This window comes from Pararge aegeria, chromosome 7 (assembly GCF_905163445.1).
Source record: "Pararge aegeria chromosome 7, ilParAegt1.1, whole genome shotgun sequence".
Classification (NCBI taxonomy): domain Eukaryota; kingdom Metazoa; phylum Arthropoda; class Insecta; order Lepidoptera; family Nymphalidae; genus Pararge; species Pararge aegeria.
The window spans coordinates 12,198,715-12,330,031 of NC_053186.1; the positions used below are offsets into that span (position 1 = coordinate 12,198,715).

At 36.3% G+C, this 131,317-nt stretch overlaps 3 protein-coding genes across 4 annotated transcripts; 1 reads left to right on the top strand and 2 right to left on the bottom strand.

Annotated features, from left to right (window-relative positions):
• Window positions 1-9,874: 9,874 nt before the first annotated feature.
• Window positions 9,875-79,465, bottom strand: LOC120624883 (AF4/FMR2 family member lilli-like). Its single transcript, XM_039891645.1, has 16 exons — window positions 79,423-79,465; window positions 74,558-74,602; window positions 73,429-73,524; window positions 72,356-72,413; window positions 25,048-25,090; window positions 23,942-24,013; window positions 18,182-18,443; window positions 16,418-16,546; window positions 15,354-15,590; window positions 14,036-15,161; window positions 13,723-13,871; window positions 13,172-13,296; window positions 12,347-12,601; window positions 12,113-12,209; window positions 11,574-11,901; window positions 9,875-11,094 (listed from the first exon to the last, which is right to left on the bottom strand). Exons 3-16 carry the CDS (start codon window positions 73,519-73,521, stop codon window positions 10,976-10,978), a joined length of 3,093 nt encoding a protein of 1,030 aa, XP_039747579.1. The 5' UTR covers window positions 73,522-73,524; window positions 74,558-74,602; window positions 79,423-79,465; the 3' UTR covers window positions 9,875-10,975.
• On the top strand, window positions 39,988-42,152 carry LOC120624885. The gene is made up of 2 exons (XM_039891648.1): window positions 39,988-40,183; window positions 41,434-42,152. Exons 1-2 carry the CDS (start codon window positions 40,012-40,014, stop codon window positions 42,126-42,128), a joined length of 867 nt encoding a protein of 288 aa, XP_039747582.1. The 5' UTR covers window positions 39,988-40,011; the 3' UTR covers window positions 42,129-42,152.
• Window positions 40,179-42,542, bottom strand: LOC120624884 (protein ALP1-like). Of its 2 annotated transcripts, XM_039891647.1 has the most exons (3): window positions 42,143-42,542; window positions 40,903-41,301; window positions 40,179-40,731 (listed from the first exon to the last, which is right to left on the bottom strand). In XM_039891647.1, exons 1-3 carry the CDS (start codon window positions 42,430-42,432, stop codon window positions 40,419-40,421), a joined length of 1,002 nt encoding a protein of 333 aa, XP_039747581.1. In that variant the 5' UTR covers window positions 42,433-42,542; the 3' UTR covers window positions 40,179-40,418. The 2 variants fall into 2 exon arrangements, with proteins under 2 accessions (XP_039747581.1, XP_039747580.1); XM_039891646.1 differs by having other exon boundaries at window positions 40,179-41,301; window positions 42,143-42,541.
• Window positions 79,466-131,317: the final 51,852 nt, after the last annotated feature.

The window sequence follows — 131,317 nt, forward strand, 5'->3', positions numbered from 1 at the left end:
CTACTAATATATATTATTATTATTATAATAGTACTGAATTTATCAAAACCTACTCGCTTAAATACCTACGGCTTAAGTTAATATACTATAATCTATACTGCAATTGAAACACTGATAAGGCATTTTACTGTGGATTTTAAAGTCCTTCGTTCTTAAATTATTGTAGTTTAATTAAGGCATGTAATTTAATGTACTGTATTATGCATGCTGGCATGCTATATTAAAGGCGTATTATGATGACAATTTGGTTGCACATACATACTTCAATTGACAGGCTTCATAGACCCATTGCGTGTAGACCGGGTTACTAAATAAACAAAATTGGCACTCATTGGTGCGAAAATGTTTTAAGAGTACCAATGTTATACACGCTGTAAATCCACGTGCTTTTAATTTACTCGCAGTAGGATAAAGATTTTGACGGAATCAATTACCGTGCACACAACGTTATGTTATGGGCAACGTAACGAGAAAGCTACGTCGTAGCCCATGACAGTTCATAAGTATTTGAAGAGATGGCGTTGTTTAATTTGGTGGTCTGTGATATTGTTATGTTTATTATCAATTCTTTTGTAACAATTTAATGTAGAAGAGTAACGCCGGTTTTTAAAAGCAAAAGTATGGATTGAAGTCGGTACTACTAAACCTGTCTGTTACCTTTTGATTTATGTGCATCCGAATTGGCAGCAGTTTCATTACTTATGTACATGTACCTAATGTACATACATCTTATTGCTTTAACTTATAATTGCTTGATGCTACTACGAGGTAATATTTTTTTAATAATATCAATCGCATAATCGTATTTTAATTAACATCTAAATTGACTATAACGATTCGAAGCCGTCTTTACCCATTACCTTTCATTTAACTAAAACGGGGAGAAAAAAGGAAAAAACGAAAAAGAAAAAAAGAAAATGTACTATACATAAAAATTATTGTATTCTATCATCAATAACATAGGGTATAGTTACACAAAATAATAAAATTAAAGGAAAACAAAATTTATACATATCTCTTAACGTAAATATAAAAAAAAACAAATCATACATGCTATCAACACAAAATGTTACTAAAGAGAAAGAAAAACAAAAAAAAAACAGTACTTTACAATTTCCTAGAACAATCGCCTTCGCGTCCCAAACAGCGTCCACGTCATCTTAAGATTAAAATTTGTCATTAAGAATTTGGCGTCAATTTTAGGATTCATTTTTGAGATTAGCGTATAAATATTTCAGTGGTCCGAAGTTTGACGAGTAACGACGCGTGCGAATATATAGTGAGGTAACTTTGCAATACAGAACGCATAGGTCCGCGATACAGGCTGCATTTTTAATCTATATATCTACAATTACTATGTGTATAATATATACTCTAAGAAATTTTATTTTGCTCGTATTGCAGATTACAAAGGACACTTGATCGTATTAAAATCTAAATACCAAAGCCATAAGTTCATTAGCTTAAATAATAATCAATTAAGCAACAAATAATTATAATATGTACCGCGACATTAAAAACTAAGAACTAACAAAAAAAATCAAAGTACATTTGCGAGTTTCCGAACTAGATGCAACAAAAAAATTTTGATTAATTTAAAAATAAATAATAAATCAAATGATACACAACACGTCAAAATTAAAACAAATGGAGCGAAAGTTCACGAGGCTTTTGTAAGGATAAGGGCCAGCGGACACCATCGGATTGATTGTTATAGATTTTAATTTTTATTACTAGAACTGTTGCTGTTGATTTTGATTTCCATTGACAAAATAATCCATTTTAATGATTAGAGAACAACTTCAGTGCTGAGAGGAATGCAACTTGCGATATCTCCCGCGATATCCTAGTGTGCTGGCGCAGCGGGTGTACGCTCAGTAACGTACACAAGGTTATTAACCAGGATAGATATAGTTTATTTGAACTTAGCTAGACCATAAACAAGCAACAGGTTTTACTTGTGAAAAAAAAACATCAGCATGATTGTATAATCCATAGGACGTTGTTACGAACAATGTATTTAACAATGAAAGAAATTTTACGAAATGGATAAGCAACAGTTTATTATATTCTAACGATACGAAATGAACTGGAAATCCTTATGCAATGCGTTTTAAGAATCCTGAGGTGTGCTCTCACACATTTGGGAATTACACGACACTGTGTGCGCTGGCCTTAAATTGACCCCATGAATTTACCACCAATTTTTTAGGTTTAAGTAAACTTCGCATCGTGCTCAGTACAATAAATTAAACAACGTCATAATAAATAACGAATTAAAAATTAAAATATTAAACAATTTGTGCGAATCGTAAGTACCGATGTTGAATGGAACAGAAAATAAAATCAATAACCGCGTAGCATTATTAAGGAGGTTTAAGGGCGCCGTTAATACGGTCGCTTGCTTCGACTGGGACAATGTGTTTTCAGACATATCTATTATTTACCACCAACGTATCTATGTTATAAGTTCTTTTTCTCTATATTCCTTAAGTTATACTTGTATAGCTGTCAAAAACTGCCCACAAACTAACAAACACAGCTAACCAGTTTGGTGAAAACTAGAATTGATAATTTAGAGATATTTTTCCAAACTATTTTTAATCTTATTTAAAATAAAGTTCAAGTAAATATTTAAGTTAACCATCGTGCATTTAAGGTAAATAAATAAGTAAAATTTAAGTTTTACGTTAAATTCATAGGTGCACTAAAATTTAAATTTACCGGATTAATTTGAAAACTAGGGTCTCGGGATGAAAGCCTGTTGTGTGAGAAATTTACTGGTTCTTTTTGACAATATAAAATATGAGTGACTCTTTTTTCTCATAGATATGTTGGTCGCGTTCTATAACTTTCAAACCATGAAATCACTATGGAATTTAATGTGATTTTTATCCCCCGTGACAAGATAACCTTGTAACGTTATTGCAAACGACCCCAGCATAAGCGTGACAACTCGCAATAAATAAAATTGAACAAGGATGGGGACGCCGCCTCGGTAGGTAACTAGCTTACGGTAATATTTATAACGGAATTGTTCGAACTCTCTTTCTACACTAAAATTACTCTAAATCGAACGCTGCAAGCTCCCCTAACACGAACGTTTTGAAAGTGTCGGATTAATTAGTATTCGCATTTACGATTAGCATGCGAAATCTCATCTAGCATTTAGCATATCATCCATTTGGAGGATGCGATCCACAGATCACAGCGTGTGCTTTCCATCACACCCGCAAGATAAATTCATTCAGGTTCTAAAATGCATAATTAGTCATCAGCAAAGTTAACGTGCTACGAGAATTCGCACGCCAATGAAATTAAGGCAAAGTAGCATTAACTGCCGTCACTATTAATTAATACCTTCACATGAATAAATTGTTCAAAAACACATTTTTGTGATAACAATTAAATGCGTCATTAACGTCATCCCTATATCTTAATTAGCATGCTAAGACACGATAATTCGCACGCCGATGAAATTAAGGCAATATAGCATTAATTATACCATCACTATTAAAACATTCACATTAATACATCGTCCAAAAAACATATTTTTGTAACATTATTAATATTTCCCGTGAATACTCGCACTATCACGCCAGGCCTCACCTAACTACACTCACACGATAATTTCTTATTTAATTATTATTAATTTCTTGTCCGCTTACCTATAAATATAGTTTACATTATAAATTAAAATATATAGAATGAAAACTACACATTTCTTATAACATACTATGTACAAGGCATCTCGCTTTTTATAACATTACATGGTTTGTGTTTTGTCCATATTGTTTTGTGTTCGCAAACGAACGCAAACTGCGTTGCCAGCTGCTGTAACAACAGTGCTAAAAATATAGTTCGTATGAAAATAATTGAAAAAAATCGATTAAATAATAATTTTACTAAAGACTGAACACTTTTGCGCCTGAATTAAAAGCTAAAGAAATATATCATTTTTTTTAAATAACATACAATCAAAACTATGATATTGCAGTTAACCCCAATCGGTCATTTCTATTGGCAATCCAAATACTTATTTAAGAACTCCATAGCACTGTTGTCGCGGTTGCCGGCAAAACAAACTATACAACCTTATTATAAACGTCCATACAAAAACCTATCTGGCACTAACATGTATATCATTACAAAATGTATAATATATAATTGTATTTACAATCACAACATAAATTTAATAAACAACCTAGAAGAGAAAGATATATTGGTGTTAATAAATGGATATTGGTTGCGAAATTAATTTCCTGTTAATTTTCATTGAATGATACTATAGACTATACTTTTTAAGCACAATGTCATATATGTGATTTTTGTGCATTCACCCGATCGGGGTGCGGTTTTCAAGATGACGTCATTCAAGTATAAGTAGCTGATAAATCATTCCGATTGTCATTTCTGCGTAACACCATTCTTTATCACACCGTAGTCATTGTTCGCAGAATTCATTATTATCATGATATGGACAGCATATAGTACCATAGTAGCATTTATTGCACATATTTTTATCCAAAAATATATATCGTACGTTTGTTTCTAACCAACAAACAATATCGTATTGCCACAGTTCATATCCACTTAGCTCATCGAAATGGGAATCAATTTATTGTCTTTCCGAAATATTAGCGTCACGGAAATCAAGTTGTCAAATTTAGTCCAAAATTACCAGAAAAACAGATTGATATGTATACCTACAAGAAAAAATTGTTACTACCGTATAGCATATTTTTGCTATTAGTTAAAATTTCTTGATCCATCGAAAGGTTATCGAGCATTTATTAGTCCCTTAGTACCAGACTGCACGCCTCATATGTCAATGGTTAACGATTATGACTGAAAGTTATAGTCAATTATATCTAGAGTTCTTTGTTTTAGAATTGCACTTTCCGTGTAGATTTATAGTTCACGAAAGCTTCCTCTAGGGGCGCTGGCTGTAGTGATATCGTACTAAGGGTGCGAGTTTATGTAATTTACAATCACATGAAATTACCCCTAAACCGATAAGAAGTCTAATAAACTAATCTATCCCAAATCTACGCGTTCCGTTAAAGCGATAGTTAAGTATAACTGAATATTATTGCGAAGAACAACTACATGATCCCTTTAGTGTATATTACTCGATTGGCCCGCGCGAGAGTGTCGTATATCTGCTTAGAGAGAGCAATACGCACTTTACACAATGCTCCCGGATATTCCCATTAGAAAGATAAAACAAACAAAAACACTTAAGATATGATTATTCTATCACTTATTATATTGAGCCCCTAGTGCAGAATGCAAATTAAAAACGTGAGAATGGAGTTACGTATATCTGTCTTAGTTCTGTCTAGTGTCTCTTGAACTGAGATATCAAATGAACGAGTTACGCGGTCCCCCAACGAATACTGTAGTAATCGTACCAAGTATATTTTACAGAAAAATAATTAAAATAAAGTTTCATGATGATATGCCACTGACTATTAAATTTAAACTTTTGCAAATATAAATAAATATACTTCGACACTAAAAACATCGCCATCTAGCCCCAAAGTAATAAAATGAATTACTGGAAATTACTTTACATATTTTTAATTCGGAATAGTAAAATATCCTGCGATCGATGATTTTACTGTCGGGGACGGTGATACTGACAGATGCCCATACTGACAAATTTACGTATTACCAATCTCACATAAGTTAAATTGAATCTACCCGGGGTCTCTGGAGTCGACTCTCGCGCTCGTCGCTTGGCGACTGAATATTTACAATTTTTACAATTTTTTTTGGTCAACATCTTGGGAAGTGAACGAAATGGGAAGACAATTTCGTCATTATTTTTGGCAGTCGGTACTGGTTCGTGCAAAGGTCTATATATCCGAAATATTGTATCGTTTTCCACAATTGTATGTTTATATTTGTTTCATATAATACACGAAAATATAAATACAATACAAAACCAATGTTTAATTAAAAAATAACCAATGATTCGATCTTACAATGGCAACAATCTTTATATTTATTTAAATAATTTAACTAAACAATTGTTGTTGAAACTAACATTTTATGTTTATTGTGATTCAAAGAATTATACGAGTATCTTGATAAAACTCAACAGTTGTATTTTACAATTTAAAGTAAAAACCCATCAATCAGATTCAAAGAAAATAAATTCAAAGATAACAAAAATTTAAATGAATGTGATCGTTTCCAACACGTTCACGACTCGTACTGCATTCTAGTAAGACGGTCTTTAGTTGAACTATTTATTTTCCACTTAATATGGTATTATTTAAACTATACACTATCTGGGATGAGTCTCATTCCGTATAATAGTTTTTTAATAAGTATAATATTATTATTGCGTACAAAAATCTAGCATGAAACTATTACTTGTATAAGTTAACGAATAACCATCCATAATAATTAGTCACAGTAGTTATCTCAGGTACTATGGCCTATACTCGTCATGGGCCTTTATTATATTCGTATCTAAATACATTTATTTTTCATATATTGGTATATGACGTATTTGCGTGACATTACATTATATGGACAGCTCATATTGGCCAATTTTACACTATCACAAATATTTGGAAGTTTCTCGCAGTTATTGCATTTTATGGGCAATGTTACGCCGCTGTGTAAAAGGAGCCCACCAGCCTAGCTGCAGAGTTTGTGGAAGTTTGCGGAACTAACCATGGCGATTAAGCTACAGGGTATATGCATGGTTTATTTTAATAAATAAAACAATATTTTTTTTTGTGAAAAAAGGGCCACGGATTTTTTTATACCCGCGGAATAAAATGGCAGAATTACAAATTAAACTCCGCCATTTAACGTGATCGCTGACATACATCAGAATCTAACTCGGTCCTGATTGGCTGGCAACAACCAGTTCTTAACGTTTCGTTTATTATATATGACCAATAAACGTGTGCTTTTTAAATTATTTGTACTTTTTATTATTATTTATAAGTTGAAAAAACGGATGGTTTCCTGCAAAGAAAGATATAACTTTTCTTTTTACCTAAATTAATTTAATTCATCAAGCATATACCCTAGAAGTTGCGTCTAGGCACACTATGCCTCAGACAAATGTTACCGACCGTTCCCGTAGAAATTTCAAGACCAAATATAATATATACTGAGACTGAACATAATAAAAAAACAAGTCGACTACTTTTCAAGCTTGGCGAGCATTTACCCACGGAACCCGATTTTTTTTATATACAGATTGTCACATACATTCTCAAACGCAAAGAGCTCTGCCCCTAGGCTGGGTCAACTGTAGATACTATTAATTACTTGTATATAACACACACCAATAATGATAATTAATACTAATAATAACTGCAATTATCAACTTCAAAAATAGAATTATATTACAAAGCATTATTTATTGTATTACAGCAAAATGTGGTATATATCACATCACATCAAACTTGAAACCAATTAAAACTAAATACACGTATTAAAAACTGTATACTTGAAACGTTGCGAGTGCCATCATACTTTAGTTTGTATTTGTCCTTAACTATAATATATATAATAATAATATTTAATATACATATATTGTAAAGCGATATTGTTTGTCCTTTCCGGTCGTCCGACGTCCTTCGTAAGGGTCTATTCAAATATATCACGACAAAGCTTTTTCAGTGTCGAAAAATAGATAATATTGACAGAGCGTGTGTCTATTAAGATCTGTTTCATGTGTTACGGAAGATTTTGAACGACATACACATGTGTTGAAATATTGTATTTCCGACCCTGATATATGTGAATAGTCTATTTTTGTTACCCATAATGTAGAGTAGCCGTCATTTTGTTTATGATATTAAAAAAATACTAAAAAGCTTCCTATTTTTTTGTATTATACTTGAACGCATTTAAACTGCGAGACTATATTGATATATGTTAATCGTAATATGTAGTCGTCGTCGGACATCGATCTTTAGAGCTACATGCCCCGCCCATTGACTCTTCAGCTCTGGAACTCTTCCGAGCTTTATTGTCTCCGTTTCTTCTACGGATCTCTTTATTTATGATTGGATCACGTAGTGAAATTCCGAGCAGAGCGATCTCCGATGCCAGCTCAGTGACTCTAAGACTTTTTGAGGTTTACGCCATACTGATGATTAGCATGATTCTACGCTTAGTTAAAAATAATAACGATTTATTGTGTGTTTGATCAAAAGGACACTAAAATATCACAATAATTATCTAAAAATTATATAATTAGCACATCATTATTAAAATTAGCAAAAACTTGTATAAAATTTATTCTCAGTAATATAAATACACAAAAATCTGTAAAATTTCAGGATCAAATGTCACAGTCAAATTTTATTATTGCTTTTTACTCGAATTTAATACATCTAGTGAAAATATAATTCAATAAATAGAAGCCGTTATTTGTACTTTTTTAAGTTAAGAGCTTTCGTTTTGAGCCCAGGCCTCATTAGGTCTAGTTCAAAAGGTGTTGGGTGCTCTTATTTACGATGATTTCTGTCCGGTTAAAGGTCGCTGCTAACTTACACTGCACCGTTTGAACATAGCATATTGCTTACGCACGGCCTTGAGAACATCGCAATGCTTATGTTCATGTTTACGTTGTTCCTCATTAAAATATTATTTACTATGTTAGTTTTTAACTAGACTAACATGACAGAGAGGACATAGAGTTGACATAAATTTGTAATTTAGTATGCACAGCCAACCGTCAGAATGCATTTTTAAAATTATAATTCATTATTAAACACAATCGAAGCAAAGACACAACAAAATTCCTCGTGAAAATGAATATAAAAAATGATTGCGATTCAATTCGGTACATTCGAAAGCTGCAATTTTAGTACCAGATTGTAAGATCCTCAGTGGCTGACAACAAAGTTGTTGACATATTTGGTCACAATGCATTAAAACCATCTTTGCAATTTGAAGTATAATTATTCGCGTTAGTTGATTCGGCTCATGGGCAAATCATACTATAGTATTTATTAGCTGAAATATTCGTTATCTTTTTGTTCAATCTTAAGTATCTACTGTGAATTTAACGATGTGGCTGGCATGTCCTCGAAAATAAAAGTCCCTAAAAAAAAAAGAAAGATAAAAAAGTATAATTTGAACTTTTGTTGGTTGAATTATGTAAATTTTAATTGTTATGTAAAATAATGATCTTTAAATGAGTCCCTGACATAAAACTACGCGAATATTTAACATCAAGCTAAATAATTGATATATTAATATAACAACAGTGTTTCTTTTGTGAACTCGGAACACAAACACAATCCCGTAGATTTGAAGCTTTGTAAATAACGAGGCAAAATAGTTGTTTAGCGGCGGAGAACGCTTGTATCACGCCGCGTTTCCTTTCCCTTATTTTCGAGATAACGTCCAATGCTTGCATGTGCATGTGTAAGTCAGCAACTACCATTGTAAATATATTATAATTGTAGTACTTAATGTACATAATAATATTACTACGATAGTATTAATACGATTTGGTAAGTTAAGGCATATCATTTAAGTAAGTTTATAAGTTTTAAGGCATATTATTCGCAGTTTCTGTAATCTCGTGAACTATTGATATCACCTATTTGTATTATGCTTGGGATCATACATCCAAAATACAGACGGAACTTTTGTATAAATTTAACACAAATATCGGTTCATAGAAAAGTAGAATTAAAATGTTCTCTGTGAGTATATTATAATAAACCGTTAAAATATAGAATAATTTTTAAAATTACTAAAGGATAAAAATTATTTATTACTTAAACATTCACCAATCAAGTAGAAGAATAAAATATATCTATTTTCGAAACTAAATTATCAAACATAAGAATAATGAAAAAAATTATGATTGTGTATTTGAAATAAGGATTAGTCGAAATGAAGGTGCTCTAAATTTAAAATCTTAGGCTAAATTAGTCCGATTTTTAAAAAAGATGAAATAATCAAATCCTATGGTATTTAATATAATATATGCAATTTCGTGGGAGTATGAGTTTTCTACTTTTATTAAAAGTAGTCAGTAGAGTAATTGCTGAATATATTGGACTTGGTCTAATCTATCTAGCTGTCTTGGTCCTATATTTCACATTATGATTTGTATGAAATATTTATTCAGCAATTTACAGTACTTGATGTATATACTTATACGTATTTAAAGGACTTCCGTATCATAAGCTGTTCGAGTATTTTGATGTAAAATCTTTCCTGTAACTGTACAGTACATGCGCATACCGTTGACTTAATAAATACGTACAAATTCGTTCTAATCTCATTTTGTTTCAGGGGACGCAAATCAACGCGTGTATTATTTGTCATTTCCATAACCTTACACAAGTTATAATACGATGATTAATTATCTTAGCATCTCTCAAACGGGTGCGAAATTACGATCTGAAGATTTCTTAGTAACACCAATCGTCGAAAACCCTAAACGGAATTCCTTCCGGTAAATTCAGGAGAACAGTTGCGAAATGAGTATGCGTTCTCAAAATTTCATTAAGTAATTACGAAAATTCAATCGAACTTCACACCTATTTCATAGAAGCGTTTACTTTTGCACTTTCATATATATCAACTCTTCGTAAACGATTAAATTATTAAAGATGGAATAATTTCGCCCATTACGCATATTTTGAAGAAGAGTTAAGCCAGTCAAGAACAAGTTTGGACAGACCTAATCATCTATCGTAATTTGATCTGACTTGATTGTTGCGTACAGACGGTGATGCGTGCGTCTCAGAATTTAAATAACGCATGCGAGATGTTTTGTAAGGTGACGGTGAATATGAAAGTGCAATAGTATTATCATCCAACATACAATCAAATCGTCATTCCACTGCCAGTAAATTTGAATCATTCGTCAGAAACGTCACTTTCCGTGTCACTGTTTATACAAAGTACGTATTATCTCACGCGTGCGTAAAAGCGTTTATTGCGTTCGTTGGGACGACCGCTAGGCCCTCGGTCACTCTCGCGGCGCGTTCTTCAGGAGGGAGATCGCGTGCCGCACGTACTGAACAAGATGGCGGAACGTGGAGAACAGCGTAAGTGGTCCGCACTTGCGGTCCACTGCGATGAACAGATCTAGAAAAAGAAAAGGATCACGTAATTGTAATAGCGGCTAAATATAAATAAATTTTGTTCGGCCGACATAGATCGCGCATCCTGGACATAGACAGATCTTGTTCAAGCTTCGGAAGTATGAAAAACGTAGAAGTAGATTTCCTCTCCGTACAGTCAAGCTACTCGTGGCGGGCGACTTCCTACGACTAGTTTGTTGTTGTCTGTCCACTTAATGGGGACATCTGCGGCGTTTGCCTTAGTTGAATCATAATTCAGTACCTTGGCACCCCAATGTGCGTAAGTACAATGTTATATGTAAGCTGTTACTTGCGCAAAGACAGTTTGAGTTGAAGCTATTAACCATAAGTAGTATATATTGCTAACGGATAGCGTAGCTTTTTATTAGTGTTTTTATTTGTTCCTTAGTTCCCGCTAGATAAAAAAAAAACCTTTATACTATTAGAAGAAAAAAGACAAACAGAAAAATAATTATCGCTCACCCTGGTTCGCTCGCAGTCGACATAAGCAATCCGCTTGCTCCCATAAATCGTGCGCAACATACAGGAACGTGTAGTACTTGGTGAGCTGTAACAGCGCGTTGTGCGCGTGCGCAGGTACTGCGTGCGTGATGCTGCAGTACGGCGGACCGTTGTAGTTGGGGGGCGCGGCACCCGGTGCTGCGTGGGGCAGGGAGCAGTAGCCGGACGATCCAGATCCGGAGCCCGAGCCGACGGAGCCAGCTGGGGATGGTGATGGTGACATGGGGGACGCTGATCTGGCCGAAGACGCAGCCGCTGGAGCGCCGGGTATTGCTTCCGCGCATGCCGGCTGAAATATAAATGGTCAATGTTAAAGACGTCCCGCAGTTTCTCCACTTTATTCTTTTGATATTTGTTTGGCTTTTAAAACCCTGGAAATGGGAAGGTTATTTTAAATTAATCGATATTTATATCAGTATAAATAAATTAAGTAATGATTATGATCTCACCAAAACGGTCATCTTAAGTTTTTATTTAATTACAATAAAAGAAATACACACCTTTTGTTGGTATTCCTGCACAATCTTGTTGTACTCTTTTACCTCCCGATTGTACATTTTGAACATCCGCAGATATAAGAGAGCTTGTACTCGAAGGCTGTAATAAAATTATTCTGTTACAACATGAGACACGGCTTGGCGTATGCTTGGCTTGATAGTTCAAGGTATTTTGTGAAGGCTTTCTATAGATATATAGTAATAATTGTCTAAAGTATATTGAGAAAATATTCATACCTCAGAATATCCAGCTTGCTGAAGGTTGAATGAGGAGACGCTCGGAATCGCTGCGGCATCGAGTGTATAGATTTGATGTACTCGATAGTCTCGCGGTATATTGTGAAGGCTTTCTTGGTATCGAGCTCTAGTTCCAACACTCGTCCCGTCAGCACAAAGCAGAGAACCGACTCCAGGTATAGCATCACGCGAGCTAGGGGCTCCTGCTCTCTTTCCGCTGCCGTGCGTAGGCGTTTGGCTTCAGTGAGGTAGTATCTAAGTAAGAAGTTATTGATTGACTAAAAGGGAAAGATGAAGTTATTTTAGTTATGAAGTACTTTATTAAAGCCTTTCTAGTCTACCGGACTTAGTAACTCGGTGAATAATGCTAAGTAGGTAGCGTTAGCTTTAGCTTTATATTATGATGTAGCTTCGATTAGAGATCTTTAGGTTTGGTTTTTTGGACATGATGAAATTTGGCGCACCAACATCCTGCATTCTGTGGGCTTTCTAACATCGCCTAAAACGGTATTATATCAAATTGAAAGACGGATATGTAAAACCTCGAAGTCACGAGCGTCAACAATATGAAAATAATAATCTTTTGAGCGATGCTAATACGCCCCCAGAAGACAGAAGTAAGTTACTTTACTCGGTTCCAGTAACTGTCATGAGAAAGGTTTCTTGCACGTGGCTCGCAGAGCACGTCAAGCCGTCGTTCCCGGTTATAATACCTTAATGCCTTCCCGCATTGGAACAGAGTGGAAGCATCTCTTTATCCTCAGAATTTTACCCAGAAATTGTCTTGAATTGATATGTAATAATGCTATTCAAGTTTGTTTTTACTTGTGGTCTCGCTCCTCGTCTGACAGCGCATCGGCCGGCAGTCGCTCGAAGTAGGAGTAGTAGATGGGCGTGCGTCCCCCGCGCCGCTCCAGCGCTGCGAGAGCAGATCCAGCACTCTCCAGAGACTGAGGATCATAGCCAGTGGTCAGAACGGCTCCTTCCAGCTCCAGCTTATGTAAGAATATGTACGACGCACTTTTAATGCAAGGTTAACCTTTGGAGCGACAAAGCAGCAGAATTGGTAAAAAGCTTCGGAGTATCACATCATTTATAAATGGGGAGTTTTCTGCCTCCCTGGTTAAGTCTTGAAAGAATTAAGTAAATCCGCTATCCGACTAATAATAAATAAGGGAAGCAATCTTACAGCTTTAATTTAATTATATTAGACATTCGTAATATCGTTCATATTGAAATAGGCTCATAAGCACAATCTCTGACGTCAAAGCTGACATTATTTGTATGAAGAAGGAAGCTGTGTCAATGTTGATGTCACATGTTATATTTTGTGCGTAGTGACGATAGACAATTCAAGGCCTATGTAAAATACTTACGTGATCGGTAGGTGGTGTAGGCGGGGTAGGGGGCGGTGGCTTTGCCCTCCTAGGGGGCCGCTGCAATGCACGCAGCGTGTCAGGACGCAGGCGGGACAACGGGATGCGTACTGTATACGATGCGCGCCCGCGGGACACACGCTCGCCTCCTACATAAGAAAAACCCAAATCAAATATAAAGTGGCTTCAACTTTGTACCTACATACTTTATTTACTTTACTAGTTAATAGGACCATACTCCTTTAACGACATGACATTATTTGTGAATTTAAGAAAGAGCAATGACATAAAATATACTAAAAAAATATCTCACCATTAGATAAGGTAGCCACGAATCCGACATCAGCCTCAGCCCGGATATATCGTTCTGGCGCGATCCGTTCGACCCTCTCCAAAGGTAACTTGTCCCCAGGTAACCGATCTATTGATAACTTGTCACTTGACAACCGCTCATGTCCAATTTTATCACTCGTTAATCGCTCGTGGCCGAGTTTGTCAGTCAATAATCGTTCGTGACCAACTTTGTCACTTGATAACCGATCGTGGCCAATCTTGTCATTTGATAACCGATCGTGGGCGATCTTGTCATTTGATATCCGATCGTGGCCGATCTTGTCACTCGATAACCGCTCGTGAGAGAGTTTCTCTATAGATAGCCGGTCGTGAGAGAGTTTGTCACTCGACAACCGTTCGTGTGAAAGTTTATCATTTGACGAGCGATCGTGTGATATCTTTTCCCCCGACAACCGATCGTGTGACAATTTACTATCACTTGATAATCGTTCATGTGACAATTTATCGCTCGATAGTCTTTCGAACTTCTCACTTGGTATGCGCTCGATCGGTATCCGTTCGATGGAAAGTTTATCGTTTTGTATCCGTTCTAACATTTTTTCTCCTGATAACCGGTCGCTAGATTTTCTTTCCGAAGATGATAGCGAAGACCGATCTGACGACCGATCCGATAGTCTGTCCGATGACAATCGATCGTTCGACAGTCTGTCATGTAACCGGTCGGTCGACAGTCGGTCGGGCGGTAATCGGTCGCTCGATTGTCTGTCCGGAAAACGATCCGTTCGGTCTGGTATCCTGTCATTTGGGGTTCTTTCAGTGGGTCTGTCGGGTATTCTGTCTGCAGAGCGGCGATGGTCCGGCCTTTCGATGGAGACTCTTTCCTGTATTCTCTCGTTAGCCATTCGTTCTGCCTCTCGTTTCCTCGTGAGCGTTTCCGGTTCCTGTGGAGGCGAAACCCGGGCGATTGCTTCTTCGTTCCTTCTTTCAACAGAACGATCTCTGACCCTTCGATCGTCATCGTCCATTCCTGATTCTGGAGCAGTCGCTTCGATTATTGTAACTTGGCCTTTGCCTTTTCCTCCTTTTCCTTTGCCGCCTTTACCGCCTTTCCCACCGCATTCATCCTTAAGTCTTTGAGTAAATACCTGAAAAAAGAATAATGAGTTATAGAACACTTAGAAGTATTGTTCAATGTATTTTGTCATCCTGGAGGACACTCCTTCCAGTGATTTGCCCACAACATACACTATCTCTATACTTTTCCTAGAACTCCTCAAATTTAAGGGTCTAAGATAAATAAATCAAGAATAATTAGAGCTACAGAACAGAAATCTTACCTTGCGGAAGATGTGTGTCTTGGTGCCCTGTAAAGGATTGTGTTGTGGGGGCTCGGGCTCAGGCTCACTGTCGGGCGCAGGAGAGGGGGGCCTCGTCTTAGGGGGTCTGCCCCGTTTCTTCTTGGGGGGTCTTTCTTCTGGAGTTCTAGTTTTGGGGGGTCTGCCGCGCTTAACGCCCGTGCTTTGGGAGCTGTTTGGGATTGTTGCAGTTACGGAAGGCGAAGGCTGAGTTCGAACCTGTGTCAGAAGGATAGATACATGACGTTAGGGTGTTTCTATTAAATATTACTTCTTGATCAAATAGTGTCCTTATTGTGCACCCAATTTATTAATTTATAATCATGTACGCTCATGAATGTAAAGTACCTAGTGTAAAAATTCTAAGAAAATCCACAGACTACTTTTTTTAATATTTACATAATATTATATAGAAGCCATGAATGTTTATTCTAGGTACCCTCACTTATTACAACAATGGCTATCTCAAAACTGCAAACTCAAGAAGTCTCTATTTTGAGACAGGTATCTAATTTGACACCACCTTATTGATACCTAGAAACGATATTTTGCTTGGTGTTCAATAATAATTTCATGTAAACACACATAGTAAAAATACATCGTTATTCTTTTTCACCAACATATGATATGGGTTAAAACGATACGATAGTCTATTTAAACGTTAAATCTCATAAGGTGGTACTAGGAGAATACTTTAAACGAAATAATCTACGTGACTCATTACTTTTAACTATTGAATTTTGATTGGCTGAATGACTATTATCTTATTACATTTACGTTAGGGTTCAGTTAGCTGTAGGTTTTATTTCTTAAAATTAATCGAGTTCTGAAATTTTATTCATATTCTATGGGATACGGCGTTATGTATGTACAACTTACAAGTAAGGCGATTGAAACTTTACTCGTACCAGACAAAATTCAAGTCTGAAAGCTACTTTGAGTTTACTTTTTTTACAAAATTTATCACAATGTGGCAAACTATACTTACATTTTCTTTTATTGTCAAATTAAAGCCGTGTTGCAAACAAGTAAAGCTGTTCACTCACCGGGGCCGGTCTGGGGGCCTCTTCATCGCTGGAGGCCGCGGACATGACGCGGTTTGCTTGCGTCCGACGCCGTCTCGCGCCCGGTGACGGTGATGAAGCCTCTGAGTCCGACAACTCGGAAATTGGACTCTGTAAAAGAATAACATGCTGATACAAACAACTGCCTCGTTCGTCAATTGCATTATTCTATAATATTTTTGACAATAAATCACGATATTCGATTCGGTTCTTGAACAAAAAACTTACTACATTTCTGTCATCGTTGTGAATAATCATTTTAGTCATTAAAGTCCATTAATCCATAGTAGAATGGGTGTTCACGGTAAAAATATAGGTAATATAGGACCTTGGCTCTTGATAAACGCTTAAAACGCATAATTAATATATAGTTTTTGTATCGTTCAAGTACACGTTTTGTTAAAGCGTAACGTGTACTTGAAGTTGAACGATACCGATTATTTAAAAAAGTTGGTATGCGAGTATGTAGTTAAGGGGGGTTTTAGCAAATATGAGTCAAATAATACAATCAGTCATAGTTTAAGAATGATAGTGTATTCGCTATCAAACGGAAAAACAATGATGATAGTGAAAACGAGTGATAGACTTAAGTAAAAGCCTACGCAACCCCATGGTCATGAACGTCTATTTTGAAGCATCGGATTTAACGGTAAGCTGCAATATCACTGTCAGTTTTACAGCTATTCGGGAAAGAAAAATAACAGATTTGAAGTATGGTAAAATGAGAAATAATTCTTGTACATGCCGTGATTCATACAATTATACGAATAGTCAGTTTAAAAGACCCTACCAAATTTGACAAAGCGGATATATTCCCATGTATAGCACCGACAACTCTCCAGAGCATATCTTTTAGTATGTTATACTTTTGCATTATTTTCGCCTTTTCTCTTGGCTGCAGATCTCTTATATTGTTCTCGAAGTTGATCAAACAATTCCTCAAATTGCACTTCAGTATCGCCAAATCTATCCATTTCTGATGAATAGTTTGTTCACGACGGTGTACTATGTTGTGCATTCTTTTTATGACAAAATGATAGAGATCATCATCCATTTTATTTCCTTTTTCTTAATCAAGATAATCAATCCACTTTAACAAATCAACTTAACTTTGAACGTGTTTAAAACAGAAATATCTAGTATGTCTTGACTGACTGTAATAATTAAAAATGATATTTTAAATGCTATCCAGTCAAAAGTCGAATAACAAATGAATGTTAGGAGTCGGGAGTCAGTTAGCGTCGTTCGGCGAATGCTGAATCAGGGCTCCATGTACGGAGAAGTGTTTATCTCTAGTAACACAACACCTGGGAAAAGGTTCGTTGGCAACTAGAGGTGCTATCGTTGGATATTCTAAATGCTCGCATTCATAAAGCCTGGTTGTGCAAATGCAAATTATTGCTAAAATAATTTTAAAATCTTCTGAATTTGAATGGAATATTGTCCGTTGAGAATAATCCATGAAGACTTAGTATACTTCTTATAATTGTTATTAAATATAAGAAGTTACTACTTCCTAGTTTCCTACTGGATAGCGGATAATGTTCTCAATGGCGGTCACATTCAGTCCAGCCATTTCAAATTCATTATGTAGTAGTATAGGTACAATTGTAGATTAGACTATTATTTACTGTATATAGCAGTTTGATATCAGAATTTGATAACTGAAGATATATATTTTAAGAAGTGCAGAAAATTCAGTCCTTGGATGCAGTAGCTGTGTTAAAACATGAATTATAAACTTACCGGCTTTCCCTTGGCATCTGCAAGAACATTGCTAAGGTCCGCATGGTCCGGGGGCTGCGCTGGCGGCGGAGCGAAGTTCCTCAGGCCCCAGGAGCTCAGGCAGGGGGGCACTGCGGGTTGTGGGTTGGGAGGCGTTGGTGCTGAGGGCGGCGCCGCCCCTGCAGTGGACTCCCCTGATGAAGATTCCGACTCCTCAGAATCAGATGGGGAAGACTCGCTGCCGGAGCTTGGGCTGCCACCGGAACCAATTGGTGAGAGGATGCTGTAAAAAGAAGTGTTATTCCTAGTGACATAATCTTAACAAGCAAATTGAAATTCGCCAAAACAGCTCTTATATGTAAAATGTCGCTTGGCGTTTGCAAGCGTGCCCTCGATAACTTCAAACGACATAAATAACAAAATCAACTTCAGCCATTCAAATTCATGCCAACCATACTCTACCCTGACATTGGAACTTTGGAAGTTATGGATAAAGATTTACGTACTTATTTGGTACAACTCGGAATCCATTTATTACGTAACGTCATGCCTATAACGATGACAGTCATATTTTTTTCCTGTTCTCCATTTATTTAAAAAAAGACCCCGACTTTGCTTTGGAACGCGGACATTTTAGACGATCCCGTGGTATCATGTGGATTTTAAACATGGTTTCTCATGTCAACAGAAATATATAGGTACGGTTGATTGGATGTGCTCAAACTAAAAAAACCAATCAAGTCTGAAATTGCATGGTTAACATGGTAGTTTATAGATAAAACTTATGGTGCCTGGCTACCAACAACTTGCTACCTCGTACACTTCGTTTTAGTTACATGCCACAAACTTTAACTTTTTTATGGTGCAGTATTGGACTCCTAGATTAAAAAAGTTTCCTACCTTATTGACTCAACTTTCGTTACCGTTTACCTACATTTATGTTCATGATGTGGTAAATATATGTACATCTTAGTAAGTAACTTACGCGGTGAAAGCATATTATCTTGCACAATAATGACGACATTTATTATACCTTGATTATGTTTATTTTTATTATCTATATGTTCATATATGTATGATTGAGTATATATTAGTTTATTATTTTATATTTATTTATTATATTTTTCTTATTTGTGCAATTTTGTTTATATATTTGTATTTAGCTATTTGAATGTACGTTAATAATAATTTTACACCACCTGTCCGCTCTCTCTCATCTTGTCCTAATCCAAAGGTTGCCTGGCAGAGATCGCTACTTAGCGATAAGGCCGCCTTTTGTATTCTACTTCTGTCTTTGTATTTCTTTTGTTTTTTTTCATTTTCCTAACTTCATTGTGGTGTACAAATAAAGAGTTAAATAATAATAGTAATAACTTAGTTTACCATTCTACGTATTTATACTTGGAAAGAATTTTATTCTACGTATACGCGGGATTTCTCAAAATCTCCTACAAAACTAGATTATACAGAAATTACTACATTTATCGAAGAGAGTAGATAAATGATTGATCATAGTAGATAAATGTCAAAAATGGTATAGTATTTTTTTGTAAACAACAAATAGTGTGACCACTATAACTCGGATCACGGAACTACGTAAAGCTTCACACCGAACTTTGCAACTTCGTAAAAATGAAAAGAATAAGGGGGTAAACAAATAGGTTAGAAAACCCTCAAAAAACCTTTATTTCATTATTTGGTGGCCCGCATGTATAGTTTGCAGATTTTCATTATTTCAATATATAATTTTTCAGTCAACATGGACATAAACCTTCTCGTCAAATGCGAGAATGTTATGAAGCTTAGCCTAACCACGCTTTTTAAAGTGTTCAAAGGCGGTTTGGCTTCAACGATTATTATCAAATGGAAATGTACATAACCGAGACCGGGGTTTGGAATGCCCTGCAATAATCATCATCAACAGTTCAGCCGAACGACGTCCACTGCTGGGCAGGTCTATCGTAGGGAGTTCCAAAATCCACGGTCCTGGACCGCTTGTTTTCAGCGGCTCCAAGCGACTCGTTTGATCGTCGTATGCCCAACTTTTTGGGGGCCGACCAACGCTGCGGGGCATCTTGGGACCCCAGCGTCCCACGGTTCTCCGGGCTATGTGCCTCACCTATTGCCACTACAGCTTTGCGACTCGCCAAGCTATGTCATTATCTCTATTTCTTCTACGGATTTCTCATTTCAGTTAGTTAATTTTTCAGTAAGATAAGGTAATCGAATCGATTACCTAGGTATATGGCGATATTTCGAATAAGCACAGACGGCCTCATTTCCTTACGACGTATATTTATATATATATATATATGTATATGGCTAAAGTTTCATACATAAGGTAAAGGGAAAGATAAACAGAATTACGAAGCCTTCCTCAATTAAGACTTAGCAACAAGTTTTGGGGTCTATTTCCAATTAGTGCAATTAAATGAGAAACGATCTTTTGTAGACCTGACCACGTTTTGGGTGTTTGTTTTGTTTCTAGTGGGTATGAACCAAATTAAGGGAAATGTTAGCCTAGTTATTCTGAAATGTTACTGTGTGTACTACAGACCAAGGCGTACTGTGTTCGGTCGGGAAAAAATCAAGTATCGATTGAAGTTTACTGTTTAAAAATGCTCAGTATCAGTCAAAACTTAGGAAATTGGCGTTATCGAGCCAGGTGCCCCGGAGAGCCCGATAAGCCGTCGGTCCCGGATCATCTTAACATTATCAATACAGGGCACGGGCCTTCTCTCAGAATGAGATTGGATGGACCAGCGTGGTAAACTACCCCCTAGTGCGGATTTGTTCTCAGTTTGACTTTGAGGACATTCTAGATACATGCAGCTCCCGATAGTTTCGTTCACCGTAACCTAATGCAGCAATACTGAATTGCTCAAAATGCACATAACTTCGATAAAATGGTCGCACTCGCATGTCAGAAATAAAAAAATTTATTATACAAATAAATTGAAATAAAAATGTGTTTTTGTAATGGAAGAGCGAGAGCACAGGTTTTAAACTTAACAGAAGTTCTCCGCTTTATCTGCTATTGTTTTATGTGAACAAATACATTTTCATTTCATTTTCATTTCATTTCAATGGTGCGTGCCGGGGTTCGAACTCGGTCCCCTGTCCCCACGATAGTGAAGCCGAAGTCCTAATTACTAGGCTATTGCCTAATATATATATATATGTATAATATACATATATATATTTGGGTAGATTATTAGGTTTAAACTCTAAATCAATTTTCATTTTGTCCTATGACAGTGCTCAGCAGTTCAACATTAATAAACTGTTTTATTATTAACATATTTCATTCGTTCATAATTATTTAGTATGCACTTATATCTTAGTTTTATATTCCTTGATTTCCTATTGTAATAGTTTTGTATATTCTTGATTTGTTTCACAATTGTTTAAGACGTAATTATAATTCGTAACTAGTTTAAAACGGGAGATGTGTAATAATTAACAATCGGTCATCATGTACTGTGCACCTTTAAGTGGCGCGTCACACGGATTAGAAAAATAATATGTGACATTTCCTTTAGTTTTTCAAAAAATTTCAGAGAATTTTTATAGGAAGAAGGTAAAACGCAAACTTGAAAATCGCATCTATTTCAGTTGTAATACCGCTTATAACTAACTACACTATGGCAACGACTTCATACGCATATACGACTTTATAAGTTTATACGCATTTCGCAACATACGGATATCGAAGTTTCTGAGGGTAGATTTTTAATAATTTATATGTATACCTAATAATAAGTTTAATATGATTGCTAATCAAATAATATTAGATCAATATGATTTCTCTGTAAGTGAATATGTAAAAATATTCTTTAAGAGATTCTTTAACCTGAGAAAGGTATATCATAAGTTTATTCATTAAAAAAGTCACAAGGACATTAAAGGAAATTATTTCCCGCCCCCCAGGACAACCTGTGTCACAGAGGATAGTTGTGGTTGTGAACAAGCTGTTCTTTAATAATTGTTCATTCAATATATAATAACATTATAAATGCGTATGTGTGTTTGTTTGTTCGGCCTTCCTTTACGCCCTAACTAAGCAATCAATCAACTTGACTTTTGGCATGAAGTTAGTTGACGAAATCCCTGGCGCAACGGTGAGCGCTGTGAATTTCAAGTCGGAGGCCCCGGGTTCGATTCTCGGTAGAGGCAATTTGGGTATTTATACTTTCTACATTTTTTTCTGGTCTGGTCTCGTGGAAGGCTTTGCCCGACAAAGATTAAAGCGATTGCCGCTAAGCGATTTAGTGTTCCGGTGCGATGTTGCGTAGAAACCTATTAGGGGTATAACTACCATACTCCTTAAGAGGTCCGCTACCATCTTAGACTGCATTATTACTTACCAGATTTACTTGAGATTGCAGTCAAGGGCTAACTTTTAGTGGAATGAAAAAAAAAAAAGAGTAATGGAGAGTGCCAGGGGGGGTATTGTCAGAAACCGTACCAAACGCAAACGAAGTCGCGGTAAACAGCTAGTAACTAAATAAACAAACATGCTAACAATTATAAGATCCGCGATGTATACTTGCCTGCAGTAGTAACTAGCTCCCTAGTGACGGTATTTAGTATTCCGATCCACGCAGTATAGTTAGGGTTGCCATACCTTCTAGGAACCAATACGGAACGTTTTTTGACATACGGCTTTTCAACTACACCATATATACATAGCATGAATGTGTAAGCGATCTCAACCGAATCAAAGGTATGAAATGAAAAAATCTGTATTATTAAATCAATGTTTTCTTTGTTCGTTATGTCACATTTTGAAGTTGTACTTTGTCGAAATACGGGACGAAACCGGGGCATGTAGTTAGTAAACGGGACGGGATGGTCAAATACGGTGACAGTCTCGTATATACGTCACGTATGGCAACTCTAATTATAGTCGAAAGTATAATCGCAGGTACAATATTTTATTTAAAATTTTTATTTAAGGCTGGTATATAACTTGCTTTAACAGCCAAGGAAAACATCGTGAGGAAACCTGCATGCCTGTGAGTTCTGCATGCATTTTCTCGAACAGTAGCGTGCACTTCATACAAGCATAAAAGCACTGCCTACAATAAAATGTTTGCATAGCTCATAAATTTTTCATCTTATGCTATCTTCCTTCTTTATGCATACCTACCCACGTCAAAAATCCTGTGCACGCCACTATTCTCAAAGGTGGGTAAAGTCTACCAATCCGAGCCAAGAGGTAATTATATCTACAATTTTCTCAACCTATTATTATAAGATAAAACTTAACAATTGTTGCCTATCTTAGCCCCTTATTTTGCCGCCAAACGTTAAGTTCCTATTTGATGCCCACTAGGCTGTTAAGGTTTAATAAGCTAAACGAACAAATAAATTGCGAAAAGTAAACTGTTACAATAATTAATTGATGGTATTCAAAACGCTACACATCCTGAAACAATATGGCGTATTCCAAGAATAGCCATATACCTCTCATTCGGTGTTGTAAATTTACGCGTACGACGTAACTCACCTCACCTGGTATGTTTAGTCTCTTCCGATTAACCGATTTCTGTTATGCAATTTGTACTATACTACCTATTACTATTTACTACATTACGCGTGGCCTCAATAGTATGAGTAAATTGGTAACTGAACTTTGATAAACACTATACGGTTTTTATGGTTATAGAACTTTTTCTATAAATTACGTATTTCTCGGAGGTGTTTTTTTTTAGTCAGTAACTCTTTTATACATTGACGAAAAACTGACCTTAGTTTACGAATGGGAAGGAAACTTACGGTTCGAGTCTAGTGGTAGTGGCGGCAACCTCGTCGTCGCTCTCCGAAAGCCTCAGGTTGTTGACCACGTCACTGCAATCACAGAGACAAACATATCTTTATATACAAAAGAAAGTTGTGTTAGTTACACCATTTATAACTCAAGAACCGGCTGGACCAATTTTTATGATATTTGATTTTTTGGATTTCTCTTAGACCGGAATAGGATAATAAGTATTAAAATATATCATTCATAAAAAAAAATGATACGCGGTACATATTATATAACTCTCATTTTTTTTATACCTATATCAGAAAGTCGATTGTGTTTACACCAGTTGAGCACGTTAGTATGAGAGAGAAGGTATGTACACAGCATTAGGAAGTAAATACTTTTTTTTAAAACAATAAAAAAAATAAAAGCCATTACTGCCCAGTTGGTCTATGAAAAGGGATCACACAACGGTAATTTAATGATTATTTAATTCTTTATTTGTACACCACTTTGAAGTTAGGAAAATAAAAAAAAGAACAATAGAAATTCAAAGACAGAAGTAGATTACATAAGGCGGCTTTAATCGCTTAGTAGCGATCTCTGCCGGGCAACCTTAGAATTAGAAAAAAAAAATAGGAGAAGTAACTGCATGTGGTACAAAATATAAAATAAATACATACGAATAATTAAATACTAATACATAAACTAATATAAACAAATACATCTAGCATATAATAAATATTTAAAAAAATACTAAATATTTAACTATTTATACAAAGGACACAACAAAACTTTCAATAAATTATGTTAGTAACGTGAAAATATGAAATTTTACCTTGACTGTGGATCAAATATAACTTTCAAGTACTAGAATAGTAATAATAATAAAAATTAAAAAAAAATGTTTTGTTAGGTTTGTACACAGACACGTGCCAACGGATCGAGGCTACTGTTGCCAATATAGTTAAGAACGGAGAGCGACTTAATCTACTTTTTATTCTGCGTAATAAAATATGTAAGAAATAGTATGCAAATGCTAGAAACAAATAATAAAATCCACAATTGAACTAAAGTAATTAAATACTCAGTAAGAAAAAGAAAATGTATTTAAATTTAATATGTTCACACTTACGGCGAGACTGAACTCCTTGAGTTTGATATCCGGTTGTCCAAACCTGCAAAGAAAAAAAAAAATATTAATTTATGCAAGTAAATAGTCAGGAACTTTAAAAAAAATGGTAAGTTAGGTTACTTATAATTGAGTATGGGGGTTCGAAAGATTGTCTGAGTATTATTCTTTGAAGATGCTATTAGAAATCAGGGTATTTTTTAAATAAACTTTAAAATGTGTATGAATTTTTATTTATTTTTTACAATAAAAATAAATAAAAATTCATCGTACCGAAATTCACCCGTTTTTACCGTGTATTCTAACCACCAAACCATCGGGCAACAAATTAACATACATTAGCTTTAAAATCTCTTAAGCGGTAAAATACCTTGGTCACACTCCAAGACTGTTTTCAAATACCGTCATGTAGGTGCTTAACAATGTCAAGACTACACGCAACTTTAGCTTTTATTGGAAACAACATAAGTGGTGTATTCGCTTGTATAGTATGCTGTAGTGTGGTATGAGTGTTTGTTTAAGCGCCTAGCGGCAATGTAAACAATCAATGTGCGGGTTCGACTCCCGGCCGATACCCCGTCGACTTTCAAACACTGGCCAAGAACTAATAGTACCTATCTTTTTATAACTCGTATATTAATGCTGGGCGCAGGACTCGTAGAGCAAAGGGAGGGTCTGAGAAAGTCAACCTTTATACCAATAAGGGATAAGTCCAACACGCCACGCGTGTTGAAACCTTTTAAATTGATTAAATCGAATATTTCTTAATAGTGATAACAAACAATATTAATGGCTCAAATGGGTGAAAGCTGTAATGAAATAATAATTTGCTAACTCCGGACTAGAACTGAGAAACTTACGTACCTAATTATTATTTTAATGACTGGGTGAAGTTAAAGAGCCGAATAGCTACTTTTTATATCAGGAATGCAAAGGCCACAACTAGATTTATAAAAACGTACATATCTTACAATTAAACAAACTCCAACGGCCGATATGTCAGTAAGTTATAAATAGGCAAAGATGGTAAAGACCTCAGTGAACGAAGCCCCAAAAATCTATTTACTTAAGGTTCATAAACCCCGAGTCTCGCCTCGGTCATATTAATATTAAAGGTCCACAGTATCAGGCAATCACCTTTTATTTAGATCAAAACCATTATCTAGACTTAAAAATTAAAGCGAGAACACACTAGAGACCTTTTCAATTTTTTTTTTTTAGTACACAACCATCTGGTACCTCACGCATCCAACTTTAAACAGCATTGCACACTAAAATACGTGGTCAGCACGTGAGTGTTGCTGCTACCAGTTGTAGCATAACTACCAACCAATTGCTGCAAAGATGTCGGCTAGGAGATAACAATGTCTACACATCGGTAGTAAAAAAGCAGTAATGCTTTGCTAAGTTATGTGCGTTTTAAGCAATTAAATATCACTACCTTTAACATTGAAGAAACAAAACGAGGGAAACTATGAATATGAGTTCTCCATAATGTCAAATGTGCCCTGCGTGGTGGACTACAGACTAAACGCTTCTCATACCGAGGGAAGACCCTTTAAGTGGACCGGTAATGGTTTGATAATAACGATGATGGTGATTATCTCGTCTTATAAGACGAGGAAATGGTAGACATAATTATATCAAGTGACGGATATCTTAGCTCTGCTGGGTATCAATTTTTTTTCGTTCGACATGTCGCCAGTGTGGTTACACAGTGCAGCCGCCACGTGAACGTAAAGAGGGCACGTAGATAGCAATGACCTAGCTCTCCCGCGGGTCACCGACCTACGGGGTGAGGCGTCCCGCCCGCTGCATACTTGCCCAATAATAATTAGACGCTTTCGATTTTTACAGACGTCAAGAATCCTTATTATTCTTAATAATCTATATCTTAAGAAAGTTTTTTTTTATGTTCATTCGTAATGGATAAACTTCAAAACTTCTGAACCGATTTAAATTTAATGATGTTTTCCCTTTTAGAAAGCCATTTTATCAAGAAGTAACATATCCTATATTTTATTTCAGTAATAATACAATTTCAGCCTGAGATAAAACTATTTGTAAACCCGAAGAAAAAATATTCGCGATCTATATAATCCGCGTGCGCTCTCAAAATGTTCATACACAAATACTATGTTCTACAAAAAATTCAATGGTTTTAAGCAATCTTCATTTTTAGGTATAAAAAATAAATTCTTCCATAAAAGAGCCTGTTCGTTATTAAGAAAGACGATCTCATGAAGCCGATCTTATATCTTAGAAATATGAAGGGTTGGCTTTGATAAACAAATTCGTAAAATTTTTCTGAGGTTTTTTGTGGGATTTAAACTTTAACCTAAAAGTAAACCCAAAACCTAACCTAAGTATTTTTAGAGAGTGTGGGCAAACGAAGAAAAAATTGTGTTTTGCACTATATTTTGCGTCGGGAATTGATACAATATCTTAATTATGTCGTGTAAAAGTAACAAAAAATGGTTACATACAGAAGACGTCTAAAAAGTGAACATAATTCAAACTGGAAACCATTAGTTATTTCTTTCCGAGAAACATGCAAAGATTAGAACGATAAAAAGCCTAGCAGTAAGTACCGTTGTAGTTGCGAGAATGCAAATGTGTTGCTCTTTATATTATTTGCCTGTGTAAATGTAGTAACATAATGTCCACATAATACGGAGGTACATCAACAACATTATCATTATCCAGCCTATTTAATCCCACAACTAGGAACAGGTGTTGACATTAAAAAATATTTGAATTCAAAGTCCACTTTGGCAAAAACCAAAAACTAACTTTTATCTTTGTAGTTAAGCTGAAAGGATTCAACCAACTCAAAGTAACCTCAGTATTGACATTTGTCTTCAGAAAATTCATGCTTAATATGTGGTCTGATTACAACACTTAAAAAAGAGTATGATTCCTCAGTTTATTCTTTGCATGTTATCAGTGGCGTGCACTTCGTACATGTACAAAAGCACTGCCTACCCTTAAAAAACTCAGAAAACTCCTTCTTTATGCATACCCTGGTCAAAAACCCTGTGCACGCCACTGCATGTTACAGTATAAGATATGAGGTATAGATAGACAGATAGGACCCGGCTAAGTTTGTTGTGGGGTTTTCTTATACCAAGCTCGTTTTGAACCCTCCTAGCTTTAGTTTTAAGTTGACGAATGCAGTTAGCACTATCACCTAACATGGGTGTTAACATGTTAAATGTATGAACGCTTCATGAGTGCCTGTGATAAGGTCTACATGAGCAAAACATTTTTGAATTTGATAAATTCGATTGCACCAAAACACAAAGAAACATTTCCACTACAAGGCAGGGATGGGTGTTCTCTCAGAATGCTTAGCCGTATTCGTAGTCTCGTAGTCTCACACGCCTTCACACACAAAGGTTTCCTCACGATGTTTTCCTTAGCCGTTACATCAAGTGATATTTAAATGATTGAAACGCACTTGAACCAAGTTTAAATTTAAAAAAAAAACCTAAAGTTTTTGAAATGCTCTCAAAATTTACGACTCTTTAAACATGTTTTACACAGCTTACAAATGTAAACAAACAAATCTAGCCCCCATTGTTTTCAACGTCAACCGTGAATAAGGTGACAAGAACAAAACGTGAGAAAAAGGACAACAAAAAATCGAAAACAATCCCAAAAGCCCGAATGACCCGACTAGCTGTGCAAAGGGGTATTGAAATTTGTGACAGTAAGAATCGGTCCCTTACCTTTTGTTCTTTAGAAAATAATTGGCTACCAAAAATAATACGGCGTATTGTAAAAAACTTCTTTAAATTCAAAGCTGTTGTACTATTTATTTAAAACTAGCTGTGCCCTGTGGTTTTACCCGCGTTACAGTGCGGTGAAGGTAGATCAAAATCAGTGGCGTGCACAGGGCTTTTGACCAGGGTATGGGCAGGGTATGGTACCTATAAAGAAGGAAGTTGCCATAAAATGGAAAAATCCTTTGCATTTATGAGTCATACAAAAAATTTAGGGTATGCAGTGCTTTTGTGCATGTATGAAGTGCACGCCACTGATCAGAATAAAGTGGTCAACACATATCCTCTTCCCGCGGTTGTCGTAAGAGCAACTGAGAGATAACAGAGAACGGGCAGTATCGTCCTCTTTGCTTGCTGCTACTACTACTCGTACCATCTACGGCGAACATCAATCAATCAATCTGCACAATGTGGTGATTAATGGCAAACCCTCCGCTTGGGAGAGGCCCTTAGTCCAGCAGCGGACTGTTACAGACTATTGATGATGATGGTGATGAAAGAAAATTTTTACTTACTTATATCAAAACAATTTGACGATCTACCTGGCGCAATGGTGAGCGCTGTGAATTTAAGTAAGACGTCCCGGCTTCGATTCCCGGTAGAGGCGATTTGGGAATTTATTATTTCCGAATTTTCTGGTCTGGTGGGATGCTTTGGCTGGGGCTATTTACCACCCTACTGGCAAAGACGTGCCGCTAAGCGATTTGGTGTTCCGGTGCGATGTCGTGTAAAAACCGATTAACAGGTTAGCTCGCTACTATCTTAGACTGCATCATCTAAAGGACTAATCAGTAGTAAAAAAAAAAAACTGCGCAAGCAAAGTTGCAAGAAACCGCTGTTAAGGAATAGCTTTGATGTCACAATGACAAACGTGCATAGTGCCCGTCGCTTTACGACATAGTGCAACAATTAATGTCTGGTTAGCTGACGTTTCCCACTTAAACAATTAAAGTGTACGTACGCCATTATTTCCACACACACATCCACCTATAGTATCCAACCTGCACACTAATTTGCGAACGCAAGTCCCTTGTAAATCATTTTGTCATATTGCTAACTCGATGATTTGTGTGCGTGTGTGAATTGCTCTGCTGCCATTTGAACAGGCTACAGTGATCCGAAACATGGTCCTTAACTGATTTTCTTTTTAGAGTTCCGTACCCAAAGGGTAAAATGGGACCCTCTTACTAAGAATACGCTGTACGCCGGTCTGCATCTCATAAACCGTGATGGTTTTTACACATTATGTATTTCTTTAGCTTTTAGTATAGCACTAACAAATACTAAAAAACAGACTAAAACAGACATGATATTTTTAAATTTACTTAATACCTACCCACAACTAATAAACTCAACTCCACAGATAACATAGGGGTGTCAATTTAGGGGTGTTTAGAGACATGGCAGTTATATTAAACCTATACTAACCGCTAACTGTGCGGACAGACGACATTAAGAGTCACATGGAGCCGGTAAAAAACAAAACTAATTTGATCTGTAGTCGGAACATATGTTCTGAACCAAAGAGATAGTAAGGCACGCGGACAGACAGACAGGAAAACGTGAGGAAACTAAAAAGGGTTCTTGCTTGACCAGGGAAGCATAAAAGGGTGAAAACAAAAAGTTAATAATTCTGATAGGCTACTGATCTTCAAACGAACAATGTAACACAATTAATATGATAAACAGGTGTGTATTACGAGAACAATCGAGACAGCGCGATCCAGTGGAGACAAGGCGCCGGTGTTATAATTACGAGGATAATTACTACAATTGACGACAGCTAGACTATGTGACTTGACAATAGACGCGGCTGTCACATAATACAAAGCTTTTAATTGATTGACCTTACCTCGGATTATACATAATGGTCAACATTTCGTACTGCAGATATTATGTTTACGAGTTTTCTGCGGTAGGTATAAAATAGTCTACACTATGAAATAGCTACTGGATGCGTAACCAAATCTAAGTGAGCATTAAAACTGTATGATTTGCGAGAGCAATGATTACGCTTTGAATTATAGTTTAATTTCAGAGTGGAAACTATTTTTTACTATGCATATTTAGTTGTATTGTTATTACACTTATGAAATCGTTATAGTTTTTATAATATCATTGATGCATTTAAAACGGCTCTTACATCATTGAAATAGTGTCAAGGGAAAAGGGGGAGAAATGGCATATATTACATTATACGAGAACAGGCAATGCTAATGCTGAATGAATTACTACCACGCAGAATCATGACGTTTTAAACGTCCGCGCCCAGTCCAAAAATAGGAATGTTGATAGGTAACCAGAGTGTGCTGCGTTGTCTTCATCCAGTGTTTTTTTTAATTATGTGATAAATAATTACATTATATTAATTAGTGTTGCCCAAATTCAGTCTTGGTCTTGCAGTCTTGGTCTTGTTCTTGCGTTTTTGCAAGACCAAGACCAAGAACAAGACCGCGTATTTTTAGCAAGACCAAGACCAAGACTGACCGTGCAAGACTTGAGCAAGAACAAGACATAGCCTGCAAGACTCTTGCGTCTTGCAGCTAGGACTTAGCGCTATTTCACGGAGTAGTTAGGTGTAACAGTTCGGTGTATAGGTAGATAGGTACGCTTAGGAATTCTATGAGACGCAAAAAACTATATCAAAGAATATGAAAAACTGGACCTATGCGCATTACGACTAATACCATAAACATAGCGAAAAAAAAATATCTATTAAAATCAAACTGAGTGCATGCATAGTTATGTTTTAACCATCGGCACTTTGATAATGCGGCATCAAAGGTTTTGTACTTACTTCTCAAAGAAATATGCCGCTTTTCGGAAGTACATGGTTATGATACACGCGCCGGCGGCTTCTTTTGAAATCTAAAACAATCGTTGCCGCCGCGCCGAAATCATAACATTTGACACTATTCATGCAAAATAATTTCGAATTTTAAGAGTACCTACAGGTGTTCCAAAGAATAAATAAGTTTCAGAGTGCTTAGAATGAAAATGAATACATTATACTGATCACGCAAGTAGTATTATGATTAGGATAAAATGGTGAGGATAGGTAGTAGATGTCATAATAATTCATTCTAGTAAGTAATTATAATATTGATTACTTATATGGTTTTAAACTAATTACTTAGGTACTATTATTGTACATTTAGTCATTATATTTCTTAAGTTTTTACAAGTTGTTTTAGCAAATGTAAGCTTATAAATCATAAATGTTTATTAAGAAACAGTTACTTCCATGGAAAACGACATATAGGTCAGTCGATTTTTCGAATTTCTTATCAAATCTTCAGTTATTTATTAATCTGCTTGATCTTTACTATGGCTATGTTAATTCAAGCTCACAATGTTCCAATTCTAATACGTTTTTCTAAGATTTAAAGTAAACTTTAATAAATAGTAATAGACTAATAGGTAATTGCAAGACTTGCAAGACTCTTGCTGCAAGACCAAGACCAAGACCAAGACTGGGAGCGCAAGACCAAGACCAAGACCAAGACCAGGTGTATTGGCGCAAGACCAAGACCAAGACTGGCTAAGTCTCGTCTTGTTCTTGCATTTGGGCAACACTAATATTAATTAACTAAGGCTGAGTTTTGCTCTTGGAGTGGCAGATAAAATTAGTTTGTTCATTTTCAGTTTAGCTATTGAAAGTCTTGAATTGTGCATAGGTAACCTCTGCGCTTGAGTTGTCTATAAATTCGTACGTCTACCAGTCAAGCATACATTTCATACATTTACCAAACTACGACAAGAATGCAACCGACTTAACGAAACGTGGTCGACTTAAACAATACACTTCAAATTCAAATGTGGTGCCTTTGTAATGACAAAGACATTATACTAATTAGTTTAATTGGCAATAAACAGAGACATTGCGAATAGAAATCGTAGGTTAGTATATGAAGGAAATAATTATATGTGTTATTACTACTCATCTTGCGCTGTCATGATCAAAAGGGCAACTGATTAAACCGGTAGGCTTACTAGTATTATCTATTTTAAGCAAGTGATTTGATCTAAGAGATCGGTAAGCTTGTTAAAAAAACAAAACATTTTGATGGGATGGCTCTCACTCACTCGTCTCACTGAACCAATCGAATTCCTTTAAGTCTAATCCCATCAAAGACTGTTAGTACTACCCTGGTAAAAAAACATTGTATACTTATATACACGCGTTACAAGTTATACTTTAGCGCAACAAGATAAAAATCATTTCAAAAATATTAAAGTTAACTTCAGGGTGCTCATAATTTGTCTCTAACGCGCCAAAAGAACTTCAAAAGATTTTTACTAATTTCTTGCTAATATAATTCGAAAAAAATGTTCTGCAATCACATAACTGGTACGTATCAATGGTGTTTAGCTAATGCCGGAAAGAGGGTGGCGTTTGGTCAAGCGAATCTGAAGTTGGAATTATATCCCTATGCACTATGCACAGTGCACATAGCATGAACTAAGTACGCGTCACGAAAGTTGGTAACAGGTCATGGCTTTGCACACCACCTCCTTCCTCAATGCACTCAGAACACATAAGAAAAATTGTAAGATCATAGATATAGTTAAGTTTATTTACACCTCTACCAGTCAGCGATCTTAACGGGTCGATTGTAAATCTAAATAAAAATCAGTAGCACAGAAGGCTTAAAGGTAAGAAAAATTAGGTCTATTTTACATTGGCGTTAAAGTTTTTCGATGCTCGCAAACGAGTCTACGATGCAAAATGTGAAAATCTTATGCATATCAATACAAAACCAAAAGTTTTATAGTACACCGCCGACCTAACTTACAGACAATACATATAAGGGAGATCATCAAGTGGTCTACAATGTTTAACTTTCGCAATCATATTGTCACAGGGATGTCGTATTTCAAAATGGATGTTTTTGTCATTTTCAATTTTAATTAGCTGAATTGATACGTTGAGCAGGACAATGCGGCAGTAAATAAAAGGGATAGCGATCTGAGATTCGACGGCGTGTTCTCCAGGGACGTTCGACCTCGAACAAAAGTTTGGATGCTGTATTGATTTTTAGATTTTTATCCTATCCAAAAACCTTAATACGCTTTTTAGTATACATACACAAAACACAGTAAAGGTTTAATCGCTGTATCTTTCTTCTCGAGCTCAACAGGAGTATCCTGATAATACTTTAGCTTCTTAATTTATCTGTATGAAGATACGCAGTGCACTTAGTTCAATATCTGAATATATCCTGAATTAACCAACACGGAGTCATTATTGTTAATACAATTTGTTAGGGATGAATTGAATTTTTGTTGTTTTTCCCTCAAAGGATTACCCTACAAAAATTCATTAACTTATTTTTTTTATTCCCCTAAATTCATGCTAGTCATTGCCTGCTATCTCTGGTGGCAAGTGATGATGTAGTCTAAGACGGTAGAGGGCTAACCTGTACGGGGTATGGTATATTAATCCCATTCCCTACTCGGTTTCTACACGGCTGTGTACCGGAGCGCTTTGGCGGCACGTCTTTGCTGAAGCTTCCCCACCAAACAGTAATTTCAACCTGCTACAATAAAATAAATAATTCTGACTTTTATTTTGTAAACGTCTGCGCCAAAGGATGTTGCTGTGTTATATTATGACACAGGCAATTTCAACACTACAAAAATATTTTCAAAAAGTCAAACAAATATCATAAAACGTGAAAACAGACGCTTAGTTTACAATGTAATCAAAAATATTTTTTTTTATCTCGCAGTGGCATCTAAAGCCAAATAGATCGGTAAATAGGTTTTTATACATTTATTATTGTAGTCGAACGTACCACAGATAAAATCCCGACCCAGTAGCACATCACCACACTCAATAAGCTGCTGCAGCAAAGTTATTCGGTTCTGATATCCATAATCAGACGCCAGCAGTCCCAACATTTTCACATCTTTTCCACTTAGTTCCACTTTCACTTTCCAAAGTTAATACTTCACGAATATCACTTTTAAAGTATAAAACTGAACGTTTTCATTCATTCATTGTAACTACAACAACGAAGTCGAGAAACACGTTAGATTTGGCGCGAAGTAGCGACCGGCAGATGCGCGTGCGCCGGCCCGGACGTGACTGCGTCTTCCGAAAGCTATTAAAACAGACAGGTGGTGACAAAGAGCCCCTACTTCCCCTTATTCCGTGGGCAAGTCGCGCGATCAGTCGACCGATTGCTCGTCCGATCGTATCCCCGGTCCCAGCCAGACTTTCTTAAACAAATCTAATTCAAAGTTTACTTATGTTTACGACGACCCTTTTCAAAGAAATGTGGAGTAGTAATACCGTTATATCTCTCTATTCTAATGTTACATGTGCTTCTCATCTTACAACGAAACGATCTATTGAGAAATTGTACGCACCTACTTAATAAAAATATGTGTCTTTTGTTATAGGTACTTATTGGTTAATGTAACTAAATTATTCGTCTGTTATTCATTTCGATATTTTTTTCGTTAGAACTTATTACGAAGTCACGTACCTATTAATACAAAATTTTTTATTATGAAGTTTTTAATTCTTCTCCGTATGTAGGTATGTGGTGGATTTTTCATAATGAAGGACGCCAATCCCTAAGTAGCAAACTGCTCTTAAGCAATATTTGGTGCAAAAGTTAAGTAAACAAAATTATTTGCGCACCTTAGTATTACCTTATAATGCACAATAGCGCACTGTGTATTTTTTTTTTCCTAAATTATGTTTAAAACAGTTAGTGTGTATGTAGCTAACAAATGGATTGGACCCACGTTACAAACGAATTCTATACAGAGCCTAAAAACCCGATCAATAATTATTGTAGTTCCCTCTTTACAACCGTAGTAGACAGGGTTATTAAAATCGATCAGATCAAACCATTCACAAATGCAAGTACCCACTGCGGCGCGCTGCGCCGAGGCCATTGCACAATGATCTCTGCTACTCACTAATTAGGTGTTACAATCGCATGTGTGGCCGGCCCTCCGTGAGGACCGTCCCTCCCGACGCTATTATTACTCCGCATCCAGACTGTAGGGTTGAGCCGCGTTGATTGTTATTCGCACATCAACATGTTTGCATTGCATCGATTTTAGAGACGCTCGCCACGGCACGTACACCCACGCATTACGCCCTTACGCCAAACTAGGTTTGCGAAGCGGTTTCACCAATATAGCCTAAATCTTCTTTAATAAACGGACTATTTTGTGAATAGCAAAACATTATTGCAATCGGACTGGTACTTTCAGAGGTGACCGAATTTTATCATTTTTATAAGAAACTCAAACCGTAGTCTAGACATTTTTTACTAATGAAAATGAATTACACAATCAGCATAGTCGAATACGCTGAAATTTCGTAGCCTTACGTACTTTGAGTTCAAGAAAATATATCGTTTAGCTGCTATTTCACACAATGCTAAGGGACAATACTTTGTAAATGCCAGTTTATTCAAAGCCTATATTATTATTTTATGCGTTTATAAGCGGCATCGTACACAAACGTTTAATCGATTGTCCAAACGAAACAAAATAAAAGTAATGTGCGTTAAACATACGAGTCGTACATACAAGACTTTTCAAATTGACAATTATATCCATTCAATTCTTCCAAATCCATACAATTGCAGAGAAGATGAAATCAAAATACGTTACTCAATACAACACATAACTCACCGCACTAAAATATTTCTATACAAACACAAGCGTATGTTGTATAGTGCAAGAGTCAACTGTAAAAATTGTTTGTGAAATAAAACACTTCAGAACCCATTACATCGAGTCGTCTTATTCAATTAGGCACCTTATTCAATCTTAAACAATTTTGGAAAAATGTGCCAGTAATGTTTTTCTTCTGACACAAGTAATTCTAGACCACGAATTCAATTTCACATTAAAAATCATGCATATATATTATCACAATCCATTGCATTGCATAATCGCTACATATAAATATAATTTTGCTCTCTGGAATAAAAGTGCGAATTGTATGTAAACAATATTAATGATAAAGCACTTCAAACGTGCGTCAATATACTAGGCAATTTTGCATCTCAACTAGAAACAAATGCAATAAATCAAGCGCGACTGTGCTGTGGCAATATCCGACAGTGACGATTCACTTGAAACGTGCATCACTACACAATACTTTTTACAGTTGACTCCTAGCCTATAAAGTTGGCTTACGCATATATATAGGCATTATTGGTATATTCTATACGTTTTCTCATACTTGTATACGTTAAAGTAGTATAGTATTTTATTAACGCGTGATAAAAGTTCGAGTACTTTAGTAGAGCCGTGGGATAGGTAGTTTCTAGTGGGTACAGTCGCGTAGAACGTAGTAACGGTGGCAACGGTGGCAACGTCTCGTCGCGAGACGTGGCGACTAGACGACGCCCGCGAGTGTACTGACCGTACGCTTTTCGGACGCACGATGCACTAGTTGCTATGCATCGGTGTATAGTGGGGATAAGTTGCGACGACTAATAAACAAGGGTTGATGGTGCATAGAATTAATGCACCATCGAATTCGTATGTCGATACCTATTATGCAAATGTAAGTATCTTAAATTTTTAGGGTAGCTAAAGTACTTGAGACACTTTTAAGGGTCAATGAACGAAATGTTAAATTGATTGAACAGTCTAAACTATTTTTCTCCTAAAAGCTAAGAGGGTTGCGGCGAGCAGTTGGCTTTTAATCAGGTTATGATACTAATATTTATCCTCTGCCTTCTAATATCTCACGGGTGTAAACACAGACAGACGGAATGAAAAAAGTAATATTAATAGAAAAATAATTCAGCCTAGCCTATGCTAGCCTGTGCAATATTACGCACAGAGATTAAGAGAGATATGTTTGTGCAAAATATTGGGTCATTATTAGATGATATTGATTGTAAGACGAATAAATCCCACTGATGGGCACAGGTTTCCTGCTTTGGAGAGTGTGGTTTAGAGCATAGACACGCTTTTTATTTATATAACTTAATATAATCTATTGAGTCTGTGGCAGGAAAACGTTTACCTTCTGGATCCGCTGGTAAAAATACGTACCATTAGAGTATTTCGTTTAACTTAAGCATTCGTTGGCAGAGGGCACGGAAATAGCTTGGGAAGGCGCAGCGGTGACGCCGAGACGTCGGCACGCGTCCCGACCGCATGTTCTCTTGAGATATTCCGATGCACATGCTTTTAATTGCTCATTAATCGCGGCGCAGATAAAATTAGGATTTACCGTCTTGGAATTGCAATGTACTGCTTCGGTTCGCAGTATTCATACTTAATTATATATTTATGCTAAATAATATCACTTTATTAAGCCATAGTTGCTATGCCTTTGATCTCGCGGTAAATGCCGATAACGTTTAGACTTTAGACGGCGTCGCGAAAGACTATAGAGGCTATGTAGGTCTAATACTAAGGCAAGTAAACATTAACTGGCCTCAGTAGTAAAGACCTTCCTTTCGTCGCACTTAACGTGAACTATCTTTGTGACCTTTTGTATCTTAGCTCTATAAGTTATTTAAAAATATTTTTTTATGAATAATATGCATTAATACTTATAATATACAGATAAACACCCAGACACTGAAAAACATCATGTTCCTCACACAAACATTTTGTGGGAATCGAACCCACAGCCTTGGACTCAGGAAGCGGGGTCGCCGCCCACTTGGCGCCATTTGGCTGTCGAATAGAAACAGAACACTCAGATCACCGAAAGACAGTCTTGTCAAAAAGGTATCAATATAGTATAGCACAATTTACAGCACGTGTTGATAGCATATGGAGTGCGTAAGGCCCGCGGGCGCTCAAGACAGGTGCTCAACAGGTGGAGTAGAGGTCCGATTGTACAATTCAACCGACAGACGTAAGGCGTAACGTCGAGTGATGGTCGGAAGGAAGACAAAGAGATCTTGAAGAAAACTGCTGTTTACTTTCTGCGGTTTACTTAATAAAGGACTATACGAATTACGGTTTTCAGTAGCGTTTCTTTTGTACAAGTTGTTTACTCCACGCACAAAGAAATTGTGTAGCCTGCATCCTTCTACGATTTTTAGGTAGCGGATAAACAAAGTCGTCCGAAACCATCAGCTGCCTATGTCATTTGGTGCTGTGATTTTCCTGAGCGGCGGTAATCACTTAATATCAAGTGGTCCGTCAGATCTCTTAAACGCTATGCTATTTTATTATAAGAAAAAGCTCTACCAGCTAGACATGCGCAACAGAGTACCTACTCTGATCACATACACGACTCGCGTTTAGCCGTTTTTCGGTTTTTTTTTCATCTAACGGGAATCGTTTTATTTCCGGGATGAAAAAAACGTCATTTGACGGCCGTTTGGCGCAGTGGGCAGCGACCCTGGTTTCTGAGTCCAAGGCCGTGAGTTCGATTCCCATAACTGGAATTTTTTTGCGTGATGAACATGAATGTTTTTCAGTGTGGGTGTTTATGTGTGTATTATAAGTATTTATGTATATTATTCATTAAAATATTCATCATGCATCTTAGCACCCATAACACAAGCTTACGCTTACTTTGGGACTAGATGACGATGTGTATATTGTCGTAGTATGTTCATTTATTTAATATTTATAATTTTTCCGGTTGCTGGAGTCAAGCTTTATATAGGTGCAGAATTTCATCAAGAACAGTGAACTGATTGAGCGTAAAGTAGGTTACAAACAAACATTTAATATATATTTATATGGTAACTTTTCTCGTCCTACAATAGTCGCCTAGTTAATCTGTTCAATGTATACTATTCATCGGTAAAAAATAATAAATGAAAATGAATATTATAATAATATTTAATAATAATATTTGTTTATTGTTCAATAAAACATAGGTACAATTTACATTACATCTGCACAATAGGTATAACTTATATTAATGTTAGATATTAGAAAAATTGGATTAATAGTTTGGTGTATACGAAGCATCCTACATCGAGTGTAAGAGCTAGTTCAGACATGGCGGATTCCGCGCGGATGCAAATCGCGCGGTTGAACCGCGCGGATCCTAATTACATTAGCGCCTTACAAATCGTTCATACCTGTCCGCACGGATTGACAATCCGCGCGGCTCAACCGAGAAAATGAATTCGCGCGGTCGCCGCTCGGTTTTATTTACTTGACGTACCTAGAGGGCGTTCAGTTGCTCCGCGGAAGCCGCGCGTATCGGACGGTGACAATGGATCGCTTCGACACCGAGCTATTCATCGATGAGGTGGAAAAAAGACCTGCTTTGTGGAACATCCAATGTGCAGAATATTCTAACAAAACGATTAAAAACGGAGCTTGGCAGGAGCTGGTGGAGATTTTTGGAGAAAATGAGGATTCTTTGGAAAAGAAGGTTCTTTTTGGTCAGTAGACATTTAATTATACATTTTACCAGGGTAGTTTACATGTTTTGTAATAGACAGTCCACCCCAAATAACTGAAATGTGTATAACGTTGTTTGGCGGTACGTAACGAGCGCGGGAAAACTATCACGTTACCACAGTAACGTATAGCTATTAACTGTAATATGTACAACCCACCAACGCGACGCGCCATCTTGAGTTTAGTTATTTGGCGCGAACTGTAACAATTTTAATTTCATATTTTCGTGTCTTGCCATTCTACACGACCCTCATTCACAAAGTAATTAGCATATTTGTCTCTAATGTTTAATGATGATGGTGTACCCCTTCCTGCATGTAATGTAATAAGATTACTCATTGGCGCAGTATGTAAAGTATCTTCATACTGTATACCATCTCTAGTTCTAACAAAATTGTGTAGCACGCAACAGGCCTTTATTATGTCTTCGGCAAAGTCTATATTCACGTTTATAGGCCTATGAAAAATGCGCCACTTGTTTGCCAGAATTCCGAAAGTGCATTCAATAAAACGTCGAGCTCTTGATAACCTGTAATTAAATATTTTTTTTTCATATGATAGCCCTTTACCTGCATAGGGTCGCATTACATTTTCGGATAAACCAAACGCTTCATCGCCAACTATGACGTATGGCAATGGTTTAGGATCTGTTTCAGATATTGGTTTAGGTTTTGGTATGTGTAATGACTTTTCTATTAACCTTTTATAAAATGCTGAATTTTTAAAAATTGCAGAATCACTACTTTTTCCGTAAGATCCGATATCTATGAAAGTAAAACAATAGTTACTATCACAAAGTGCCAACAGTACTATGGAAAAAAAAGTTTTGTAATTATAATACAAAGAACCCGAATCTTTGGGTTTTGTAATCCTTATATGCTTGCCATCTATGGCGCCTATGCAATTGGGAAAATTTGCATATTTTTCAAAATCTTTAGCTATTTTCTTCCATATATCTTCGCTGGGTTCAGGCATGACGTTTTTTGTGACTTTTTCCCACAGAGTTTCACATACTTCACGGACAATTCCTGTGATTGTAGATTTGCCAAGACGAAAGTTGTAATGTAGTTCTCCAAAGGAACAACCAGTACCCAGATATCTGAAAAATAAAATATTAATCTGTATCGTTTTGAAAGTCTGCCGGGTCCGCTAGTTAAAGCATAATGAGTGTCTTGAATTACCTAACCGCTACTGTATTTATATTTGTTAAAGATAGTGATTTCTGTTCCAGGTGTATCATTACAAAAAAAATGGAAGAACATCCGTGATGCTTATAATAAGGAATTCAAGAAAGGCAAATCAATTCCTTCTGGTTCTGGTGCATGTAAAGGTTCAAAATACATGTATTTCGACCGGCTTTCTTTTCTTCAGAAGACGATAGAAAACAAAGAAACTATCACAAACATAGATGAAGCCAAAAATGAAGAAATTCGGAACATTGACCAAAAGCTAGATAATTTTGTAAATGCACGTGAAATACAACCGGTACCCAATAAAAGGAAGAAAACTAAAATTACTTCAGAAGAGCGATTGTCTAACATATTAGAAAATAGTATTGAATCAAGAGATAAAATACAAAGACAAATACAAGAAAGTATGTCAAAGCAAGATGATGATGATAAACTTTTTTGCATGTCATTGTATAAAGAGTTAAAGAAAGTTCCAGAAAATAAACGATTGGCTACTAAAATTGAATTGCTCCAGGTAATACAGAAAGGGCAGAAATTACCATCGCCTATTCATATCACGAGCCAGCAAAACACGCCTAATGCAGTATTTTGGCAAAACCAACAATATTCAAACCCACAAGGATATTTCACTGGATATTCTACAATAGTACCAGGAGAGTCTCCATCGCCTTTATCATGCAATAGCACTGACGATTCACAGTCTTCTATAGTACAAAATATATATTCTGACGTATAAAATAAATATCTTACCTTAATGTGATCACGAGTTTTTCTTCTGGGGACACGCTTGACCTCATATGGGTATCATTAGATTCAATTTGTTTACTCATCATTTCTAATAATTCATCAAATGAATTTATCGACATTCTCAAATAATTGAAGAATTTTGGTTCAAAACTTCTTAATTTTGGATATAAAGTCTGAAACTGACCATGAGTAAACCGATCGCGTAATATTGGATGCACCCAATACTGCCGTTTCTTCTTTCTTTCTTTTTTACGGAGCAACAAGTACACACATATTGCTTCTTCGACTTCCATGATTGGACTGTCACCCTATGCGAATAACGGCACTCCGCATGTACATCCGCGCCTGTCTGAACACTTGCGTTTAGAACCGCGCGATTTGCATCCGCGCGGAATCCGCCATGTCTGAACTAGCTCTAAGCGGCGCGGTGCGGTGCGGTTTTGATATCAATTCAATCACTTGCGGTCTTTTGTGAATATTTTCTAAATTGCAATTAATGTTTCACTTTTCATCACTGGTGTAGGATACTTCAATTATTGTGAATCTTGCTAGAGTTACTGTTGATCTTATAGATTAAAGAGGCTGTCGATATTCAACGATAAAATCACACCTTTGTGTCTACGTACCGCCTACCTTTCTTTACATTAGCTATGTCTTTACATTACATTACACCATTGGTTCGTATCGTTACACCATTGGTTGCCTGGAAGAGATCACTATGAATCGATAAGCCCGTCAAATTGTATGCCTTATGATAATTAGGTTTCCTATATTCTTCGCTTTTGTGTGGTGTACAATACAAGTGTATTCATGCATACAAAGAAACGTGTGCCTGTTTCTTTGTATGTATGAATAATTTCGCATTTATTAAATAACCTACAACTGGTGCGACTCATGAGCTGAGTTGTAGACAAACATTCGCGCACATAGTATTTCAGTATGTCATGTCAAGTAATTACGATAAATTAAATAAGTATTAATTCCTTACTTAACTTAAGTGGTGATAACAGTGCCTATGCGGCACCAAATAAAATGGTCTTATGTCTTTTCGTTATTTAACCGACCTCAAAACAGACAAAGTTACCAATTCGAGTATTTTTTTATGTACGTTTGGGCATAACTCCGTCATGAGTATACTGACTGATTAGGAGAATTCTTCTTTTGTTTGTAAGAGTTTTATTCCGATATCAGCAGTTACATTTCATGTACACCTGATGAAGAGATTAGGAGAGAAATACTACTCAAAAAATTACAGCAAAACAACCGCGATTGCTGCTCTCTTATAAATATTCATTGTTTACGCAATCACACAAGGGGCTAACCATTTGACTGATCGGCCTGAAATTTTGCACACAGATAACTATTACAACGTAGGCATCCGCTAAGAAAGGATTTTTGAAAATTCCAAACCTAAGAGGGTTAAATGGGGAATGAAAGTTCGTCTAAAATCCTTCATTTATCAATTTATTTTTCAGGTTACATCCATGTAACTTTGATTCTAGGTTTTCGATTAATAAAAAAGAAATACGTGTTTGACAAATTTTAAAAATTGCACCCCCAAATACATCAAATAGGGTATAAAAATTAGCATGCGAGCGAAGCCGCGGGTAAAACCTAGTTCTGATTGATTGATGATAATAACTACTAAGCATCTACAGTAAAAAAAAGTCACGTTTAAAAAGTTAACCTACTTTCGAAATTATTTTAAAAGAGATTCCCATTGGTTTTTGTTTAAACTTACGTTCAATATCTGTTTATCCAAACAATTTTAACACAATAAGCGATCCCACATTATCATCGTCGCGTGCACAGAGGGCCGCTTCGCTTACACATGAATGCGCTGAAATCACTACCCCAAAATTAATATCACCCGGCGAAATTAAATGGCCTATCTACCCAATACCGCGTATGTATTACACGGGGACACAAACGTTAGGTTCCTTACCCACTTATAGATTTGTAGGGGGATGCGTAGCGATAGATGAGTGTGGAACCCGCGTAAATTATTTCTTTATTGCGATAGAAAACAAATATATTATATTCAAAGGAGAGTTTATCTCTTTCATCCAAATTAACTCACACTTCCGCAGCCTTGTCATGATCCACGTAACTAATTGGGTCGAAATATCAACTTTCAAAATGTATGTGTTTTTTTTACTATTCCATTATATATTTATAGGAAAAGTTTTGGTGGAGTATTCAACGTTCTATAATATGTGATACATCTCGATGACACAAACAATTTATTTGTGAAATACAATTATCCAGTAATGTTTGCTTGCAACGAATGGTTATTGTTTATATTTTTAAATTAGCTCTGGTTTAAGAAAGCTATAATTTTCATGAGTTATCTATTTACTTCATAGTGCGTCATTAGTACTTTAGCACCCATTTTACGCACCTACATTCTCAGCGGAGCTTCGCTCTCTCCCAGCTCATATAGGTGGAAAGGCAACCTAAAGTCATGTAAAGCTAAGCTTATAGCGTTACCAATTTGTTAAATGGCTGCACGCAATTTTAGCAGTAACACGAACACAATAGAGGTTATTTACGCTCGCGCGGTTAAAGGCTGCTTGCTTGATATAGGATATCTACGTGGTGGCTTCTAAAATGGGTCGGTTAGCGATTCCCCTCTAATTGGTAAAGTAACGCAAACAAACGAAGATGCTAAATGCGTTACATAAATAACGTAAGTACTAAGTATGAGAAATATTAAAAGTTAAGTTTTGTTTGTATAATTATTTTGCAGTTTGATCTGCTTACTTAAAGGAACTTCAAAAATAATTGGATATCCTTTTTGATTAACTTTGAAATTACGTCGTGTGTTTATTGTACGTACTTATTATTTTAAAAAAAGCCAAGCTCTATCAAAGCTGAGAATAAAGACCTGTGTCCAGCAGTAGGGCCTTCATATGCTTTTTATTTTTATTCCACTTTAAGTTAGTTATTGGCTGCAATTTCACCTTGTGGTAAGTTTGAATGCTAAATCTAAGATTGTCTTTTGTACCACGTCTTTGAGTGATAGTGTGATAGGGTGATAACCAAAAATATTTAGTCAACTTATTTAATGAAGAGACATATAATATAAGCTACAGAAGTGAACGAATTTTAAATTAGATCTAAAACCGTGAACATTTTCCTAACGATTAATTGACTCGATATCCTCGGACTTCTTTCGGAAGTATAAATCTACGAATTTTGAATGGCTTTCGTTACCAGCCTAACGATGATAAGTAAACAAAGAAATTCGAGTAAGACGATGACTTACAAGTCGCGTTAAAGTTTTTTCATATGGTTTCTCAAGTTACATATAGTAAGGCGGTTGTTAAAAACATTCGTCGTACTCGTCTGAAATAATGATGTCCAAGGCTGGACATTGGTCTCGCTTTTTTATCGCAATATACATGTAAGTGATGTTAGGCGTATGAAAGTTATATTAAACCTATGCCCCTAATCGGTAACTACGTGGCAACGTAACGAAGGCTGCATTGCTCGGAGGCATGTCTTCATCAGTAACTAGCCACGGCGGAAAGCTCCCTCTAGACCACACCAGGGAACATTCGGAATTAGAACATTAGAAATTTAAGAATCGCCCCTACCGTGGATGGAGTCCACTTTTAAGACCCTGCGCAAGGAAGGTTTATCTACCTTTAATTTAAAAGCATAATGCTAGATTACAGTTTAGAAATCTACATGACTTAGGCTGATTTTACTAAAATTGTAACGATACTTAGGAGACCAAAAGCCGGTCGAAATTCAAATGTTTCAGTTTAAAGAGCCTTGACTTTTCAGAAAGATAAGACAAGTTAGTTCATGGCAGTATACCATAATATCTGCAGACGTCGCAAGAGACGCAAGTTTACGAATACCTTTTTTTTGTGGCGTGGTGGAAAAGCCTACTGAAGATACAGCAGCAGCAACACAGACCGCATCGGGTGCACCAGAAATGAATATGGGTAAAAATTTCTTAAAAGGGAAACCAAAAGGTCCAAGTCACAACACTGATCACAGGTCACACTTGGCGAAAGTGAGTGAACGTTGATATAATTCATTAGAAAAAAAAACTTTCTGTCGATAAAAACGAAGTAGGTACAGGGCACAATTATTCATATAACGTTGGTGAGCATCCACGAAGACGCACGCTCCAAGCTACAGTTAGCGAAAGTAAAAACGTCGAAAATAATTCAGTTTAATTTTAAACGTATCGATATCTTGTTTTGCACTTGTAAACGATCACGAAGATGCATAGCTCCACGAATCGCTCAGCCTTAATTAATTTAATTAACAATACGACATATAGCGAGGCACGCGATACTAAAAAGAGCCGCCCGATTGGATCACCTGATGACAATAGGGACGAATAAAATCATTGCGCAGTCGAGATTGTTCCACGCAATCCCTAATAGGGTTGTTAAAATTCCGTTCGAGGTCAAAAGAAATCTACCGCGGAGCGTTAAATTCTTAAATTAAATGTAACATCCTCAGTTTCGGTGAAAGGACAAAACTAATAATTAAAAACAAAAAGACCAACAAAATTTGCAATACTCAAGTAGTACCGGCGATGCTTCACTGTAACTTAGTCTGTTATTCGAAATGATATAAAACACTCATCATAATAACCCATCACTGGCCCACAACAGGGCACGGGACAAGTGTCTCCTCCAAGAATAAGATGAGTTTAGGCCACAGTCCATTACGTTGGTCAAGTGCAGATGAGTGGACTTCACACGCTTTTGAGAATATTATGGAGAATTCTGCATACAGGTTTCCTCTACGTTGCATAAAAAGTTAAGCCAATCAACACACTAGTTTTAGAAACGCTACCGTACGGTATGTTATAAATGGGATGTCTGTCTGAATGTCTAATGAATAATGAGAAACATTTTATCGATAATATTTTTCTAAAACCTTTGAACGCAATTCTTACGGTTTTCTTACGTATAAAAACCCTAAGGCGAAATCATCTAAGTTTATACGTTCGGATATCAGTTATGCGACGCCTATCTCAAAACTGACCTTGTATACGATAAACATACAGTTCTAAACTTTTAACATAAGTTTGGACCCATGTATTCTATAGAATAAAGGTGGTAGGTGGAAACGGGCTGGGCACAGCTCGGCGAACCGATGGACGTTTGGAGTCTTAAGGTGCTAGAATGGCGACCCTGCACCGGTAAACGCAGCGTAAGTCGATCTCCAGCGAGGTGGACAGATTGCACGCTCCATGGAACAAGCGGTCCAGGAACGTGGATTTGGACTGATCTATGTCCATACATGGGCGTCAATCGGTTGAGGTGATTAGGATGATGATGAGACTTAAATCTAAAAGTAATATGTAGCGAACTAACGCTGCTTTAAGTGCGTTAAACTTGAATCATATCTAAGTTATTTGTGACTCGTAGCCTTTAACCGCAATTAAAGTAAAATTAGACTGGGTAAGTTCCTTAGCTATCTCCTAGATTTTAAAACGTCAGAATAGATTAAGCTGCTGACAAAATCATTGCATAACAGGCGAAATTCAAGGCTTCCCTAGTTAATGAAATAGTTAGAATTCCTTCCGAAGCCAAGAGAAATCATCCGTGGCGTTCAACGTTAGAACTTTGAGCTTGAACGGAACGTGGCCAGATGTGTTCTACCTCTAAACGGATCTACTAGCAAATACGGAGTAACAAAACTTCTTTCAACGGAAACGTAAAGTAAGCCTAGTTTAAGGCGTACTAGACGGAAGATGAACTTCTAATTATTTCGATTTTAATCTTTATTTTCATTATTATTATCAAGAGCATGATTAATATACCAAACAGTAAATACACCTCGTCTCCTGAAGGTGTGAGTGATTTAAAGGTATGAAGAGCGCTCGTTTAAGGGATTGGCATTAGCCAGACATAAAAACCGATGTGTTAATGATAAATGGGGCTTCCTGTTGAGAAATTCTTAGAACCAGCCCGGTGTAAGGAGATTGGTTTTCTCTACCACGTGCCTCCGTGAGTACGTTATGCCGTCGGTTCCAACCCCGAATGAATATAACATAGGTGTAATAATTATAGTTTAAGCCCGTTTGCAAGCATTGGAGGAGCGTGGTGGGCTTTAAAAAATCCTCATCCTCCTAATAAATCCTATGCAGGCAGTATGACATTAATGATGTGAAAAAAAATAATATAAAGCACAGTACTGGCAAAGTTATTTATAATCACTTTTTTTTTTAAATATAAATACGAGTAACTAGCGTACCCAGCCCGCTTCGCCGGGCTAGATTTTGCTTTATTTTATTTAAACAATAAACTGACGTCAATAAATATAATATATTAAATCATTTATTTCTCTCCGTATTCATTCTCTTCTATTCTCTTCTCGAGCGGGTGAAGATCATTATCTACACCCAAGTACACCCAACAATAGAATATCATCATAGTAAATAAAAGCTGTATTTGACAGTTTGACAGTTCAAAAATAGGAGTGCTCCGATCGTCACCAAACTTTACAGGATTACTCGCCAGGTCAATCCGGAGATTCCCTGAAAGTTTCATTGAAATCGGTACAGCCGTTTCGGAGCCTATACGGAACATACCCACACTCTCTTTTATATATATTATATATAGATAATTGATGGTAAGTGGAAAACCAGCGCCAATATACAGAGCAATGCTTCACAGGGCATGCAAGAAACACACCCTGCAAAGTGTTGTCCTGTGTCCATGAACCTGATGGCATGGATGTAAACGTCCGCCCTTCAGACCGGAACACAGCATGGCGACAATGCTGCTTAGCGGCAGAAAGCTCTACTAAAACATACATATATACATGATACATAGTGTAGCGGTCTCCACATTACAGAACTAGATGGCGCCACAAAATACTGCATCGCGCTAGCGAAGTGTTCACTAAGAATGCCTTTATATACAACTCCCAAAAATGAATATTCGGACCTCGGTCCCCGAGCACGACCACCCGCTCGGAGAAAGATCTTCCTATTGTTACGGTCAAGGGTATCACCATAGCTCCCGTACACATAGTATCAGATCCTGCCTGGTCTTCAAATTTAATTTCGTTCGGTTAACACGAAAAAAGCGGAGTCTGACTAGACTTTCTATGCCGTATGGGGATTTGGACACACAATTATTTCATCTGTTTACATAGAAATAAATTTACGATAGGCGAGTCCCATCCGATAGAGTTCAATTTCGGTTTGTGTAAATAACGCCTTTATTATCCCGTATATTAGTGTCCTAAGCAGGTATTACAGCAAAATAGATCTTTCAGGATGGAAATTAAGATTGAATTTTCTATGTCGGCGGTACGCGTGCGATAAGTCATTTTTCCACGTCACAAGGAGGTAGGTTGGGGTGCGACGGCGTCATTGCGGTGAAACGTCTTTAATATTGAAGCTTGGAGAGGTTAAACAAAGGAGAGGCTTTGGTTATGGAATTGCTACGGGGATTTACATTCGACCAGATACCGGGGTATCACGTAAGGAGTTAAGGCCACTTGGATTAATTCACCGGTTTAGTTTTATCCGTCGCGCAGCCCGCAACCGGTTATAATTTACCGATATATTTTGTTAAGTAACCGGTTAAAACATTGTTCTTCTCTTTACCGGTAAATCTGATTTTGGTTTATTTATACACCTTAAGTGTTATAGTTGCTAAAAGGTGGGTTTACATTGAGACAGTGCATTGAGTGGCGTGAAGTAGTGCTATATTAATATTACTGACGTTTTGTTTCAAAATTATAATCCTTTTTTGCAGGATGTATTAATTATACCTATTATCTCTGATTGGAAAACTTTTTCAAACATAAACTTTTTTTTTTATAGACATAATTGACGAACCAAGCAGATGATCCACCTGATGGTAAGAGGAAAATCATCGCCTATAAACAGAGATAAACTTCGCAGGTAATGCCTTTGCACGTCAAGTCGAGACGTAGGTTTTAAGTCTCATGTGCCTGTAATTACCACCGGCAGCCCGGCGCCCTTCAGGCCGAAACACAGAAATGCTGCTTTACGGCAGAAATAAGCATCGCGCAATAAGCGCTCTGTAACAAAAATCTCACACACTACTAAAAAGAAAAACAAATTTGTAACAAGCGTGACTATTCTAAGAAGTGCACTGTCTCAATGTAAACCGACTTTTTATTTAAGAAACTATACCTCTGAAGTATTGCAAATAAATGCCGGGCGGCGAGATCAAACAACAGAATGTAGGCGAGGCTTGGATTGAAGATACGCATATGCGGGTACTTTCCGTGAGCATTTCTCTTGGCAACGGTGGACGAGTGATAGTTTACCGTTGAATGCGAGCGCCATTACACACCGCCTCGGGCTACGGCTTAGGGCCATCGCACACTGGCACCATCCACTGGCAGAGGATCGCGAGCACGTATCTATCAATATTGTAGTATAGCGCACAATACTTATTTATATTAACTAATATAATCATTAAACTAAAATTATATAAAATACTAGCTACCCTAAACTTCGTCTACCTTATTTTCTTTATTTAAAAATCCTGCGGGCACAGAGCGCGGGGGTCAGTTTTCTTAGAACAAAAACTATAGTTTGTTCTCTATAGTAGAACTAACATACGTGTCATGAGATAATTGTGTCATCACAAGACTATATAATCTGTAAACTGAATGTAAGCTACCTCTACGCATAATTTCGCCATGATCGCGATCGGTGAAGCTGTTTTGCACGGTGCATAGGTAACAATGGAAATATTTAAAATTTTATCCTGGTTATCCTGGTGTCGCCGCGGGTTTTTACCACGGATGGTTACGATAACGCGTGGAAACCGATTAGGGGTACTGTTTTAATCAAACCTTTACAAATTGTATCTTAGACTGCTACATCATTTCTTACAAACAATGCAATCTATCCTAGTTATACATATGAATCTCTAACCTGACTTTCTAAACAAAAAGAGTGGAAGTGTGATGTCAACCTTACGCATTGCCGCAGGCCACATCTCATGGTCTTAGCGTGCCGACTGCGGAGTACGGAATGCGTACGATATGGGATATGGGTTTACAACGGATTTCTCATATCCATTTGTGTGTATGTGCCATTCTTGAATACCTATTCAAATCACATGGCGTATTTATAAATTGTGATATTTAAAGCGATTTCCACAGTACATTCCTCTCGGAGTTGCTTTTATAACTGCCTAGCGGAAGCGGTGATAGTATAGTAGGTAATTTATCGGCTTTTCCTTTAGGTGGGACTTAGATCGACCCCCGGCATTCACTGCCAATGAAAACCTGCTTGCTTAAAAATCCTCCATAATGTTTTCAACGGAGTGAGAAGTCTGCCAATTAGCAACTGGCTAGCTTAGGAATAAGGGCCCTTCTGAGAGACATGTGCTCTTTTTAGTGTGCCGTTAATGGTTGATGATAATGATATGATAATGACTGTCTAGTCTTTCCGATAAGTACCACCGGGTGGGCTATCTGCTTAGTCCACAAATGGGTAAAAAAAAAAACTAGGACTGGCACAAGTGTAAAATCCTCCTACGATACGAGTTATAGAAAAATAAAAATTGGTACTTAGGCAGAGCTTTTATGAGTGTTTAGTGCATTTATGAAATGCAAGGCATTAGTGCCATTGGATAAGAGCATTAATAATGACGACGATGACGTCTTCATCATTATTTACCGATAACCGGCCCAATAAAGGGTATCCTCTCAAAACGACAAGGATTTAGGCCGTAGTCGAACACGCTGGCAGAGTGCGGATTGTTAGACTTCACACGACCTTGAGAACCTTATGGAGATCTCCAAGGCGTGCAGGTTTCCTCCACCGTTAAAGCAAGAGATTTTTAATTGCATAAATACGATAAGGGCATAAAGAAGAACTATTTATATGGGATGGTGGTATAAGGTGGTAATTGATCGGCTGCACAAGTTTATATAGTGTAGCGCGTTGGAAGCGGTGCATAGGCAGAGCCGTACTGCATCCTAATGCCGACCTATATACCGACTGCATTCATGATTCAAGTATATCGACGCTCAGCTCCACGCCGCGGAACAATTCCCTAGAGTGTATATTTTGTTACGTTAAGTTCGATTTTGAATACTAAGTTACAATTTCATACAAATTTTAAACACCTATATTGCCCGCTAAGGGGACGAGTTTTACAATATAGGTACTTTCCTAGCGGACGTCTACGTTATAATAGCTCTCGGTTTGGCAAATTTCAGCTCGAGCGGTCCAGCGGGTTGAGCTGTGCTTTGGTAGATCAGTTAAGTAGCCAGCCAGTCAGTCCCCTTTCAAAAATATACTATACAGATAGCGAGTTTCCCATTTATTTAACCTTTCCTTCAGCGAAACATTATTAATAAAAAATTTAAGCATAGTAAAGCAACGCCAAAGTTACATCATCCATTCAATGACGGCCGATCTACCAGGAAAGCATACCGTCAACGGCAGAACTAAAGTTTTAAAAATATAACAACATTTATTTAATATATTACTATTGTATAACACAATTAAATCTCACAGTGCTGGTTTTATATATAATAAAGCCAATTTCTTAATATAGTTTACATAGTTATGTGTTTCAAATGTGTATTATATTAACGAAAAAATTAACAAGTCTCTCTTTTAGACAAACACTTGTGAATAACAAGAAAAGAAAGTGTGTAGCATGAACCAGGGTTCTCGTTTCTTAAGACCATAAAAATACCGACCAACTTCTTTAACTTGGTCGTAATAATTTTCATATTTCACTTTTCTTTTCTTCGTAAAAGCTTTTTCTCAAAACCCTGCCCTTTGTAACAACTCTTAAGGTTTGCGAAAGGGCACGGTGGAGCAATCGCTGGTAGGTAGGTACCTAACTCTAACCCTTTTTAATTGAATTGACGTTGATTTAACTCCCGGTAAACGCTGGCTGTAATTTGAGGGGACTGAAAAACCTTGCTGGTTAAACGCTGAGAATAATGAAGCATGATTGCTACAAAATATATAACTATCATATAATAGATAGAGTATAGATATATAAAGATCGCTTCTGATCGGAACCTTACCTCATGAGCCTCTATGACCTCATGAGTGGCGTGCACGTACATTCACAAAAGCACTGCCTACCTCAAAATTGATATATAGCTCGTATAGTAGGAGGCGTTTTTGGCAATCTTTCCACTGAATGCATACCCTGGTAAGAAGCCCAGTGCACGCCACAGCTCATGAGCTGAGAAGGTAGATAAGGAAATAAGGAATGGCGTGGAAATAGCAGTTAGGTGAATTCAAATTTCAAATTCAAAATTTCTTTATTCATGTAGCTCTATCACAGGCACTTATGAAGCGTTCATACATATATCTTTACATATTTGTAAAGGGATGGTGATAACTTCGTACGCCAACTTAAACCTTACATATATCTTTACATATTTGTAAAGGGATGGTGATAACTTCGTACGCCAACTTAAACCTAAAGCTACGAGGGTTCCAAACGCGCCCTGGTCTAAAAAGAGCCCACAACAACCTTAGCCGGGTATTTTTTTTTTGTTATCACCATCTCACAGTTTATTTATGTTAAGCGATGAATCTAGAGCAATACTAGCTAGTTATAATCTTTCACACTATAATAATTATAAAGCTAAAGTGTTTGTTGTTTTGTTCGCTTTAACGCGGTAACCTTGGGTAGTTCCAGAGGATATTATTACTCTGGCGTCAATGCACGCAAAGTAGTGGGAGAAGTTTAACATATTGTTCTTTTCTCTTGGCGATAATATCTCCTGCCCATTCTAGCCATGTAGGTGGACAAGAGAATTACGAGTATATACCTTGTAAGTGGATATAAACAGCGGATTATTTTTCTGTCACTTGCCTATTTTTTATTATTAATATTATACTAGCCGTGCTGGGCACAATTCTATTACTTTTACCCGACTACGGGAGTGTAATACGTTTAATTATAGTAACATAATTTAGGAAACTGGCGTTGTTGGAATTTCCTAAATTAATTTCCCAGACTTGTTCTGAAATATTGTTCTGAATCGAAGCCCGACCAACTTGACCCTCGAGTCTCGAACATTTAATGAATATGGTGGAGATAACTCCACAGATTAGATCTAGGATGGTGAGCACTTAGAAACACTAGGATGCCGAAGTCAAAAGTTGTTAAATGATGCAAGTTTGAGGTATGAATTAACGTAGCGAGGTAGATATAAGCTACAGTCGTACAACAGTAGTAAACTCCTCACGATAGACTATACTAGTTTACGCTCACGTACACCGGACCTAGGGTTGGCAACGCCGCATGTTCCTTCATGTGCATTAATTAATAACTATTAGCATGGTGGAGTGAGACGAGCGAGGCAGAAAATTACGATATTATCATATTTAAACTAATAAAAATAAACGCTTTAAATAAAATAGTTAAGTCCTTTAACTAAGTATACTTGGTAAATGGTAAGCAATGACTTAAATTGGGGCGAAGTTGACAAATCATATCAAACGAGTCGAAGCGAGCCGTTGGATCCAAGCGACACCAGACCGAGGTATTTGGAACTCTATAGGAAATGGACGTCTATAGGTTGCCATTATGAAACACAGGTACAGTTACAGCTCAACTTCTAATGATTTATCATCAAGATTTTTTATGTGATATCGCAAAAAATATTTTGAAATGTATTATTAAGTAGTCCAAACTGCCTCACTTTAGTATCTACATTGCGCCCGAGCGAAGCCGGGGCGGGTAGCCAGTATTAAATATTGAAATAAATTTTGCATTTCATTTAATTCCCAAGGCGATAACCCTACGTGTAAGCGTGGGAAGGCAGTGGGGGTGTTCCGTCTGCCCCTCCCACACTCCGTGACGGTGAGCTCGGGTCAATAGATGGCGCCTCACGATTAATATTGGCTTATTGAGAAACGAGGAGTATTTACATCGGCGCTATTGAAATTTGTTACTATACTGCCGGGGCTTACAAAAATTTATTTACATTTGATTTTTACGAATTTCCTTTACATAGCTAAAATAGATTGGATATTTATTTATGTCATGCCTCATTCCATAAAAATACTTACAGAGAAATAAATTTACATTTTTGCTGTGTTAAAAAAAATATGTTTTCATTTACATTTAGAACGATTGTTCTTTACAAATAAATACAATGTTACCTGCATGATTTCGAAATAGCGGGTTGTTATTAAGATAATTTCATTTAATTACCTATTAATTTTGTTTCTTTTTCGTATTCTCGTATGGGTCTGTTATCAACCGATTATGTACGAAATTCTTAGTACCAGCCCTAGTACGGAAATTAGTAATGCCAACGCGGAGAGCACGTGAGACATTCGCCCCGGTTATTTTCACGACCACTTGTTCCTAATAATCGTTATATAGACCACTAATATTAACATTTTAAGCTACATCTAAACATATTACCCACCGTTCCGTAGTGGGATGAAAATATCAGAATTGTGCTCAGCAGTGGGCCAATAAATAAGCTAAGTACGCTGATGGCACAATAATAATTTCAATAAGAAAGCAATTCCACCGAAAGCAAAGGAAAGTTGCGAAATTAAATAACCGCAACCATAAAACATCCGACACTAAGTGTTAGAGAGAGGTTGTTAAGTAATGAAACACCGTAGTTTCCCAGTAATGGATTTGTCTTTCGGGATCGCAATTGGACGCGAGTCCCGGCGCGCGCCGCAAAAGGAGCAAAATCTCGGGCTCGGAATCCCACTTTCTTTAACTTCTCTATTCTAAGCCGATGCATGCCGTCTAGAATGCGAACTATTTGCAATTGCTCCGTTATATCGCGCCCCGGGACTAAAGTGACCTAACTCAAGGTTTAATTTTTTTTTATTTACTACACCTTAGCCCCCCCTTGACTGCATTTGCACCTAGTTATATAAGCTTTGATGAAGTCTAAGATGGAAGCGGGCTAATCTGTTATGGCAGTTAAATAAACCCATGCGCGATACGCCTCATCAGTTTCTACGCGACGTCATAGCGGAACGTTAAATCACAATCAATAACCTTACAAACTTTTAATAACGAACGAAGGGTATCGTTAATTATAAGCAATATGCAATTAATAACAGTTACGCATAGGTACTAGATAATATCACAATGTGAATTTGATACTTGACGATATTTCGATCGAGTTACAAAAATATTTATCATCATCACCATCGTGTATGTATTTTACCCGTTTTTTACCTAAAAATCTTTTTCAAGCTTCCTACACCTGTCACCTGATCTACCATGTCTATAATCATATTTTAACAATATTGGACATTGCATATCAGTAATATATTAATATATAATACAGTTTTGAACTAGAAATGTACATAGGTTGGTCATTTGTCACCGTTCTCAAAGCTTAATAATAATTGCCATTCAAACGCAGAAAACCTACTTAATATACCAGATAACTTATACTAATTCCCATCCTATTGCTATACATTATAAGTATAAAAAAATTGTCATGTTTTTACTTTTACCTAAATTATAATTAAATTATGTATTTTATATATATGTAAATTATATGACCTACTTTAAAATGAATACTGGATATATAAATCGACTCGATTCAAAGTCAAATTCCATTCACATCGTGACCTTATATCTGGAACCGGTTCGTTGTATAATCACCTCAAATTGAACTATAGTGGTAATATGTCACTTGAAATTAATTTATAATTGTGACCCGATTCTCTTTATTATTAAAAGCTACGCTTTATTAAAATGTTCGAGAAAACCTTCCCTTTCCGCATTCGTCAATCCAATTAATTCAAGACATTGAAAGTAAATTAATATTGGGTTTTACACTTCTTTGCATAAGAAAGTAATGCCTATTTGTTTTAACACTTTTTTATTGTCTCATAAAACTAGTTACAATCTCTTAAATCTTGTATATAGGAACAAAAGGAAATAAGCATTATATATGGATTTCAAACCATTTTGAAATTATTAACAGATTGACTAATTGCAATAAATCTTAAAGCTAAATCAAAAGCGTAAAACTTAATAAATCCTTAAGCTATGTTATTTCTTGTTAAGTTTGTATTTCTCTACGATAAGGCGATTATTATGGTGTATTGCATCATAAATCATTAGGTAGGCCTTTAATCCTTCATTACATGGCAGGGGTTATCTCAATCTAGGGGTCAATGGTATATTAATATCAAGTAAACTAAGTATTTAAAATTTCATTTTATATTTAAAATTTATATTGTCGTCAGTATTGAGCATTTGTAAAGTTAATACAAATGAAACCGAACAAACCTTTTACACGAATTTACAAGATTAAATAAAAGAAAATGGTGTATTAGGTCACTTTTAGTCTGTAGCAACGATATTATTTACCGGATAAAGGCTTTGTGCGAATGCAGTCTGTATGAACAATGAGACGACGTGTGAACTGCAATTTGAATAACAAATGTACCTACTATAGCTATTTACATAGCTTTATAATAATATTATATTATACTGCGGTGTATATTATGTTGAAAAATTTATAACAAGATCAAAAAAGATAGTTCCAGATAAATTTTTACAGCAAATTTTGTACTAAGGCTACAGAAACAATAAGACACAGAAGCACTGAGAAACAATAAGAGAAAAAGTACTGGGCAAGACGTTAACTTGGGAAGGTAAATCACGTTTCCTCCGTTGATTACTCAACATATTTCAGTAATTTCGCGACAATCATAAAGCCCCACAGAAACCACGCTGAAAGCTTCAAGCGTGTTGGTATTGTGTTCAATTGCGAAACAAAAACGTGACGACGGCGACGAAATTACTCAGGAGTGAGATTTTACAGATATAAGCGGTTATAGCCAATAATTTGTCCTTGTACACGTCCTGTCCTTCTTATGATAGTTTATAATTTTTGGTACTAAGTAAATAAATAAATATTTTTTTGGTCTGGTGGAAGGTTGTTACAATTCACGAAGAACTCAATATCACCTCAGGATGCTCCGGTGTCGGACTAACCCGTGCGTAGAGATTGAAGAAATTATAAACTTACACCATACAGATTCTTCTGCTTTTCCCGGGGTATAGCAGATTAAGATTAATTTTCATTGTATATCAGGGAATTTCGTAAAGTAACGCCTGCTTCTCTCTGATACTCATGCGAGGCTTCTGCCGTGGTTAGTTACTTTACCAACAAAGACGTGCCGCTAAGCGGTTGAGCGTTCCGGTACGATGTCGGTAAAAACCGATTAGCATTAAGGGTATATGGCAGCTATATTAAAATGTAGCTGCCATATACTCCAATTAAAGGCGTGTAAAGTCTACCCATCCGTAGGTACAAACTGTGCCAGCGTATTAGGATGTAAGTTAGGATTACGGACGAGAAATGGGAAGTCAGATTTCCACGCTGACAAATTAGTTGGCATCAGCTGATTATAAAGCGCATAGTAGAATAAATTATATCAAATTAACATAAAGGTCGCGAAGGTAGGCGCAAGCCGGGACACGTGCTTCTTTTCCAAGTTCACAGCACTATTCCACGTGCAAGTTTTCCAACATAGCGAAATGAAATATTTCAAAAGCCAAAATAATGAAAGTATGATAGCAGACTTCTCGAACATAGTATCTGCTAACTTCAAACTTCTAAGTTGCTTAAAACAAACGTTAGGTTTTGAGTTCTATTTCCTTTTTAAGGCAGAAACATCATGATAATATAATACCGTTTTCATTTGATTATACATTATTATTATAAGCTATGAGTTATGAATATTTTAGACTGCATAACTTAAATTATTCGCCTAATTTTGCTCTGGATTAAATAAAGTGAGGCGTGATTCGTATTTGTAAATTGACAAGGTGAATGAGAAATAATTGGCAAAAGTATACGGGTGTAATTAGATGTATTTATCAGCATCATCACTGTGTGTGTGTACCTACCGATTACCGCGTTACCGAAAGAAAACGCGACCACAGTCGCGAGCAATCGCTAGTAGATCATATCGTTTGGTGTCTTCGGCCGTGAATAGTTATCACTCTACCAACAAAGAAGTGCGATTCAGCGTTTTGTGAATGCAATGTTTGTGTGATGAACATTTTCAATGTCTGGGTGTTTATCTGTATATTTTAAGTATAATAATCTGTATATCTGTATATTATAAGTAGATTATATTATTCATAAAAATATTCATCTCGATACCCATAACCCAAGCTACACTTACAATCCATCCATCCAATTTTATCTAGTTAGTGTAAGGGGCCCTGCCGTACTCTTACTAACAAGATGTAAAAATGAAAATATAAATAACTGCTATACCCCTCCTCATTGTGGGAGGAGAACCGTGACCTGTAGTGGGCCGGTAATGGGTTGATACGATGTTGTTGTTGACGATGATACCCCTATCAATTTAGACCGCTACCATCTTAGACTACATCATCACTTACATCAGGTGAGATTGCAGGCGAGGGATAACTTGTAGTGGTAAAAACAAATTGTTATAGTCAAAACACATAGCTAACTAAGTCTCTCGAGTATTTTGTAAGAATCACTGAGATTAGTGTTCCAATCAAAGTGATCCTTAATGAAGAGCCAAGTAATGTCTTACTCATGGTAGAGTTAATCACAAAATGGGGAGTGCCAGCGGTCGCTAACTACGCGTATTAATTAAACGAAGATGAGGCTCGGCCGACAACTTTGCAATAAACACAAGTTTTGTTTAAAGCCTTTGAGGAAATTAACGGGGAGAACTAAACGGGCGATCTTTGGCAGAGGGATCCGGGCATTTGTTTCATTAGTATGTATAAACACGATGTTCAATACAATCAACAATTTTCAAATTTAATAACAGAACGTTCCCAATCTATATCTATCTGAGCTAATATTGTAAAGAGGAAATATTTTTTTGTTTGTACCTATTAGGCTCCGAAAGTACTGAACCGAATTTAACTATTTCTTCGTCATATAATTAATTTTCAAAAAAATTGGCGATTGCTAAGATTTTTTATTTATTTTATTTATATTTTTGTTATTTATTTATATCTAAAATTCACAAAATAAAACAATTGTTATTGTGGCGTCACGTAACGTTTACATTCCTTTTCAATTAAATAAATTCTTAAAAATACCTAAAAACTATACAAAAATATTAACATCGGTTCACGTTACTTGCTGATAATTACAATAATGTAACCCAAAGTTATGGTATCAGTTTGTCAGTTTTAAAATTAGGATGGATATATGGATACATTTTTGAATCGTATATAACTTAACTCATGTATTCATTTCCTCAAACATTTAACGATACAGAAAAAATCTATTTGAAAAGTGTACTCCTTAGATAGAGATTATTTGGCGATTGGAAAATAGTCATTAAGTCTTTATCTATATAAAGGTCTTATTATACTGGTCTATATTATAAATTCAATTAATTCGACCCATCGGGAAATCGGAACTGAAACTGATATACTTAGTTTGGTTACAATCTAAGTAAGAGATTCATTCATAATTATAATTATTCTCCATCCGCTGAAAATATAGTATTTTATGTGTTTTTTAGCAAATGGTCCCACATTAGTTAAAATGTTTGTACCTACAATTTTTGTTTTAAAACGAAACTATTATGTCTTCGAATGGACTTTTAGTTTCCAATTAAAGCTGTTAAAAAGGACGGTAATCTCCTGAAGCTTACAAAGGGAAGGTTAATATACATTTGGATAGAAAACCCCTGACAGGAGTTGTTCAGCCGTACGTACCTGACAAAGATATAAATTTATTGGACCGATTAATAACCGCGAGGCGGACCGATTCGGAAATCCCGTGGACCGCAGGTGAAGCGAAAACTTATTTTGCCATTAAGTTGGGTTCTTCCATTAACTGTGCTTTAATACTACTACTACTACTGTGCTTTAGACTAATAATTTATATTATTAGTCTTATTTCCTTATATGCATGGCTAGGGTTTGGAACAACTTTTATAGTTAATTACAACCTGGGTTTCTTTAAGACAAGAATTATTAGACTGATTTTAGGCAAGAACGTCGTATGTAAGATTTTGGTCAAGAGCGATCTCTTCGTTCGTCCTATTGAAGCTAGCTAGGAAGGCCTAGCGTAGTAGTGAGCGCTTTGAGTTCATCAATGGCAGGTCCAAGTTCAGGTGGGGAAAATTTGGTAAGTTTCTTTGATCTGGTCAGGTAGGAGTGCTTGGGAGTGGCTAGTACTACCCTACTGACAAAGCGATTTAGCGTTCCGGTACGATAAGAGCCTCTTACCAGAACAGACCAGAGGAAATTCACAAAGTAGGTACGAATTTCCGAATTGCCCCTGCCACGGATCGAACCCGGAACCTCTCGCTTATAGTGCTCACCACTGCGTCAATAGGGAGGTCGTCAAAACTACCTAGCTGTCTTAGCTCGGAGCATAATGTCGATTGTTTACGAAGACGCCCGGCCCCCGTACTGCATGGGCCCCAATAAATCTCCACAGCTGACTTATTCATTACGTGGAACGGTTTCGAGGCTCACGATACCATCTATAAAGAGCTTTACTCCGTTTCGCCGAAGACAAACTTAATAATTACCTACATTAAATCATTTTGAGTATTCTTTTAAGGGCAAAATTACGGGCTACTTTGTCACTGTTATAACAATTTAGTTTTTGTTCACGATTATGCCGATTATTATTAACGGTTGTGTAATATTTATTTCTGCGGCAAAGCAGCATTGCTGTAGCCAATTGTTTTTTTTTTTTTAATTATTATTCCACTACAAGTTAGCCCTTGACTGCGATCTCACCTGGTGGTAAGTAATGATGCAGTCTAAGATGGTAGCGGGCTAACCTGTTAGAGAGTATGGTAGTCATAGCCCTAATCGGTTTCCACCCGAAATCGCACCGAAACACTATATCGCTTAGCGGCACGTATTTGTCGGTAGGGTGGTAACTAGCCAGTTACCGACAAAGCATAAATATTTCCTCGGTATTATTAAAAACAGAGACAATCGAGGTCTGTTTCTTAATAATCCCGCGGAAATCTCTTGCTTCCCTAAACGCAAACTATCTTTTACGCTGAGAATCATCTTCATCATCATCAGCATTTTCATCAACTTATTATCGGTGCGTGCCGGGGTTCGAATTTGGGCCCCCAAAAGTAAAGCCGAAATTCCACCCACTACGCTATTACCGCTTCCCTTCCTGTTAAGACTGTGTATAGCAACAAGAGGTATTTAAATAAGAGTTGAAACGCCCGTGTTGGATAAAAAGTACACAGTGCCCGTCTCTTCAGGAAGCCAGCTATCTTTGTGCCAAAATTTCTCATAAAAAATAGCTTAGCCAAACATCCTTAAGAAACAAACAATAAGACACACTTTCGAATATACAGGGCTTGTAAAAATACCAGAAAGCTCTCGGCCTTGTAGTTCCTATCATTAATACTAAAAACTTCCATTCTACGACTTTACAAAATTCAGTATTATTTTTCTTACATCAATTAATAAATCATGTTATTCCTGTAAAGTGACATTACACTGTGAAATAAAGTACAAGTGATTCGACAGAGTCACGTAGTCAGGTCTGTGAACGCACGATAGAGTCGTGGTTCGCGCGCTCTTGCCGATGTTACATTACAGAGTAGTAACAAGTAGAGTGTATATGTAAAATATTGAATATTGCACAAACTTTCGAGTTTAAAAAACGTCGTAGATCAATAGTTGTTGGTTTTAATGTAAACATCTACAAGCCGAAAGCTTTCTGGTATATTTTATTAAACCCTGTATATTATTAGTATGAAATTTATATTCTCCTTACAAATGTATCCTCGTCTATCCCTTTTACTTATTCTACACTTAGTACATAAAATACAAGTTTGAAAAAGAAATTAATATGTCCTATTCGAGGGAGGACAGCGTTCTTCTTCCGACGGCAATAAAGATTAAATGAACCAAGAAATTGGTCAATGCTTTTTAATTGGTCAAACTATATACAAAAAAATACCGAATATTAGCTTGCTGCTAACAACTGCTAAAAACAGAGGTCGCTATTTCCAATCTTTATTTCTTTTTATTGGACAAGTTGAACGCTTAATCTAAAAAGACAGGAGCTCCGTTCAGTGAAGCTTAGTTTAAACCGAGGAGTACTTAAAAATACATTTGCGTTCGCGTGTTTCGGCACTTTAATCGTGAAATTTAAATGACTTTATACTTACACCGTTGACCGATTTAATCGGCATTCTTGTTTCTAACATTGACATTCCTTGCATTAACCATGGGCCACGAATTACGACCTCGCGTTATATGTTCAATTCTATTACATTTCAAGCGGAACGCCATCTATTGGCTTTTTTAAGAAATATATAAAAATAGTATATTTGGATGAATACAAGTTCTGTAAATGTTTTTATTGCAAATAGAATTGAATTGTAAGCAAGGATAAAAGATATCACTTTAATAGTATTACTATACGAAACTCTCATTTTTAGGCTTACGTAACAAAATGGTAAAACAGGACCCTTAGTATAAGAGACAGACAGACAGACAGTCTGAGGACTGTCTGTCTGTCTGTCTGTCACCAGGATATCTCATGAACGATGATAGTTAGACAGTTGAAACTGTCTCAAATGATGTATTTCCTCTTTGCCACTATATCAACAACTAAAAAAAAAACTCTCTCTTCTTAGTCGTGCACTCTTTGCAGAGTGGTCGTGGATGCTGCGATGAATTCCATGGCGACAGGCGTCATTGGATTGCATGGATTCCCGGCTCCAGTTTTGGCGGTTGGTAGCGTGTCGAAAGCATTCCACCACAGTTGTCTGGGTCAACGATTTCACCGTATCTCTCCAACGAGTAGGTTAAAGCCCCCCCCCTCCCCCCCTTGCCCTAACTAAACTAAAAAAAACTTTTTTTAAAAATACCAATTAATTGACGATCAAAGCAGACAACCTACCTGATGGTAAGTGGGAAAACCGCTTGTATCGCTTATATCGCCTATAAGCAGAGTAACACTTGGCAGGGCATGCAAGGCTCACGAACTACTAATATATAGTATTGCAGTGACACCCTGGGGTGTAGGTGTTAAGCCTCATATGCCTGCAACTAAACCGGCAAACGCAGACCGCAAATACTGCTTGGCGGCAGAAATAAGAATAGCGGTAGTATTTCATTGAACCAGCTCTGTATGATAATACTGCTATAAACGAGCGTGGTAAACCCCTGAATGACTCTAAAATAAGGATTAGGTATTATGAAACAAGAACGTTAACAATAATAAAATAATAAAGCTTTAAGCGATGGTAGTAAGAAACGAGAATGTACACGATGTGAGACAGTACATCTACATACCAACTAACGACATAATGAAGATGTCTCGGATTGTGCATTAAATGTCACGACATATCTCACTTGCGATTACAGTGAACTGTGAAGCGGCAAGATATCTTTACATTTTACCCGTTTGAATCTTGTAGGATAACAGTACCGAGATTTATACTGTGCTGAGCTTTGTTGGAATCTGTTTAGTAAAGTTGCTCGCACATTACAATAGGAGTCCGCACTCGGCGAGTCGACTGCATCGAACACGTCCGCTGCGGTCAACTTTTGTGACACTATTTAAACTTTCAACCAACACCGTGGTGACGTGGGCGGTGGTCTCGTGTGTGGTGTGGGTGAGAAAACGTTAACTGGTATAAATAAATATCATAAATGCAAAAATGTATCACATGGTTCTTCCTTTAAATACGCAGAAGCTTACATACAATTAAAGAATAAATGTTGGCTTAACATTGATTCATTTGATGACGGCCGATTGGCGCAGTTTGCAGCGACCCTGCTTTCTGAGCCCAAGGCCGTGGGTTCGATTCCCACTACTGGAAAATGTTTGTGTAATGAGCATGAATGTTTTTCAGTGTCTGGGTGTTTATATGTATATTCTAAGTATTTATGTATGTTATTCATAAAAATATTCATCTGTCGTCTTAGTATCCATAACACAAGCTACGCTTACTTTGGGGCTAGAGGGCGATGTGTGTATTGTTTTTGTAAATTTATTATAAAGTCAACATATATATATTGTAAAGTCAACATCTCCTGAGGATGCTCCGGTTTCGGAGCGAAACGTGCGTAGAGGGTACATTGCGGAAGATCTGTTTGGTGTGGAGCATAAGGATTGAAAAAATTATAAATTACATCATACAATTTCTCATGCTTTTCGCGGAGTATAGGAAATTAAGCTAAATTTTCATAATATGTCAAGCGATAAATTCAAAGTGAAGTAAGTAATTTATTTCAATTAGTTTATAGTTTCGGTAGTAGATAGTTGAGAGAGTATGTATGTGAAATGGTGTCGGAACGGTTGTTGGGTTGATAAATGATTTTAGGATTTTAGGACACTTTACATCTCAATAAACCTAATCATATCATACAAGAGCTCTTATGTAGAAAGGCTTTTTGTGACAGAGTTCGTCCGAGGCAGTAGATACGATCGGCATGCTTATTTCTGTCGCCTAGCACCTTTGCTTTGCTCCCAGACTGACAGAAAATCTATGTAGTGATAAAATAAAAAGCTTCATTAAAACTTCAAAAAATTAAAAGATTTATTAAAACTTCTTTTGATCTAGCTCCCATCCGCTTAGAGTGTTTAACGCACGATAAACTGCGTTCCAGAAATGAATGAGATTTTAACTGGCGACAGAGTCACTTAAAGAGAAAAGAACAGACAGAGATAAAACAAACGGTCCAAAAAAATACTAGGTAATGTTACATTAGTAACCTAGTATTTGTAACTTGTATTCCCATCCAACTAGTGCGAAATAACGTTTGTAAAAGACAGACGTATGATCATTGATCAGTTAACATAGTTACGAATTAACAAACGGCTCCAATCAACCCAGCACTAACACATCTCTCCTGCCGTATCCAGGCAAGAATCTGGCAGCCAAAAAAGGACAATGGTGATTTTACGTCAAAAACGAATCGGAGGATGTCTTCACACATTTCCGATGGGCACAGATCAACGAGAGCAGTTTTTTATTCTAATCTTATTTAAAGAGCGAATTAGTTACTAATGTACAAGCTATATAACAATGGTAAAGGCAAGTATCTAATTATATTAAAATTTGAAAAATCCAACAACATCCGCATTTTCAGACCATCTTAATGCATCTTACGTACAAAGCGTTTTGCTATTCGTTTTCTTATACACCGCAAAGATCTAGAATACCCTCTCACTTAAAATTGTATCACCTACCATATACCATATGGGTACGCTCAAATTAAAGTGAGCCTTTTCGAGGAGAACTCCAAGACCAGCGTCAACCCTCTGGGGTCAATATATTTAATGAAATACTCCTCAAATACAATTAAAACTATATTATGTTGGTATGATATAAAATATTCAATATGATCGATATTTATGTTCCTACAACAGATGAGAAGATTAAGGAGCGCAAAGAAATAGATTTACAAAGCGGGCTTTTTCCTTGCCTAGTCTTCGCCTATTCATCGTAGACTTGAAAGAACCCATATTAAGTAGCATGATAGAACGAGGAAGAACCATAAAACGAGCGGGCCCGAATATGTGTAGTTTGACTCTGATACGTGAACCAGCCCCGGGCATCGCGTCGCATGCAGGTACCAGAGTTATTCCAACCTATTTCAAGTGGCCCTATCTATTCGCAGCCGTAAAATAAAACCTGTGCGATATTAGAATCGGGAATTTTCAGTGATTCTTTCGAAATCCCACTGAAACGAAGCTTTGTGCCGGCATACTGCAAACCAATTCGATTTGTCATCGGTCGTGTCATAGCTTTGGAGACAAAAGCTTTTGCAATTACGTAAAACCCTTAAGCATCATCAGCCTGTTAACTTCTCATTACTGAACAGGATTTCTCTCTCGCAGGAAAGAGAAAGAGATTAAGATTTTACTCTCTAGAGAATACAACACGCGTCTAAGTTTGTTGTGGGCTTTTTCTTAGACCACGGCGCGTTTGGAACCCTCATAGCTTTGAATTTACGAATCCAGTTAAAGAATCTCACTTCAATAACTACCTATACATATTTTATGTATTGTACGCATCAAAAATTCCATCTAAAGGCCTATAATTTAATAATAATAAAATAAAATAAAGGAATATATAGTAATCTATATTATAAATGGGAAAGTGATAACATGGGCTACTTTTCATTTCGACCAAATGTACGGTTCCGTTTTGCATAGATGTAGTTTTGGAGGTCAAAGAATAACATGGACAAACACATCCAAATTTTCATGCGAACGGGTAACAGTCAGCTGTTGTTGTTCTCGGTCCGCGTTTATTCCGATTGTTTAAAAATCCCGTAGGAACTGTTTTCCTAAAATAAAAACTAAACTATCCGTTCAACTAACTCTATGCCAAAAATCCAGATAATTGGTTGCTTTGTTAGGATGTGAAGGAAGGTCAAACAAATAAACAAACACGATTTCGCATCTATAACATTAAGTAAGGATAAAACGTAGGCCGAATGTTGGGGCGTCGTATGTGTGAACAATAATTATTTGATTTCGTAACGTCGCACAAATAGTACAGCTCCTAGATTCTCATCTCCTATATTGGAGCTGGATTACAAAATAATCCGTGAGGCGAAACCATTTCAATTATACTATTGTCGGTGATTTAATCAAAACCGCCGTCCTCCTAAACCCCGGAAAGTAACATGAAAATACGACTTTTAAACAACAACTAAAAATAGTTAAAACCAAAAATCTAGAACAATCCACGGGGCTAGTTAACGGAGTTTCAGTCGGCTTTGCAAAAATTCCATTAGCGCTTAACCGCTTAGATATGTCACATATAAAGCGAGTCTTTTGTAGTCACCGAGCGCACTCAAATCTAGCTTTTATTACAACTCAACACGATTTGTAATCGCTTGTGCAAGTAGTGTGGAGTACTGATAAGCGCGTTGCACATAGTTCTAGGGTTGAACCAAATCGGTCAACAATCCTTACGTATAAACATGTTGTGTTTATTTTTGTTAACAGTCATTAAAAACAAACATTTCATTATAATTTTCACTAAAATATGGAGCTGAGAACGTTAAGGTTTATGTATTTGGCACGTTAAATGTGAAAATAATAGATCGACTCTTATTATTAGACCCTTTATATGCCATCGTGCACGTAAAAATGTACAAAGTTTAGAGGACTATGGTTTTTAGCAAATTACTACCCATTAACTAATCGGAAATAGCTTGGCTTTGCTCGCTTGTAATATTCGTATTTTTTTTTTCGTTCTTATATATTCCAATTATTGACTTATTTCCTGAGGTAATAAGCGTGAAAGTTGCGGCTTGAAAAAACGACAAACGAACCAACATACTTTTCAGTGTATGATTGGTTTGTTGGGAATGAAGTACCTTATTATTAAAAAAAATCATTAAAATTCGTTCCACCATGCTTAGGTACTAATATAATATTATAAATGCGAAAGTGTGTTTGTTTTTTTTTTCAACCTAACTACCAATCAACTTGATTTTGGCAGAGTTAATAAAAAATAAAAGTTTTAGTTGAAAGGACGACAGAGTAACATAGACTACTTTATATCGCGGAAAACAAACTGTTCCTACGGAATTTTGTAAATAACCGTAATAAACGCAGATGAAGAATGCGGGCTACAGCTAGTTTTAGTATTTGGATTAATGAACAGAATTGCACTTCATAGATCTATCCCATAAAATTAAGAATATACAGAATCCTCATTCAGCCTCATTGTGTCCAAAAACAGTAAAAACGCCCCGCGCACGTCTCACTTTACACCCGCGGAATGTTGCTAGCTCACGAACTTTTTCCCATTTTATGGTGAACGTTTAGTACATTAGAGGTTAAATAATTACTGTTTACTGCTAAACGGTACGAAGTGATTAACCGTTTCTTCGAGAAACCATTCCAAAATGGAGTGGTGGTGATGACACGGTTTCTATGTTCATAATTCTGAGATCTATCGCTACGGACTCTGCACTTTTTAGAGTTCAAAATGTCCTTACACTAATAACTTTATCAACTTCGGTCCATTGCTCTGTTGTCATAATCTTAAATAGGTATCGGGCCGCTGCCAACCCTGGCCGGTAGCGGAGTCGGGGTGCGTTGATATTCATTATTATTCAGTTAGCGCTGCAAATATTTCTGCGGCCACGTTTGTTTTATGAGTTTATCGCGCTCGACGCGACGTCAGGGCGCTCGGGACGTTCTTTTTGTTTTATTTGTTGCGATTTATTTATTCGCGTCGCCGACAGGTGGCGCTGGCGATCTGTGCCCGCGATACGTGTAAACTGCCTTTAATAATTCATTCAAACTTTTATTTCCCCGCGCAACCGGCCGTACCGCAATTTGTTTTGTTTTTGACAGTGCTGTATTTTTTCTCTACCCAAACTTAACATATCATCATTATAGATTGAAAAGTGATTCCGTTTGTCGATTACCTGAAATGCCTGGCTAAAAAAAATTTCGATAGAATTTGAATCTGAATAAATTAGGACACGTAATATTTCTAAGACCGGAAAAATTTACGCTTTATTAACGAAAACACAAAAAAACGTAACAAATGCAGACCGAGACGTGGGAAACAACTTGATATTTATAAAAAATATAGATATCATACTGTTAGCAATTTTATTCTCAGACCGCGTTACGGACTACTGTATTGGGTTAAAAAATTAAGCTAAAAATTAACGGTTTTCTTACAGCACAACTGTTGCTATATTTATTTCACAACTAAATAACTGTGCAATCAATTTAATCAATAAATCAAACAATTTAATTAACTTACTATCAAAATATTATTAGTCTTTATTTGCGTACGATAGGAGTATTTTCTGTTCTTTAATATACACTATAAACAGACATACTTGACGTTTACATAGAACGTAAGTTTGTTGTGGGCTTCTTCTTAGACCAGGCCGCGTTTGGAGCCCTCGTAGCTTTAGTGTTAAGTTTTAGAATGTGGTTATCGCCATCATCTCACTACAGTGTAATTCTTATGTACGCATCAAAAGTGCCACCTATGGGCCTACTTGAATAAAGATATTTTTGACTTTGACTTTGACTTTCACCTACAAGATAGACTTGTTATTTTTTATTTCAATAACATATTTGATTTAACGGTCGGATTAATGCACCGAGCGTAAAAATGTAAGCAGGCATCAACAAAAGTTCACGTTTAGTTGAGGAAAGTTTTCCATTAAAAAAAGATTTAAAAGTAGCACTTTCGTACTTTAGAAGGAGCCTTTAGCGGTGGGTGAAGCCGGAGAGCTTAAAGCGTAGAAAGAAAACAAAACTAAACTTGGCAGTTTTGCCTACATTTATAAAGAATTTTCCGCTTCGAAAGATGCTGAATGCATTCTGTATCATACAAAACGTTAATTGGGGCCGATTCAAGATTATAAATTATCATAAATGATCTGCAAATATAAGGATACATACGAACTGTCCATAATTAAGTTCGTTTTTTTATATGGTAAGTGATGATTGCAGTCAGGTGGCAGTGGGCTAACCTGTTAGGGGTATGACAGTTTTATTAAACATTTACCCCTAATCAGTGGCGTGCATAGACGGTATGCACATGGTATGCAGATTATATAAAATGAAGAAAATCTCCGGTACGGATTGAATAAAAAACTTAAGGGGCATTGTAAGAGTTATACAAAGCTTAGGTACACTTAAGTATTAACAACTCGTACAGGGGATTTTCTTCATTTTATATCATCTGCATACCCTGTGCATACCCTCCATGCACGCCACCGCCCCTAATCAGTTTATATACGACATCGTACTGGAACGCTTAATCGTTCGGCGGCCCGTCGTTGTCGGGAGGGAAGGGTTTCATGGGTTTCATAGACTGGTAGCCACGGCAAAAGTAGAACTCCCAGTATCTACTTATAATCAAACAAGCTGGCCATGTGAGAACATTATAGAACGCTCTCAGGCAGGCAGGCGGGAGGTTTCCTTACGATGTTTTCCTTTACCGCAATGAAATATCGTACTTAAAACGCAAATAACTCCGAAAAGTTACGAGGCCTAGGATCAAACTCGGTCCCAACGAAGGAACCCGAAGTCCTAACCACTGACGCACCACTGTCATTTAAGGCATCATATAATACATTATAATGCCCCACAGGAATAAAAAATTTATATGCGGAAAAACTCCCGGTTTGATACTAGTATGTTAATAAACTAACTACATATATGGTATTATTCACATAAAGGAAGTTTATTTTTTAATTACTCATTTGTACCTAAATAATTGTAAAACAACATTTTAATTTTTAGATTAAAATTATAGCTGTTACAAGAACTCTGATATCGATATTTAAAACATTGTTGAAGTATTCCTAAACTAAAAATGTTAATCTATAATACGCGCCACGACACTGAATATTCGCCTGAAGCCAGCGCAAGTGGAAAAGCCGATAGCGTACCACTTCCAAAGTTTATTTTTTAAACAGTTAATAAAATTCAAACGAAATCGCACGAGTGTATTTCTTCGGACGGCAAACGTTCATTCAAAGTGGAGCCGAAGTTTTTCACGGCGAGGCGGTCGAGGTAGCCAATTAGGCCGCGGCTAAATGGGCCTTTTGAGTTTTTATCGCTGTATCTTTGGATTAGGGTTGTCAACCTTACTACAAATACGAGTGAAATAATGCGAAAATAAGTTATATTTCCTCTCCTTTGTAATTTAGAGCTCCCTAAAAATACCTATGCCCAGAAGTGCTTGTGCTAATAATGTCAGCTTTTGCGTTTAAATGAAATCTCCATTTAGTTGCAAAATTGCTAGGGATCGTCGTAATGGTAAAAATAATGCATCAATCTTTATTTGTTTCGTAAGATGGCAGTGCTTTCAGCTCGATAGGTTTTGCTACTGCGTTACTTTTATATATTGTTATTTTAGCAAAAAAATATTTCATTAAACGCGTATCAAAGTTTTCTACTCTTTTTCAGTTCTTCACCGCAATTAGCGCTTAAAGTGGATAAAGTTAAAGAAGAGAATTGACAAAAAAATTGTCTACGTTTGAGCGCACTTCAATACTCCGGTACTTTGACTAATAGATACCGATTAGGAGGACCAAAAATCCGACCTTGAAATTATTGGCTACGTAAGTAAATAGCGTCTTAGTTTGTCTTGCCGCAGAAATCGTTTTTTTGAAATAAAATTGTGAGCAAGTCACCATTTAGACAGTAGAAGTAGACATATCATAAACTAAGTTTATTGACTTTATCGGTGGGACATCGCATATTATGTGGAATATAAAATGTTAATAGTCAAGAAACACTTACCGGGTTTAGTAAGGGGTTGTTTGAGATCGTTGCTCGCCAGCTGAGGATTCTCTTGCACCTGTAGAATAATTTATAAATATTATCCATCGCGATTTACTAAAGAAGAGAGAGAGGGGGGTCGCGGGGGATACCTTTTATTCTTTTCTATAAAAATTCAATCGTTTATAACTCACTTTTCGTTTGTGTCACTGAAAATAATTATATTATACCGACATACTCCGCATTAGATAGAGTGTCGAAAAAAGAAAAAAAGGGAAGACTACTGCAAAGTTAGATGTCTTTTGAAAACCGCAACTTTGCACATATAATATGCACCCTGGAGATGGACATAGGAATTTTTTTATACTCGGAAAGCCCCAATGATCCCGGTGTATTAAAAAAAAGCAGGTTTTTTCCCATATACAGCTTGACATCTAAACTAATACTAGTGTCATTTTGCAAACAAAACTTGCATTCTGGACAAGGAAATATTTCTTTTTTATAAGGGAAAAACTATCATTTCCTTCGAAATGTTTAGAAAAGCAGAAAAAAACGCGAACAGGTTAGCGGAAAACAGCTAGTTTTATTTAAAAATATTAAAAGTAGTCTCATTTGAAATGCCAGTCAGTACTTTCTATTGGTAGCAACACTACGACCGGTTTCAAAGATTTTACCGCGAACAAGTCGTCAATATAACCAGTGGTTAGTCATAAAATTAATGTAACAAATATCTTCAGTCTATAACAGTCCACTGTGTGACTAAAGGCCTGTTCGAACGGGAGGGTTGGCCCGTAATAACCTGGCTCCTCTGTATAGACGGGCTACTGATGGTAGAAGTAGCACAGAAGACTTTGCAGCCCGTTCTCCGGTATATTCCCTTAGCCGCCTCGTATGACACCCATGGAAACTGTAGCTGATTTGCCATCACCCAGTGGCGTGCACTTCATACATTCACAAAAGCACTGCCTAACCTAACATTTTTGTATAACTCATAAATGCGAGGGATTTTTCCATTTTATGGCATCTTCCTTTTTTATGCATACCCTGGCCAAAAACCCTGTGCACGCCACTGCCACCACACAATATAAACCTACCCTATTGGTGAAGTGGTTGAATATGAACTTGTTCTCCAGTTCTTTCCTCGGCGTAGCTGCAATCACCGACAGCGGAGTTGGGAGTGACTTCATTTCCTGTCAAAAGTTTGGTATTGTTAAAAAAGTTACGTACTTATATTGTGGAGACTTCAAAGTTATGTATTCGCCTTTTGGTAACTAAATTCATTAATGTTCATGTTCCACTATGGATCACTAGTTTCAAGATTCGATTTCCGGGTCAAGCCAACGGTTATACTTCTTTAATGTGTTTATTCTTAGTGTACTTCTCATGTGATGTACGCATCGAAAGTGCCACGGGTGCTACGGGCCTTCTTGAATAAAGATATATTTGATTTTGACTTTGACTAAAACACAACACTTTGAAATTAATATAATTATTTTATTAAAGAAGCAAGCTCAAGAGAACGTCCCATTTAAAAATTGATTCAACGGTTTAACCAGCTTATATAATAGTAGGAATAAATTTGCCTTTATTTCCATAATATTTGCCTCATTAGTATTTCATAATGGCATTAATTAATGAACTTTGTTATAGTTTAATGGCATTACTAATAGGTAGCAGTTCGGTCGACTTGCTACTAATTTACATTTGAAAACCTCCTTTATCCGTGAAAGCCGTTGAACATTTCTCAAAACAAATATACAATTCAAAACTTTACGGCGTTTAAGTCTCTCTCTCTCATTTATGTAAATAAGCGAAGGAGTTATGAAGTCGAGCCGCAAGTAAACGTTATCGGAAACTTTTTACTCATTTTCCAGAGAATAGAGACTTTAAAGAGAGATTTCTGTTTACGAGAAAGCACAGAGTAAATACATTCCTTATTTGCAACAGTGATGTTTTCAATATTAGTCAATACTAACATATAATATTTTGAGCTTTTATTATATTACACACAGTTTCCTTTACCGATTTCGACCAAGAATCATTTTAAATTTTCAAACATTTGAGATTCAACGTGGCTAAAATCTACGTGAGCTTAGACTAATCTGTACCTTGAATACTATTGTTTATATATAGTTGTCACATTATTTATGATTACGCATTTTAGCAATCGGATCTTTGACAGTCATTGCACTGACATAAAAAAATAAGTTAAATTGTACATACCTTTAATATACTTTCTATTGGTGGTTGACTACTGTCGATGGTATTCTGTAACAAATAAAACATTTTGTTCAGGAAAAAATTCTACGACGCAGACAACCTTCAAAAAATATTTAACCTTTATAGAAAAAAGCAAACAACAACATTGAAATCGATCAAAACGGCATTGGTATGTCAAAGTTATTCGACAACTTTCTCGAATTCAGCGAAACCCTATTTACGCGTATCTACAGAAAATAAAAACTTGCTTCATTAGTTCAGTCGTTAGCATGTTAAAACGGGTCAAGAGGTCACGTGTTCAATTTCCAGGTCCGGCAAAATATTTGAAATAGTTATCCAATTGGGTAACTCGTTATAATCACTAACAAATATGTGATAGTTAATCGTTAAGAACCGCCAGAAAAAATATGAGAAGCGTGGTGGGCGTCTGCCAGTGGCGTGCATAGAGGGTATGCACAGGGTATGCAGAATATGTAGAATGAAGAAAATCGCCAGTACGACTTAGAAATACTTAAGGATAGGGCTTTATGCACGCCACTGGCATCAGCCCTACAACCCTGTCTCTTATGAATAAGAAAGCGTTGGTCTGCTAATCTGTGGCTGATATAAATACACTGATGACGATGATGATGATGTAATACTAAACCAACCTAAAATTGCAACCGCTAAACGGAGAAATAAACCAGCGATAAGACGTCACTAGATCGTAAAAATGGAACTATTTTGCAGAAACTGGGAGAAATAAAACTATTTTATGGCAACACATTATTACTACTTAACAAGTCAACCGATTAAGCTTTTATGCAGTCGTGCGGTATTAAATTTACGATAATGCGGCTTCGATTTATTTTTAAATACTACATTAATTGTTGCAGACCGATAAGTTATTTATTATTAGCAAAGCGATTTTAATAACCAAAGTGGTCAGACAGAGTAGATAATCACCTCGTCGTTTCTCATGCCCTAATTAAGGCCTTCGCATCTTTAACAACTCACGAGTTGCCCTTCGTTCACGCAGCAATGGTAAAACGTGATTATGTGCCTAGATTTAATATAGCCTCGTGGCTGTGTGACTTTTTTTTTAACTAGCTAACCCCTGATCACAATCCCACCTGTTGATAAGTGATGATGAATTCAAAGCCGGTAGCGGGCTAACTCGTTAGGGGTATTGAACCAGCACCCCTAAACGCTTGCTACGCGGCAACGTACCGGAACGCTTAGTATCTTGGTCGCACTTCTTCATTACCACCCACGTCGATATTGTTAAAAAGTAGGAAAGTGACAGGCTACATTTTATATCGCCATTTTCAGGGAACCGCCTGAGTATCGAATTCGATTGAACATCGTTCCGAAATTGTTTCGACATATGATATTCGGCACTGCGACATTCAAATCGGTCAATCGGTTTTATCGCTACATGTCAAAGGCACACACCGTCGCACACAAATAAAATGCGGTCAAACCTCTTCTCGTGTCGGGGTTGAAATTAGTTTTGTTGTACAAGAGTGGGAAGGTGTTACGTGATCAGCAGCTTAGAACACAGTAATATTGTTTGTAAAACATTGTACAAGCTAAAGTTTCTAGGTCACAGGGGTTGTGCCACTCTTGAAAACTAATTTTAGGTGACTAACTTCGGAAGTTAGCGTCGTCGGAACAAAGAACGAAGCACCGTGCACGCTGCGAAATTGACGTTGATACTAAATATTACCTTTGCGAAATTGGTTTAGGGTTTATCCATCAGCCATAATAATTTACAAGCGCTAGGCGTGTGTCTCTCTTCTAAGAGTGAAAGATAGCTCTGATAATAATAACTGAGAAGCAAACTTTTGATAAAACTTCCGACTTTTTTTTTTAAATTAAATATAAGACCTATTCTTATACCTACCAAATAAACATAAAAAATTTGGAGGAGTGCGACTAATGCCCGTTTTCACTAACGACGAACAAGGTCTTATTAAGTAACGCCTAATCCAAGAAGATTCCTCGGCATACATGAACTTTTCACCTAAGGGTTGGTGAAACACTGTATTTCTATAGACATCGCCTAAATCATTAGGCAATCCATTTAGGCGATTCCTCGGTTTAGTGAAAGCGGGCATAAGACACCGTGACACGATAAGTTTTATATAAGAAATTATAAAGAAAAGTTTGTTTCGTTTCTTGTGGTCGATGTACTCTGGAACTACTGAAATGATTTTAATAATTGCCAAAAAAAATCTATTATCCAGAGAGTAACATTGTATCACACGGAGACAAACACACCCAAGCACCTTTCCATCATGTGTATTAAATATAATAAATAGTTTTTATTCAGGATCCATTTCGGATAAACAAATATGAAAATAAAAAGCTATTTTCCTCACTAATATATTTCGCTTTGTCAACGCCCGACGGAGGCTTTTCCCCAGTTTTCCATTAAGATAGGGGGAAAATTCATAGGTGTCTCATGTTTTATTTATCTTTTTAGGCCAACTCGCAGTTATCTAATAAGAAAATAATGGTTCGAATTTTTTGTTTAAGTTACCTTGAGGCGGTTAAAAAATTGATCCCTGACTCTGAGAAACTAATTTACGAATCCTTTTTAAATGAATAACAATGGTGAATATTAAAGTATTTTCCTTTATGATTGCTGTAACATAAATTTTTTATCTGCTTAATAAGCGACAAATCACCTCGTCAGTCTAGTGGTTAGTGTTTTCAACTACGAATCAGGAGGACCTGGGTACGAATACCCAGGTGGGGCAGAAGTGTATAAGCCCGCGAATCCAATTGAAGCAGCGCGGAGGTTCTCAACATCATCAATCAATTGACGGGCACTCATAGGTGAAGGGGTATTTCTGTGTTTCATTATCGGTTAACATCTGAAATTGTGTCAGAGATCCTTTCTTACAACGACTTTTGGTCATCTCACGTTTGGCGTGATATGGTTATGCTATGAGTACAAATTTATTTTGTATTCATTTTTCTCTCTTTGTATGAATTGCGCTGACAATCTGACAAGCGAAGCGTGAAGCGCCATCAAACGAAATAATTGATCCATATACATATTTTTCCTTAAAAATTATTAATAAATAAATAATTAGGGAGAGAGATGGTTTTAGAGCATATACCCGCCGCACTGTTCAATTGCTGGTTTGTGGGCTTTAATGACATGTCAGTGCTAATGACCAGGACCGATGGCTTGAGGTGGTCTTCGAGGCACTATCAATTCCTTCTAAGCTTCCTAAGCTCCTTAGTAAAGAAAAAAATGCATGTAGAAATACCTAAAAATATTTTTTTAGTAGTAATAATTGACGGATCAAACCGATGGGCAACACGTCGCAGGGCATGTAAGGAACACGTCCTATGTATGACCAATTTATCGCTCTGAGTCCAACTACCTAAGGGCGTCGGGGTACTCCGGCAACCACACCCTTCAGACCGGAACACAGAATTTCAACAGTGCTTGCTTTTTTTTTTTTTTTTCTCAACAAGTTAGCCCTTGACTGCAATCTCACCTGGTGGTAAGTGATGATGTAGACAGCATCATCACTTACCACCAGTTAGTAGCGGGCTAACATGTGTGGGAGTATGGTAGTCATACATCTAATCGGTTTCTACGCGCCATCGCACCGGAACACTAAAACGCTTAGCAGCACGTCATTGTCGGTAGGGTAGTAACCAGCCACGGCCGAAGTCTTCCACCAGACAAAAAATAAAAAATTTGCTTAACGGCAGAAATTAGCATGCTGGTAATTTGTACTCCCCCGGATGAGCTCCGTTACAAAAAGCTGTACTACTATTAGATGTTATTAAAAATCAACCATAAAAATCCGAGATTTTAAACCTCCCACAATTGAATATACAATTCAATAAAACCGCGCGGCAAAATGAAAGTTGCGGCTTTAAAATCTGTCGCCGGAAAAAACCGTAGTGCGTTTCGCTTTTATTTATTTTCTTGAATCGCTTTGTGGGGCCGTTTCGTTATGAATGCGGTATAACATTAAGCTTATTTCAAGTTTAAACTTATTTCGAGTTAAATCGATATAATCATTTATACTTACTTAATATTAAAGAAGATTTTTTTTTGTTTCATTCTGTTTTTGTACCGAACAGGCTCAGAATCTTAGACTGCATCATCACTTACCACCAGGTGAGATTGTAGTCAAGAGCTAACCGGTAGCGGAATAATCATTTATTATATAAAAAAAATTTTATGCACATGAAGATAATTTTAGAAGTTCACAAGAACATTTAAAGCAGTTGTAGTCCATTTAAATTTATAAAATTGATAATTCCTCCAAGTGTAAAAACACTAATAAAAATTATAAAAAAAAAAAAAAAGTTTTAGTCCGTTCACATCTAGCATATAAATGATAACTTTACGAATAGGAGAAGTTAAATAGACTATGAGGAATAAATAAATAAATAAATAAATATACTACGACAATACACACATCGCCATGTAGCCCCAAAGTAAGCGTAGCTTGTTTTATGGGTAATAAGCTTATACTTATAATATACAGATAAACACCCAGACACTGAAAAACATTCATGTTCGTTACATAAATATTTCCAGTTGTGGGAATCGAACCCACGGCCTTGGACTCAGAAAGCAGGGTCGCTGCCCACTGCGCCAGTCGGCCGTCAAAGAAAGAATCACGACTTTCTGATAAATCTCACCCAAATGTTCGATGATCTAGAGTCACTACATAATATAAAACCAAGTCGCTTCCCACTGTTTGTCCCTAGTATATAGCTTGGTATGGGCATGGGCATCGCGGATATTTTTTTTAGTCTCGAAGGATATCAGAAATTCAGCGCAGACAAATTTAGCGGGCGGATGTTAATGTTCATTAAAGCTGAAGATTTTTCTTAAAAATACTTACTTGTGATTGAACCCCATTCGGCAATCGCAAGGGAGGCGGTCGGTGCGCGGTTGCGCCCGTTGAGCTGAGACCCTCGCTCTGTGAAGAAGTACAAGAATAAAAGATACTTCTATTAGCTTCAGACGAATAACTAATTATTATGGTAAAATTTTTTTTCCAGATTTTTGTATTCGACAGGACCTAGATGATATGATTTTTCTCAGGTATGTCAGAATTGTACTCAGGTTTCTTTAAATCTAGAATGAATAGGCATCTTCATAGCGATGCCGTCCCACCCTGGGACTGCGATAGTGGTCAAACATGAAACTGTATCTATAAAAAGAACCATTTTTATGTTTATAGACTGATTGACTGACTGCGCTTGACTGCTATCACACCTAATGGTAAGTGATGATGCAGCCTAGAAGATGCCTATCCACTCTTGATTTGAAGATACTCAACATTTCTCCAGTTATGAGTAGTACATTGGCGTGCAAATTATATTCGAAGAGGCAGGGCATAAGACAGTTTAATTTTAAGTAGACAAAGCTTTTTTGCATGTAAAAAGCGCATGGTAAAATATAAGTGTTTGTCCTAAGGTAGATTTTTCTTATTAGATTATTGATTTCACTGTATCGCTATTAAACTCAATAGAAACGACTATCGCTTATATGTATGTAATGCGGCGTTGTTACCTTCTCGCGTAAAATAGCTCTTAGTTTGGATTACCACAAAAACTATATAAACAAGGATGTTTTTCAAAATTTATATCCGCAATTAGTACTTATTCGTTTACGAAATTATAAACGTTTCATTACAGCCGTTTCACGCGCTGTACGTGTAATAACACAATACGTCCTCGAGATAGGCGGTTTGCAGGGCGAGGTGAGCTGATAGGAAAGTGCCACGGCTTAGTTAACGTACAGTTCGGAAACGAGCATACACCGCAGGTATTTCCTTGCTTGTCTTTAATGATTAGACCAAACGAAACCACGAGTTATTTTTTGGTAAAAACTTGGCTTACAGAAAGTATGTCTGCGTTAATTCTCGAAAGTAGTCTGCTACGCTCATTAGTAAAAACTCAAATAAAATACAAGTGTTGGAAAAAAAAAACAGTCATGGATACAGGCAAATTTAGTTTTTTCAATCCATTCTAATTTGCACTTTAATAAATCGTTGAACAATAATACCAATCATTAAAGTGTGCAGAACATTTTCAATAATTTTTTGATATTAATTTCCATTTTTCATCGTTTTTTCAACAGATTACCAAAATCTGACAGAGTTCATGTCAATGAAGTCAGTATAATCAGAACGGATTTTAATAGGTTTACCTACTATTAAAAATCCGTTATGATTATGTTTTTGCAAACAATCACCTGATTTGCAAGGTGGGAGGTGGGGAGTAGGCGTTCAGTAACCTCAAACTTCTGTTAGGTTATAGATTGTTACTTTGCCCTACAAACGCTTGTTTCCTAACTGTATGATAAGTAAGCAGTGCATGTATCATTGCAATGGGTTGTGCAACCCAGACATTGACACTCACGTTCACGCTTATCACTATTGTATCGTTTCACCTTAGTTTCGCTTTCGGATAAAACGGAATAATAGACCGTTAAATGGGGTTTGCCCAAGGCCGGGATTTCCATGACTAAGTCAAAAGTCAGTCTCAATAGTTCATCATCATAACTATTATCAACCCATTATCGGCCAACTACAGGTCACGGGTCTCTTTCTCAGAATGAGATTGGTTTTGAGCACCTAGAGGTGTACGTAGAAAGGATTTTTTGAAATTACTCACCGGGGGATCGGGGGTGAAAGTCTATTTCAAGTCTTTTTCATAGATCAAAAGTTAATATTATTATAAAAAGTTTATATGAGAAAGGTTTATGATAGAATCGTATCGATAGATAGGATCTACAAAAAGAAGTAATTGATGTTGCCAAAGAGCCAATAAGGCAGGCATGCTTAAAATGAATTAAATTTGAATGTGAATTAACATTTTAATTAAATCACTATGGTACGCGCGGAAATCAATAGGCGTTGAAACTTCATCTTGTGTTTACAATGGGAACAAAGCGGCGCGGAACAGTTCGAGTCTCGACGGCGACTGGCTCACTCTGTCAAGTTAACTAACGTAACTGCTGATGTTGAAAACTTAAGCGATACTTCCATTTTATATATTTTTTTTATGCACCTTCCGGCATGCGGGGTTTTTGAGTAACTACGAGTGTGAGCAGTGGCGTGCATAGAGGGTATGCACAGGGTATGCAGACGATATAAAATGAAGAAATTCTCTAGCACGAGTTATATATAGTACTTAAGAGTAGGCTTTATATAACTTACAATGCCTACTCTTAAGTTTTTTATGATTCTTACTGGTGATTTTCTTCATCATATATCATCCGCATACCCTGTGCATACCCTCTATGCACGCCACTGAGTGTGAGGAACCTCCTCACAATACTCCATTTCAAGGACTTCTGTTACTTTACAGTTAAAGCAAGTCTGGTGGGACGCTTTGGCCGTAGCCACTTTACCACCCTAACGACAAAGACGTGCCGCTAAGTGATTTAGTGTTCCGGTGCGATGTCGCGTACAATTTGACTAGGGTATGACTACCATACTTCCATACTCAGGTTAGACCGCTAATATCTTAGACTGCATCATCAATTACCACCAGGTGAGATTACAGTCAAGGGCTTACTTGTAGTGGAATAAAAAAATTAAGTCTTACTTCAAAACATACATAACTTAGAAAGTTAGGGGCGCATGCCGGGCATAGAGCTAGGTCTCCCATTAGGAGCTTAACTCTTAACCAGTTGTCGATAGCCTACTATAGGCTGGTTAACTGGTTAAGAGTCTACTATATTTTAAGATTAATAAATTTTATTTTAATTATTTTTACACTATTCTCGTATCAATTATTTACATTGGGATGAAAAAATCATGTCTAGGATTCGACCAGACATTTCCTTTAAACGAAGCTTTTCTCCTACCGGATGTTTTTTTTGGATTTTAGGAATTGAATTCCCTTCATCAACATAATCACCTCAACCGATTGACGCCCACTGCTGAACATAGGCATTTTTACGGAATTCTAAAATCCACGGTTATAGCGACTGGTACATTCTCTTATTAGAAATAAATTGAAATATAAATTATATGAGGCCCGGGCAATCGCGTCTATTGTTAAGCAAAGCCCCGTTTGATCTCGATATTCTGTGATCGAATTACTTGACGCCATTAAAACGATTTATTTCTACTCCGTAAAAGAAAAAATTCTCGTTTCAATTCAATTTAGGATTATGTATTGTACCTGCGTCTACCTACGGAGATCTTCGAGAACTTCCAAAGATTTACACTCTACTTTACCCCGCCATACAATACAGCCTTTTTTGGAAAATCAAATGTATTTTGACGACCTCCCTGGCGAAACGGTGAGCGCTGTGAATTAAAGTAGGTTCGATTCCCGGAAGGGGCACTTTGGGAATTTATAATTTATGAATTTTCTCTGGTGGCTAGTTACCACACTACCGACAAAGACGTACCGCTAAGCGATTTAGTGTTCCGGTGCGATGTCGCGTAGAAACCTATTACGGGTATGACTACCATACCCCCTAACAGGTTAGCTCTTAACATCTTAGACTGCATCATCACTTACCACCAGGTGAGATTACCGTCAAAGGCAAACTTGTAGTTGAATAAAAAAAAACAGTTTGTTCTGACTCTACCGTTTTCGAAATGCATATTCCGCTGGAACGAACCGGCCAAGAAACTCTATGTCCAACAGTGGACTTCGCTCGGTTTATAATGATGTGTAGTTAACAATTGCCAAAGTGAATCTGTGTCCGAAGCCCGAAATACGAATAAAATAAGATCGACACTGAATAATGGACCGACTTAACTTTAACGAAGTTTACAGATTGTAATTCGGCACTTTTATCTCGATAATCGAAAACTGCCACGCTGGAAGATATTAGAATGGAAAATGTGCACCTCGGCGGCGTTGAGATAATTTCATTGCTAAATATTTTCATAGCTATTTCTGGCTTCGACACCAAATCAATACATTACAATAAAAACTTAATGTCACATATTTTTATCGTTTTATGTTCTTTAAAAATTTTACTCGTACCAAATTATATCAAAAAATATACAGTGCTCATTTAACTACAAAAAGCGAAGTATTCAGATATGCATACACGTTTACTCTGTATATTAGCTAAAAGTGTTACAAAAGTGGGCATAAGTTGACGGGTGTAATTTGAAATTTTATCTAGTTCTGGTTGCAGGAGTTGCGGATCTCATCGGACTCATCCGGCGACACGCCAAGCGATGTAGCGTTCCAGTACGCATAGAAACCGATAAGTGGTGTGAATGTAATATAACCTTTATATCCCTAACCGGTGAGCCAATTACCATCTTAAAGTTGCAGTCAAGAGATACAAACAAAAATAAAGTTGGACCGATTTAGGCGAGACTTTTACAAATGGTAGGGTATTTATTATCTTTACTTGACTACTTTTTACCACAGACTGAATCTCCTTTTAATAGTCCACTAACGTGCGTTAAGTTTTAGTACAAAAAGTAATTCGGCATTTCCATGTCGTGTTGACAATCGAAGATAAGATATACGAGTGCCTGTGACGAGGGATAAATGAAACACGGAACGTGGTGGCTCCGGGCCGCAGGGCAGTCGAGGGTGTAGAATCACTTCCCTTATTTACTTTGTACAAACACATAAAATTTCCATTAGACCTGAGGATCTCCTCGGCGCAGCGGTGAGCGCTGTGTTCTTATAAGTCAGGACCCGACTTCGATCCCCGGCATGATCAAATTGGATATTTATTGTTTCTTAATTTTCCCAGATAGAAATCTGTAGCTAAGGCCGCGGCTAGTTAAGTCACCACTTTACAGAAAAAGCCCGATTTAGCGAAACGAAAAAATTACGATTAGCCATACGCGTATCTGGTTAATCCGGTACTATCTTATCTAGAGTGCATCATCTCTCACCACCAGGCGAAATTAAAGTGAAGAGCTAGCTAACATTCGAGATTGAGAGAGGCTTAATAAAAGAGAGAGTCGTAAAATAGTTCATGTAAAGCAATACATAAAGCATTTTTAAACTACGATTGTTAGGGCAAAGGATGGTAAAATGTATTAATGTCTTTAAGATGTATTTCTAAGGGTACTTTTCCTGTCATAAGGTTTTTGCGCCTGCGTGCGTATTTAGTCCACGTGTGTATTATAGCGTTCCTGTATGAGTCCAGCCCGTGTGATAGGAAAAAGGTATATGAAATTATACGGCGGCCCGCATGCGGAAGCAATCCTCATGAAAGCAAAAGGGCCCTGAGAAATATATAATTGTTTTTCATCTTACCTTATTATAGGGATACGTCCGATGGTGGACCCGACCGTTAAGAGCGTGCGCAGGCTTTTTGAACTCGTTTTCGCGCCTGGATGGATGACCTGTAACAAACAAAAACAAAGTTATATAGTGCTTTCAAATCATTATTCATCTCCACGTGTCTCCTCTCAAAACGAGAAAGTTTTAGGCCGTAGCCGAACACACTGGCCAAATGCGGATTCGTAGAGTTCACACGCCTTTGAAAATATTACGGACAACTCTCAGGTACGCAGTTTCTTCACAATGTTTTTCTTTCAACGTTAAAGCAAGTGATTTTTAAGTCTCATTGCTCCGAGAAGTGCCGGGAATCGAACTGGGTGTCCTTACCACTAGGCTCTATAAAATATAATAAGAAATTTGGTAGTTTCAAATATAGTACGTTACGAAAATATTGTTGAACACGTAATGCGATTAAACAAATAATATATACGATCTTACATTCAATCTACATATGAAGAGATTATTTCTTAACACATTATGTAGTTTATAAATATGATGTTTTCTTTGTAATTTATGAGGATGTAATTTTAATGACGATGTTCTTTTGTTTACCGTAATGGTTTTATTTTATAACTCCTTCAGAACTCCTTTTTTAGAAACCTTCTAGGTAGGGTTGTTAGGATTAATCCATTTAAATAATAAATTAACATTAAAATGCCATCGATGAAACTCAAAAAAAATATATTTTTGTAGTAGCAGTTAGTAATTGAACAAACAATCGCTTATAAACTGAGCCACACTTCGCAGAGTATACAAGGTATACGCTCAACCTTAGGCGTAGGTGTTAGACCTCGTGTGCCTGTAAAGCATCAACGCACGTCAGCTCAGAACGCAGCATGGCAACAATGCTGCTTCGTGGCAGAAATACGCATGGCGGTCATCCTTGCCCGTACGAGCTCTGTCACAAAAAGCTCTACTACTACTAGCACACATTTTAAAGATTGTCAAAAATAGTTCACAAATCTACGCTCCCATCGGCTCAAATAAAAATCCTCAACAACGTAACGTAGAGGTCAATTAACTTTTCAATTCTAACTTTCTACTACAGTAAAATATAAATGAAAGCTCCATGGATAGCAAAACTTATCCGTTCGAACTGCACATGAAACGCACAACTACTTTCCACTGGGTACCCACAACTTCTATTGCTCCTGTATCCTTAGTACCTTCCAGATTAATTCGCTCGCAATCAATGTCGTTTTCGAGTATCGAAACAAAGGAACGTTACAGTAAAATACAACTTATCAATGTACTTTTAAATCTCAAATTCGTTTACAATACTTTTGCCAGTCCTCGATTCATTAACACTGTAGATGTTGTATGGATATGATCCTTGAGATGACAGTACGCCATTGGTTAGAAATTGTAAGGTTGCGTATTGAAAATAGCGGATGGAGTGTATTAAGCAAAATATACACTTACGCCCTTATTGATAAACGTGGTACAACCTTGGAGTAATTACACAGTGTTTTATCATGTTCTGGCATTTGAAAAGTGCTTCAGTGTGACAAAACGCTGCATAACGTTTTTTAAAAAGAGTTATAAATAAAGGGACAAAAAGTAAACATCTTTATTTTCAGTAACTTTCCTTACAGTTTATGATCGGTAGCACATCTCAAGGGCCATCTCTATATACTAAGGTATGATTAACATAAGTAAGCTGTTGACTGTCGTATCATAACCTGGTGGTATGTAACGATGCAGCTGTAATATGGTAGCGGTGTAAGTAACCTGTTATAGGTTTCTCTGTTATATTAAACCCATTTACCCAAATTTCTGGCGAAACATGTTGTATGGTGGGAAGGCTTCTGCTGTGGCTAGTTATCGACCTACTGACAAAGAACGTGCCGTAAAGTGATTAAGCGTTCCAGTACGTGAAAAAACGATGGGCTTATTATATCTGCCAAAAACCCTAACAGGTTGACACGCTACTATCTTAGACTGCATCAATTAATTAAGATTGCAAACACTATATAATGCCCTTTTTTACTAAAATACCAAACCTTGTGGCAAGAACCATAGACAAGTTAGGTTGTATGTATACCGTTGCCTTATGCGTTTATATATTATATTTGTATTGGTTTTGTCTATAGTTACAAATATTGTTTTATTTATATGATATTTATTTATTTAAGTAATGATATACCACCACCACCAAACTATTTTCTGTATTTGTTTTCTTCGCCATTGGTTGCCTGGAAGAAATCGCTATGAAGCGATAAGGCCGCCAAATTGTATACTTTGTTATACTTTTCTTTTTTTAAGTTATTTTTGTGGTGTGCAATAAAAGTATATTCATTAATTCATTAATCTATACCTAGAAATCTTCTTTGATTAGGCGTTACTTACTAAGGCGATGCCGTATTCGTCGTTAGTGAAAACGGGTATAAGTCGCGCGCAGTTAGTTCGCATAGGTACATACTACATATTGTACGGCCACCTTTAGACAAATAATAAAACAAAACACGATCGCGTGGCGGGTCCGATAGAAAACCATTACGTAAGCGGCAAAAAGCCAACCCTTCTGACTTGTTCCCCAAATTGAAACTATTTCAACATGCACGTGAGTTTTTGTTGGAAAACGAGAAAAAAATATATTATACCTATCACCGCAATTTTCGTGCGGCCGTCACTTTACGTGGGTAAAAATTAAAACTCGGCGTTTCTCTTTTTAATGTATGAAACTTTTAAAATATGTAATGTAGTGAGGTGATTTAGTCATCATTCGATTCGTTGCCGCCTTACTTGCCTTATATATATAGAGATGAGTAGGGTAAGGTTGGCACTATTAAATTTAAGCTCCCATCGGAATAGTATAGATTTGATAGTTTTAATTAAAAAATGTGAATGATGAAGTCTCGGTCTACGGCTTACCCGAGACTTAATCCACATTTTTTAAAATCCCGCGGGTATCGTTTGTATTCCCGGAATAACAAGTATCCTTTGTCAAAATTCACGCTATATTTTTGCCAAATTTCATCAAGATTGGTTCAGTGGCTTAGCCGAATATATTAATGAAAAAACCATTAAAGAAATGGACACACTTTCGCATTTATAAAACTAGTATGGATCTCGAGCGTAAATTTAATGTACCTAAAGGCTGAATTGAATATCATCGATTTACGTATAATACCTACCACTAGATTCTAACTCGTAAATATAAAAAAACAGGAAAAGCTGCTGAAAGATATGAGACAGAAGATATCTTACTTCCCTAGGCATCTTGAAGGCTACGGAAGGATCGCGGCTATATTTTATGCATTAATAGAAAGCAATGCGATCAAACAGACTACCGTAAGCCGCAAACGGACTTCGTCATTAAACTGAAAGGATAAAATCCTTGACATTTTATTCTACTTTCCTCTGTTACCAACCTATTCTTTAGTATTTTTATGTTACCATGACATTTAAAGCCTTAACTGTGAAAGAGGTCAGATTACAAAGGGACCCAGTTCCACGATTATCCATACTAATGTTATACGTATAGTTGTTTGTTACCTTGTATTCAACATTAGACACAAACGCGGTAAACCGATCTTGAATAGCTAGCCCGGATAAGCAAACTTTTCTCGCTAGAGTTATATAAGACCGACCATTAACGCGAAAAAAAACGTAGAATTGATCATAATCAATGATCGAATAAAAAACAAAAACCCCATGAAGCTACCACCAGCTTTCCACAGCGAATAAAAAAATCTTTAGATAGGTATATAGAAAGAGCTCGGTTTCTGCATAGACTAAATTGTGGCAACACTTCAGAAAGAAAAGAACTGCGCAGATACGTATGCAATAGCGGCACTAAAAAGACCACGATGTTCACTTTTAACACACCGCGTCCGCATTAAGCCTCAAATCGCCTTTATGCGGCTATGTAAAAGCGCCCTAAAGAACTTCATAAGTCTACGTTCAGACCTAGATACTCTTACCGTGCGAGCATCAAAATATTACACACTAAAAATCTTTCACAACGCAAGTTTTTTTATTTTTCGGTATAAAAATTATCTTGTGTGGGTATACCTCACCTGGTAAGTACCATAATATCAATTTCCATTCAAATCCATTCAGTCATTTTAGCATAAGGCAAAAACAAAACTGCGTGCAAGATATATCCAAAGACTAACCAAATGTTTGGTATTTGGTTTGACAAACACCTACACACCTAGTAAAAATCCAGACAAGGTTATGCAATATCGAATGGAATTTGTGTAGTTTGTACAATAAAATTAATTAAAGGATAGTAGTATAACACCTAAACTAATAATATGATTAAACAATTAATTAAATTAGTTTAGGTCTAGCAAATATTACTGGTAAGTAGTAAATTCATACAATTTGAATTGATTTATGAAATTATTTCGTTAATTGCCTTAAAAGGATTTTGATTGCAAAGGATATCCAGACAATAATATTGGTATTAATAAGGCATCATATTATTTTCCCATTCACTGAACGAATACAGATTATTTATTTGATTGAATCCATTAATTTTCCTATTATAATTAGGTAAGCGCTGAATAATTGATGCGAATCATCATTAAGTATTAGTGAAATCACTATTATTGGTTATTTTTGAAGAATGTTTTATTCGGTTGGCTTTGGTTATCTACTGTCTAATGGCAGTCTATTAGAAAACTAAAAAAAATACAATTTCTATAGTCAAAAAAATGTTCGCGTTGTGTACGTTGATGTGGGCGCGGCATAAGAATAGGGAGAGCCATCCTCCTCTAATGGGGGTAGAATCTCTGCGAGGTGTTTCGCTAGTTTATGGAGATTGCAAACAGGACAAAGCAGTCAGACTTATATGCCTAGACTTTAACTATAACACTATCTAGTAGCGCCTTATGTCTCTTTCTGCGATAGCTGTATCTTATATATTGAACCGATTCTTAACTGCTTCGGGCTTAAAATTGTTAGTTACCTTTTGGATCTTCCGTTACGAAATTAGCTTTGGTAATCCTTGTGCCTTGGAAGAGCACGTTAAAGTTCTCTCACATGCGATAGTAATAGTAAAAGACTAAGTTTTAAATCAAAAAAACGATTGTCGATTAATATTGTCACTAAGCAAAATGACAATAAATAATAATATAATCTCGTGTGCCTATTAAGGTTGAGTAAGTTTCGCTTCGCGGTAACTTAAGTTTTTGACACCGCTATATTAAAGAAAGAGTATGCACATTAACTTTTAACATAATATCTCTTAAGCGGTTTGTTCTTATATTATATGCAAAATCAAGATACCTAGTTATCGTGCTTTTGATTGCTGATAATATGGAAGCATTGAAAACATTATTTTATGGTAATGTCCAGTCACTAGACGTCTATGCGATGCTACATTACGATGCATCCATCGATTGTTGTGATAGGAAATAATTTATTACAGTATTGTTACATTGTATACAGATTAACGTTGTTTTTCTGTGTTAAAAGTTGCAGGGTACATCTCATTCATACTAATCATCATCGTGTACAGCATATTAATGATCTCAGCTGGGCACAGGTGTCTACGTAAGGGATTTAGAATTAAGACTTTCCTAGTTGCTCCAATGCGTTTTCGCAGCTTTAAAGATTAATGTAATGTTAATCTAATTTTAGTGATAGTAACTATGCCGATGGTTTACTTGTTATAGAGTCCGTAATAAACTTTCGTTAAACAACTTTTTCCAGAGATCGATACTTTAAGATAATTAATTGCGAAACTATCATACAAAATTGTGCAGTGACAACCATAACATGAGCTTTGTTTTCACAATAGCAAACAATTTGTTACCTGACCTGCGCAAACTCGAGATCCGTAGTCCGAAGACATGGCAAATTAAATAAAATCTTGAAGAAAAGTTATAGACATTATTAAAACTATCCAATCAAATTTAGCTTTAATTCAACTTGTAATATTAGAGGGATAGATAGGCGTTTATCAGTTATGGAATTACGCGGTCCGCCTGGTTAATTTACTTGCAATTGCACGCGTCTGTGGGCAAACACAGACGAGCTATTTATCTAATAACGTGCCCTATGTACACATTGTACACACCAGTACATTACTGGGAAATCTGACCGCTAATATAGTTTACTGAGTTACCGATTCAAATTCAAATTCAAATTCATTTATTTCAAGTAGGCCTACTTTATAAGCACTTTTGAAACGTCAATGATTGTGGTCATTATTTATTTAGTGCCCGTTGAGCGCGACTTCATCCGGGTTTTTTGGCGGTTTTTATAAATTATGAAAATTAAGCTTAATTTGCTATACTCTGCGAAAAGTAGGAGAATCTGTATGGTGTAATTAATAATGTCTTTAATATTTACACTCCACACCAAATATATCTTTGGAAATGTACCTACCCTATTCGCAAGGTTCGCCTCAACATCGCAGCATCCGCAGCTGGAGATGTTAACTTTACAAGGAATAATGGACAATGAAGTCAATCAAGTCATGTGGTTTCTGCGGGTTTTATATTGATCCCGCAGAAACCGTTACTTATTCCGGAACGCAAGCTTTCTGTATGCAAATATGTGCCATGATTAATTTGTCATTACACTTTTTAATTAAAAACAATATAAAACAATTTTCCAATGCATATTTCAACAAACGATGTAATGCATGGAACGATACTTTTCTGATAAGATAACACTATTCTATACCTACTCATGCTGTAATCAAGACCCTTATCTGATAAAAAAATATATGCGAGAAAATTGCACACCCTGTCCAATTACTCATGTACGTCGCCTATGATTGGTCAATTTTCTATCTTCTATTACTAGCTACTTGCTTACTTGTATTGCTTAAGGGGACAAGACACACTTGCTCGTGAATATAGTGTTAATGGTATGAAGTCTTGCTAAGCTAGACACTTAAAAATAATCGCGTAGTATTTTTATAAAAGCTAGTTTAGCAAGATACTATCAAAAAGAATGGTGTAGTATTTTTTTGAATAAAAAGTTTCTTTAAGTATAGTAGTTTCTGTATAACTTAAAGTCTGCATAAATGATAAATACATATTCCTTTCGTTTGTTTATTAAAAACATAATCTTTTGAAATATGTATGTTGTGTAAAATAAAATTTACCTTACCTGGACAATATTGGAATACTTTAATCAATACAGCTCTTGTGGTTTTACTGAATATGTTATCAAAATAAACTTTATCGTTAAACAAGTAGCTTTACATTGTGAAAGACTATCAACACATAGATGATGGGATGAAACTTAATTTTCTTTAATCCGCATAAAAAATAAAAACTGACAACATAATATAAAAGCCTCAACATGTGTTTTGCTTGGTGGCAACACATACAGCTAATTCCAACCTGTGCTTAAAATTAAGTCCTTAAGTGCGAATAAGTGTACGTATGCCCTAACAAGCCAGGATCATAATATAGGAATGAGCGGCTCATAACTGAATCCCATTCCGCGATCTTACGACGTCTTACAGCATGATCCCACGGGAAAAAGCCATAACACGTCAAACTCAATAATAATATACGTTAGTATCAGAACATGACGTAATCTTAACACATTCGAAATCAAAGGTGACGATACTATGTGCCGTAAAACTTACCAACGATTTAATAACAGAAAGATTAGTGAATATTTGAATTTTTTAGAAATAGATTTGATTGGACAGAAATCTTATCTGTTTTTTTTTTTTTTTTGGAATTGGTTATGAATTTAAGCCTCACTGCGATTCCGTAAAATTCTTGCATATTCGATACGTGTCGACAGTTAGGGCAAAGACAGGATGTGATTTAGTGCGTGGTCTCCAATCCGCCAATGAAGGTTTCCGCAACTTGGCCGGCTGGACTTTTCTTTGTATACTCATTGGGAATACCGTCCCAATGAGTATACAAAGAAGTTTACTTACTATATAAACCTTTTAAAATATACCTTTTCTATGCAGGTGCCGATCACAAATCACTTGACATATGGCATAAATAGTCAAATTGCATTAAAATAATTAATTCCAGGATATTTTTTTTTATCATTGTGAGATTTACTAATCTCAATTAACTCAAGCGAGATAAGAATATAAGAAGATTGTGTTAGATTGCAGTGTAACTGAAGATCAAGAATGGGATAGCCAAACGCAATTGCAAGCAAGCAAATACTTAAAAAAATTGTAGCAGGTTACAACAAATTACGATAAAAGCACGAAGCAATTCCATTAAAAGCCTATAAAAACATAAGATATTTTCGTAACATCGCGTCTACATGTAGCTCATGCTCTAAGATAATGATACTGGATATCACCATCTTTACGAGTTGCCAACGATTGTAATAAAAACTGTACATGACTTTGTAACTCCTATATCGTAGAATGTGGATCATAAGGTCACGGACTTTGATCTTCTCATATGTAGGCAATCTGTATGCTCGGTTATATTCCGTATATGTGGGCGATTTGTATGCATTCCTAGATACGCGAGATCATGTTATGTGGCAGACAACACTAAAATACTGTGGTGCAAGCTTTTGAATAACAAACAGAGTGATAGTGAGATTGATAATTGGGCCTTGAGACTTTGACATTCAAATCTTATCGCACTTATAACCAGCTTTGGATTATGTAGTATAATTATACAAATACAATTATGTTGTATTTTAATGATTTGTAGAAGCGGTGAATGATGAGGGTTTCGGCTTTCCTTACGGAGGGACGTTGTTCGATCCCTGGCAGGCAACTTAAATTTTTTATTTAGGCAAAACATACTGAGGAAACCTGCATGTATATCCCTACTTCCCTACTAATCCCTACTAATATTATAAATGTCAAAGTAAGTTTGTTTGTTACGCTTTTACGCAATAACTACTTAACCGATCCTCATGAGACTTTGTACACATAATCTTGGAAGTGTTAGAAGTAATATAGGATACTATTTATTCCGACATTAAGCTCGGTTCCTTTGGGAGAGACTATTGAAGTGTTTCACGATTTTACACCATAACTCCGACCAATTATAACCTATTTAAATAATTATTTTTGTACTATAGAGTTTATAATATGTGTTTAGTTTTGCCCAAAGTGTGTAGATCTGATGAATGTGGCTGGAGATAGAAGACAGAACTCGGACTGCAGCAAACCTCTTAAGGCTTAGCTATACTGAATACTTTATTAGAACTACAACTAAATTGAATGGCACATCAAAAAACAAAATCAAACGCAGACGAAGTCGCGAGCAACAGCTAGTAGATCTATAAATGTATGGTATAATTTTTTTGGTACTTTATGACTTAGAGCGAAAAATAATCCCCATCCAACGGGGTATTTTGCTACCATAGTTATTCTGACAGCAGACCTAGACTTCGTACAAGTAAAAAGGTGCTGCATATGCTTTAATATCGATAGCAATATTTTCGTTATCGAGCGTAACAAACTTTCTATAATAGGCTTATAATATTTTTAATATTAATTGAACTTTTCACAAACTTGTCTCATTTTAATATAGAACTAAATCCACTCAAACATTAAACGTTATAACTGTATTTACTCGCAGATGCACTACTGAGTTTCAAGAAGTAACTTTTATAAATGAAGTTAAAGCAGATAGGCCTATTTTTATGGCTGATTCGGCTCAATGATAAAGGAGCTATAGATATGGAAGTTTATTACAGACTAAGTTATGTTCAGAGGTTATCTATCTCATGCGATGTCGCCTACACACATTTTATATTTCCCTATTGAGATTTCTTTACTTCGATATTCGTATTTTACGTGCTCAACAAGATAATAAAAGTGCCGACGTAGTGGTGAGTGATATATTCGTAAGATCTGTAAAACTGATGTGGGGTATCTGTGTGAGGTAAGAGTATATGAGTGGGATATCTGTGTGGGGTATTTGTGTGTAGTAACTGTGTGAGGTATACATGTCTATCTGTGTGAAGTATCTGTGTGGGGTATCTAATAACGGTGTCACTTCTAATTCGTATTGGAGCAGTGGTGGTGAGTCTAAACTTTAAGATCGTTTATAAGGCAAGAAGTGTGCTGATGGTAAGATGTTAAGATAATGAATGAAGAAAAAAAAGTACAAAACATTTTGCCATGAGAACAATAGTAATAATCTTTTGGTAACTATATATATACTTATATATTGATATCTTCATTTAATATTTGTGTGTGAACATTGGTAGTGGATTAATTTAATAATGTTATCATAATTTCAAATAAATAGGTACACCAAAATTATGAATCGATTTATTCACTACACAATATGCCTGTGAAATACTAAATTAAATTGATGAGAACTCATATTGAAAAGCCCTTTAAAAGTAATAACTTATCTTTTTCCTTTTCACCTTGTCATTTATATATGGCATACAGGGAATCCCATTAAAATGATGTGGCAAACAAACGTTTAGTTTGTTATTCAAACAATAAACATTTATTTGTATATACAAACTATATAACACTTTTGCAAACTTTGATTCGCTGTCATTTCAATATAACACCTAATTAATAGTACGGAATCCTAAAAACAGACAATGGTATACAAATTAATAAAGTAAAAAACCCACAAGTAGGTTATATATTGAAATAAAATAGCACGAGGCTAGACTATTTCAACATTTGCCGGCACTCTGCGGAATTGCCTCCCCCCCTCGAACAAAGGGCGATCCGCTCTGAGAGTATTGAGGGTATTGAGAATGCATCGGCGGCCGATAGTCTAGCTAGGTGTATAAATCTGGCGCGAAGTAGCCTGTTGCATACCGACTGCGAGATTAGACGGCGGGCGGAGGGTTTTACGGCGGTGGGTGGCCGCTGGAACTTTTATAGCGTGGAAAAAGTAGCAGCGCAATTAGCGGAAACTTTTGGTAATAAAATCGGTAGTGCCGAACTAACTGTAAAACAAGGTATTAGGGTTATGATAGAATCTTATGCGTCTAATTTGTATTGTTAACCCTACTTCACTTCAGCTTGTTAGCCATATTTTAATTCTTATTATAACCTGCCTATAGATTGCGGATAGAGCTAGTTGCCGCGGTGGCCAGCGATCCTGCTTTCCACGTCCAAGTTTGTGGGTTCGATTCCCACAACTGGAAAAATGTTTGTGTGATGAATATAAATGTTTTTAGTGTCGGGGTGTTTATCTGTATATTATAAGTAATTCATGTGTATTACATTGTTCATCAGTAACAAACATTCCTAATATTTATTATTATTTAAAGATCTATCTTAAGTATTTAGAGGAGTTTCCCAAATATTACTGTCAAAGGTTAGTGTAGTCGGGCATGTACCTACTGTTTTTTTACAGAAAAACAGGATACAATATTTTCCCGACCCAGACATTGAACCCAAGTGTTCTGTTAGTACAGAACACTTGGGTTCAATGTTCTAGTGAACATGCTAACCACTATACCAACGAGGTAGTTAAATAAACAAAATGCCTAAGTAAGAAATATTCCAACGAAGAATAACCCAAAGAGCATAAAAATTCTAAAACGAAGCGAACGCACAACCGCAATATAATTTGCAATGCATTAAAAAGCAATCAGTCGGCAGACGCAGGGTGGCGTACTGCGCGGGAGACAATGCTGCCCGCTGGCCAATGACACCAACACCTGCGGACGTTGACATGCGCACGCGCATTTGCGGTTAAGTTGCGTGCGCACACCCGCATATCGAACACGGTTTGGGTTTTATTTTTCCCTTTTTTCGTTAAAAATAGCATTATAAGTTCTAATGCTTTTTTTACTTTATTATTATCACTCGCTCTATCACTAGCAGGTGAGATTGCAAGGACAATTTGCTTCACCTAAACCTCCCCTGGTAATAAATGATGATGCAGACTAAGATACCCCTAATCGGTTTCAACGCAGCACACTGTAGTCGGTTGTCGGTGGGGTACTAAAACTAACCACGGTTGCAGCCTCACAGTTATTATAAATAGAGACCTCCTTGATATAAGACTTAAAATCCTTCTTGTAATAAAGTCGTTTGGTAAATAATCCAAGCTTAAAAGTTCTTCTCTGTAACTGCTATCAGTAATTGCTAAAAATCATAACTATAAACATTTATGCCATACTCATGTCCATGTAACATGTGTATTTACATTGCAGGGTCGTGATTTTTTGCGTCTGTTTCTGCGCTGGTGTGAATGAAACGTTACTGAACACTTGACGATTGAAGTTCTGTTGTTTCTTTTTGCGGCTCACGATATTTCGGATTATTTATGATCGTGCTCTAAATTGGTTTCACAGCTTTGTTTTGACCAGGTTTTTAATTACATTGTGGTGAGTGGTGGTAGAGTCAATACAAACAGACAGACTTGACTTTTCAAAAGTGCTTATATTGCGCCTACTTGAAATAAATGAATTTTGAATTTTGAATTGAAGAAGAAATTGTTGCCAAAACCGTCACGTGCTTCCTAGTCACCTTGTCATTCTTGGGTATTTCTTTGCATTTAAATAAAATGTGTCGCGATGAACTTTTTTTTGTTTTATCACTTGAGAGTGATATTATTAAAAAACACAAATTATTAAAAATATGGCAATTGCTTGTGAGGCGGTGCAGGCAGAAAAGGGGAAGAATGACTTTGTGTTTAGTTTGTGATTTTGGTTATATACTCTTTGCGTTAAGGAATAGACAAGATATTGTACTGTGATAATGAAATATGTATACCTAGTATATTCTCTTCTTTCGTATGTTAAAGTGCAACTTTTTCCATTAGCTTTGACAAACATACACGCAATCTATTGTTTCTATGAGGATTCTATTTTATTATTATAATAATATGGTAACAAAGGCTAAAAAAGAAAACTCCCTATTCTACTCGGGTAAAGTTTATTTCTGACCTCGTTTTAAAATTTCAAAATCTGAAATACTGGACTCACCGGAAGCGAGTTTCAAGTAGGAACGAGTTGGCAGTAAATTTTATGACTAACTCCGGACAACTTCGCGAGTACCGTGACTAAGTCAAAAGTTTGCAAGTTATATCAATAGCAGCCACGCGCTGCTTTACCAAGGTTCGGTTATGATTTTGATTTCTGAATTACACCATGCCGTAGTGAATAGGGGGTTCTTTGCGAAGTGTCACCAGTGGCTAGGGTGGACTGCTCAGGGAAGTCCCACTAACGTGGGAGATTCCGAGTATGATCCCCAGCCGAGATAACTTCTGAATTTTCTCTGGGCTGGGGGCCGTGACTAGCTTCCACTCTACCAACAAAGATGTGACGCTAAGCGGTTTACCGTTTCTGTACGATGTCGCGTAGAAACCGATTAGGGGTATGGCTTTAGTATAACTACCATACTTCTAAAAGTTTAGTCCGTTACCATTATAGACTGCATTATAACTCACCACCTGATGAGATGGCAGTAAAGGTATTACTTGTAATGCATTAAAAAAAAAAATTACAGCCTAGCAATCTGCAATCACAACTGATGGTAATTGATGCTGCCTGCTGGAAACGATAGGTGGCGCTTTTGTCAAGATCAAGATTATTAGATACAAATTTTACCAACATTTTTGTAACCCGTCAATTTTTTTAATCATAGGTTTACATATTCAAAATTATCAGGTCGTATTCCTGGTATCGCTTGTCTGAAACACTTACGCTAAAGTCACGAGGGGGCACGGGTGCCAGTTTCTTTTATTAATAGTTAAATTTTGGTATTGCGTAGGGATAGAGGGTCGGCTAAAAAGAAAACATTCAGAACAGAAGAGCAGAACAAGAGCATTAGTTTTCAGTTCAATAAAAAATGGTTTGGTTAAATAAAAGGGACGTTTGAAGGTGAACTCTTTTTATTCAGAATATTCTGATAAAAAAAAACTACATACTAACTAACTTTCAGCCACCCAGCACCTCTCAATATTTTATACTAGGTGTTGCCCGCGTTCTTTGTCCGCTTTTATTACGGTATTTACAAATCCCGTGGATAGGTACTTACCGTTTGTTTTCATGGGATAAAAAGTAGCCTATGTTAAACTCCGTCCTTTCAACTAACTCTATGCCACAAATCAAGTCACTTGGTTGCTTAGGACTTAAAGTAACGAAAAACAAACACATTTTCGCATTTAAAATATTTGTGTGGATTTCAAGAAGTGTATATCTATTTTGGTAGCGCGACCTGGAGCAGAACAGCGTCCGCCCACCGGACCCGGCCTGTAGTCGTATATAAGATACAGTCGAACAATATCAAAAGCATATTAGTTAATCCGATTAACTCAAATAGGTCAGATTCAAAGGGAAACCACAGTGAGTATACATCCATCAGTAGTTATTTACCCGGTCTCGAACACCGCAGCGACCTCTGCCTGTATAGTCAGTGCCTATTCATGCGACTCGTGCAACAAACACCGGGGGATCTATCAATATGCGATGAATTGTATTGAGATTTCAATGAAGAAAGCTTCTTAGTAAATTAATATTGTATACTAGTAATTTATTTATTTATTTCAAGGCAAGCGTGCTCTAACCTAGACCTCATCATTGCTTCCAATGGCATTATTGTTGCCAAGCGCTGGCCTATCGTTAATATTATTTAAAAAAAATTGCACTAAGCTCCTTCTTTATTAGTACAAAAAGTTAACGTGATAATTTTTTTTTATTCCATTAAGGGAGGTTTTGACGACCGCAATTGGCGCAATTGGCGTTGTCTTATAAGTGAGAGAGGTCCTGGATTCGATTCCCGGCAGGGGCGATTAAGATTTTTTTTGGTCTGGTGTGGTGGGAGGCTTGGGCCGTAGCTAGTTACCGACCAACCGACATAGCCAACCCAGGACGCTAAATCGCTTGGCGGGAACTCTTTGTCAGTGGAACAAAATGGATGGAAACAAATTTCACATTTATGACTTTCCGATGCAGGACTTTTTTCATTACGTCAATACCACTTTGTCTTAGTAGATTTGTACACGCAAGAGTGAGAGTTCCATATTCCAAGAGTTTTTGGAATATGGAACACTTTAATGTCAAAGCAAAACGGACATATTAATATTTTAGGTCTAAACGATTTACGTCTTTGTATCAAGAATGATAAATTCCGTTTTACAATGTTCCGATATACGCAAACAAGGATACAAATCTTATCAGATGATATCTTTAATTTCCCGACCTTAGTTTAGAATCAATTGCTTTGTACCACATCATAACATTTCTTGGTACAAGTGGTGAAGCGTAAACCTACCATTAAATATAATGGAAAAACAAACCCTAGAAGGAATGCTCAGCACGTCGCGCCATTTCGTTTGGCAAGGTCGTCAGTGTATCATCATATAAGGAGGTCAATGCAAAAATGACTGGAGGTTTTTCCTACGTAATAAGGATAATGCTGAGTCGTAAAAACTCGTAAGTACATTTAGATAGAGGTTGAGGAGGAATTTTTCCGATACTGTTTTTACTGTTATTATATACTGAATTGTAAATAAGTAGATATTAATTCATGTCGGTTATTGTTATACTTATTATATAGACTAGCGGTTGCCCACAACCTCTTCCGCGCTTCCGCAGGAACTGTTTGTTTTCCCGAGAGAAATGATTCAAGCAATCCGTCTCCTACTCAATAGAAAATTTGGCCTCTAGCACGTAAATCGTTTGCTCTGTTGCTGCGTGAAAAAAATAATAAACAACAAACATGCTTTCGCATTCATAAGTAAAGATCACTAGGCAATTCACGTAATCAATTTATAGGTACATAAAAGCTTTTAAGCTAACCACAGACTTTATTCCTCGTACGCAAGTTTTGACTCATTCATTTTCACCTCACCTCAAAACAGTCGCCGTCCGTCCTTCCTTCTATAATTCCGAACGAACAAAAGACTTTATTGCAAACATAGAATGTTGATTCAGGGTCGCACAGCGATAACGTTTGTTATAAAAGCTTGAGCGCATTAGAATTGATAAAGGAATTGACAGACAAAACGACGGGCGGCAGCGCGGCGTGCACGCCACCAACGGTGTTTTGGAACTTTGTACTAAATTTCAAAAGGTATAAATACCCTTATATAATTCTTAACTGACGATGTTACTCCACCTGCGTTAATTAAATATTTACATTTACATTTATTCATATTTACATTTATTTATAATAAATAGTTAAAAAATGCGTAAAAATAATTAAATTATCACATATGTAACGGTCACGAAGGCTCGCTCCCTCGTTTCGCTTTCTGCTAATTAGGTCCTCCGCCTTGTATGGAATACAACTTGCAAGTTAAAAAGCGCCGGTTCGTCGAAGACCCGCGATTCATATGGCAAAGCCTTAAACACCCATAAAACTTTCTGAAGCCAAAGGCCCACCTCCCCTGAGGGTGGTAAAAAGGAAGGTAAATAGTTGGGTGATCACAACGAATAGGAAAAACAAATCGCATAAAACATAATTACGACTCTGAATATGAGGCTGCATAAAATTTTGTCGCATTCGTACTACTTAATTAGTGAAGTGCCTTTAAAATGTCTTCTAACGTTGCCTCCCGAATTCTGTAGAACCTCAACTTTAGTTGGTAAATATATTTTTAGCCGAACTTCAAAAGGAAGAGGGTTGTTATGTAAATATGTCTATAGACAAATTTAATCTGTGTTCCCATTAACATCCTGTGAGGAAACTCACCACTTTAAGTCTGAAAAAGATCTTCAGTTTTCCATGGCTTCGACTACAACGTCTGTCAAAATTAATTTCGATCGTTGCAGTGGGTGAGTCGAACTTATATATAAAAAAACAAGTAGACAAACAGACATACTCTTACATTGATATTATAAGCATGGTTTCTACACCATTGATTGCTGATTTAAAAAAGGACGCTCATAGAAGTATTGTATATAAATCAAATTTTGAAATAAAATTAATTCAAACTACAGAATTTAGTGTCTCTTACAAAAACATGGCACCCTCGCAAATCACACCATGAATTGAATGTTGCAGACCGAATCAGTCATATTCGTATAGTAACACAGACACCAGCATATTATTTTCGCATACGCTACAATAGATCCCTTAACGTCCAGCTAAAGGTTGGAAATGAATCCCAGAGGGTTACAAGGTGTGCGGTGCCGCTTTGTAGACAGACGATGATTCTCTGCGGGTAAATAAGCTATACCATATTACACTTGGTTATTATAAGCTAGCGAATAAAAGTATAGTTCAAGAGACAATGGCAGCATTTCCTCTAAAAGTGTTTTTATCAAAGAGCGCTGCTTTTAGTATATAGTTTGTGGACTAATAAATTGTAGGTAGTCGTTTTCAATTACCGCAACACTATTGGAACGTCTGGTTCCACACGTTTATATACCATTCGTGTTGTGAGCATATAGTGAGTCCACTCGGCCACTAATTCACTTTGTATTTTTTACTATTACACCTGACATAACCTTGTGAGATTATAAAACACCAAAAAACTCATCCTCCTGCTTATTAACTACCCTGTGCGTCATGGTTTATTTTTAAGTCAGCAATACAAACTGTTTAAATTACAAAGCAATCGTACGCCTGACTCTTTGACTATACTACATATGAAAGCATGTTTATTACGTTTGTAATGTAAAACCCAGGTAGGCTTTTGAAAATGGCAACGTAAATTTTGTAGCGAAATCTGTATTGACTAAGTAGTAAGTACGACCCTACGAGTGCGGTTTGAGTAGTGCGCCTGTCTACGGATTTTTCTTTATTATTTTTGCAGACGCGTTTCGCTTTTTTTTTACGATATACGTTCCGTGTGTTATGGCTGTTCCACGGCGTTTTGGAATTTTAAATTTTAACCTCGACGCAAAATACGGGGAGCTTTAGGTTTCAACGCTTCACAATGATCATGAATTAATTAAAAATGTTCTTATATTGTTGTTTTTATTGCCTGAATTATCTTATTGATATTAAGTTACTATGAAATTTAGCGATCAGCTTAAAACACTTTTAAACTGATGTCCATAATGCGACCGTAATGAATTGTCATCAGTTTAAAAGTATGTAAGATGAGAAGTGAGGATATGAAAGCGTAACAAAACGATAAATTCATGATATCCACTACAAAGCATGGGTCTCCGCTCAAAGTGAGAAGGGTATAGGCTGTAGTTCACCACGCTGGCCAAGTGGGGATTTCGATAGGTTAGAGTTAAAAGAAACCCCATATTCATATCTTACAACGTTTAATCGTTTAAGTATCTAATTACAACATAGCACATTATAAACTCAAACATTAATCTATATGAACTTATATCCCACTGTTAAGTAACTACAAAGTGATAACTTCTTCAATCTTTACTTGACACTTGTCTCTACTCCTCTTTACCTCTATTTTTCCTGCCATTTTATACAAACTTCCTTTTTGATCCGGGTTCTTGTCATTTTGAATTTCTACTCCAACTTTTACCGACCACAGATAATATGCATAATTTTGACCAGTCTGAACGAAGATACCTTTTTATTTTTAACCAAATGTACATAAATACAAAGGCCGATTTGCTAATCCGGCCGAGTGGTAAGGCCGGAAATTGAACTCCGTCGATCCGAAAGGGGAGGCTGAGGTTGAAACCACTGGACCACTATTACCGCTATCTCTATATATACATAACTAGAATAATAATTGTAAATCAGTGCACAGCAATGTTAGGCGACTTGGCGGCGTAACCCGTCGGCTCATAAATATCGGTCGCAGATAGCCGATGTCGATACGCAAATCGGGTTATTGTTTATGCGCCCCTGGTGTCTTATTGTATTCAAACGCGCTGCATTCTGCAATCATGTACATATGCGTACACGTCTATCAGAATGGGGTTTCCTTTATCTATCTTGTATCGTTTATGATAATCCATACTATAATTCAAACAAATTTTATAAATGCGAAAATCAGTTTTTTTGTTTGTTTGTTTTACGCAAGTACTAAGCAGAAAATCAACTTGATTTTTGGCATCGAGTTAGTTTTAAAAGAACGGAGAGTATTATAGGCTACTTGTTCTAATTTGTTTACTATCGTGATAAACGCAGACAAAAAAACTCTGGCAACAGCTAGAATACTGTAAGAGCCCAGTGGTTAAAACCTCTGCTTCCCTTTGGGCGGACATAGTTTAATCTCCAGCACCTTTAACTATTAAGAGGTATGTATGTTTCTCATGAAAGCATTTAAATATCACTCGCTTTAACAATGAATAGAAATATCGTGATGAAAACTGCATGCCTGACAGGTATCCACAATGTTACAAAGGGTTGCAGAGTTGAACGTTGACGTTTCAAAAGTGCTTGTATTAGGCCTACTTGAAATAAATGAATTTTGAATTTTGAATTTTTTTTTTGAAAGGGTTGTAGAGCATGCTGCCCAAGAGCGGATTGGTAATCTGCTCTTAGGCAGCATGGTGGACTGCGGCCTAAAATCCCAGTATAAGAGGAAACTCTGCTCAGGATTGCGTCCGGCGATGGGTTAATAAAGATGATATATGTGAACGTAAATGTGAGTTTGTTTATTTGTAACGATTTCAAGCCTTTACTACTCAACCAACTTACTTTTAAACTGATGACTAAAATTTAATGACGGTCGCGTTATAAAATTTTGCCATCCATTTGCCAGTTATTAAAAAATAATTTCTTAGCTCTGTTACTATCAATCAGACCCTGATGTTAACTAGTAGTTTCTGAGATGAGCTATTCCGCACGCTCACACAGCTTTTTTTTAAATTTCAATAAAATATAAAAAGAACAAATAACAATGGCCGCATAATTATAAAATCCGAACCCAATACTTATACAGCGTATTAAGCGATTGTTAAGAGGAGACATGTAGACTTCAAACGGCATTTAATAAAGCCTCAAGGGGCCTTCATTACATCGAACGTGAGAGACTCATTAAATATCGTACAATGTTCTGCTCAGTAGCGTCACAGCCTAAAAAATACCTTACCTATTTTAAATAGATTTTTTTTTTATTTTTTTCAATTTTTATTGCAATATGTTTTCTTTAGGCCATGCTAAACGTACGTTCCTAAGCATTTTTACGAGTAATAAAACTGGTATATATTTTATTGTGTATATAATATTTATCTTATGTAATATCTAGGAAAATATATCAATATTTCTTCTTTTTTACACAAAGAAAATAAAACATATATGTATAGTAATATGCATTTAATACGCTTAGTTTTAAAAATTAGAATTATAATAATTCGCGTTTCTAAATCTAGATTCTATACAAAATATAACAACTGCTAGTTACTACATCTTATCTATATAACACCAATATTCTCATATAATATCAACATTTTCCTTTCACAATTAAATGTTGTAACGCTTTTTACGATAAGAACCCAAATTATACAATTGTTAAGCAATGTGTTGTTTTATGGGGTGTTTGAAACACTTTGAAACTTGAAAACTTTGAAAATTTAATACGAAAATTTGATGAGATTCTGAGTATAAGATATATATTTTAAACCCGTCATATTGTTTCTTATTGTACTATAATATACCTTCCTCTTTTTTTAGCGCAAGATTTGATTATACTGTATGTTAGTATGCTGTGGCTCTTCAGAGTGTCATGAATTAAAACGATAGGGAATCGTCTCATTAAATATTGTAAAAGTTACATTGAGTTGCGGAAATTAAATACCGTTCCGAGACAAGAATACTTAAAATGAGAAGTTTAGTTTTCAGATTCGTTTCTTAATAAAATACCACTATTGTCAGTATAATTGGTAATTTTTCATCTCTGTTTTCAAATATATATTTTTCCCTGACGTTTGAGAACTAAAACTTTCGGAGAACCTCCTGTTCGCGGATCGCCTTAAAAAATATTTGTTAAATCTTACAATACTAATAACCGCGTCAAAAGCCAAGTTGTTTTTCTGGAGAATTATAACACACGATTCCAACGTCCCTTTGCCGCCTATAGCATAGCATATATTATTATATATCACGCCAAGAAGAAGAGTTTACGCCAAGAAGTCAAACTAACCAGGCTAAATCCTTTAACTCAGGCTTAAAGAGCAACAGTCAGTCCGCCGAAGAAGCAGCATTGACCATGCCGCACATATACAGTTTGCATTCTTATATGGAGATGCTTTTGAATCTAGAAAAGTACAAGGTTAGATACTTATTTTTCATTATATTTTATTTACTCTGCACTACTATCAATTTAGGAAATTAAAGAAGAATAAAAACAGAAAGATGGAATTACAATACAAAAGGCGGCCTTATGTAGCGGCTTAGTAGAAATCTCTGCAACCAACGCAACCTTCGGATAAGGACAACATAAGCGAGAACAAACAGGGAAAGTAGACGGAAGATTTTATAAAAACCGGCCAACTACGACTCGGACTCGGGCTCTAAGGGTTCCTTACAATTTTTTATAAAAACGACATAAAACTAACCCGCCTAACATCTTATAATGCATCATCCTTTACCAGAAAAGTTTGCAGTCAACAGCTAACAGGAGAGTAATAAAAAAAAAATGTCTGTTGAATGGAAGCGTCCTTAAATATATATTGTATTGTTTTTGTATTTGATGTTATAGCGGCAACAGAAATATATCATCTGTGGAAATTTCTATATATGTAAATATCATGAGATATAGTCTGATGGCAGACTGACGGACAGTCTGACGAACAGACGGACGGACAGCGGAGTTATAATAATAGGCAATAAAAGGCTAAAACTAAAAATGGCATTCGTTACTTACGACACAGGTGATTTAACAAACTTAGACTAACTACTGCATAGAGAGATTGGAGATTTATAAAATAAGTGTTTTTTATCCCCGGAATGATAATGGATACCGAAAGATTTTAAAAAACGCTAGGTCGCGAGTAACAGCAAGATAATAATAATCTTCTTACGAGAATGTTACAATATTATTTGTTCAGTCACGTGCCGACTACATATTTTAATATCATGCATTACACTAAAACAACATATAAGCTATTATAGCGGGTACGCGGCGCTAGTAGGTATATACGGTTATGAAAGAATGCCTCCAATATAGACAATGATTTCACATCACGAATACCCGGATATGTGTGTACGTTATTATGAATATACGTGAGCGGACTTCTATAGATATTGTATGAATTTGTAAGATTTATTTCTTTTACTCACTACTACTTCCGTTTTAATTCTACGATTAAGTCGGCAGCTCGGGATAGGTCTGGATGAAAAAAAAGTAGTCTCGGCCACCAGGTGTTGAAAGACTCACAGAAGAAGAAGAAAGAGACTTCCATATCTTACCCATGTTATAAATTCGATAGACTAACTCTGTTTTTGTGTTTCTCGTTTTACTCATATACGAGACTAAACCGATTTAGATCCAAACCGATTTTTATAGATTGCATTGGATTCCATTTAGTAGTAAACCTACAGAAGAAATAGAAGATTCCACGATATAAGTATACAAAATAAAACTCCACAACAAACGCAGAAAAAATAACGGGAGACAGCTGGTAGGTACAATTCATACTGTGACTTTGCAACAGCGAAAAACTAATGAAATAAAGAATAATTCAATAAGTAAAAGAAAATATTTATGTATTATGAAAACCAAACTGCACACCAAACAGATCTTCAGCAATGTACCTTCAAACAAGAAGATCTGTTTGATGTGGAGTATAAGGATTGCAGAAATTATAAGTTAAACCACACAGATTCTCCTGCTTTTCGCGGAGTATACAAAATTAAGCTTAATTTTCATAATATATCATGGTTTTCCGCAAAGTAACGCCTGCTTCTATCCAAATATTTATGTATTCATTTGGTTTGGTTACGGCGCGTAGGCGACATCTACCACTGCCTCGATGATTACCCCTAGCAAAATAATATTCTACTAACTTACTTACTATTCCTTACTATTCTTATTAACATCTCACAGTGCCGCTTCTTCTTTACCGCTATTTTACTGCAAAAATGCGTATGTTTATTGGGTCATACGCATTAGTAGCTCAATTACTGCACCGATCTTGACATCATTTTGCACAGAAATAACTTGTATCCTGGGGACAGATGTAGGATAGATACTTTTACCGGGTAAATTACCGTTTCCCGCAGGGCATAAAGTAAAACAGAATTATATAAGAAAGAAGGCTCGGTAAATAGCTATAAAATTGAAACTCTTACATTTTATTAAAAAAAAAAACTTTTTCAGAGACTAAAGTGATTTCTTACAAAGCCTAAAAAGCGCAAACCAATGCGGCATAGGTCTTTAAAATCAACTCAGTTATTTTTTAATTATTAAATAAGGCAAGTAAAACGATACAAAATGTTAACAACTCTGACAATAACTACGTTGCCATTTCCTATTACGGCACAATTACATCCAGTGTCGTACCCTTAATATTAAGCTACCTGAGTAAAGATACGTTGAAAGTTTTCGAATTTTGTAATAAACCAGTTTTGGTATGATACGCTGGAACGAGTCAAATCTGTACGGTGCAATATAACTCCTCTAATCTTGATACAGCATATCACAGAGTTCTTCTAAAATGCCTTCTCTATGCACGATTCGATTCGATACCGGAGTATTCTCAAATGATAACTTAGAGAGCACTTCACGGTTTAGTCGAAGTATATATTATTTAAATACGATCGTTTCACGTAAAAAATCCAGTTATTATGTTGCTTAGTTAGGTGCTTGGGGCGTACGCTACAACCAACCAGAACACACTTCCGCATTAATAATATTAGTATGGAAGTATGGATTGTTGGATTGTGATTGTAAAATGACAGTTTTAAGAGACATACCTTATGTCTCTTAAAACTGTCATTTTAAACTATACGGTACTACTATATACCTAATCTGTGTGTTCGACCTTCAAGTGTTTCGATACTCGAAATGCACCGAAGTTTGCGAGTCAGACTGAGTCATTTAGCGGCACGGATGAATGTCAAGGGTGAGCGCGCGTCAGGATGTAAGTGAATGAAATAAATTATAAGTGACGAGAGTGGCGTAGGTGGTGGAAAGGTCAGTGGTTGAGTGCAGCCATAAATAAGATCACAAAAATAAGGTAATTTGCCAATGCAGTGTCTGTACAATACATTTAAATCTTCGTACAGTCAAAACTCTTTTTTTCGAATAAATAGGATTTTTTATAGTAAAAATTAACGGACGAAACCGATGGCCCACCTAATGTTAAGTGGAAAACCTTCGTCTATAAACAGAGCATAACATCGCAGGGCATTCAAGGAACACTTCCTACAAAATGCCACTTTGCACCTAAACGACTAAGGTGTTAAGCCTCATGTGCCTGGAATTAATCCCTTCAGGCTGGAATACAGCAATACTGCTTGTCGGCAAAAATTAGCATAGCGTTAGTCAGTGGCGTGCGCTTCATATATGCACAAAAGCACTGCATACCCTAAACTGGATATATATCTCGTAGAGCAGGAGGATTTTTGACTTTTTATTCAATTTTCCTGCTGTATGCATAACCAAGTGCACGCCACTGGCGGTAGTATTTGTCACTAAAAGCTCTACTACTAGGTACTCAATACCCCTAGCACTTTTGATGCGTTTTCATCTTACTCTTATCTAAAAAGTTAACTTTACGTATTCCAAAAAAAAAAAAAGAAGATATTGCGTTCCAAATAACAAAAATACATGTAAGGCACGTTATAATAAGTCGCAGGTATGATGCACTGCGCTCGCTTAAAGCAGTGGTTCTCGAATAAATTAAAAGAACTTTTTTGAAATACGAAATCTGCACTGGATGACCGTGGCCAAAAAAAAGAAGGATTAGGTTATACATCGGCATTATTAGCACTAAAACAAGAAGTTAAGTTGTTATCAATGCTGCAGTTTATAATTTTGTACCTCTTAGAAGCTGTTGTTGGTTCTACGTCAAATTTATCGCCAACTCTGTTTCCGAATAAACATCGTTGGCGACAAATGTTTAATTACTTATATTTGCTGGATTTCTCTACAAATTAGCACTTGACTGCAACCTCACCTTGTGGAGAGATGTTGGAGCATGGAGGTAAGATAGTAGCGGGCTAATCCATTATGGATATGACAGTAATATACCTTTCATCATACATAAAAACTTGACGGTTTCTGCGCGGCACTGTACCGGAATGCTAAATCTCTTGACACATCTGTGTCGGTAAGGTGGTCTGGCCACGGCCAAAGCCTCCAACCAGACAGCAGATTTCTGAAGATTCGCGCGTGATTCGTAATCACGCGCGAATCTTCGAAAGTTCCACATTCTATTGGAGTGGTTTTAGTTTGGACACTGTTTCTTTTTACACAATATGCCCAATATCACTATTGGGCATAGAATTTTTTTCCGAAATAATATAAATACTATATTATTATTAGCTGCTCGCATATTATATTCCTTTCTCTTTTCAACTCGTCCGCGGTATGTATGCGAAAACTGGCGAATCATAAAACCGGATCCAATTTACGGCGCGGAAATTTCCTAACGTTATTATCCAATCAAGTTTCATTGAAAGCCCGTAGACAAAGCGGAAGGCGGGCGTTTTGCATTCTTTAGGGTTCTACTTATTGAACGAAAGAATTCTAACGTCAGAGCTTTAAATGCTCATGAGCGATGCTGATGCCGTGTGGTGATGGAATATCAGAATACAGTTGTCACCCACCCATCCTCTTCCCGAGAATGTCGTACGAGGCGACTTAGTGATCAGAACGAGCAGCAGCGTACCTTGTAGGGTACTACCATCTACTGCAATCATCATGCCGTCTGCTTGGCGTCGAAACCATTACTCCAGCAGTAATGTAGCGACTGTGATCACTCAAATTGCGGACTCCCGTGAAGTGGTAGGTTTGAGGTCTTATAAAGAAGAAGAAAAAATGAAGGCCCGGGCCGAATTATACATAAATAAGTAGATGGTGATGAATGTAATTCTTGCTACGCCAAGCAAAACAAAAGTCCGCCCAATGACATCCTAGCTCAAGCAACGTTGGAAATGAATTTTTCACCCCTCGGCTTTCCAGTTGGCGTTAACAATTTGTCAAAGCGCCGTAGCTTGAAATATGAGGCTTGATAAAAAGCTTCGTCTACCTAAAACATTACAAAAAATATACACACAACTTGAAATTACTTGCGGAAATCTTGCTTCCTACAAGTAGTGACTAGTACAATCACCGCGACTTTGCTTATAAAAATAGGGAAAAAATTATAAAAATGCGAAATATTCGTCATGAAAGAGGATTAAACAACACATTTGCTTACGCACTGATATTATTAAGATATTTTTGGGATAAAAAGTTTCTTGTGTACCTATTATTTATTGCCGTCAATCTCATCTAATTCAGAATAAGTAACAGAATACTTTTACAGGAATTGTGCATTCTTATCTCAAAAAGTAGCTCATGTCTATGGAGCCTAAAATGTTATCCCTATGGAAAAAAGTCGTCAATCCGTTGCTCCGTTGATGCTTAAACGAAGGATAAACGAACAAACACTAAATGAACACTCATCAATTATATATATATAGCACGTGCATCTTTATTAGAAAATCAATAAACAAAACAATCCACACTAATATCACTTTCACAAAAAAGAAAAATAAAACTCGTCGAGCCAGTTTCCTTACCTTACCTAGAACAAGAACAAATTATGGTAAAAAATCCCTTACCTTTGAAGGCGCCAAATTTTATAATAAAATACCTATACTTATAAAAAATGTAAACTCATTCAATGTATTCAAAACTAAATTAGCTTCTTATATATTAAGTAATACCAATAAATTTAAAGACGAATACATTGAATGAGTAGATAATAGTAAAATTGAATTTAGTTTAGTCTAATGGCGAAGTGTATTAATTTATTATAGAAAACTAAGTTTCCTATGTAAGTGACTCAGGTCTTTTTATGGGAATAAATGTCTTTAAACCTAACCTAAACCTAACACACTCTAGCATTATAACATTACAACATTACTAGGAAAATATATTCCTAAAGAGATGTCAACTGCTGCACGTTATCAAGGCTACGTTCATAGTAAGGAGGCGGGGGCGGTGGCTGTGCGGGGGCACGGGCGGGGTCTTCAATACAATAGAGCAAGGCCGCTTCGAGACATTAAGTGTGTCATTAAAGCTAGATTTATGAAGCTGCTCCGTGCTATATATTAGTTTGAGCTAGTTAAAAATTCACACAGTACGTATTTATATTAATAAGTTGTAACTACGAACATAATAGTCTTTGAAATTTATGTCTGGAATACATTGTTGTTATTTAGTGCGCAATATATTGTATTTTCATAGAAGACATTTGTGAAACCTACGAATTCATCCGCGTCGAATTTCCTGAGTTATATATTTTCCAGGCATTAGTTAGTCTGGTGTTATCATGTTCAACAAAAAGTCACGAAAACCTGGTGTTCGATTTCCAGGTCGAACCATTTTAGATACATAATGAGTTCCCGGATTTAATACATGCGCTGTCTGCATTACTTACAGCATTATAGTTGGTCTACGGTAACCTGAGCTGTGGTACATTGATAGGCTGACGATCAATGATGATAAAATTAACCGATCCATTTTTACGAGTCATAAATACATTTACTCGCAGCGCTAAATAATTTGACGATGCGATTGTGACGATTTACGACCTAAGACTCGCATCTTTAATCTTCGCAACCAAGGGACATCAGAGTTCGGATCGAACTCTTGTTAGTTGCTCCTTATGCGAATAATACAATCGCTGCCGCTTATCCTATGTGTCCCCACCCTAGCTCTTAATCCCCCGGGTCGGTCCAACGCAATATAATGAGACTAAATAAAACAACCGCTTCATAACAGCATGACTTTTTAAATTGCGCCGGTATTGCAGTTACTAAATGCTTTTTCGGAATATAACTATTGCTTTTATTTAACTTTTATAACGCTTTATTTAATACCAGCTACTTCTTTCGTGTTAAATTTCTGGTAATAGAAACAGCAATCTCTTAGTTCTGGTGGGAGACTTCGGCCGCGGCTAGTTACCACCCTACCGACAATGTCGTGCCGCTAAGATATTATCGTTCCAGTCGTGTAAAAACTCATTCGGAGTAACGTAGCTTTAAAACCCCTAACTGGTTATTCCGCTACCATCTTAGACTGCATCATCACGTGAGATTACATTCTAAGGTCAGCTTGTAGTGGAAAAAAGATAAATGAATAAAAATTTAAAAACTGTTTCAAAAGGTCAGGAAATATTTTTTTTAAAACTATTAATCTATCTTGTCTTGTTGTTTTATGCACATAAATTAAAAAATGGAAGTTCAATACAATCTTCCAATCATCCAAAAAAAATTCCAACCCCTTTAGGGTGGATTTGACTGGACTTTCATAGATAGAGAACATTAGCTTTTTACATTTCTGAAGGACCGAGCTCGATACCCCAGCTTTTCGGGTAAAGGAAAAGCAAAAAACAAAGCATTTACCACAATGTTCTAAAGGCTTGTTAAGTCTACCACTCCGCACTTGGCCAGTGTGGTGGATTACAGCCTTGTAGTGGGCCGGTAAAGGTTTGCTAATGATAAACATTTACATCCCGAATGTCCACATATACTGGTGAAATGGGGGTAGTAAAATTAATATCGAAGGCCTTTGCTAGTGAAAAGGGACAATTAAATTTAGTAGATCTTATCAGAACCTCGATCGTTCCAAGAAGTTACATACAAACCCAGCACGGCCTACTATTGTAAAGATTATGTAAGCCACACAGACAATGGAGAGTAAAATTAACAAATGTATGCTTACTAGTTAATTAGTTTGCTATAACTTCGCGCGGTGATTTATGAAAATGGGTCGCCTGTTGGTGCTTAAACCAGAATAAACTAAGATCTAGTAACCTTGCTGTTTCCAACCAACTTCCAAAAAGGTTCTTAAGAAACTTTAAGACATTTACAAATATTTTAAAGGATCAACGACATTTTTTCAAACCCATAATTTAGTCACCCGCAGCAATCTTGTTATCCCTTGTAAACCGATTATGAAAAATCACCCTATATTTATATCGAATCTCGATAAAACCTAGCGCTGTCGTGAAAAAGCTGTGTCCATACCGCCTTAATCCCACCGGTCCACCTCGATATAATGAGAGTAAATAACATTATTGATACAACTCAAACATACTAACGTATCGAGTAGTCCACGGGCACCGTAAGGCCGACCGCAGCTTTTTATAGAAAGAGAGCGAGTTGGTACCGAAACAAATTTTGATCGTATAGCAACGAAATTTGGTCAAATGGAACATCATCTTATTCTTTATTTATTTTTGACGTGACAACGTCTTATAAATTGGTTTGCCGGGTGACACTTCAAGAAACTGCGTTACGCTCCGCTCACGTTATGCGCTCACAATGAGAGCGAGTGAGAGGCACGCGCCCGCCTAAGAGCGAGAGAGACAGACATAAAAAGTGAAAGGCACGCGTCCCTTTGTAGTAAACGCTGTTTCATTGTACGCAAATGTATTGCAAGTTATTGTATGTATATTTGTATATAAATACGTATGTATGTGTAAAGGTAAAAATAAAATTTTGTTAATATGAAATTCAGTGCGAGATTCTTTGTATAAATTAATGTTTTAAATATAATTCTTTGTATAAATAAATGTTTTAAATTGTTACTATTATTTCATCCTTCTTCCTACTATACGAATGAATATTCACATTAAAATTATTTTACCACTCAAAGTCGTTTTCACGTAAAACTTTCGCCCGTATACCGACTTTACAGGCAACCAATTTTTTATTCCTAAACAATATGGTTATATCCAAAGATTTTTTATGAAAAAAATCCAATAAAATTTACCAATCTGACGTTTGAAGTCTACATTAACCCTGTAGTGAATTGTAGTTGGATTGCCACTGTACATGCCTCGTTTGACTAATATGTGTAATCCTGAATAGTGACATTTGACAGTTGCATTAAATATAAATTAAAAGTCATTAAAAATGCCTGATAAAATGATAAAGTGATTTCCACGATACGGGGAATCGTAGTTTGGAAGTCACTGCAGACTATTTTTTCGAAACATTTTGTATTAAGCTGAGTAATCATTGTGATTGTTACAATGTAATTTGTAGTTTTGAGAAATGAAATGAATGAAAGAGGTTGTCCATTGCATAAATCAAGGTTTGCTGGACTTATGTCCACATGCACATACTTACCTTGATTAAATAGATGATCATGATCGTATCGAGTGTCGTAACCTTTTTGGCTCATGTAAATCGATTGAAATTATATCGATAAACATAATATATTGTTTCGCGATAAAGACCACCCGCCACCGTTCAATCGCTGTGTCCACACCGCCTTAATCCCTCCGGTCCGCCGCGATATAATGAGAGCAAATAAAACAACCGCTGAAGCGCTTCATAACCGCTCAGACTTTTTTACATTGCGCCCTATTATTGCGTTTTGTAGCGCTTTTTTGAGATTCCGAGATCCGCCCGGCGAAATTGCCTTTAAATTTTACGGTATGACGTTTATTGTTCTGGATGTCGTTGGGTAAACTTGTGGCGCTTTCACGTTCAACACGCGTCTCCGTAACCAAAAGTGACACTGTTACGCATAGACTGTGGTTGCATAATCACCAAAGCTCTACAGCCCTGGGAGGGTCTTGGCTCGATCAAGCAAATTTCTCCATAGGAGCCAGCCAGAAGCAGTTTCGTTCCAACTCAGAACTCCCAAAACCTGCATGTTAGCAGATTAAACATAGACGGGTCGTTTTAGTTAAGGTCGGTTGGATATGTTAGAGTGAGTGATTGGCTCCAGGTTTATTTCTGATCTATCCATCCCTATACTAGACTTAGTGTTAAGGTGGGTGTTAAGGTATAGAAGTTGGTACGCGGGTGCGATTGCAGCGTTTTCACTCCGTGGGTCTTGTGAGCGTGGACAAGTTGGTGTTCTAGGCCCTATACTACAGATTTGGGACTGGCTCTTAGTGACTCCACTGGCGGAGACGGTGGTTTGCCAGTAAGAAATTTATAAAATCGTACTTATGGGGACAAACCTCATGTATGTAGGTGAATAAGTGATTAAGAAATAAACAACTTTAGAATGGCTAAATGTCATCTGCTCAACACCTTTTACACACAATATTGCTTTACCCGATGCAGTGATGTTAATTGTTGTTGTTCTCCTGGTACTTTACCGTCAAACACCTTTGCAAGGACAAGGAGCTACGGTCTTCTTCAAAGTCAGCCACCCATCTAGTAACAGACTTGGGTCAACATCGCTTGCCTGTCGCTATCAACCATTTCGGCTGACACAACTAGGTCACCACTCGGGACCATTCACAATAAACTAATTGCTTTTCTATGGGCTGCTCTAAAAATTGACAACCTTCTAGACGTTTTGAGATATTTTTATCCATCGTCACTGAATACTAAAGTAGGGCAGTGAAACTAAAGTAATAACTTGCAGACGCAAACAGACAGATGTCTGAGCGTATTTACATTAAATTTAGATCATCCGGGAATAATATCTGGAGCTTTATACGTTTAAGATATATTTAATGTCAACAGTTTCGGTAATGTTTTTATAGTTGCGTGACAAATAGCAGTCGTAGCAGGGAGCCTTTTAGTCATCCAAATTTTTTGTAGTAGGTTATTTTTGGGTATTAGAGGAATACTCCGTTTGTTGTAAATCAAAATGCACAGGTAACATTATCATAGTAAAATACTTGTGCGAAAAGGTAAACAATAACAACCTTGTAACTATGTAAAATTAACAATAAAAGTACGTTACGTAATCGCCTAGGACCATTATCTAAAAAAAAATCTTTAAGAACAACGAACATTAAGCTTAATCTATAAATATTGGTGATAATAGTATAAAATAGAAAGATGCTTTGCTTTCTTTGTACCCAATAGGCTCCGGGAGTACTGGATCGATTTTAACCATTCCTTTGCCAAAAGAAAGCCAAACTATCGCTAAGAAACATTGGCTATAATTTATATAAAAAAAATTACCTGTAAAAACAATCCTTGGCGCGCGCTGAGAAAATTTGTGTCGTCATTTGTATCGCAGTATTAATTCTTATTCGTTTTTTTAGAAATACACTAAGATTTTATTTTCTAGCAAGTATCAACATCACTTTAAAGCTAACTCGCCTTAAAAAGATACGATAAATACAAAGGTGTAAACAAATTCATCCACCAAATATTTACAGGCGGTGTATTTGATGCGGAATATATTTTTGCTTGCCGGCATGATATCCAATAATCCTCTCATCGCTCAATGGATCGATCCAGTAAGCTGATTTGTAAAGTATTCCGTCATGTTAAACTTTTAATTCCAGCCAGCCGAGACGAAATTAAACACGTTGGAAAATATGCGACATAATATTTTATTATTTAACTTCGGAATTAAAAAACCGTAATCGGTTTAATTTTTTTTTCTGATTAGTATTAAATTTTACTAGCGCAACTTCTGGCAAGTTCTTGTACAAACTATTTTAGACAATGTTTACAATGGCCGACCGGGTAGACATGTCCGGAATCGCATTCCTACATTTGTATGGCACCTAAGGGTTGTAGCGTTATGTTAAATACCTTATAACCTTTCTCAAAAATTAAGTTATCAAGTGCATTTTTTTTAATATGGCAATTTCTTGCAAAGTATAGCTTTATTATATTCTTTAATATAAACATCAAAAATGCAGATATTCATTGCTGACCCGCGCAACTTCGTCTGCACCAAATCGGTTATTACCGGTTTTAATATCTTTAAAAAACCTAGAACTTAATTGCAGTGCCACCTACCGGGTCCAAGCTTATTTCCAAACTATAATATACGCGGCCGGGCGGCCCACGGCATTTTTCTTGCTATTAGCTTTCCCGTCCCGTCGTAACTTCTAAGCCATAGTAAACGCTAGGTCAAATTTGAAAAACTAAAAAATTGATTTGCAGTTACATAATCAATCTTAATTATATAACAGTTAGACATATTATAGCCACGAAATTTTTTATGTAGATAACATTGATTACTTTAAACATGTAATGCATTATTTCATGTATCTTCAATTATTTGCTAACGCGTATAAAGCTCCAAGTCGTTATGACATTTTTAATAAATATCGTTAAATTTCAGCCAATTTATCGAAAACTATAAAAAAGCATACGCTAAAACCTTCCGCATGAGTTACTTTGTCCGTCAGTAAAAACTGTATGAAAATCCGTTCGACAGTTTCTTAGTTTCTCGCGCTTAGACAGATAGACAAACACGGAGGGGGACTTCGGTTTTATAATTAGTTAAGAAAAAGACAAAAATGAAGATTAAACAGTATATACAGTTTATCTGACTTCTTGGAAACGCATAACATTTTGGACACATTTGGCTTCTATTTAACCATAATAAATATAAACTTGATTATAATCTTGCTCCTAGGTGGAGCTCTAAAAGGCATACTTAAGTTATTTTTAAAACGGGATAAATTCATGACAAACGCGTAAGTTTTAGCGGTGATATCCCAGTGGTGGACTTCGTCTTCACTTTTGGTGGGAGCCGAGTTCGAATCCCAGTGCGCACCTCTAACTTTTCTAAGATATGTGCGTATAAGAAATTCAAATAACACTTGTTTCAATAGTGAAGAAAAACATTGTAAGGAAACCTGCATACCTGAGAGTTCGCCTAAAACCTTCTCATTGTGGGAGGAGACCCGTCCCCTGTAGTGGACAGGTAATGATAATATGATATATGATATATACATAAATTTTTCTCGCTTCAACTGTTAAGTAAATCTAAGCAAAGTCATGGGACACTACGGATTTCAGCTTTAATCTCGTAAGACAATCCGTACAGTATGCAGAAGTAAATACCAGATGCGTCCTTTATCGCGGACCGTTTATTATCGCGGGCTATAAAGGCATGTTTGTAATGAACGTACGAGCCGAGGTCGTTAACGGAATTAGCCACTACACAGTGCGCAGTGCACGCACACAACTCTGTCCTGCCCACTGCAACTAATCAAGAGGGCAATTGCATAGCCGCTGGTAGGTGGCACCTACGTGCCGGAGTGGTTTATTTTTTATAATAAATTGCATAAAGGTGCGCGTTTTAGTTATAATTTGTCAGTTTTAACATTAATAACCGGCGGCGAAGCGCATTATGGATGGGCGATACAAAGCATATACATGAAATGTCTATACAACATGTAAACTACATCGGTTGGGCTTCCAAGATGACGTCTCCCACAAATTACATTATTGTGGAGATGTAATTTTAGCGATATTAACGTTTAACCGTTTAATTCATAATTTAACTTCGCGGGAATTTAATAAGATCTATCTATTAGATATTTCCCGGGTTATGTTAGTGAAATTTTATCTATTTATTTATTTTAACATACATTAATGTAATTACAAATAGTTCCAGCACGTTATTCATCTGGCCTTTCACATAATTAAATCTATGTGTCCAGCAAAAAAAAAACAGTTTGCTTTAATCCGGTTGCACAACATGCACGCGAAAGACTCTGAGTTATATTTGCACCATACCTACATCGAACCAAACAGAAACACCAAAAAAATACTACACTATGGATTAACATAATAATAATTTATTTTAGAAAGACAAAAAAGAAGAGAATGTATTTCAAAATAGAGCTAATTGATCGTGAGTAAACGGCTTATGTACACAGTCGTGTTTTCAATTTCAACGCACTAAACTCGAGCGATCCCGGTTAAAAGCTGCTATGGGGACGAGGCAAGGTCGTTAACGGAATTAGGCACACCATCGTTTAGTTATAATACAGTTGGGTGATGCCTTCATTGCAGGCGGCTGTAGTCGTCATTTTTGTCTTAAATATCAAACTCACCTTAAATGGATAGTATTTTAAGAAAATTATTACTTAAAGCTCCGTTGAGAAGATCCTTTAGATTCAAAAAATGGTTAAAATTTGACTAATTAGGCGGGACATATATTATATGAGAACCGCCTCAGTTTCCGAATCGGTTAATAATATGCTTCAGCCTTTCTGTTCTGGTATATCCCCGAAAAGTCAATGACAAAACATTCCTCGTAAATATATGAGACACTTGTGATTCTGTTATTCATATTATTCTAATGCACTTTAGTTAAGAAGTAGACTAGATATGCGGGACAAGTTTCTCTGTCTTCTTGCATGGCTAGTTATGACGACTAAGACACCGGGAGGTATCTTTGCATCGTTCGAGTCCATACAAGTCAAAATACCCACCGGCCTCTGTCAAGAACATCTGGCAAATATGAATTTATAGTAATTAGAATTTTAATGATTTACCCACTTTTAAAATTACTGTAACAATAGCATGTTTCCGAATTTTCAATTTAATAGGCTAGTTTAAGTATTGGGTACCCTACTGTATTTTTGCTAGACAGTGTCGAACACCCACATGTTCTATCACAAATAATCGGGTACTCTCGCGAATTTGAGCTATTTTATCCGCCGATTGTATTTGGATGAGTGTGATTGTTATTTGTGCTAACTATACGATGAAATTGGTGTTCCCCGGTTGTGTTTAATTTACCTTCGGCAAGTGCTGTGTGTTGAACGACAGAATGGTGTTTTAGCGTTCTAAATATAACACAGAATTTAATGAATATGAATATATTTTGAGATAAGATTATTTTTATCTGTCAAGACAAATATATCAATTTGTCGTCGTTGTGCAATATTTATCATAAAAACAGCAACTTAAAAAGCTCATATATTTATATAAATGGTATGTATAACACAGTTCTAAGCACACGTTTTAATAGTTCGTCTATATGTATTCGTCCGATCTTCGGAACGGCGGCAAATTATCAGAACATATTTTAAACTGCTGTGTATACATTGTAATAATAAAAGCATATGCCTAAAATGAAAAATTTAACAAAACATATATGAATAAAAATTTAAGTGCTACTCTCACAATACCTTAATTAACTATTTATTTGGAACTTATGCAAAATTAGACCGTCTAATTTTAATGAGACGAAGAATATTATAACCATTAGTAAGTTTTTCTTATATAAACTAAGTAAAATAACCTAGTTAAATGAAGTAAGACTGATAAAGCGAAAGTACTTTAGCTCGTTATCGTCATACAACAACGACATTCAAATGTTAGGGCTGCCAGTTGTCACTTGTACACAGTTTGCAACTCAGATTATTAAAGCAATATTTAATACCAAAGAAATAGTTTTCTACATTCAATAAGCGATTCAATAGTAATGATCATAAAACAAAACAATTTAAATTAAAAATATCGTAGTCTCGAAAGTTTCTGGAATTTACTGGGTTGCTCTTGTGCGCAACCCAGTGCTATTTCGAAAAAGCGAAACAAAAACTTAGGGTTTAGAATTTAAACCTGTTAATGCTATTTTTTGTTTTCGTAGTTATCCATATTAGTGTTAAAAGAAAAACTCGATCAGGTTGGCTAATGACTGATACAAGACTGACATAATGACCGATAATTTGTCATAGGTAAATCGTAAGCAATACAATTATGTATTATTGTTTCAAACCCTACTGATCTTTCCGGTTTGAAAGATATCAATATTTTCCGTTACACTTCGAACAACCTTATCTTACATAATCGATGAGTATGTAAGATACTAAACAATGTTGGTAAAACCAATTCCTTTATTTTAAGAACTCTAGAGCATATTTAAATTATTTTTTCGATTATTGTATGTGGCATCCCTAGCAGCACGTTCACATCTATTGTTTCACCCCCATTAATTGTTTACATGAATTAGGTACGTGCAAAAACCGTTCGTTACCGATAACGTACTAACAATGCGATGTAAGTACGTTACTTGGGGAAAAGTTAATTTTGTACTGCAACGTATATTTAAGTAGCAAGTACGGTTCTAAGATATTTTAATTGTAATATACGAGAACCAAACAGTTCGTGCGCTCAAATAGTTAATAGGTATATAAGCCGGCTACCGGCTCTTGTCAAAAGGTGAGCGCCGGCTACTTCAAGGACTACTCGAACACATGGTGCGTAGCCATTCAAAGGATTACAATATCTAATACTGGTTTCCTGATTTTCCGTTATTTTATAATAAAAAATAAATAAATAATAAATAAAATAAACATCCAAATTAGCATTTGGGAGTGCTGCAAACTATCTGAGAGTTCGAACTATACAGACGCAAGTAATGAAGTTGGTAGACACAAATTAATTAAAGAACGTCATCTAAATCGATGGAATTTACACTACAAGACACATATCTTTTGTAGATGTTTCCATATTACACGTTATGTTCTGCTGCTTTTTAAAATTATAGTAATAAGTATACATACAATATACTACAACGCAGGTAGGAAAGAAAATCGCACAACGGACAGCCTAATCGTCATAATCGCCAGCCCACTGATATCCCATAGCTAGAAACTGGCCTGATCAGTCATAAGGCTGTAAAGCTTAGAACTTCCAAATACATATTAGCCTGCTCGACTGAACTAGGTAAATATTGTATTCTCAAAACTAATGAAATCCTCTTTGAAATCAATTCAAGATTAAAGTTCGACCACGTCTCTGTTTGCTCATTTTAATGCACATCCAAACTAGCATTCGTTAAACTATGACGATTCATAACGAACGTACTCTATCGAGATGGACTCTAGGTATAATCGGGGATTAGCGAACAATAAATTATTCTATTTTGTTTGTTTAGCTATAATTTATTTGAAACTATAATAAAACGTTGATCGAGCTTGGTACTCTACTTTAATTTGGTCCCTACTAAAAATCTGCGTATTCCTTGGCAGATTAAATTCGAAGAAACTCGGCAGTTGCTCTTTTGTTTAGAACTACGATATTAATCATCATCTATCATTAGATATTGTATGTTATTTGCAGGTATTGGCTTTATAAATTTTAAAATTTGTCACCCTACTAAACGATTCAGACTGATAATCAAACATATATCTAAATCAATAAAAAATAACGCTTACTATAGTTCTAATCTCTTAATACAATTCACGTGAGTCTGAGCGAGTAAAAGTAATTTTTCTATAAACCAAAACTATTTTTGAACGGTTAACACTGACACGTGTTTGCTTTATTTATTTCTAACCTACCAAATATAGGGAATTTGAATAGCTTTAATCTCTTAACACTCTATTCGAATCACTGCCTAGTAATAGTTTCACAAGCATTTAAAATTTCAATCAACTAAAACGATCGTTCAATAATTGACGCTCCTGTTTGCTCTATTTATTCCTAAGCCGCAGATCGACAAACTGGATTGTGTATGGGGCTCTATTAAAAGGCTCGATGGAAATAGAACGAAATTTTAATAAAAATATTCTATTTCGAGCATAACGAATGTTAGATTAGTACGAATTTTGCATTATTATTGCTATGAAATGAATATTTATCAATATAATTTTTCCATAAATTTAACTGAACGTAGTATTTATTATTCATAACAATGGTAAACTGATATTACAAAACTTATTACTGAGATAAGAGTACAAAGTCGTCATGATACGCAATGACAACCATACCAACAGCTGTGTATACATTTATGGCAATAGAAAAAAGTTTACGGTCCTAGATAATAATACCACAATATTTTACAAACACCTTTAAACGTATACAACTTTAAATTATATACAATTAATTAATTTTGTTAGAGTATTTTTATATGAAAACTGAAATATACTTTATTTAAAATTAAAATAATTTAATTATTATATCAAACGAGTTACAGGTAGGTTGACCCAAGCGGAACAAGACCGTGGTATTTGGCCTTTGTCTTAACAAAAGACATATTTCCAGCACAGGACGTCCATTGGTTAACATGATGATGATGAGTATTATTCATTTTGTACAGCTTGACGTATGTAGCTAATGAACTATAAGATCCGGGTGGTATATAATTGTAAGTGTAGATTATTTCTCCCAAAAAACCAAGGAATCGGAAAAAGTAAAAGAAAAACAATCTTTTCAGATTTAAGATCGAAAATTTTATAGTTAGGTAAATTGAACAAACCTGTGGAATATCGTTCCACGTGTATTTGTCAATTCAATGTAACTATCACGTACAAAACGTGAAAAACAATACAAACGGCATTTGATAGTTCCAATCGCCTATCTAAATACCTAACATTCGTATTCCGAAAATTCCGTAAATATTCGAGCATTTCAGTCAACCGAAATGATCGTTCAATCGTTCACACTCACTTCTGTTTGCTCTATTTATTTCTAAACTACGAATCGACAAACTGGGTCCTTTATGAGGCCATATTCCATTGAACTATCGATGTTATATGAATGCGAGGTGAATGAAAATTTATTTCACAAGTTACCGTTAACGGTTTTAATTTCATGAAAAAAAACATTGCTGCTTCATATTAATTAACTGACATTAAGGTGCAGAATGTTTAAGAGAAATACGTTTCTGATTTTGATATGTTATAAATAAATTTATATAATGAAATAGTTAGAAGGAAAAAAACAAAAGGATTTATTAGGTAGACAAAACATAAAGGAAGCATACAGTGGCGTGCACAAGGTTTTTTACTGGCTAGTCACAAAATATGAGAAGGCATCAAAAGGGTAAATCCTCCTCCTATACGAGCTTTATAAATATTCCAGGGTAGGCAATGCTTTTGTGCATGTGTGAAGTGATACTTACCACATATATTTATACCACCTGTTGTCCGCGACTTAGTCCACGATCAATTTTAGACTCAGTATAAAGAAAAGATACTTTAGTTCGACGCCTTTGATTTTTTTTTCTCTGGTTGGCTCTGGTCGCTTTTATCAAAGTCTGGTTGAGAAGTTATATGTATGAGCGATCATGTTTTTTTATATTTCTTAAAGAACCAAGCTATTGGTTTTATGTCGAACCTATCCCAATTACAAACTATAAGCTTAGTTGCAGGGTCACAAGTCAATTATTTATTACTAACTAGTTTACCGTGACTTAGTTGATAATTAATTTATGTTTTCCGGTTTCCTGAGGTAAATAGTATTTATTCTAGGGTCGTCCTGGTAAATGCCTCTTTCTAGCTAAAAAATAAAAACAATTTCAAAGAAGTTAAGAATCAAAATCGCCAAGTCCAGCCAAGGCATATGGACGAATGCGCAGCTAAAATATAATACGTAAATTTAAATAATGCTTTCGTTAAAATTTTCTGGAGCTTTATTAACAAACAGTTATTTCAAAATCACAAACAAGCACTTCAATTTTATATATCTTTATTGATAAAAGATAATTAATCCAAACGTAAACAATTATAATCCAAAATATGATCTTGGCTGAAGGAATGGACTACTAATGATGGAGACCGAATTCCTCGATACCTTTCTAACCTTAAAATAGCGTGTTAAAACACAATAGGCATCATGACAGGGCCATGGCTTTAACGGCAAAAACGGTGATGAAACTAGACCTTGACTACCGCACAGCACCACACTGTTAAACAGTATAAATAAGTTTTGACAGATTTTTTTACTACTGTTAACTTACTGTACTTAACTTACTGTGTTGTGTAACTCTATACAAATTCAAAAGAGAATTCACCGTCAGTACTGGTACGTTTATTAATTTGAAAAAACAACTTAAGCCCAATATCACGGTTGATACTAAACGCGATCATGTGAGCATAACTCGGTTAACGCGTTAAACTCGGTTTAGGGCTGTAGTTTAAACTTTTAAACGTATAGCAAAACGTGTTTTGTTAAACTTTGTTTCCAAAGAGAATAGTGAAATAAGCCCTTAAGGAACTCGCCTTAGTGGACATAACTTATACATTTGCGAGCGTTCATAAGGTAAAGAAATTGTACTATATCTCTATTTAATAAAATTGATTGATTACTTTTTGTGTGTTATGGTGTAACAGGCGGTAAAACGCGATTTAATATGCTCCGTGCACTCTTTCTTCTCCTTTTATTTGTAACTTTACATGAATGTAAACAGCTTATTAAATGGCTTTAAAGATTGCGTTTTCGTGCGACCGATTTACAAGACGAGCCCGTTCAAAATTTAAAATTCATTTATTTCTCGCGGGCCTAAGATAAGCACATTTGAAACGTCGAATCTGTCTGTTTGTAGTGACTTTACAACCGATTCGAAAGGCAGATTCTACAAAGAAGAACCGGGCGAGAAACTTTCTTACAATACTTATTCTGTTTTGCAAGACATCAAGGCGTAGTGGTGTGCTACCAAGCAACAGACCAAGAAACCTTTTCTTGTTCTCCAAGCATCGTTTGAGCAATATTCTTGTGGTTGGTATAATAATGTAATATTACGAACTGTTGTCTGTGTTGTGATCACTGACGCTCGTTCGAAAAATACGTGGCCCCGCGCTCATGATTCATGTAGCAAACAGACAGTAGTAAATTGAGGGATTTGCAAAGTTTACAATATTGCGAAAGCTGCCGCGGTTAAGCCTGAGGTCCGCAGTTTATTTACTTCGTAATCGCACTAATCCTCCGTGGATTTTGTTAATATAAGGTCCAATTAAAGCGTACCTACCCGTTGTAAAGTTACTTGTACTGTAGCTATTATATAGGAACTTTTTGGGCATTAGATTATTTTATAATTGTCTCAGCATAGCAGAAAAACATCAAATGATTACAAATGATCTGATATTTAGAAACTAAGACTGTTTATTGCAATCATCAAAGGTTACCCAATAGAACCTAACCGTGCATATTTACGTTCTAACCTAACCTCACTTTTGATTTCGGACGATTATTCGGTTCTTTGCAACCGTTCTAAGGCATTTGCAAATACAATTAGAATTTCAAATATGTTTTTAAAACTCGAAAAGTAGTCTATCGATTTAGTCCCATTGAATATAATCTCGTCACGAAGTGATAATTCCTTTGAATTATATACGCTGCGTTTGTTATTGTCTGTTTTCTATACTTTTGGGTGGTGTACAATAAAAATGTATGCATTTATTCATGGTTACTAATCCTAACCATTAGAAACCGTACATGCAATGCGTAAATCTAATTATAATATTTCATTAAAATCTATAATCTATAGGTATTTAAATTTCGCTAGAACAAGCTACCAAATTTTCTCGCAACTATTCTTCGTAGTGTTAGTTTGGATTACAATCAAAGTTGCTAGAATTACAGGAATTTACTCGTACGATTGTGTTGCTGAAACAGATAAATTCTGAGAAACGCATCGTACACTACCTACTTTATAAATACCTTACGTCCTTGTTCTGTGTACATTTTATAGTCAATATTTCGCGGAAAATCTTTTGTATAGATTCTCTTAAGCTGCTTATCATAATCGTAATTTTAATTCACATCATTGAATGGGATTACAAAGGACTACCTAACCAAACGCTTTTAAACGAGCTATCGTTTCAGCTTTGAGGAACCACTCTGCCAAAAAGTGGAGGATCAAAAAGTTTTGAGCGTAGTTTGAGGGGTTTACATACTTTTTGAGTCGAAGGTTTTTATTGTAATTTGTTTTACTTGGGTACTTCAAAATTCTTTTAATTTAAAACTTAAAATATTTGTCTTCAGGGTCAATTCAGTGCAAGTGATTTAGTTACAAAGGTCTAATATCAGTTTTCCAAAAGCTTTGAATAATTATGTTATATACACGATCGGTGTAGAGTGTACACACTCTCCAATGATGGATACCTTTACATACTAAACTGTAGAATGTAAAGTTATTCATATTCGCGCACTCAGCATATCAATCTTATACAAATGGAACAACGCATTGAGTTGTATCGAGTGCGATATAAATAATTCAGAGAGTTGCCGGCGGTGTCACACGATGATCTACGAGTTATGTCCTGTGATAAATGCTTCGATAAATCCATATCATCTATGTATACCTAACAGATAGGATGCAAGCAGATATTTTTACTATCGATGCACCTTTGTTTTTTTTTTATTTTCCTACAAGTGAAGACTCTCAGAACCAAAGATTAACATCTTATACATATATGTTTTAATGAATTACCTTATTACCTTATTCATGGTCTTTTTTTTTTTTATATAAAACAAATATACCAGGTAAGTTTGAAAAAAAGTGAAGTGTCATTCAGTGATTTTCCCGCGGTATCTTCAACCTTAACTGCATCGGGTGAAGAAGCATTCTGAGTTAAAGGGATAATTGGTTATGGTATTATATAAAACCCATGCACTTAATCGGCCGACTGGCCTCCCACCAGATCAACCTAACCTGCCTGCCTGTTTTTGAAAGCCATGCGACTAAGCCGCGTAGAAGTGGTAGAACGAGGATCTTAAATGCTTACATTTGTTTCAATTGTCAATCACTTATTTTATGGCGTATAAATTTTAAAGACGTCGAATCAGAATATTTAACAATCTGAGATTTTCTGAGATTTTGTAAATCATACGGTTTACCGTGTTTTGAAGGGAGTAGGAGGCTGGCAATCCATCCCTTACTGGGCCCCAACAGACACAGCTTTAACGAGAAATTACCTTTCCACATAAAGCTTCTTCATTAAACGACAGAATAGTTACACACAATTCTGTTGTTTGTATAGGTAGGTTGGTCTCGATTAAATTGGTTCAGAATTTCCAACTACCCCCCGAATCCGGCCGTTTTCGTAAGTCCTTTGATGTGCCTGAATTATACATGCAAAACGGATGAGCTGATTGTGGGAACGTAAGCTAATGTGTGCGGTTCATTCGCTATTGTTCACACGTAGTATTGTCTCTAATGGCTAATTTAAGTTAGCCGCATTTCTTTTGTATGTGTTATTTCATTTTGTAACTACAATTGTATGGAACAATGAGATTTTTTTTCAATTAAAGTTCAATTTCATCAGTATCAAACAGTCTATTAATTTCCCATTGCTGGGCACTACCTTTCTCATAGCACAGAATAGACCCACCACGTAGCTTCAGTACGTGGGACTTTAATGGCATTTAATGATTATTATCACATGTTAGTCATAATAACCGGGACCAACTGCTCGTGCAATTCAAAGCACAGGGTTAAAAAGGTCAATTTACTAACTCCATTGGAAAAATCGTTAGTGATAATAACGATACTTGAAGAAATACATAACCATCCAAAGTGTCGGCACACGGCACCCGATCTAAGCAATCCAAGCAGTATTTAAAATGTCAATTTAAAAAAACCAGGTGCTATCGTTCACACGTACCATTCACTGCCTCTAATACTTAAACGTATTTCTTTTGCATTCAAAAAAAAGAAAGCTTATGCAATATTCCACCTGACGCCATGCCATACTAAAGCGCTTGTTCAACAAAGCAAAATCGAAATATTTTATACCTAGTAGACAGTAGTGGCATGCATAGAGGGTATGCAGATGATATAGAATTAAGAAAATCTCCAGTTTGAGTTTTAAATACTTAAGGCTAGGCTTTTTTACCCTCTTACAATGCTATCCTTAAGTTTTTTATAACTCGTTCTGGAGATTTTCTTCATTTTATATCATCCTTGTGCATACCCTCTATGCACGCCACTGCTAGTAGAGCTTTTTTAGACAAAGCTCGTCCGGAGAAGTACTATCGCAATGCTTATTTCTGCCGCCCAGCAAAGCATTACTGTGTTCTCGTCAGAATGCCATCGTTGCCGGTGTTATTACAGGCACATTAACACCAACAAAAATTCAAAATTCATAATTCAAATTATTTGAAACGTCAAGTCTGAGACTCTACCACCGGTTCTGAAGGCAGATTACACTGAGAAGAGCCCGCAAGAAACTCAGCAGATTGCTCTTTTCTAACATCATTTAATAGTTTAACAATCTTTAGAATTTTTCTGTTTCAACGCCACAGGTTAATGTGCAAAGGGCGGTAATTTGTAGTACTGGTTCCTTGTATATATATGATCGAGCAACACTTCGCAGGGCTTAGTGTTTCTTTATTTCTAGGCGATGGTAACTCACTTGCTTGGTCCGCCAATTATTACTATAAACAAAATGTATGACCAGTGCTAAGACTTGACTTGATGCAATGTAAAAGCTGCCATTTTAAATCAACTACAGGTTTATTACTCCACTTTACCGTGGGATGTAACAGTAGGCGAGACGGGGGGGAATGACAGCGTGTGTAGACGACACTTTGAATCATTTATTAGCACGGATCGCTATGGTATAATTTCATAAGCGTCGATTATTTATTTAGTCCTACGGCATGTTATGAAAATAAGCTACTTTAATTATAATATATTTTATGTGTCACTATTGATTTACGGTAAACGTTACGCCATAACCACGGAAGTGCGTCATATACATCTTTATTGTGCACCTAACGGAATTAAATTATAAACAAAAATACTTAATGTAACACACAGGTAAATTGTTTCTTTAAAGTTCTAAAACAGTCCACGACTTTTTTTGAAGGTTGATTCCGTCCGCTAGAATTATAAAAGTAGGTATAAGATATTTTTTTTTTAAAAGTAAGGTACAATCTACATTAGCTTTGAATAATACTTAGACTAAAGTTCTAAACCGAAATTGGCAAAATTTGGCACAGTTGTTAAAAACTATTCAGCTTTATATTATTACTAGCGCCCTGCCCCGGCTTCGCATGAGTGCAATGTATATACTAATGTAGGGCAGTTTTGAGTGATTAACAATACAATTCTATAGTACATTAATTTGATAAGTTAAAGTAACCATCTGGTAAGAATTAGCCAATGTAATCGTACAGAAATATGTTTATTTATAAATCTATGAATTTATTTGCTTTTCTCAGCTATAATATGAATGTACACCACATATAAACCTTTCTCTTGAATCGTTCTATCTATTGCTGAAAACTGCATTAAAATCCGTTGCTTAGTGTAAAAGATCGAAGTGTACCAAAAGCGGGAGGGACTTTGTTTTATACTATGTTATGATATCCTTATCTTAGTTAATCATGAACATTATGGATATATAGGTATGAATATATTGTATAAAGATTTATGGAGTCATCAGTATAATATTCTTTGGAGGCAGAGGCAAGTCGAACTGTTGCAATTTAGGCTAAAATGTTGTTATTGGTTTTATATTAATTTATGACATGGCCTGCCGGTCGAGTTAAGACTTGCTTTGCTTATAGCCTAACTCGTTTAATAGCAAGCCCCCTACCTCATTTTAAGGCTGCATACCCACTGGTAATCTTTTTCTAAAATGCTTATTAACCTAGCCGACCGAAGATGGCCGAAAAATGGTCGGTGACTTCGAGCTTCATAAGATACACTCGTCACTCAACGGGCGATAGATATAACTATTCTTGGAATATAATACTGATGAGATGTGTAGAAAAAGAACCATCATTACCGACATAGCCGAACGAGTTTGGAAGATAATATGACTATGCGCAATATGGCTAAAAAGCTCGAAGAACAATCGTTGGAGAACAATGTGAACAATGTGCTGGAGTAGCGGCTCCGCATCGAAAAACGCAATGGGCGCTCCTCAAGCTAGTCTCACAGTGAATTTCTGGATACAAGCGGCACGAAACCGTTATGTATATTAAAATCTGTACAAAAAAACCCACTCCAAAGGGCGCCTTTATGCCAGCATGCCATAGTACATGTTCACCGTAACTGGCATTCTTATAATTACTTTTAAAAATTAAAATAAATCAAAACGGGAGTTAGGAATTCCAACAGTTTTCAAATGACTAAACAATAATTAAAACCAGTTAAATGCCAATTCAACTCGCACGCAAGAGTTCCGTACCACGGTGACAATTGAAAGTCT

Bases quoted from the DNA above. Each gene is read 5' to 3' on its own strand.
- LOC120624885 (XM_039891648.1), top strand. From the start codon at position 40,012: ATGGATCGCTTCGACACCGAGCTATTCATCGATGAGGTGGAAAAAAGA. The intron at 40,184-41,433 runs GTCAGTAGACAT...TTTCTGTTCCAG, and splicing joins GGAAAAGAAGGTTCTTTTTG to GTGTATCATTACAAAAAAAA.
- LOC120624884 (XM_039891646.1), bottom strand. From the start codon at position 42,432: ATGGAAGTCGAAGAAGCAATATGTGTGTACTTGTTGCTCCGTAAAAAA. The intron at 41,302-42,142 runs GTAAGATATTTA...TTTATTTTTCAG, and splicing joins AAACTCGTGATCACATTAAG to ATATCTGGGTACTGGTTGTT.
- LOC120624883 (XM_039891645.1), bottom strand. From the start codon at position 73,521: ATGAAGTCACTCCCAACTCCGCTGTCGGTGATTGCAGCTACGCCGAGG. The intron at 13,872-14,035 runs GTGAGATATTTT...TTTCTTATGTAG, and splicing joins CGTGGCTACCTTATCTAATG to GAGGCGAGCGTGTGTCCCGC. The intron at 12,210-12,346 runs GTATGAATATTT...ATTTTATTACAG, and splicing joins AGCAAGCTGGATATTCTGAG to CCTTCGAGTACAAGCTCTCT.